At 43.3% G+C, this 144,179-nt stretch overlaps 1 protein-coding gene and 1 long non-coding RNA gene across 5 annotated transcripts; one reads left to right on the top strand and one right to left on the bottom strand.

Annotated features, from left to right (window-relative positions):
• Window positions 1-40,478: 40,478 nt before the first annotated feature.
• APC2 (APC regulator of WNT signaling pathway 2) lies at window positions 40,479-127,319 on the top strand. Of its 4 annotated transcripts, none has more exons than XM_056516744.1 (16): window positions 40,479-40,562; window positions 41,451-41,523; window positions 65,815-65,973; window positions 74,370-74,454; window positions 75,774-75,960; window positions 77,190-77,298; window positions 77,404-77,517; window positions 86,215-86,295; window positions 86,870-86,956; window positions 87,098-87,476; window positions 96,530-96,625; window positions 96,758-96,897; window positions 113,511-113,588; window positions 113,679-113,795; window positions 118,375-118,589; window positions 121,016-127,319. In XM_056516744.1, exons 2-16 carry the CDS (start codon window positions 41,518-41,520, stop codon window positions 126,165-126,167), a joined length of 7,005 nt encoding a protein of 2,334 aa, XP_056372719.1. In that variant the 5' UTR covers window positions 40,479-40,562; window positions 41,451-41,517; the 3' UTR covers window positions 126,168-127,319. The 4 variants fall into 4 exon arrangements, with proteins under 4 accessions (XP_056372719.1, XP_056372730.1, XP_056372736.1 ...); XM_056516755.1 differs by having other exon boundaries at window positions 40,559-40,576; XM_056516761.1 differs by lacking the exon at window positions 40,479-40,562 and adding an exon at window positions 40,860-40,984.
• On the bottom strand, window positions 59,410-67,740 carry LOC130267281 (uncharacterized). The gene is made up of 3 exons (XR_008843125.1): window positions 67,176-67,740; window positions 64,542-65,241; window positions 59,410-59,788 (listed from the first exon to the last, which is right to left on the bottom strand). It is a non-coding gene; the product is annotated as an uncharacterized LOC130267281 (long non-coding RNA).
• Window positions 127,320-144,179: the final 16,860 nt, after the last annotated feature.

The following is a 144,179-nucleotide window of genomic DNA, read 5'->3' as shown; positions in this document are numbered from 1 at the left end:
AGCTTTGGATATCTTTGGAACTTGTTTGGGGCTGCTTAACCACCATCTGGACTATCCTGCATTGATACCTTTCATCAATTTTTCTCTTCTGTCCACCGCCAGGGAGATTAGCTACTGTGCCATGGGTTGGAATCTTCTTGATAATGTTAGGCACTGTGGACAAAGGTAAATCTAGATCTCTGGAGACTTGTTACCTTGAGATTGTTGATATTTTTCCACAATTTTGGTTCTCAAGTCCCAAGACAGTTCACTTCTCCTCTTTATGTCATCCATCGTTGTGTGGCACACACAGACACATAATGCAAAGACTAAGTGAACTTCTCTCCTTTTTATTAGGTGTGTATTTTTATATTGCCCACACCTATTACCTGCCCCAGGTGAGTTTAACCCGATAACGACCAAGGACGAGTATAGACGTCCAGGTTGGCGGCCGTTCCCACACCTGGACGTCTATACTCGTCCATTATTCTCGTGGGTGCTGCCCAGTGCACCCACGAGATCGCGGCAGGGACTCGGCTGTATCACACAGCCGGGACCCTGCTGCACTGCCAGGACCGAAGTAAACTTCGGTCCTGGCAGTTTTAACCCTTACAGCCGCGGTCGGAAGTGACCGCGGACTGTAAGTGTTATGACAGAGGGAGGGAGCTCCCTCTGTCACTCCTGCAGCACCCCGCATCGCGATCGCGGGGTGCTGTGTGTGGCCGCGGCTGGCCGGGACCTGCCGCACTGCTGGGAGTGAAGTTCACTTCACTCCCAGCAGTTTAACCCTTACAGCCGCGGTCAGAAGTGACCGCGCGCTGTAAGGAGTTCTGACAGAGGGAGGGGGCTCCCTCTGTCTCCTCTGCAGCACCCTGCTGCGCGATCACGGGGTGCTGCTGCATACCTGGGCAGCCGGGGGTCCTACAAAGACCCCCAGGTCTGCCCTGGGTATTGCCTGAAAGGACGTGCCAGAGGCACGTCCTAATATGCTGCCTGCTAGTGAAAACTGGCAGGCAGCATATAACTGCAATGCTTTGGAATACTAAGTATTCCAAAGCATTAAAAAGTGTAAAAATAAATAAATAAATAAAATAAAAGTGTAAAAATAAATAAAAATGTAATAAAAGTGTAAAAAAAAAAAAAAAAAAATAATATATATATATATATATATATATATATATATATATATATATTAAAAATACATGTATTAAATGAATCTAATTAAAAAAAATGCATAATGTGTAGGATCGCATTGGCAGACATCCGCAGCATGTAATATGTTGCGAATGTCCACCAAGTGATCCTACACATTATGCAGCAGTCACGGTAATGAGCTCCCTGCTGCGGCTGGGTAGCTTTGTGTGTCCACTCATAGCGGTGGATTTCCCGCCAGCAGTCATGAGCGGACACACTGAGCTACCCAGCCGCAGCAGTGATGGATATATTCACCATGAGCGGGTGCTTATTCCCACAACATGGCGGATATATCCATCAGGAGCCTTAACTGTCACAGACAGACGCGTTATACTGCCAGCCGACCAAGGACCAATCAGAGAGGTCCCTGGTGCAGCCAATAACTTGTAAGGGTGCGGTATATAAATGGGGTCACTTGTGGGGGTGGGGGTACTGTTCTGCCCTGAAAGCCAAATGGCGCTCCTCTCCTTCTGAGTACTACCACGCGGCCAAGGAACCATATATGGCCAAAGCGGGGGTATTTCCGAACATGGGACAAGCAGCTAAATAAAATATAGGGTGCATTTCTTTCAATATCAGAAGTGATGTACAAAAAATATGCCCCCCAAATGATGCATTTGTGAAAAATTGCTAATTTCGAATTTTTAACACTGACTTTGTAATAATTCCTGCCAAAAAACTATGGTGTTAAAATACTCACTGTACCCCCTAGCGAATACCTTAAGGGGTCTAGTTTTTAAAATGGGGTCATTTGGGGGGGGGGGTGTTCCTATGTTCTACTACCTTTTAATTTCTGCAAACCTTGCATAGCACATAAAAAAAGATGTACTTTTCAAATTTTCTACATTTTCTAAATTTCAAGTTAAATTGTTAGGCTTCTAACTAATTTAAAATGTTAATTAAAAACTAAAAAATTACGTCAAAATAAAGTAGACATCTGAAAGTATAAGTTTCATAAACAATTTGGTCAGTAAGTATAAATATATGCACCCTATTAGTGTTAAAATAGCAAAAAATCTAAATTTTTTGTAAAAATTTCATGATTTTTTGCATTGTAAAAAAAAACTACAAATGATATCGGCTTACTTTTACTATGTACATGAAGGACAACTTGTGTCAAAAAAACAATGTCAGAATTATCGTGATTGGCAAAACGTTACCAGAGTTATTCTCTAATAAAGACAGACATCCCCGATTTGAAAAAACAGGCCTGGTCTTTCAGGGGCGTACAGGTTTATTTGTATTGGTCCTTAAGGGGTTAAAGCAGCATCCCATGCTTGAAACAATCTTATTTTTCCAAAATTTTTAAAGGGTGCCAATAATTAGTGTGACATTATGTCCAACACAATTAGTGTGATATTATGTCCAATTTGCTTTTTTTCCTCCTTTTTTGGTTTAGTTCCAATACACACAAAGGAAATAAACATGTGAATAGCAAAACATGTGTTACTGCAATCCTTTTCTGTGAGAAATACTTCATTTTCTAGAAACATTTCAGGAGTGCCAACATTTACGGCCATGACTGCATATGCCATTGGATATAACTGTAATCACATATATTGGGTCTACAGTGGGATTTTACCCTGCAGAAAGTCAGTTTACTGTTGGTATGTGACCAGTGTATGGGCACCGTATGGGCACAGTATTAGTTATACTGTTATATGTGGTAGAAATCTGTATGGAGGGATGTGAAGGGATTATTTGGCCCGTATATAGTGCTATTTTTTTTAGTAAGTGCAGTACTGTATTATTTGTAGATATTATGTTATATATGCATTTGTTTTTTATGAGGAGAGAAATTCTATATAAATATATATATATACATTTTTTTGAGATTGTAGCACTGCCTCTGCTAGGCAACTTATTTATGAATGTGGTTTGCTTGCTTGACATTAAATTACATTGGGTGCTGTACTGCACAGCAGCCAGCAGAGGGCACAGCTGTTTAGAAGAAATGCATCCTCAATATGACCAAGGAAAATAATTGTTGCTGTCCCAAAACCACTATCCGATATGAAAACTAAATACAAAGGCTTTGGTTCTGGACTACCTTATTATCACTTACTAGCTCTGCGTATATATTGTATCCAAAATATTTCCTAGACTATAACATTTTTCCAATATTCCCCCCCCCCTTTTATATTTTAATATCTTGCCAATAATTCTACCCACCCAAAGTAGCTTGGGCCCACCATGGAATAGATTCTGAGTGCACAAACAAAAGATACATAGAAATATTATCTGTCCTGTTCAAAGACAGCTTCCCTATCAGTCATTATAAAACACTAGCGCTATCCAGATTACTCTAACTTGTACATATTGCCATACAATGGCTATACAGTGATTATATACTAGCCCTACACAAGTGCTCTGCAGAGTGTCACCATGCTAATAATATAGTGTTGATCAGATGCAGTCATAGAATACATACCTAGTGAATCCAGCAATTCTTCCATCCAGTCTTCTCTGACTGGAGTCATTTACCTTCCTTTTCATCCCTAGCTGTTGCCATGCTGCCATGACTTACAACTACAGAGCTTGTTGCCAGAGATCTTTGGTCCCTCACTCCTGCAGCCATCCCTAGCCTCTATGGAATCACAACCTCCAATTCTTTGACAATGCCACCAAGCTGCTACCACCAATGCTGTGCCTGCTGCTTCTCAATGCCCCAAATAGTATGCTGTCAAAATAATAGTGCCTGATGTGAAGACAGAGGCATTACTAGAAAGTGCAAAGTAAAGATTTAGACGCCCAACAAGATCCTAAAATTAAATCAGATCCAAGACCCCCAACATAAATTCTTTTTTTTTAACGGGGAGCCCACTCCATAGTGTGCAGCTGCTTCCTGTTATCTGCAGCTGACTACAGCTTTACCAACAAGCACTGGACTAGCTCAGTTACTAGTTATATAACCCCCTAGATGCCTCTGTCAGTTGTTACAGCAGCATCTAGACCAATGGTCTCCAAACGTTGGACCTCCCAGTGTTGCAGAACTACAATTTTCAGCATGCTCAGAGTTGTAGTTTTGCAACAGTTGTAAGTCCACAGTTTGGAGACCACTGGTGTAGACAGTTAACCAGCACATGGCAGGCAATTCCTGTCAGTCATTTTCCAATGCAAGAAGTAAATAAAAATCTGATCTAATGAATATTTAAATCACCTCTCCCCTTTTTAATCTTTCCTTCCAAAAATTTGTAAACAACTTTTACATATTCGGTACTGTTGCATGTGGACATGTTCGAATTATTACAATATTGGGCCTCATTTACTAAGCTCCAGTTTTTATCAGGTTATTTTGGCGCAGAGTGTCTGGAACATGTCTGCGCCAGTCTGCACCAGGGTGCGCCAGTTTTCGCCTGGAAAATCCGACAAACCAGACATTGCACTGTGAAAAGACGAAAAAGGGACGTGGTCTGTCGCAAAGGGGCCAGTCCAAAAGGGGGCGTGGTTTCACAATATAACTGATTTACTATTGAATTCACAGAAAATCCTGTGGATAAATGACTGGAAATTTCCACCTAGAAAAAGCTGGTCAGAAAATTTTCCCAACTTTTCCCAATAGTAAATAGAGAGGAATCCTGCAAGTCTGAAACAACATTTCCCACCAATTATGTTATTGATCCTGTACAGTGAAGGCCATGAATGGAAAGAAAATACCAGAATTGTGTTTTCTTGGTCACCTCACATCCCAGAAAAGAGGATAAAATCGAAAAGTCCCATGCACCCCAAAATAACCGATAAAAACTACTGCTAACAAAACCCACACATCCCTCATATATGGAAAAATAAAAAAGTTAAAGAGATCAGGATATGGCAATAAACATTTTCCAAATAAAACACTTCTATTTCTTCTTTTCATCTTCAATTTTTTTTCTAAAAGGTTATCTTTTTGCAGGTTTTATATAGAACAAACTAAAACAACATGAAGCAGCCGAAGTGTCTTTCTTTTCGTTATAAAAAAAACAGGAGTGTACATACTTTAAAATAAGTGCCAAACTTGTCCGGCATACAAATCAGGGCAGGTACAACAGAACAGGTAAACAGTGCCCTACAAACATCTAACTAACAAGAGGCTCACAACACAAAAAGACACACATACAGTCACAAGCACACCAGTCACTCCTCTGCCCGCTATCTCCCAAACATTTGGATCACTGGATTCTCAACCAGCTGGGTGGCTCCCATGTGTTCACTCTAGGTGCTCCACACCCTAGTTCAGGACCATATTCAAATCCAGTGAAGAACACACACGTTGTCCAAAACTTTTATCCATTCATTTTTCAATGCATACACTTACACACACTTTTTCAACATGGATATTGCTTAGATAATCACCCAGCGACAAGCAGCGAAAGTCCATAGCTTAGGCGTCTGTGGAAATCATATGCCTCAGCCAAGGGCTTCTGTTCCTGGCCATAATCCTGGTTAATCTGCCGGGCTGGGAGTCAAACCGCTCAGCCTCAATGGGCATCAGCTGTTTGGTGGCGTTTCAGGAGTGTTTGCGAGAGTTCAGTTCTACAATATAAAACATTATAAAAACATCAAAGCATGATAGAATAACCGAACAAGATAGGTTTCATTCTAAGTATACATTGAAAAAACAGTTTTCATTTATACCTTGAGGAGCTAAAGTCCCAATGTGCTGAATCCAATATACTTCCCGTCTTAATAATTTCTTTTTATACTCTTCCTGTCCTGTGGCTTCAATCTCTTCTTATACCGTCCACCTAAGATCATAGACCTGATGACCCTTTTCCATAAAATGTCTGGCATACACGCTGGCTACACAAAATGTCTGGCTACACTTGTTTCCCCATATTTTTCTTTAATCTCCTCTTCTTTTGTACTCTCATTTTCTTTTTAAAATTCCTAATTGAGCTTTTATGTTCATTTAAACAAATTCTAATAGCTCTAGCTGTCTGACCGACGTAAGACATTCCACACAGGCACTTTAATAAGTAGATCACTTGCTTTGTCTCACAGGTAAAATCACCTTTTATTGGAATTTTTGTGCCTTTTGTGGAATGTGTTACGCTGTCCCCTTGGATGATGTCACTACAGTTCTGGTATGCTCTGCACGCAAATGTGCCATTATTTGTAGCTTTCAAGAAAGATTGTTTCCATTTTTTCTTTTTTTGCAAGTTGGATCTATCCAAATAGTTATCTAGTGATTTCGCCTTTCTATAAGTGTACCTTGGCAGTTCACGGAACATACACCCATATTCCTCTTCTGCTTTAGGTAAATTCCAGTATTTGTTAATCGCACTTTTAATTAATTTGGAATGGCCGTCATATGTATAAATCTGTCATTTTTTTCCGTCTGTTTTTTACTTTTCTTTTTTCTTAATTGTTCCCTTGATATACTACAGTATCTACCTGTTTTGCCACCTCTTCCAATTCCTTCTTCTATACCCTCGTTGTGCAAACTTTTTAATCATGACATTTTTATTTTTTTGATACTCTTCTTCTGAACTGCAAATTTGTTTTGCCCAAATCATCTGGCCTTTCTTTATTTCTTTAAACACCTGAGGTGCATGAGCACTGTCTTTATGTATGAGATTATTTCTATCGCTTTCTTTCATGTATAATGTTGTTTCTAATTTACCACTTTCATTTCTGACGTCTACATCCAAATAATGTATATGTTCCGCATTAGACTCACAGGTAAACTCTATCAGTGGATGACATGCATGCAGATAAGTGTTATATCACATAAGCTCTGGATGCGTGTCCGTCCATAGGACGAACATGTCATTTACTTATCTCACCCATTTTTTTTTTACCTTATTGCTTAATGGGTGTTCTGGAACATGTAGTGCTTCGAACCTTGCCATAAAAATGTTTGCTCAAGTGGGGGCCACTGGGGTCCCCATCGACACTCCTTGCTTGTACACTGCACATGCATGACGACTCGCACATCGCAGCAGTGTGTCTGCTCATAGCGGTGTAGTACCATTCCAAGCAGGCACATCTAAAGGCACCCTGTAGGGGTCCTTCGGCGGCAGATTATTTTTTTCAATATAAGTTCCAGCAGGCTCATTATAAAATTGATTTCAGAGTTACTTAAAGTACTGTTTTCTATAAGTTCGTCTCTAAACGTCAACATCCCATCCTGTATGTTGGTGTAGAGATTTCTTATATCCAAAATGCATAGTGAACTATCTGCATCTGTTTTCACATTAGTAATATGGTTCAAAAGAAGTTAGTGTCCGAGAGACAATTTGGTAACCTCTTGACGATTTTCTGAAGAAAATCTTAGGACCTTATGTACCTTGGGGAGCAAATATAGTACAGGTACCCGAGGTGTCTTATTATTGGTCAATACATTTTTTATATCATTGTTAATAATCCCAACCATAGCTCCCCCTTCATACACCTTTTTTACAATTATGTCATTGTTATCTTGAAGTTCCTTTAAGACTACTCTCTCACCCTTTGTAAAATTACATTTCATTTTGTATTTTTCTTTATCCCATTCTTTAGACACTTCATTAATGACTACTTGTTGAAAACAATTTAATAGGTGGCTATTCACATCAGGGTCAAAGCTACTTTGTTTCCTTAACTTCTCTGGTACACATTCTATATCCCAGTGCGCGTTAAATTACGATTTATATGAAAGAATACATTTAAGATGTATGTTCCTACAGAGTTTGTAAAAATCTATCAAAAAATCAAAATTGGAACCACTGGCAGTAGGTACAAAACCAAGTCCCTTATTAATTACTCTCTCTTGAGTCTCTGTTAACTGTACAGAAGAAATATTTATCATGAGCTCACCGGTTTCTACGGTTTTCCTTTGATCCTCCCCCTTGTGTGAACGCCTTCTGTTGTTCCACCCGTTTTTTTTTATTTTTCTTTGGTTTTCATTTTTTGGCGTGCGCCTAAAAAATTCTGGGTTGTATTTTCAGATGGTCTTTCAGTTGTACTCCGCTCGCTGTCCGTAAATGTATAATCAAAAATGTCATATTCACTCTTTTGTCCTCTTTGTTTCTTTCGTAACTGTCTCCTTTCCTCTGTACACCCTATCCAACTGATAGTCTTTGGTGTCTCTTTCAAACTTAGCAAGTTTAAAGGGGTACTCAGGCCCTAAAACATCTTATCCCCATTCCAAAGGATAGGGGATAAGATGACTGATCCCGGTAGTGACGCTGTCACGCCCCCTCCCATAGGCTTGCATTGAGGGGGCGGATTGTGACGTCACACAGGAGAGCTTTGCTATGGGGATTTGCTCCTGCTCTGGACAGTTCCTGACATGGACAGAGGTGTCAGCAGAGAGCACTGTGGTCAGACTCAAAAGAAATTCCATACAACATAGCATACAACAGATGATAAGCAATGAAAGGATTAAGATTTTTAAATAGAAGTCATTTTCAAATCTGTTTAATTTTCTGGAACCAGTTGATTAAAAAAAAAAAAAAAAAATTCCACCGGAGTATCCCTTTTAAACCATCTTGAGATAGGGAGGGCAACACTGTCCTTCCAGACCTCAGGGATAAGGAGAGTAGGAAAGTCTAGATGATAATGTAGGAACTGCATGACCTCCATCTAGAAAGGAGCAACCCGTGGATAACTCCATACGGAGAACCTAAGCCACTGATCAGAAGAAAAAACTCCTGTTTAAGTTTCACAGGAGTATAACAGAGACATAGGATAAAGCCTGACTGAATCAGGAAATCCCTTGCACTAATCACAGTAATGTCAGGCTAGGTTTCCACACAGGTTTTTTCTGGCGTATTTTGGAAAACTGCCATTTGTGGTTTTTGAGCCAAAGCCAGAAGTGTATTCAAAAGAAATAGAAAATATAAAGGATGGATTTATACTTCTAAAGGTTTAAAAGTAATATGAGGAAGTATTACTTTACTGAGAGAGTAGTGGATGCATGGAATAGCCTTCCTGCAGAAGTGGTCGCTGCAAATACAGTGAAGGAGTTTAAGCATGAATGGGATAGGCATATGGCTATCCTTCATATAAGATAGGGATAGGCATAATGCTATTCTTCATATAAGGTAGGGACAAGGACTATTGATAGTATTCAGAATATTGGGCAGACTAGATGGGCCAAATGGTTTTTATCTCTCGACACATTCTATGTTTCAATGTTTCTATGTGAATTAATTATATACTGAGCACCCATAAATAAATAAATTATATTCTATACCCCTGTAGAGTATATGAATTAATATATAACTTGATTTATTAATATACTGTGCCCCATAAGTAAATGTATTATACTGTGCCCCATATATGTTAATAAATATACTGTGCCCCCACATATGAGTTTATTAACATACTGTGCTCCATAAGTGAATTTAATAATATACTGTGCCCCCATATATGGATTTATTACTATACTGTGCCTCCATTAGTGGATTTATCAATATATGGTGCCCCCATAAGTGAATTAATTAAAGGGGTATTCCAGGATTTTTTTTTATTTTCTTAGATCTTGTCACGATGCGGCTGGCAGGAGGTGGATCCTCTGTGCCAGAGAGGGATTGGCGTGGACCGTGCTAGTGGACCGGTTCTAAGTTACTACTGGTATTCACCAGAGCCCGCCGCAAAGCGGGATGGTCTTGCAGCGGCGGTAGTAACCAGGTCGTATCCACTAGCAACGGCTCAACCTCTCTGACTGCTGAAGATAGGCGCGGTACAAGGGAGTAGACAAGAGCAAGGTCGGACGTAGCAGAAGGTCGGGGCAGGCAGCAAGGATCGTAGTCAGGGGCAACGGCAGGAGGTCTGGAACACAGGCTAGGAACACACAAGGAAACGCTTTCACTGGCACAATGGCAACAACCTCGCTGACTGCTGAGAAGGCGTGGGACAGAAGGACTAGGCAGAGGCAAGGTCAGATGTAGCAGAAGGTCGGGGCAGGCGGCAAGGTTCGTAGTCAAGATGGATAGCAGGAGTTCAGGTAACACAGGCTTTGGACAACACTAAACGCTTTCACTGGCACAAGGCAACAAGATCCGGCAAGGGAGTGCAGGGGCAGTGAGCAGATATAGTCTGGGAGCAGATGGAAGCCAATTAAGCTAATTGGGCCAGGCACCAATCATTGGTGCACTGGCCCTTTAAGTCTCAGAGAGCTGGCGCGCGCGCGCCCTAGAGAGCGGAGCCGCGCGCGCCAGCACATGACAGCAGGAGACCGGGACGGGTAAGTGACATGGGATGCGATTCGCGAGCGGGCGCGTCCCGCTGTGCGAATCGCATCCCCGACGGCCATGTCAGAGCAGCGCTCCCGGTCAGCGGGACTGACCGGGGCGTTGCAGGGAGAGAGACGCCGTGAGCGCTCCGGGGAGGAGCAGGGACCCGGAGCGCTCGGCGTAACAGTACCCCCCCCCCTTAGGTCTCCCCCTTTTTTTGTCCGACAACTGTTTTACCTGGGACGAGGACACCGGGAAAGAATGGAGGGTTTCCTCAACGGCAGGCAGTACAGCAGGAGTGGGAATGGGGAGGGAGGGCAGAGGGCGAAGCCTGGCACGGGGCAGTGTGTCACCAGGACGGGGGCCATGAGGAGGCACTGAGGCTTGCCTGACGGGACTGGGAGGGGGGGAGAGGCACTTCCTATGGCAGGCAGAGTCCCAGTTCTTGATCTCCCCGGTGGTCCAGTCAAGGGTGGGAGAATGAAGCCTGAGCCATGGCAGACCGAGGAGGACCTCAGAGGTACAGTTGGGGAGGACGAAGAGCTCAATCACTTCGCGATGGGGTCCAATACACATCAGGAGGGGTTCTGTGCGGTAACGCACGGTGCAATCCAATCTGACTCCGTTGACCGCGGAAATGTAGAGCAGCTTGACGAGACGGGTCACCGGGATGCGGAATTTATTCACCAGAGAATCCAGAATAAAATTCCCAGAGGCACCAGAGTCCAAGCAGGCCACGGCTGAGAGGGAGGAGTTGGCTGAAGGAGAAATCCGCACGGGCACCGTGAGACGTGGAGAAGCAGACTTAGAACCAAGAGACGCCACACCCACGTGAGCTGGGTGCGTGCGTGCGTTTCCCAGACGTGGAGGACGAATAGGGCAATCCACCAGGAAATGCTCGGTACTGGCACAGTACAGACAAAGATTTTCTTCCCTACGGCGATTCCTCTCTTCCTGGGTCAGGCGAGACCGATCCACTTGCATGGCCTCCTCGGCGGGAGGCCCAGGCGTAGATTGCAAAGGATGCTGTGGGAGAGGTGCCCAGAGATCTAAGTCTTTTTCCTGGCGGAGCTCTTGATGTCTCTCAGAAAAACGCATGTCAATGCGGGTGGCCAAATGGATAAGTTCTTGCAGGTTGGCAGGAATCTCTTGTGCGGCCAGCACATCCTTGATGCGACTGGATAGGCCTTTTTTAAAGGTCGCGCAGAGAGCCTCATTATTCCATGATAATTCAGAAGCAAGAGTACGAAATTGGATGGCGTACTCGCCCACTGAAGAATTACCCTGGACCAGGTTCAGCAGGGCAGTCTAGGCAGAAGAAGCTCGGGCTGGTTCCTCGCAGGAGTTCAGGTAACACAGGCTTTGGAGAACACTAAACGCTTTCACTGGCACAAGGCAACAAGATCCGGCAAGGGAGTGCAGGGGCAGTGAGCAGATATAGTCTGGGAGCAGATGGAAGCCAATTAAGCTAATTGGGCCAGGCACCAATCATTGGTGCACTGGCCCTTTAAGTCTCAGAGAGCTGGCGCGCGCGCGCCCTAGAGAGCGGAGCCGCGCGCGCCAGCACATGACAGCAGGAGACCGGGACGGGTAAGTGACATGGGATGCGATTCGCGAGCGGGCGCGTCCCGCTGTGCGAATCGCATCCCCGACGGCCATGTCAGAGCAGCGCTCCCGGTCAGCGGGACTGACCGGGGCGCTGCAGGGAGAGAGACGCCGTGAGCGCTCCGGGGAGGAGCAGGGACCCGGAGCGCTCGGCGTAACAGATCTATTAAGTTATTATGTTGAGTTGTTCTTATCTGTCTGGAAACAGTGTTCTCTGCTGACATCTCTGCTTGTCTCGGGAACTTCACAGAGTAGAAGAGGTTTGCTATGGGGATTTGCTTCTACTCTGGACAGCTCCCGAGACACGTGTCATAATAGAGCACTTAGAAAAGAACAACGCAACTTCAGCAGCTCATAAGTACTGAAAGGATTAAGAATTTTTAATAGAAGTAATTTACAAATCTGTTTAACATTCTGGAGCCAGTTGAAAAAAGTTTTTTCCTGGATAACCCCTTTAATGTACTGTCCTCATAAGTAAATTTATTAATATACCGTGCCTCCATATATACATTTTTTTTATATACTGTGCCCCTATAAGTGATTTTATAAATATACTGTGCCCCCATATATGAGTTTATTAATAAACTGTGCCAGGGGTCAAGTCCTGGAAAAAAAAGTGAAAGAACTCATCCAAGATTTCTAGTCAAGCACTGGTCCTGCAAGACTCCTGCTATTGGGAAGGGTATTCCTGTTGTGAAAAAAGTGCACGAACTCAGTTCCCATGTTTTCCTGAAGGACTTGAGCCCTGTACTGTGCCAGCAAATATGTGTGTATTAATATACTGTGCCCCATAAGTGAATCTATTAATATACTGTGCCCTATATATGAGTTCATTAATATACTGTACCCCCTCATAAGTGAATGTATTAATATAACATGTCTCCACATTTCAGTTTATTAATAAACTGTGCCCCATAAGTTAATTTATTACACTGTACCTACATAAGTGAATGTATTAATATATAGTACTGAGCCCCTATATGTGAATATATTGATATACTGTGTTCCCATATATGAGTTTATTAATATACTGTATCACATAAGTGAATTTACTAAAATACTTTCCCCAATAATTAAATTTATCAATATACTGTGCGCCAGAAGTCAACTTAGTAATATACTGTGCCCACACTGTACATAAGATACTTGTCGTGTATTTGTACCCTTGCTGCGTAGGTCCTGGAGGGAATTCCGAGCAGGGTGCTGGAGCCTAGGGCTCCTGTACACCACAGACAACTGATAATCCAATAGGAAATGCATCCTACGGATGCATTTACAATTGAATACAGCCAAGGAATCAGTTTGGGGGTCCAGCTACGTCCTGATTCTCTTAACAGTTTGTTACTTTAAAAAGTGGTTTCCCCATACTGGGGAGAACTGACTGAATCCCTGATAGCACCACAATAAGTGTTATCAGACATATTTGTGGTAGCGGGGTGTGATGAGGATAGATGTTGTTACCCTAGGGGCAGATGGCATTAACCCCTTGTGTTTGTGATGCCAGGGTGTGGTTTAGCCTAAAACCACCCTAAGGTATACTGCTGGATCCTGGGCTAGGCACAGGGGCAATAAAGACTCCGATGCCAAGTTACAGACAAGGGTAGCTTTACGGAGGGTAGACAGTTGGTAAAGTCTATACAGTTCAGCCAGGGCCCAATGAGGTGACCAGTGATGCAGGGCTTGCTGGGACTTGTAGTAGGACTGTACAATTGAATGCAGACCACGCAGACCTGACAGATGACAGGGACTGACTTGACTTGACTCATAAAGCTGTGACTTTAGCTTACTTGAATTGATGGTGGCTGCAGGACTTGACTTTGAGGTCTCCAACACTCTGGACACACACACTAGGCACGACTGCACTGGACCTCAGCAGGAAGCAAGAGCTAAGAGCTAAGAGAGAAGCTCCACCCAGGGATTATATGGGGGACACTAGCAGGGAGCCCATAGGTCACTCTTGGGATCACCTGGTCACTGGTACATCCTGGGTAACAATCACATGACATAACTCTTAAAGATACATCACATTTTATAATACAATACACTGCAGAACATATGTACAGGTGCAATGAGCCCTGATAACACTAAAGGAGGCTGCCTGACAGGGAAGCAAGGGAACGGGGCAAGATCTCCCGTACTGTGCCACCACATATTAATCTAATATTAATAACCTTGCAAAATGAATTTCCCAAGCCTTCAACTGGAACCTCCCCTGATAAGCTAAAAAAGTAGTTTGTGCTAGTGAGGAAGAAATGATACTTTACTTCCACACCATGACAATATCACAGACCATTTAAGTGATTACAGTTATGTCAATTGACTCACATTTGACATCTTCTCTGATCGGAGTCCTTCACTTTTCCATTTCTTCTCTATCCGGTTCAAACCGCCATGATTTCTTCTGGCCAAAACTTGTCTCTGTAGAATCTATCAGAAAAATATTTTAGGTTCCTTTCTATACGATCATACCCATCTCTTTACAAAATCCCCATGTGTATTGCCTCACATACTGTAACATCACTGTGTATTATCCCTGTAGTGTGACATCACTGTGTGTACTATCACTGTATTGTGACATCACTGTGTGTATTATTACTGTACTCTGACATCACTGTGTATCAGGGACGTGCACAGACATTTTGGAGGGCAGGGGCTCAAGTAAAAAAAGAGGGCACTTCTCATCATTTAAAAAACGTCTGCCAGACTTAATGTGCTGCGGCCCATGGACACAGTGAACTCCCGCTAGGCCTCCTCGACATTACTATCCCCCATAAAAGTTGGTGTTTTTGTAAAATAAAGTCAAGAACAGTTTCTCTGAGGTCTGCCATGTGTATATACAACTTTGGCTGTGCTGTCAGTCTTATTTACAGAAAACATTGGACAGCTGCCCTATAATATACTGTATTATAGAGGAGATTTATCAAAACCTGTGCGGTGCAGTTATCCATAGCAACCAATCAGATTGCTGCTGTCATTTTGCAGAGGGCTTTTCCTCTGCAAAGGTTTTAATAAATCTCCCCTATATGCCCCGGTCTGAGCTCTATATAACAGAACCCATCCCCAATCACCCAGCACCAATCACCCAGCACCCAGCACCCACCTTATGCAGGAATCTCCACACAGCTCTGGTTCTTACACTGAAGAGATGGACACCACACTAATTTATGCTTACATGCTGCATTATACAAGTTGGAAAAACTGAAAAATCACCAGTATATAGTGAAGGGATACTGGACCCCCTATAAAGTATTCCCCGCATATATATCAAAAAAATTCTCTATTGAAGAAAGCATAATGATAAAATTTAACTTTTAATAAACTTGTTAAAATATTTACTGATTTATTAGCACGTCCTATATTACTACCACAATTATTCATTATACAAGTTGGCAAAAAAAAGAATTATAAATATACAAAGACGGCCAGGCATAGCACAGCATACAGGATGGAGGCAGTGAAGCTCCGCCTCCATTGCGCACAAGACGGAATTTGCATATTAGCAATGTGGGGCAATACCTAGAAAACGGCTGGTCCACATTTAGTAACTATAACATTATCTTTCTCCTGTTCTCCTGCACTGTAACCTAGTGTATTGGGTTTAGTGCGAGTAAACAGCCTGTCAGTTTCTCTTTAATTACATACCGTACCCCCCTTAATGAACTATATACTGTGCCACCATTCATCTATTAATTCCCTATATACTGTGCCACCATTCATCTATTAATTCCCTATATACTGTGCCACTATTATTTAACTATACCATGCCACCATTCATCTATTAATTACCTATATACTGTGCCACCATTCATCTATTAATTCCCTACATACTGTGCCACTATTATTTAACTATACCATGCCACCATTCATCTATTAATTACCTATATACTGTGCCACCATTAACTGTATACTGTGCCACTATTATTTAACTATATACTGTGCCACCATTCATCTATTAATTCCCTATATACTGTGCCACTATTATTTAACTATATACTGTGCCACCATTCATCTATTAATTCCCTATATACTGTGCCACCATTAATGAACTATATACTGTGCCACTATTATTTAACTATATACTGTGCCACTATTATTTAACTATACTGTGCTACCATTAAGGATCTATACACAGTGCCAGAATACATAAAAATATAATGTTCCAATTTAAATAAAATCTATACTGTGCTTCCATAAAATCCCTATATACTGTGCTTACATTCCTCTATTAATTCCCTAATAATGTGCTTCATACAATACATACAAGCACATAACATAAAGACCCATACAGTACATATACACGCATACAAAGAGACACTTTGACACATACATACAACATGGAATATATACTAAAAGATATAACCAATAGGCACATCATACATACAGGTACACTCATACATTCACTCACAGATATAAACACACACATATACATAGATTGACTTGCTCACATTATATACACACACACATAGATACACTTGCTCACATATGCATAGATTCACTTGCTCACATATATATAGATTCACTTGCTCACATATATAGGCACATACATAGAGATACACACACATATACACATCATACAGACACACTGACATACAATCACTCACATATATGCACACACACACACACACACATATACATAGATTCACTTGCTCACATATATAGGCACATACATAGAGATACACACACACACACATATACACATCATACAGACACACTGACAATCACTCACATATATACACACACACATATACATAGATTCACTTGCTCACATATAACCACACACAGATATACATAGATTCACTTGCTCACATATATATATATATATATATATATATATACACACACACACACAGATATACATAGATTCACTTGCTCACACATCTATAGGTATATGCACATACATAGAGATACACACATAAACATATATACACATCATACAGACACACTGACATACAATCACTCATATATACACACTCACAGTCACTTACAGTAAGGCCCCAGCCATCCCTCTCTGCCCAGGCACATACATAAAGATACACACACACACACACACACAATATCACTCACACATATTTTAAGTTACTTACAGTAAGTAAGGGGACCATCCCCCTCTGCACATGCTGGAGTTTGTGGGCGGGGCTTCTCTCTGCCTCCTCTGCTCCTGTCTCCTCCGTGTGGAGAGGAGCAGAGAAATAGCTGATAATGACAGGGTGAGTGGCGCCCCCTTCCCGCAGGGAGGGCACAGCACCCTCCATTAAACCACATACAAATCTCCCCAGCAACAGATCCTTTTTACTGCACCTATCACCCTGAGTCTGCACCTCCTTTTGTGAGGGCACTATAAGGGCAGGTGAGGAAAAGGGCAGGGGCTCCAGCCCCCTTTTACCCCTATCTGTGCACGTCCCTGCTGTGTATTATCCCTGTATTGTGACATCACTGTGTGTATTATCACTGTACTGTGACATCACAGTTTATATTATCCCTGTACTGTGACATTACGGTATATTATCCCTGTACTGTGACGTCACTGTGTGTATTATCCCTGTATTGTGACATCACTGTGTATATTATCCCTGTATTGTGTCATCACTGTGTATTATCCCTGTACTGTGACATCACTGTATGTATTATCCCTGTACTGTGACATCAGGGTGTAGTATCCCAGTACTGTGACACCACTGTGTGTATTATCCCTGTTCTGTGACATCACTGTGCATATTATCTCTGTACTGTGACATCACTGCATGTATTTTCCCTGTACTGTGACATCAGGATGTATTATCCAAGTACTGTGACATCACTGTGTGTAATATCCCTGTACCGTGACATCATTGGGGGTATTATCCCTGTACTGTGACATCACTGTGTGTATTATCCCTGTACTGTGACATCATTGGGTGTATTATCCCTGTACTGTGACATCATTGTGTGTATTATCCCTTTACTGTTACATCACTGTGTATATTATCCCTGTACTGTGACATCACTGTGTGTATCATCCCTGTACTGTGACATCACTGTTTTATATTATCCCTGTACTGTGACATCACTGTGTGCATTACCCCCGTACTGTGACATCACTGTGTGTATTATCCCTGTACCATGACATCACTGTGTATATTATCCCTGTACTGTGTATTATCCCTGTACTGTGACATCACTGTGTGTATTATCCCTGTACTATGACATCACTGTGTATTATCCCTGTACTGTGACATCACTGTGTATATTATCCCTGTACTGTGACATCACTGTGTGTATTATCCCTGTACTGTGACATCACTGTGTATTATCCCTGTACTGGGACATCACTGTGTATTATCCCTGTACTGTGACATCCCTGTGTGTATTATCCCTGTACTGTGACATCACTGTGTGTATTATCCATGTACTGGGACATCACTGTGTATTATCCCTGTACTGTGACATCACTGTGTATATTATTCCTGTACTGTGACATCACTATGTATTATCCCTGTACCATGACATCACTGTGTATATTATCCCTGTACTGTGTATTATCCCTGTACTGGGACATCACTGTGTGTATTATCCCTGTACTGGGACATCACTGTGTATTATCCCTGTACTGTGACATCACTGTGTATATTATCCCTGTACTGTGACATCACTGTGTGTATTATCCCTGTACTGGGACATCACTGTGTATTATCCCTGTACTGTGACATCACTGTGTATATTATCCCTGTACTGTGACATCACTATGTATTATCCCTGTACCATGACATCACTGTGTATATTATCCCTGTACTGTGTATTATTGTCACGATGCCGGCTGGCAGGTAGTGGATCCTCTGTGCCAGAGAGGGATTGGCGTGGACCGTGCTAGTGGACCGGTTCTAAGCCACTACTGGTTTTCACCAGAGCCCGCCGCAAAGCGGGATGGTCTTGCTGCGGCGGTAGTGACCAGGTCGTATCCACTAGCAACGGCTCACCTCTCTGGCTGCTGAAGATAGGCGCGGTACAAGGGAGTAGGCAGAAGCAAGGTCGGACGTAGCAGAAGGTCGGGGCAGGCAGCAAGGATCGTAGTCAGGGGCAACGGCAGAAGGTCTGGAAACACAGGCAAGGAACACACAAGGAACGCTTTCACTGGCACTAAGGCAACAAGATCCGGCAAGGGAGTGCAGGGGAAGTGAGGTGATATAGGGAAGTGCACAGGTGAACACACTAATTGGAACCACTGCGCCAATCAGCGGCGCAGTGGCCCTTTAAATCGCAGAGACCCGGCGCGCGCGCGCCCTAGGGAGCGGGGCCGCGCGCGCCGGGACAGAACAGACGGAGAGCGAGTCAGGTAGGGGAGCCGGGGTGCGCATCGCGAGCGGGCGCTACCCGCATCGCGAATCGCATCCCGGCTGGCAGCGGAATCGCAGCGCCCCGGGTCAGAGGACGTGACCGGAGCGCTGCAGCGGGGAGAGTGAAGCGAGCGCTCCGGGGAGGAGCGGGGACCCGGAGCGCTCGGCGTAACAGTACCCCCCCCCTTGGGTCTCCCCCTCTTCTTAGAGCCTGAGAACCTGAGGAGCAGACTTTTGTCTAGGATGTTGTCCTCAGGTTCCCAGGATCTCTCTTCAGGACCACAACCCTCCCAGTCCACTAAAAAAAAATTTTTTCCTCTGACCTTTTTGGCAGCTAAAATTTCTTTGACCGAGAAGATGTCCGAGGAGCCGGAAACAGGAGTGGGAGGAACAGATTTGGGAGAAAAACGGTTGAGGATGAGTGGTTTGAGAAGAGAGACGTGAAAGGCATTAGGGATACGAAGAGAAGGAGGAAGAAGAAGTTTATAAGAGACAGGATTAATTTGACACAAAATTTTGAAAGGACCAAGGTAGCGTGGTCCCAACTTGTAGCTAGGGACACGGAAGCGGACATATTTAGCGGAGAGCCATACCTTGTCTCCAGGGGAAAAAACGGGAGGAGCTCTTCTTTTCTTATCCGCGAACTTCTTCATGCGTGATGAAGCCTGTAAGAGAGAATTTTGGGTCTCTCTCCATATGATGGAAAGCTCACGAGAAATTTCATCCACAGCGGGCAGACCAGAGGGCAAGGGAGTAGGGAGGGGGGGAAGAGGGTGACGGCCGTACACCACGAAAAATGGGGATTTGGAGGAAGACTCAGAGACCCTGAAGTTATACGAGAATTCGGCCCATGGGAGGAGATCTGCCCAGTCATCCTGGCGGGAGGAAACAAAATGTCGCAAATAATCACCCAAGATCTGGTTAATTCTTTCTACTTGTCCATTGGACTGGGGATGATATGCAGAAGAAAAATTTAATTTAATCTTGAGTTGTTTACAGAGAGCCCTCCAGAATTTAGACACGAATTGGACGCCTCTATCCGAGACAATCTGCGTAGGCAACCCGTGAAGACGAAAAATGTGTACAAAAAATTGTTTAGCCAACTGAGGCGCAGAAGGAAGACCAGGAAGAGGGATGAAATGTGCCATTTTGGAGAATCGATCAACGACCACCCAAATAACAGTGTTGCCACGGGAAGGGGGTAAATCAGTAATAAAATCCATACCAATCAGAGACCAAGGCTGTTCGGGGACAGGCAGAGGATGAAGAAAACCAGCGGGCTTCTGGCGAGGAGTCTTATCCCGGGCACAGATAGTGCAGGCTCGCACAAAGTCCACAACATCCGTCTCCAGAGTCGGCCACCAATAGAAGCGGGAGATGAGTTGCACAGATTTCTTGATACCCGCATGACCTGCGAGATGGGAGGAGTGACCCCATTTGAGGATTCCGAGGCGTTGGTGAGGGGAAACAAAGGTCTTTCCTGGAGGAGTCTGCCTGATGGAGGCAGGAGAAGTGGAGATCAGGCAGTCAGGTGGAATGATGTGTTGCGGAGAGAGTTCAACTTCTGAGGCATCCGAGGAACGAGAGAGAGCATCGGCCCTAATGTTCTTATCGGCAGGACGAAAGTGAATCTCAAAATTAAATCGGGCAAAGAACAGAGACCACCGGGCCTGGCGAGGATTCAGCCGTTGGGCAGACTGGAGGTAGGAGAGGTTCTTGTGGTCGGTGTAGATAATAACAGGAGAACTTGATCCCTCCAGCAGATGCCTCCATTCCTCAAGTGCTAATTTAATGGCTAGAAGCTCTCGGTCCCCGATGGAGTAGTTCCTCTCCGCTGGAGAGAAGGTCCTAGAGAAAAAACCACAAGTGACAGCATGCCCGGAAGAATTTTTTTGTAGAAGAACAGCTCCAGCTCCCACTGAGGAGGCATCAACCTCCAATAGGAAGGGTTTGGAAGGGTCAGGTCTGGAGAGGACGGGAGCCGAAGAAAAGGCAGACTTGAGTCGTTTAAAGGCGTCTTCTGCTTGAGGAGGCCAGGACTTGGGATCAGCATTTTTTTTGGTTAAAGCCACGATAGGAGCCACAATGGTAGAAAAATGTGGAATAAATTGCCTGTAATAATTGGCGAACCCCAAAAAGCGTTGGATAGCACGGAGTCCGGAGGGGCGTGGCCAATCTAAGACGGCAGAGAGTTTGTCTGGATCCATCTGTAGTCCCTGGCCAGAGACCAAATATCCTAGAAAAGGAAGAGATTGGCATTCAAACAGACATTTCTCAATTTTGGCATAGAGTTGGTTGTCACGAAGTCTCTGAAGAACCATACGGACATGCTGGCGGTGTTCTTCTAGATTGGCAGAAAAAATTAGGATATCGTCCAGATATACAACAACACAGGAGTATAACAGATCACGAAAAATTTCATTGACAAAGTCTTGGAAGACGGCAGGGGCGTTGCACAGGCCAAAGGGCATGACCAGATACTCAAAGTGTCCATCTCTGGTGTTAAATGCCGTTTTCCACTCGTCCCCCTCTCTGATGCGGATGAGGTTATAGGCGCCTCTTAAGTCCAATTTAGTAAAGATGTGGGCACCTTGGAGGCGATCAAAGAGTTCAGAGATGAGGGGTAAAGGGTAGCGGTTCTTAACCGTGATTTTATTAAGACCGCGGTAGTCAATGCAAGGACGTAGGGAGCCATCTTTTTTGGACACAAAGAAAAATCCGGCTCCGGCAGGAGAGGAGGATTTACGGATAAAGCCCTTTTTTAGATTCTCCTGGATGTGGCAAGAGTCTCTGGGGCAGAGAGAGGATAAATTCTGCCCCGGGGTGGAGTAGTGCCCGGGAGGAGGTCGATAGGGCAATCATAAGGCCTGTGAGGAGGTAGAGTCTCAGCTTGTTTTTTGCAGAAAACATCCGCGAAGTCCATATAGGCCTTAGGGAGACCGGTTACTGGAGGAACCACAGAGTTACGGCAAGGGTTACTGGGAACCGGTTTTAGACAGTTCTTGGAACAAGAGGACCCCCAACTCTTGATCTCCCCAGTGGACCAATCCAGGGTTGGGGAATGAAGTTGAAGCCAGGGAAGTCCAAGGAGAATTTCCGAGGTGCAATTGGGGAGGACCAAAAGTTCAATCCTCTCATGATGAGATCCGATGCTCATAAGAAGGGGCTCCGTGCGGAAACGTATGGTACAGTCCAATCTTTCATTATTTACACAATTGATGTAGAGGGGTCTGGCGAGACTGGTCACCGGGATGTTGAACCTGTTGACGAGAGAGGCCAAAATAAAATTTCCTGCAGATCCAGAGTCCAAGAAGGCCACTGTAGAGAAGGAGAAGGCAGAGGCAGACATCCGCACTGGCACAGTAAGACGTGGAGAAGCAGAGTAGACATCAAGGACTGTCTCACCTTTGTGCGGAGTCAGCGAACGTCTTTCCAGGCGGGGAGGACGGATAGGACAATCTCTCAGGAAGTGTTCGGTACTAGCACAGTACAGGCAGAGGTTCTCCATACGGCGTCGTGTCCTCTCTTGAGGTGTCAGGCGAGACCGGTCGACCTGCATAGCCTCCACGGCGGGAGGCACAGGAACAGATTGCAGGGGACCAGAGGAGAGAGGAGCCGAGGAGAAGAAACGCCTCGTGCGAACAGAGTCCATATCTTGGCGGAGTTCCTGACGCCTTTCGGAAAAACGCATGTCAATGCGAGTGGCTAGGTGAATAAGTTCATGTAGATTAGCAGGAATTTCTCGTGCGGCCAGAACATCTTTAATGTTGCTGGATAGGCCTTTTTTGAAGGTCGCGCAGAGGGCCTCATTATTCCAGGACAATTCTGAAGCAAGAGTACGGAATTGTACGGCATACTCGCCAACGGAAGAATTACCCTGGACCAGGTTCAACAGGGCAGTCTCAGCAGAAGAGGCTCGGGCAGGTTCCTCAAAGACACTTCGGATTTCCGAGAAGAAGGAGTGTACAGAGGCAGTGACGGGGTCATTGCGGTCCCAGAGCGGTGTGGCCCATGACAGGGCTTTTCCGGACAGAAGGCTGACTACGAAAGCCACCTTAGACCTTTCAGTAGGAAACAGGTCCGACATCATCTCCAGATGCAGGGAACATTGGGAAAGAAAGCCACGGCAAAACTTAGAGTCCCCATCAAATTTATCCGGCAAGGATAGGCGTAGCCCAGGAGCGGCCACTCGCTGCGGAGGAGGTGCAGGAGTTGGCGGAGGAGATGACTGCTGAAGCTGTGGTAGTAACTGTTGTAGCATAACGGTCAGTTGAGACAGCTGTTGGCCTTGTTGCGCTATCTGTTGTGACTGCTGGGCGACCACCGTGGTGAGGTCAGCGACAACTGGCAGAGGAACTTCAGCGGGATCCATGGCCGGATCTACTGTCACGATGCCGGCTGGCAGGTAGTGGATCCTCTGTGCCAGAGAGGGATTGGCGTGGACCGTGCTAGTGGACCGGTTCTAAGCCACTACTGGTTTTCACCAGAGCCCGCCGCAAAGCGGGATGGTCTTGCTGCGGCGGTAGTGACCAGGTCGTATCCACTAGCAACGGCTCACCTCTCTGGCTGCTGAAGATAGGCGCGGTACAAGGGAGTAGGCAGAAGCAAGGTCGGACGTAGCAGAAGGTCGGGGCAGGCAGCAAGGATCGTAGTCAGGGGCAACGGCAGAAGGTCTGGAAACACAGGCAAGGAACACACAAGGAACGCTTTCACTGGCACTAAGGCAACAAGATCCGGCAAGGGAGTGCAGGGGAAGTGAGGTGATATAGGGAAGTGCACAGGTGAACACACTAATTGGAACCACTGCGCCAATCAGCGGCGCAGTGGCCCTTTAAATCGCAGAGACCCGGCATCGCGGATCGCATCCCGGCTGGCAGCGGAATCGCAGCGCCCCAGGTCAGAGGACGTGACCGGAGCGCTGCAGCGGGGAGAGTGAAGCGAGCGCTCCGGGGAGGAGCGGGGACCCGGAGCGCTCGGCGTAACAATTATCCCTGTACTGGGACATCACTGTGTGTATTATCCCTGTACTGGGACATCACTGTGTATTATCCCTGTACTGTGACATCACTGTGTATATTATCCCTGTACTGTGACATCACTATGTATTATCCCTGTACCATGACATCACTGTGTATATTATCCCTGTACTGTGTATTATCCCTGTACTGGGACATCACTGTGTGTATTATCCCTGTACTAAACTCAATATGATGGACCTAAATGAGGGGTGGACATAACTAAGTTATACATTTTTCAACTCAGTCAAGCGGCTGAGTAAATAAGTCCACTTTTTAACCCTCACTCTAATTTGTAAAACGTAACTTTTATTAATTAATGAAGTTTAAACCATGAGTATAGATAGTGTGATTAAAAAGACCAGCACTGATCGCACTCCTTTCTTATATTATCATTCCACACCAGGTGGCGAAAAAATCTTTTAGTGCATAGCGCACATCTGCAGTATGTGCAACAATTTTGTGCTTGTGCTGAACTTAAAAATTACACAGAGCCCCTCCTAACATGTTTCACCACGATGTGGCGTCATCAGAGGTTGTGGGGCAATATTATCCCTGTACTGGGACATCACTGTGTATTATCCCTGTACTGTGACATCACTATGTATTATCCCTGTACCATGACATCACTGTGTATATTATCCCTGTACTGTATATTATCCCTGTACTGGGACATCACTGTGTATTATCCCTGTACTGTGACATCGCGGTATATTATCGCTGTACTGTGACATCACTGTGTATTATCCCTGTACTATGACATCACTGTGTATTATCCCTGTACTGTAACATCACTGTGTATTATCCCTGTACTGTGACATCACTGTGTATATTATCCCCGTACTGTAACATCACTGTGTATATTATCCCCGTACTGTAACATCACTCTGTATTATCACTGTAGCATGACATCACTGTGTATATTATCCCTGTACTGTGACATCACTGTGTATTATCCCTATACTGTGACATTACTGTGTGTATTATCCCTGTACTAGCACATCACTGTGTATTATCCCTGTAGCATGACATCACTGTGTATATTATTCCTGTACTGTGACATCACTGTGTATATTATCCCTGTACTGTGACATCACTGTGTATTATCCCTGTACTGTAACATCACTGTGTATTATCCCTGTACTGTGACATCACTGTGTATATTATCCCCGTACTGTTACATCACCGTGTAGTATCCCTGTACTGTGACATCACTGTGTTTATTATCCCTGTACTGTGACATCACTGTGTATTATCCCTGTACTGGGAGATCATGGTATATCTTCCCTGTACTGTGACATCACTGTGTGTATTATCCCTGTACTGTGACATCACTGTGTATATTATCCCTGTACTGTGACATCACTGTGTGTATTATCCCTGTACTGTGACATCACTGTGTGTATTATCCCTGTACTGTGACATCACTGTGTATATTATCCCTGTACTGTGTATTATCCCTGTACTGTGACATCACTGTGTGTATCATCCCTGTACTGTGACATCACTGTGTGTATTATCCCTGTACTGTGACATCACTGTGTGTATTATCCCTGTACTGTGACATGACTGTGTGTATTATCCCTGTACTGTGACATCACTGTGTGTATTATCCCTGTACTGTGACATCACTGTGTGTATTATCCCTGTACTGTGACATCACTGTGTATATTATCCCTGTACTGTGACATCACTATGTATTATCCCTGTACTGTGACATCACTGTGTATATTATCCCTGTACTGTGTATTATCCCTGTACTGTGACATCACTGTGTGTGTTATCCCTGTACTGTGACATCACTGTGTGTATTATCCCTGTACTGTGACATCACTGTGTATATTATCCCTGTACTGTGTATTATCCCTGTACTGTGACATCACTGTGTGTATTATCCCTGTACTGTGACCTCACTGTGTGTATTATCCGTGCACTGTGACTTCACTGTGTGTACTATCCCTGTACTGTGACATCACTGTGTGTATTATCCCTGTACTGTGACATCACTGTGTGCATTATGCCTGTATTGTGACATCACTGTGTGTATTATCCCTGTACTGTGACATCACTGTGTGTATTATCCCTGTACTGTGACATCACTGTGTGTATTATCCCTGCACTGTGACATCACTGTGTGTATTATCCCTGTACTGTCACATCACTGTGTGTATTATCCCTGTACTGTGACATCACTGTGTGTATTATCCCTGCACTGTGACATCACTGTGTGTATTATCCCTCTACTGTGACATCACTGCGTGCATTATCCCTGTACTGTGACATCACTGTGTGCATTATGCCTGTACTGTGACACCACTGTGTGTATTATCCCTGTACTGTGACATCACTGTGTGTATTATCCCTGTACTGTGACATCACTGTGTATATTATCCCTGTACTGTGACATCACTGTGTGTATTATCCCTGTACTGTGACATCACTGTGTGTATTATCCCTGTACTGTCACATCACTGTGTGTATTATCCCTGTACTGTGACATCACTGTGTGTATTATCCCTGCACTGTGACATCACTGTGTGTATTATCCCTGTACTGTGACATGACTGTGTGCATTATCCCTGTACTGTGACATCACTGTGTGCATTATGCCTGTATTGTGACACCACTGTGTGTATTATGCCTGTACTGTGACATCACTGTGTATATTATCCCTGTACTGTGACATCACTGTGTATATTATCCCTGTACTGTGACATCACTGTGTGTATTATCCCTGTACTGTGACATCACTGTGTGTATTATCCCTGTACTGTGACATCACTGTGTATATTATCCCTGTACTGTGTATTATCCCTGTACTGTGACATGACTGTGTGTATTATCCCTGTACTGTGACATCACTGTGTGTATTATCCCTGTACTGTGACATGACTGTGTGTATTATCCCTGTACTGTGACATCACTGTGTGTATTATCCCTGTACTGTGACATCACTGTGTGTATTATCCCTGTACTGTGATATCACTGTGTGTATTATCGCTGTACTGTGACATCACTGTGTGTATTATCCCTGTACTGTGACATCACTGCGTGTATTATCCCTGTACTGTGACATGACTGTGTGTATTATCCCTGTACTGTGACATCACTGTGTGTATTATTCCTGTACTGTGACATCACTGTGTGTATTATCCCTGTACTGTGATATCACTGTGTGTATTATCCCTGTTCTGTGACATCACTGTGTGTATTATCCCTGTACTGTGACATCACTGTGTGTATTATCCCTGTTCTGTGACATCACTGTGTGTATTATCCCTGTACTGTGACATCACTGTGTGTATTATCCCTGTACTGTGACATCACTGTGTGTATTATCCCTGTACTGTGACATCACTGTGTATATTATCCCTGTACTGTGTATTATCCCTGTACTGTGACATCACTGTGTGTATTATCCCTGTACTGTGACATCACTGTGTGTATTATCCCTGTACTGTGACATCACTGTGTGTATTATCCCTGTACTGTGACATCACTGTGTATATTATCCCTATACTGTGACATCACTGTGTGTATTATCCCTGTACTGTGACATCACTGTGTGTATTATCCCTGTACTGTGACATCACTGTGTATATTATCCCTGTACTGTGTATTATCCCTGTACTGTGACATCACTGTGTGTATTATCCCTGTACTGTGACATCACTGTGTGTATTATCCCTGTACTGTGACATCACTGTGTGTATTATCCCTGTAGTGTGACATCACTGTGTATATTATCCCTGTACTGTGACATCACTGTGTGTATTATCCCTGTACTGTGACATCACTGTGTGTATTATCCCTGTACTGTGACATCACTGTGTATATTATCCCTGTACTGTGTATTATCCCTGTACTGTGACATCACTGTGTGTATTATCCCTGTACTGTGACATCACTGTGTGTATTATCCCTGTACTGTGACATCACTGTGTGTATTATCCCTGTACTGTGACATCACTGTGTGTATTAACCCTGTACTGTGACATCACTGTGTGTATTATCCCTGTACTGTGACATCACTGTGTGTATTATCCCTGTACTGTGACATCACTGTGTTTATTATCCCTGTACTGTGTATTATCCCTGTACTGTGACATCACTGTGTGTATTATCCCTGTACTGTGACATCACTGTGTGTATTATACCTGTACTGTGACATCACTGTGTGTATTATCCCTGTACTGTGACATCACTGTGTATATTATCCCTGTACTGTGACATCACTGTGTGTATTATCCCTGTACTGTGACATCACTGTGTGTATTATCCCTCTACTGTGACATCACTGTGTATATTATCCCTGTACTGTGTATTATCCCTGTACTGTGACATCACTGTGTGTATTATCACTGTACTGTGACATCACTGTGTGTATTATCCCTGTACTGTGACATCACTGTGTGTATTATCCCTGTACTGTCACATCACTGTGTATATTATCCCTGTACTGTGACATCACTGTGTGTATTATCCTTGTACTGTGACATCACTGTGTGTATTATCCCTGTACTGTCATTTCACTGTGTGTATTATCCCTGTACTGTGACATCACTGTGTGTATTATCCCTGTACTGTGACATCACTGTGTGTATTATCCCTGTACTGTGACATCACTGTGTATATTATCCCTGTACTGTGACATCACTGTGTGTATTATCCCTGTACTGTGACATCACTGTGTATATTATCCCTGTACTGTGTATCATCCCTGTACTGAGACATCACTGTGTGTATTATCCCTGTACTGTGACATCACTGTGTGTATTATCCCTGCACTGTGACATGACTGTGTGTATTATCCCTGTACTGTGACATCACTGTGTGCATTATGCCTGTATTGTGACACCACTGTGTGTATTATCCCTGTACTGTGACATCACTGTGTGTATTATCCCTGTACTGTGACATCACTGTGTATATTATCCCTGTACTGTGACATCACTGTGTGTATTATCCCTGTACTGTGACATCACTGTGTGTATTATCCCTGTACTGTGACATCACTGTGTATATTATCCCTGTACTGTGTATTATCCCTGTACTGTGACATGACTGTGTGTATTATCCCTGTACTGTGACATCACTGTGTGTATTATCCCTGTACTGTGACATGACTGTGTGTATTATCCCTGTACTGTGACATCACTGTGTGTATTATCCCTGTACTGTGACATCACTGTGTGTATTATCCCTGTACTGTGATATCACTGTGTGTATTATCCCTGTTCTGTGACATCACTGTGTGTATTATCCCTGTACTGTGACATCACTGTGTGTATTATCCCTGTACTGTGATATCACTGTGTGTATTATTCCTGTTCTGTGACATCACTGTGTGTATTATCCCTGTACTGTGACATCACTGTGTGTATTATCCCTGTACTGTGATATCACTGTGTGTATTATCCCTGTTCTGTGACATCACTGTGTGTATTATCCCTGTACTGTGACATCACTGTGTGTATTATCCCTGTACTGTGACATCAATGTGTATATTATCCCTGTACTGTGACATCACTGTGTGTATTATCCCTGTACTGTGACATCACTGTGTGTATTATCCCTCTACTGTGACATCACTGTGTATATTATCCCTGTACTTTGTATTATCCCTGTACTGTGACATCACTGTGTGTATTATCACTGTACTGTGACATCACTGTGTGTATTATCCCTGTACTGTGACATCACTGTGTGTATTATCCCTGTACTGTCACATCACTGTGTATATTATCCCTGTACTGTGACATCACTGTGTGTATTATCCTTGTACTGTGACATCACTGTGTGTATTATCCCTGTACTGTCACATCACTGTGTGTATTATCCCTGTACTGTGACATCACTGTGTGTATTATCCCTGTACTGTGACATCACTGTGTGTATTATCCCTGTACTGTGACATCACTGTGTATATTATCCCTGTACTGTGACATCACTGTGTGTATTATCCCTGTACTGTGACATCACTGTGTATATTATCCCTGTACTGTGTATCATCCCTGTACTGAGACATCACTGTGTGTATTATCCCTGTACTGTGACATCACTGTGTGTATTATCCCTGCACTGTGACATGACTGTGTGTATTATCCCTGTACTGTGACATCACTGTGTGCATTATCCCTGTACTGTGACATCACTGTGTGTATTATCCCTGTACTGTGATATCACTGTGTAAATTATCCCTGTTCTGTGACATCACTGTGTGTATTATCCCTGTACTGTGACATCACTGTGTTTATTATCCCTGTACTGTGATATCACTGTGTGTATTATCCCTGTTCTGTGACATCACTGTGTGTATTATCCCTGTACTGTGACATCACTGTGTGTATTATCCCTGTACTGTGACATCACTGTGTATATTATCCCTGTACTGTGTATTATCCCTGTACTGTGACATCACTGTGTGTATTATCCCTGTACTGTGACATCACTGTGTGTATTATCCCTGTACTGTGACATCACTGTGTGTATTATCCCTGTACTGTGACATCACTGTGTATATTATCCCTATACTGTGACATCACTGTGTGTATTATCCCTGTACTGTGACATCACTGTGTGTATTATCCCTGTACTGTGACATCACTGTGTATATTATCCCTGTACTGTGTATTATCCCTGTACTGTGACATCACTGTGTGTATTATCACTGTACTGTGACATGACTGTGTGTATTATCCCTGTACTGTGACATCACTGTGTGTATTATCCCTGTACTGTGACATCACTGTGTGTATTATCCCTGTACTGTGATATCACTGTGTGTATTATCCCTGTTCTGTGACATCACTGTGTGTATTATCCCTGTACTGTGACATCACTGTGTGTATTATCCCTGTACTGTGATATCACTGTGTGTATTATCCCTGTTCTGTGACATCACTGTGTGTATTATCCCTGTACTGTGACATCACTGTGTGTATTATCCCTGTACTGTGACATCACTGTGTATATTATCCCTGTACTGTGTATTATCCCTGTACTGTGACATCACTGTGTGTATTATCCCTGTACTGTGACATCACTGTGTGTATTATCCCTGTACTGTGACATCACTGTGTGTATTATCCCTGTAGTGTGACATCACTGTGTATATTATCCCTGTACTGTGACATCACTGTGTGTATTATCCCTGTACTGTGACATCACTGTGTGTATTATCCCTGTACTGTGACATCACTGTGTATATTATCCCTGTACTGTGTATTATCCCTGTACTGTGACATCACTGTGTGTATTATCCCTGTACTGTGACATCACTGTGTGTATTATCCCTGTACTGTGACATCACTGTGTGTATTATCCCTGTACTGTGACATCACTGTGTGTATTATCCCTGTACTGTGACATCACTGTGTGTATTATCCCTGTACTGTGACATCACTGTGTGTATTATCCCTGTACTGTGACATCACTGTGTTTATTATCCCTGTACTGTGTATTATCCCTGTACTGTGACATCACTGTGTGTATTATCCCTGTACTGTGACATCACTGTGTGTATTATACCTGTACTGTGACATCACTGTGTGTATTATCCCTGTACTGTGACATCACTGTGTGTATTATCCCTGTACTGTGACATCACTGTGTATATTATCCCTGTACTGTGACATCACTGTGTGTATTATCCCTGTACTGTGACATCACTGTGTGTATTATCCCTGTACTGTGACATCACTGTGTATATTATCCCTGTACTGTGTATTATCCCTGTACTGTGACATCACTGTGTGATATATCCCTGTACTGTGACATGACTGTGTGTATTATCCCTGTACTGTGACATCACTGTGTGTATTATCCCTGTACTGTGACATCACTGTGTGTATTATCCCTGTACTGTGATATCACTGTGTGTATTATCCCTGTTCTGTGACATCCTTGTGTGTATTATCCCTCTACTGTGACATCACTGTGTGTATTATCCCTGTACTGTGATATCACTGTGTGTATTATCCCTGTTCTGTGACATCACTGTGTGTATTATCCCTGTACTGTGACATCACTGTGTATATTATCCCTGTACTGTGTATTATCCCTGTACTGTGACATCACTGTGTGTATTATCCCTGTACTGTGACATCACTGTGTGTATTATCCCTGTACTGTGACATCACTGTGTGTATTATCCCTGCAGTGTGACATCACTGTGTATATTATCCCTGTACTGTGACATCACTGTGTGTATTATCCCTGTACTGTGACATCACTGTGTGTATTATCCCTGTACTGTGACATCACTGTGTATATTATCTCTGTACTGTGTATTATCCCTGTACTGTGACATCACTGTGTGTATTATCCATGTACTGTGACATCACTGTGTGTATTATCCCTGTACTGTGACATCACTGTGTGTATTATCCCTGTACTGTGACATTACTGTGTGTATTATCCCTGTACTGTGACATCACTGTGTGTATTATCCCTGTACTGTGACATCACTGTGTGTATTATCCCTGTACTGTGACATCACTGTGTTTATTATCCCTGTACTGTGTATTATCCCTGTACTGTGACATCACTGTGTGTATTATCCCTGTACTGTGACATCACTGTGTGTATTATCCCTGTACTGTGACATCACTGTGTGTATTATCCCTGTACTGTGACATCACTGTGTGTATTATCCCCGTACTGTGACATCACTGTGTATATTATCCCTGTACTGTGACATCACTGTGTGTATTATCCCTGTACTGTGACATCACTGTGTATATTATCCCTGTACTGTGTATTATCCCTGTACTGTGACATCACTGTGTGTATTATCCCTGTACTGTGACATCACTGTGTATATTATCCCTGTACTGTGTATTATCCCTGTACTGTGACATCACTGTATGTATTATCCCTGTACTGTGACATCACTGTGAGTATTATCCCTGTACTGTGACATCACTGTGTATATTATCCCTGTACTGTGTATTATCCCTGTACTGTGACATCACTGTGTGTATTATCCCTGTACTGTGACATCACTGTGTGTATTATCCCTGTACTGTGACATCACTGTGTGTATTATCCCTGTACTGTCACATCACTGTGTGTATTATCCCTGTACTGTGACATCACTGTGTGTATTATCCCTGTACTGTGACATCACTGTGTGTATTATCCCTGTACTGTGACATCACTGTGTATATTATCCCTGTACTGTGACATCACTGTGTGTATTATCCCTGTACTGTGACATCACTGTGTATATTATCCCTGTACTGTGTATCATCCCTGTACTGAGACATCACTGTGTGTATTATCCCTGTACTGTGACATCACTGTGTGTATTATCCCTGCACTGTGACATGACTGTGTATATTATCCCTGTACTGTGACATCACTGTGTGCATTATCCCTGTACTGTGACATCACTGTGTGTATTATCCCTGTACTGTGATATCACTGTGTAAATTATCCCTGTACTGTGACATCACTGTGTGTATTATCCCTGTACTGTGATATCACTGTGTGTATTATCCCTGTTCTCTGACATCCTTGTGTGTATTATCCCTCTACTGTGACATCACTGTGTGTATTATCCCTGTACTGTGACATCACTGTGTGTATTATCCCTGCACTGTGACATGACTGTGTATATTATCCCTGTACTGTGACATCACTGTGTGCATTATCCCTGTACTGTGACATCACTGTGTGTATTATCCCTGTACTGTGACATCACTGTGTTTATTATCCCTGTACTGTGATATCACTGTGTGTATTATCCCTGTTCTGTGACATCACTGTGTGTATTATCCCTGTACTGTGACATCACTGTGTGTATTATCCCTGTACTGTGACATCACTGTGTATATTATCCCTGTACTGTGTATTATCCCTGTACTGTGACATCACTGTGTGTATTATCCCTGTACTGTGACATCACTGTGTGTATTATCCCTGTACTGTGACATCACTGTGTGTATTATCCCTGTACTGTGACATCACTGTGTATATTATCCCTATACTGTGACATCACTGTGTGTATTATCCCTGTACTGTGACATCACTGTGTGTATTATCCCTGTACTGTGACATCACTGTGTATATTATCCCTGTACTGTGTATTATCCCTGTACTGTGACATCACTGTGTGTATTATCACTGTACTGTGACATGACTGTGTGTATTATCCCTGTACTGTGACATCACTGTGTGTATTATCACTGTACTGTGACATCACTGTGTGTATTATCCCTGTACTGTGATATCACTGTGTGTATTATCCCTGTTCTGTGACATCACTGTGTGTATTATCCCTGTACTGTGACATCACTGTGTGTATTATCCCTGTACTGTGACATCACTGTGTATATTATCCCTGTACTGTGTATTATCCCTGTACTGTGACATCACTGTGTGTATTATCCCTGTACTGTGACATCACTGTGTGTATTATCCCTGTACTGTGACATCACTGTGTGTATTATCCCTGTAGTGTGACATCACTGTGTATATTATCCCTGTACTGTGACATCACTGTGTGTATTATCCCTGTACTGTGACATCACTGTGTGTATTATCCCTGTACTGTGACATCACTGTGTATATTATCCCTGTACTGTGTATTATCCCTGTACTGTGACATCACTGTGTGTATTATCCCTGTACTGTGACATCACTGTGTGTATTATCCCTGTACTGTGACATCACTGTGTGTATTATCCCTGTACTGTGACATCACTGTGTGTATTAACCCTGTACTGTGACATCACTGTGTGTATTATCCCTGTACTGTGACATCACTGTGTGTATTATCCCTGTACTGTGACATCACTGTGTTTATTATCCCTGTACTGTGTATTATCCCTGTACTGTGACATCACTGTGTGTATTATCCCTGTACTGTGACATCACTGTGTGTATTATACCTGTACTGTGACATCACTGTGTGTATTATCCCTGTACTGTGACATCACTGTGTGTATTATCCCTGTACTGTGACATCACTGTGTATATTATCCCTGTACTGTGACATCACTGTGTGTATTATCCCTGTACTGTGACATCACTGTGTGTATTATCCCTGTACTGTGACATCACTGTGTATATTATCCCTGTACTGTGTATTATCCCTGTACTGTGACATCACTGTGTGTTATATCCCTGTACTGTGACATGACTGTGTGTATTATCCCTGTACTGTGACATCACTGTGTGTATTATCCCTGTACTGTGACATCACTGTGTGTATTATCCCTGTACTGTGATATCACTGTGTGTATTATCCCTGTTCTCTGACATCCTTGTGTGTATTATCCCTCTACTGTGACATCACTGTGTGTATTATCCCTGTACTGTGATATCACTGTGTGTATTATCCCTGTTCTGTGACATCACTGTGTGTATTATCCCTGTACTGTGACATCACTGTGTGTATTATCCCTGTAGTGTGACATCACTGTGTATATTATCCCTGTACTGTGACATCACTGTGTGTATTATCCCTGTACTGTGACATCACTGTGTGTATTATCCCTGTACTGTGACATCACTGTGTATATTATCTCTGTACTGTGTATTATCCCTGTACTGTGACATCACTGTGTGTATTATCCCTGTACTGTGACATCACTGTGTGTATTATCCCTGTACTGTGACATCACTGTGTGTATTATCCCTGTACTGTGACATCACTGTGTGTATTATCCCTGTACTGTGACATCACTGTGTGTATTATCCCTGTACTGTGACATCACTGTGTGTATTATCCCTGTACTGTGACATCACTGTGTTTATTATCCCTGTACTGTGTATTATACCTGTACTGTGACATCACTGTGTGTATTATCCCTGTACTGTGACATCACTGTGTGTATTATCCCTGTACTGTGACATCACTGTGTGTATTATCCCTGTACTGTGTATTATCCCTGTACTGTGACATCACTGTGTGTATTATCCCTGTACTGTGACATCACTGTGTGTATTATCCCTGTACTGTGACATCACTGTGTGTATTATCCCTGTACTGTGACATCACTGTGTATATTATCCCTGTACTGTGTATTATCCCTGTACTGTGACATCACTGTATGTATTATCCCTGTACTGTGACATCACTGTGAGTATTATCCCTGTACTGTGACATCACTGTGTATATTATCCCTGTACTGTGTATTATCCCTGTACTGTGACATCACTGTGTGTATTATCCCTGTACTGTGACATCACTGTGTGTATTATCCCTGTACTGTGACATCACTGTGTATATTATCCCTGTACTGTGTATTATCCCTGTACTGTGACATCACTGTATGTATTATCCCTGTACTGTGACATCACTGTGTGTATTATCCCTGTACTGTGACATCACTGTGTATATTATCCCTGTACTGTGTATTATCCCTGTACTGTGACATCACTGTGTGTATTATCCCTGTACTGTGACATCACCGTTTTTGAGGATTCATTTGAAGCCTGTGGGAGCTCCAGCAAGGAAAGGCCTGATTCCAAGGTTTGCCTATCCTGACATCCGCCTGGTAAACTTCTCTTCAATGGCATAGACTCACAGGTACCAGGGGTGTTGAGGCAACTACTTATGCCAACATCCACAGCGCAGCAAAACTCATTAGAAAGAATCAGACGCTACAAACAGCTGCCTTAGTGCTCACCACCAGTGCCTTGTACAAAGTTAGTGTTCATCAGTGCCCTGTGACTTTTCTATAGTACATGGGGTGCAGATATGCCATACAGGAGCAAAGAAAAGCTAGGTCAGAATGTCTCATGCAACTTTTCCATGTACCCAAATGGCATATCTGCTTATAGCAGTGTGTGATAGTCAGGCTCTGTAATACTATACAGGTTCATGATTCCTACAGGGTCTGACTGTCACACACAGCTTTCTCAGGCTCCTGAATGGCACATGTGCATAGTACAGCAACCACATGGCCACCATCACTAGCCACGACACCATTACACGGACTAATATATGAGTTCTGAACTGTGTCTGTGCATAAAGTGATCCACATAGAAGCAACATTCTCACCTAGCTTTTCTGTGCTCCTGAATGGCATATCTGCTTATAGCCGTATCAGTTTATGCACAAGCACACTTCAGTAATGTCAGCCATGTTGGTTGCAGTACTAAGCAGATGTGCTATTTAGGAGCCTGGCACGGCTGGGGGACAGTGTCAATAACTTGGCAATAGGTACCTTTCAGAATATTGGCGGGAGCTGGTGGGATTGGAACACACACATTGCGGAAACAGGCGGTGATGGTCAGAAATTCATCGGGAGCGGGTGGCAGTGGGATTAATATAACAGTCCTGCGCAGAGCTCTAGTCTAAACAATATTAGTGTAAATTTATACCTGCTCATAGAAAAAACATTAGTGTCTGTTGACCCTGTGGAACATATAGCAATTCAGAATGGTCCCTAAAATGGCTTACTGTTATCTGTACATTTTGGGAGACAATAAAATCATTTCCTAACCATTTCTTTTGTATTTGGATTACTCCAGGGAGTTGTTTTAGGCTTGGATCTCTCCTGAGGAAATGCTAGAAATTTTACAGGCAGCTCATTTGTAGTAAAAGCACATTAAAGCGGTATTCCCAACATAGACATTTACAGCATGGCCGCAGGCTAAAATGCCATAAATGTCTGATACATCTGGGTCTTATCTCCAGAATGGGGACCCCCACACCCTATCATGCATGGTGAGGCTGCCATTGAAAGGTGGCTGGGACATGTAAGTATACTTCTATAGAATACCCAATAGCTAACTTACCAGGTGGGATGGGGGATGGGGGGGTTCTTTCCTGGAGATATGTACAGGTTCCTGTCAATATACCATCAATATCTTAGATGGGAATTACTCTTTAAAATAAAAGCAAATGATAAAATGATATTGCTAATAAAGCTGCAGACTAGAGTCGGGTTGAAATAATATAGGGGGGTATTTATCAAAGGATTTATGTGTTTTTTTTTTACGTAACTTTGGCGCAATGCTTTGGTGCAGTGTCTTTTTGTGCCAAAGTTTGGCGCATTTTCTCCACTGTCATTTTTACAACATTATCAAAATCACATGGTCCTGTGTGTGATTTCAACTTTAGTCAGTAATTCATCATTTGCGCCAATTGATCTTTGGTGCAATTTTGGCCCAAATCCCGTTTTTTTGGCCCAAATCCCCGCCAAGAAATTTTGCACATGGAAAACACACTTAGCAATGTCAGAAAATGTTAATGCGTCAAAATACATTAAAACATTTTTTTGTGAAAGCAGCGACGCCTCAAGGGCTGCTCAATACTATCCTGCGACATAGTTGTCTCTGAGGAACCTTCACCCTCTGTTGAGCCAGCATTGGACATGGCCACACAGGTTCAGGAAAGGTAAGCACTAAAGCAGTGGTCTCAGACCTGCGGACCTCCAGATGTTGCAAAACTAGACATCTGGTCTAGTTTTGCAACATCTGGAGGTCCGCAGGTTGAAGACCACTGCACTAAAGTAACCAAAAAAAACTACCCAAGTTGAAAATAAAATCCATTTCACATGATGACTATAAACCCCACAATAGAAAATAACTCCTGTCGCTTGCGGATATACTGCAGGAGGGACTCCGAAATGGCTGCTCTACAGGGTAAAATACGCGTCCTCTGTGGTGGTAAGTTCTGTGTAAAAGGCGCTGTGAACAGCCGATTTCAACATTTGTGCCAAAATTACTAACAACTTGCACCAAATGATAAATTTGGTGCATGTCCACGAAAACCAAAGTGAAAAAAAAGGGTAAAAAGAAACTGTCAACAGGCAAAATTTATAAATACCCCCCATAATGTTTTTCAGTTCATTTTTCCTTGTTTATATTTATATCCTTTTTAACTTTATTGTACTTTTATTCTATGTTTATTTTATGTTTTATTGTACTATTTTATTCTATGGTCATACAAATGTAAGCTGTCTGTTTTAGTAAACAGTGAGTTAAACATCTTTTCAATAAAAACAGACTGAATATGAAGTAATATTTGGGGGAGATTTATCAAAACCTGTGCAAAGGAAAAGTTGCCCATAGCAACCAATCAGATCACTTCTTTCATTTTGCAGAGGCCATGTTAAAAATGAAAGAAGCGATCTGATTGGTTGCTATGGGCAACTGGGCAACTTTTCCTCTGGACAGGTTTTGATAAATCTCCATGGGGGGTATTTATCAATTTTGCCTGTTGACAGTTTCTTTTTACCCTTTTTTTTTCACTTTGGTTTTCGTGGACATGCACCAAATTTATCATTTGGTGCAAGTTGTTAGTAATTTTGGCGCCTTTTACACAGAACTTACCACCACAGAGGACGCGTATGTTACCCTGTAGAGAAGCCATTTCGGAGTCCCTCCTGCAGTATATCAGCAAGTGACATGAGTTATATTCTTTTGTGGGGTTTATAGTCACCATGTGAAATGGATTTTATTTTCAACTTGGGTAGTTTTTTTTTTACTTAAGTGCAGTGGTCTTCAACCTGCGAACCTCCAGATGTTGCAAAACTACAATTCCCAGCATGCCCGGACAGCTGTTGGCTGTCCGGGCATGCTGGGAGTTGTAGTTTTGCAACATCTGGAGGTCCGCAGGTTGGAGACCACTGCTTTAGTGCTTACCTTTCCTGAACCTGTGTGGCCATGTCCAATGCTGGCTCAACGGAGGGTGAAGGTTCCTCAGAGACAACTATGTCGCAGGATAGTATTGAGCAGCCCTGGAGGCGTCGCTGCTTTCACAAAAAAAAATTGTTTTAATGTATTTTGACGCCTTTACATTTTCTGACATTGCTAAGTGTGTTTTCCATGTGCAAAATTTCTTGGCGGTGATTTGCGCCCAAAAAAATCGGGATTTGCACCAAAATTGCGATTGATTGGCGCAAATGATGAATTACTGACTAAATTTAAAATCACACACAGGACCGTGTGATTTTGAGAAAGTTGTAAAAATGACAGTGGAGAAGATGCGCCAAACTTTGGCACAAAAAGACACAAGAAAAAAAAACACATAAATCCTTTGATAAATACCCCCCCATGTGTAGAAGAATGGCGTTTGTTCTTGATAAATGGGGTCTCATTTCCTACCAGAGGGGATGCTGTAGAATGTAAGGGTATAAGGGAAGAGCTGGAAGGATGCTGGGAGAGATGATGATGACATAGTACAGTATAGCACTGGTGACACTGGGAGCAAGGAGGAGAAATGTGTTCAGAGAGGAGGGATTTAGGATACTGGGAGGGGGAGGGGACACTGCTGGAGGGAGAGAGAGGAAGGATTCATGGAGGCAGCAGAGAATACAAGGGCTCTCAGCATCCTCGGCATTTCTGCATTGTAGCAGGTGAGGAGATGCAGGTGAATTCTTGTATGAATGGTCACTGGGAGATATGTTGTGCCATTCCTTTTTGGGAATCAGCTTGTCTTCTTTTATAGACATAATAGTATTGGTAGAATATAGCCAGATGGAGGCATAATATGTTTAGTGCCTTCGGGTATAAATTGATGTTCTGTGGGGAAGGGATGTGAGATAATGGGATTTAGCATTGGATGAAAGTGGGTGGGCTTAGTGACGACTGCATAGGACCATTATTTCCTATAGATCACCTTAGGTGATCCAATAATGCCCTAAATTTCCCATAGACCTATATACAATAACTTATCTTTATTAATTGTCACACCAAAATAAAGTGAGTTAATACTGGTCTCATTGAGTTGGACTGCATAGGATCGACTTATCTTGCCATTAAACAAAGAAATCGAGAGGTAAGGATTGGGCCTCTAATATATGCAGGAATACAGGAGTGATACCGGCTACAGTGCGTCAGTATAGAGAAGGGAGACATGTCATGTTTGCGTGCCTGTGTTTGCTGTTGATGAGAATGAGAGATCCATCCATACTGTACTATATACATACATGCGGAGGGTTGGAGAGGCATGGATCCAAATGTGTAGCCATGTATGTTCCTGGATTCTCCATATCAGGGATATATGTATTCATTTATTGTGAGGTTTTTTAGGAACAGCTATATGATCTTGAGAAATCGAGCTCCATAGAGTCTGTGTACTAGGGGGGGTTGTATTCTACCATCTGAGGTCCAAAATAATAAGAGGGTTTGGGGCCAAGCCATGGAGTGACCCCACTGAATTCTTGAAATGACAAACATCGCTTGTATCTGATCAAAGCAAAACAGCTCCATTCACACGTGTGAAATTTGTATTTTATCCCCAGAATGAAGAATTTGGCGGATTATCTTTGGTATTTACACTGAGCGACAAGCTGTCGTGTTGTGTCTGCAATGGAGGTATGAAGCAATGAGATCATGAACGAACACCATTCCTTGTACTGTATTGTTGTACACAGTAAATGTCATGGATAAAACTATTGCAAAAACTTAAATAGGAATAATCACCTCGCATTACTTCATGGTCATAGACTGTAGATGCATACCGTATATACTCGAGTATAAGACGAGTTTTTCAGCACGATTTTTCATGCTGAAAACGCCCCCCTCGGCTTATACTCGAGTGAACTCTCCGCCTGTCAATCCCTTCTCAGTGGTCTTCAACCTGCGGACCTCCAGATGTTGCAAAACTACAACTTCCAGCATGCCCGGACAGCCATCGGCTGTCCGGGCATGCTGGGAGTTGTAGTTTTGCAACATCTGGAGGTCCGCAGGTTGAAGACCACTGAAAGGGATTGACAGGTGTGATGATGAAGGGGGGTGATGATGACGGGATGATGATGACGGGGTTGATAATGACAGGGTGATGATGATGGGGGTGTTAATGACAGGGGGATGATGTATTTCCTACCCTAGGCTTATAGTCGAGTCAATAACTTTTCCTGGGTTTTTGGGGTGAAATTAGGGGCCTCGGCTTATATTCGGGTCGGCTTATACTCGAGTATATATGGTAACTAGTCAAAGACTTCCCTGTGATTGTTAAATGCTGGTTTCTTGTTTCGGTTGACTCAGTTAACTTTCATGTTCTCGGATGATGTGTATATGCCGTTCTGTAGCTTTTAGTAAATACTAATGTGTCATTTTTGTTATATAAAGCCATGTATCAAGTCATTGGGCTTATCTATTTACTTTAAGTAATCTTAGATGCAACAATGTTTATATGTGCTGTTCTCATGTAGAAGACACATGGCTATGTGGGTTTACACCCAATCCATGAAGAGGAATCTTGCATGCACTGAAACGTCTACTGGGAGTTACATTGGCAGACCTTTATATTGGGCTCTCTAAAATTACATTACGCTTGGAACACAATTATCATCTTATTGCAGTCTGCACCAATAGTGAACAACTCCCATTTTGACACCAGTCTGTGCATTTTATCCTCATATCTGTAAACATTCAAATAATAACATAAAACATATAAACTAGATTAAAATTTTCAAAAATGTTTATAGTTCACGGATTCCTGTGCCCTGTCCACATATTGTTAAAGAGTATTATAAGTGGGAATCTCTCATCAGTGTCACCTACACTAACCTGTTGGTATTGGCTTGTAGTGCCGGTGACACTGATGAAAATGGTTCTTACCACAGGCTGATCCATGGCTCTGTTCACCTGCCTATTTGGGCAGTAGGCTTGGTGCACCGACGGCACTCCAAGAGCTCGCTGACGTCATGCCTTCTCGCAGTCGGGCGGAGTGAGGAAGCATCAGCCATGACATCAGCATGGCCCTGGGGTGTTGCCTGTGCACCAAACCTGCCAGCCTGTGGTATGTTTCATTTTCATCAGTGCCACTGCCACTTCAAGACTGTCCCAACAGGTTAGTGTGAATGACACTGATGACAGATTCTCTGTAAGCTGAAAAGGAATAACAGACAGTGATGTCACAGCACATGGATAGTAAATACTGTCAAATCCTATGAAAGGGTTACTATTCACAGTGATGTCACAGAATATAAATGATAAAATCAAGTCACAGGAAAGTTTTAATGCGCACTTTAAAGTCATAGCAGATGTATAAGAAACATTATGCACATTTAATGCACAGTATAGGTGTAATGCCACAAAACAATGATAAAGGACCAAGTGATGTCACATCTAATAGCTCAAGACCATAGTAATACAATAGCCCAGTGTAAATAAACACAGAATCATTAGATAATACCTACATCAATTGCACACACTAAGGCAAGCGGGCTCAGCTACATAAATCACCATATGATATAAAGGGGTACTACTATCATAACAAAAACACTTCACCATACAGAAAGACCCTTACCCAGGGCACCTGCTTTATACAATACAGTATATGCCAAAACTCTAACCTGTACTATAAATGATTATTGCCACACAATAAGACAATCTTTGCTCTAATACAACCTGTTTCCAGGAAAAATGTCAAGTGTAGGAAAGATGGAGGAGAATCTCAGGCAGGTGCCCCCCTAAACCAGTGGTAGTGTGCTTCCATAAAACATTTCCTGCCTGGCAGGTGGGCGCTGCATGAGAGACTGCGGGGGTCCCCAGTGGTGGGACCCCCGCGATCCGACATCTTATCCCTTATCCTTTGGATAGGGGATAAGATGTCTTAGGGCCGGAGTACCCCTTTAAGGGTCTATTCACGTGTACAGTATCATGCGCATACTCGGTGAGACCCCCCACGATCTAAAACTTATCCCCTATCCTTTGGATTCTTGCATGATGCTTAAAGGAGAAATGCCTTCCCCGGTGCCCGGGGCTGCAAAAACAGACAAAAAAAATAACTTTAGCTCACCTTTCCATGTTCCCCCGTTGTGCCGGTATCGGCGTCCCATTCCTCCCGTGGGTGCTCGGGTCCCTGCTTCTTAAGCTCAGAACATCACACTGCGGTCAACGTATTGCCAGCCGCAGCGATGTCCCGCCACGGCCGGTGATAGGCTGAGCATACTGTCATGTAAGGAGCTCGGGCCCCACCTTCTCCCTGCTGCTCAGGCTCCTTACATGACAGTGTGCTCAGCCTATCACCAGCCGAGGCGGGACATCACTGCGGCCGGCTAAACGCTGACCGCAGTGCACTTGGGCACCATGGCCCACCTCATTGACACTTGACTGAGAAATAAAAAGGTGACAACCGATATCAGCTCCAGCACAGGTACAGTTTTTGTTTATAGCCTGCTGCAGCAAATACAGCTGACAGATTCAGCCATAGTGCAGTGTCCAACTGGCATCCCTGTGGGAATGTGTTTGCTACTTTTATAACTGTTGTGTGCTGTAAATTTGTTCCAGGTTTAGCTGGGAGCAAAACGGTTAGAGGGGTTGGCTACTTTATGCTAAAATTATCCATTGTACTCTCATGGAAGGTTATGTCACCTACTTCATGTCATGTCATGTGCTCTCACTGTGCTCCATTGTGGAGATATAAGAAGTCATGCCCTCTTGATAATGTAAACATCAATTCTGTTTATAAGGGGGCCAAGCAAGTGGGATGTGCCACGGGGGTGCGATGTGAGTTGTATGGGGCAGATGGTATTATCCCCTAAATTTTTGTGACTCCAGGGCGTGGTTTTACTGAGAAACACCCGAACAGTAGCACCACTAGTCCTAGTTAGGCAGGGCAAATAAGAGTCCAAGGCCAGGTCAGGGTGAACGGTAGCTTTACTGATGTAGACAGATGGTACAGTCTTTACAGCTAGGCCAGGATCCCAGAGAGGTGACCAGTCACACATGGGACCTTGCAGCATGCTGGGACTTGCAGTGACTTTGACAGACTTTAGGACAGCCACACTAACTATAATAGACTTGACTTGACTGAAGATAGTGACAGAAGACAGAGATGACCTGACTTACTGACTTGTGGCTGTAATTTAGGCTTAAGGCCTCCAGATGTGCTGGACACTGGCTCTGAGACATCTGGACTGGACTTGACCTCACAAGAACGTGTGGTGGAAGAGAAAGATTGTAGTACCTCCCCCTCTTATAAAGGGGACTGAGCAAGGAGCCCATAGGCTAGTTGCGGGTCATCTGGTCACCTGGTGCTCTCTGGGTAACAAAACATGTGGCTTAAACATATGAGAACCATTATCATGTGACTAATAACCATGTTACCATATCTGATAGGACTGTGGGATGCATATTCCGTACTGGGACATCACAAACCCCACTACTTAACTAAAGTTGCCCTTGACTACCATCCTGGAAAGCTTTGAGGAGCAAAACTGCCGTGGGGCCACATGCAGTCCTGTAGCATTGTATCCAATGTCCATTTCCAGGCTGTTTTTGTAGACAAGAACTGATAACATAATAGAGTCTCTGTATCAATGTCCATACATGCTCTGGTAGATTTTGTATTAACGGAGAATAAGGATTACTGGAGAATAAGGACGATGTATAATAATAATTACAACATACCTATGACTATGGTATAACATGACTTATGTACTATGACGCTGTATATCATAACATTAAACTATGGCTATGCATACTATGACATTTGACTATGCATACTGTGACATTTGACTATGCATGACAACACTTTATACATTACTAAGACATAACACTGGCGGATTGGGTTGCCAGAGGCTCTCTGCCCAATGCCTGGGCTACTGGGGTCCTTTGGCATTACACACTTCTCCCCAGAACACTAGTTATTTTTATGCTAGACATTTTCTTATGTTAGACATTTTTTTTAGATAACATTTGACATTTTGTTACCTTTGACTTTTTGTTTTGTGCTTTTGTGGGTAACAGGAATACCTTCTGGCCAGCAAAGTATCCTGAGCAAGAGGACACAAGAAATATCACATTTGACATTTTAGACATATTAGACATTTTTATGGACTGTGTGGTTGTGAGTGTTACATTCCTACTGTACAGGAAACGTGTACATGACTTTATGTGTACTTATGACTATGTGTAGTACACAACTTTACTGTTGACTGTACATGATGTTAATCCTTGTTTCTTGCGGGTAACTGACCCTGGTAAACCATTGGGATCTACACAGCACCACCTCTTGCGACTCAGGAACACTTCCCTCTTCGGGAGCTCTTGGCATGACTGGAGGGATAGAGGCCTCTTGAAGATCCATTTCCAGAGTTGGAGCTGGTTCTGCACTAGCTTGACTCGGACTGGCTGGCAGAGATACTGGAGACCTGGAAACCGGATTGTTCACTGGTGCCAATGGTGACAGGACTTGAGCTGGTGAGGTGACTGAGGTAGCAAGTGTGGAACTGACATAGCTCCTGGAAGAGTCAGGCATTGAAGGCCGTTCCCCGGTCCGTTAGGACAGACTCTGGACACCCAAAGATTTGTACCCAATGAATGTAGAACATCTGGGCTGTGGTTAGGCCGCGACCAACTGGTTAGGAATTTCACTCTGGATGGAATGGAGGGTTCTCTTGTGTCTTTGCGCCCGTTCTTGGTGACGTTGCACACGGCACACTCACTGCACCATTTCTCGATGTCGCTCCGCATCCCATTCCAATAGAACCTCCGTCTGACAGTAGCCTTGGTCTTGTGGACTCCAAAATGTGCCGAATGATCATGGTATGCGTTGAGGACCATCGCAGCGTCTCTTAGGAGAACCAGAATTTTATGAAGCCGATCACCAGAAACCGTATCCAAAGATTTTTGGTACAACTGTACAACAGTCCACAGACGTTTTAACTCGTAGTCACACTGGCCCCGGCGTAGACAGGTTGGTACCTTTTTCATCAGAAGGTAGTCCACCAGATCCCCCATGACTCGTCTTTCGTCTTGTAGAGTCTTCCAGGCATATAGGTCTTCTTGGACTTTTTCGGACCTGAGTTCACCGTTCTCTGGGGTGATCACAACATTCTGACTCACGAACTTCTGGTAAAATGGGGGCATCTCCACGTCTTCCCACTCGTCTTCAACAGGTGGTTCTTCACCGGGGGTCATCCGAGACAGTGCATCGGCATTGGCATTTCACTTTCTGCTTATGTGCTTGATGGTGAAGTTGCAATTGGCCAATCTGGAGGCCCAACCCTGCTCGACAGCACCCAATTTGGCAGTAATCAGATAGGCTAACGGGTAATTTTCTGTGCAAGGAGTTCCAGCTTGAAGGAGCTGTAGTTTGTATCGTTCTTCTCTGCTCCTTGCAGGTTACAACTGACACAGGCTATCATTCGCTCTTGCCCTTCTTGAACTTGGGACAGGACAGCTCCCAGACCTTCAAAGCTGGTATCAGTATACAACCGGAACGGCGGACTGTAGTCTGGATATGCCAGAATGGGTGGTTCTGTCAACAGGTGTTGAAGAGCTCGGAACGCTGTTTCTTGCTCTTCGGCCCATTCAACAGGTTGTCTTCCACTGTAGTTCTCCTTCGCCGTACCCCGTAAGAGAGCTGTGAGGGGTTCTGCAAACTAGGCGAAGTGGGGAATGAAGCGGCAGTATGAGCCGGCAAATCCCAGGAAGCTTCTCACATCTTTTGCCGTAGGCTAGTCCTTGACAATCTCTGTCTTCTCAGGACAGAAAAACGGATGGTCCCATCTTTCTTCTTGACCAAGACAAGGGGCGCCGCCCAGGGACTCTGACTCTCTTGAATGATGTCAGCGTCCTTCATGTCAACCAGCATCTTGTTAACAGTTTGATACATGCCTGGTGCGACCGGACAGTGTCTTTCTTTGATAGTTGGGCTTTTGCCTGTCAGGATCCTGTGCGGGATCATGGACGTGCATCCAAAGTCTGTGGGGTGTTTACTGAAAGTCTCATGGTACCTCTTGGCGACATTGATGATTCCACTGACTTGATCACTTGGAGTGGTCTCATCTCCCACTTGGAGTTGTGCCCACCAGGGCTCAGGGGAACTTGCAGCAGATCCCGGAGTCACTTGGGCCGCCCGCTGTTGGGCCACCTTGCGTTCTGTTAAGATGCCCCTTGACCCTAGAAGATACAGCTGGGCGACTGGAGTGTATTAAGGTAAGACTGTAGCCCCATTGGACAGATTGACTAACCAGACTGGAAGTCTCCCATTGGTAACTGTGACAAGGCTTCTTGCAGCTCAGACTAAAGTATGGTCTTCCAACTACATAGACTCTAGCAGGGCTTGATAGTCCTTGTTCCTTACTCCAGGACGTGCATGGCACCAGATGATGGTCTCTGTATTTGGTTGTAAGGTCACCGACCTGATGTCTTGAACTCGTACTCTACAGATCTCGCCTTGCTTGTTGGCAAACTTCTGTTCCGCTTAAAGGACTTTCAAGTGGTGCTGCGCAGCACACTGGCCTGAGGGGGACATGTAGGGTAGAGAGGCATGCAAGTAATCTACTATCTCAGCAAAACAGTTTTTCATGTTCATCCCCAATATAAACTCAGCAGACCTCTTATCTGACACATTAGTTACAATCACTCCCTGCCCTCTAAGTTTGTGCTCTCCCAGCTGAATGATTGGCTCCCAATATCCATGTCTGGGTATTGGTTGCCCATTACTCGCCACTACTCTCACGTCAACATAATCAGGCTCACACAATACACGAGCATCCCAATACTTATAGAAAACATTTTTAGGTCTAGTAGACACTTGTGACCCTGTATCTATCAACGCCTCCAACTGTACACCTTCCACAATAATCTTTACATAGGGGCAAGAGGCAACATAACGTGATAGTCCTGTCTTAGGGCATTCGGTAGTTGTGACTGCTGGCTGTTCTCCTGGAGGCCGGTCCTTGACCCCAGAGGGAATTCCGTTTAAACCCCAGCAGTGCATTGTCCAATGTCCAGACTTGTAACAGTGGGTACAGAAGGGTCTATTACTCCCAGAATATCTAGTGGGTGAAGGAGCACAGTAACTGGGATTACATGGGGCAGGAGCAGAGGGGGTTTCTCTAGGCAAGGATTGTTCACGGGAGAGGGGAGCAGGTTGGGTGGCGAGCTCCTGGACTACCTTAGTCAATTGTGCAATGTCTTGTTTAATACACTGTAGGTCTGAATCTGTAGTGACTGACAGAGTTGCTTGAACTGCGGTGACTGGCAAAGTAGAAGACACTGGGGTGGGGACAGGTTACGGTGGTGGTATAGGTCTGGCTACCGCCCCTTGTGGCTTTATGGACGGGTGCAAGGGGTGTACAAACTTCCTCTAACTCAGTCCTGGACTCAATCACTTGTATAGTCAGTCTCTTGAAAGCGGGGAATGGTATGTTGGGATTTTGGACCGCTAACATTCTCAGTTGAGCTTTGTCCCACTTATTAAGAGGCCCATCAATAAATCTGTACATCAACACCTTGTTGCCCTGCTCAGGAGTGATGCTATCTAATTTTTGGACAGTCTCTAGGGCATTCTGCAAGGCTACGGCATAAGCTCTCAAGGTCTCACCTGGCTTCTGTCGCTTTTCATACAGCCGGAGACGTACCTCTGACGGAGAATGTGACTCAAATACCTGGTACAGTCCTTCAAAGATCTGCTCAACAGTCACCTTCTTGGAGGCAGGCCAGGTGCGGACATCCTCTAGTGCTGGTCCATGTAGCTCTCCTGTGAGCAACTGCACCTGTTGATTAGGAGGGAGAGAATAAAAGACAAACAAACTCTGGATCCTTTCCTTGAAATCCCTCAGGGTGAAGGGATCTCCGTTGCAGGTAGGGAGGACAGGGTTCCCCATGAATATCGGTGCAGACACTGGAACACCAGGTCTGTTGACATTGACTGTAGGCAGGGTTGGCAAGATCCTCCTGGCTGCTGGGGAATGAGCAGTTGGTGCCTGGTGGGCCGGCCAAACCTCCGCAACAGCTGGACTAGGCCAACGCACTTATGTTGGTGCCCACTGACTAGGCCAAACTTCCTTGCTCCTAGGAGTAGGCCTGGGCACACTCTCAGATGATTCGGGACTTTCCCCTTCCGGGGTTGCTGGCCAGTCATCGTCCTCCGGTAGCGGGATCAGGTGACAGGCGTTCCTCGGCCCCCGAGGAACAACCTCTGCAACCTTTCAGGTACGGACTTTGCACACTCCACAATAGCAGTTAACAGTCTTTCTTTCACCTCCCCCTCTATTTCACCAGCGCTGCCAGTAACACTCTGTAGTAATAACAGTCCCGTACGCTTTTCTGGCGCAAACTTCTGTCGCATCGGCATGTGATTTTTCCTGGACACAGTTTAGACTCAGACTAGGGGGAAGTTGTGGCTTTATGGCTATGGCACACACTCGTATCCTGTTCGTGCTGCCAAAGTTTGTGGTGTGGTTTTACCGAGAACCACCCGAACGGTAGCACCGTTAGTCCTAGTAAGGCAGGGCAAATAAGAGTCCAAGGCTAGGTCAGGGTTAACGGTAGCTTTACTGAGGTAGACAGCTAGGCCAGAATCCCAGAGAGATGACCAGTAACACAGGGGACTTGCTGGTTGCTGGGACTTGCAGTGACTTTGACAGACTTGACTTGACTGAAGATAGTGATAGCAGACAGAGCTGACTTACTGACTTGTAGCTGTAATTTAGGCATAAGGCCTCCAGATGTGCTGGACACTGGCTCTGAGGCGACAGAGGTCAGACACCCACTGATCATAAAGTGATGTCAAATCCTAGTAATATGCCATCACTTTGTTACATGGGAAAACCTGAGAGTGGAACTGTGTTAAACCCTTTCCCACTGCTCAGAGTAAACTGTTAAAGAAAATTCCGTGTTTAAAGAATTTGTCCCCTATGCATGGGATAAGTATCAGATTGCAGTGGGTGCTGTAGACATGACATCACAGTGCCGCTCATTGCTGGCCACAGCAGTGTCCCACCTTGACCATGATTGGTGAATTGCACTGTCAATTCCCCTGGCTGCAGACACTACGCTTTGTAGCCCAGGGGAAAGCAGTGTCATTAGCCACAGACAGGGAACCCAAATACCAAAGGCTATGGAGGCAGGAATTAGAGAAGCTGGGCAATTTACTCAAAAAAAAGGTTTTTACAGGAGTACCCCTTTAAGTTGACCACGCACATTTGCTGATGACATCTGAATATGCCGATTTAGGAGGAATCAGCCAACCATCTAGTGTGTTTGGGGGTCACACATTGACACATGTCAAGAGAAGAAGAATCAGGCATGTTTCAACATGCCTGATCCTTTATCCCTGCAGGAAATAATCAACTACCAGAAGAGTCTCTCTTCCCACATAAAAACATGCCTGCTTCGTCAAGGTGAGCTTCCATGTTTACGGGGGGTAGTTGGTAGGAATTGCTGTCATCTGAACGAAAGAAAAAATATTAACATTAAGATAATTTATATAGATAAAATTAGTTTAGTAACTGGTCTTGCTGTTCAGTATCAGTGGTAATATACACTGCCTATATCACTACATCCATCGATTTTTGTTTTTCTGTAATATAACTACATAGCATAGATATAGATATCTCTCTTGCAGCATACTTTATTTGTTATTTATAGCACATTGAAAGCAAAGGTGACCTAATATTTTTTTTATGGTGTGTATTTTGTAAGAAATTGATGTACAGTCAGAATATCACTTTGGAGGGAGTAATAAAATATAATGCTGTAATGGCTGGTGCAGCTCTCCAGCTAACTAGAACGCACACTGCTGCATACATCTCTACAGCATCTCAATCCAGACCTACATGATCACTGACACTGGGCGAAGGACGAATGATCTTCTGACAAAAAGATCATTCATGGACAAAAGAGTTTTTGTCCGTCTGTCACGGACACAGCCAACTTCTTTTCTGAAAATAACAGTCTGCCTTCAGTTGGCTAAAGCAATTGCTTTTTGTTGAATTCCACCCAATGAACAATCATTTTGGTTGAAATCGTCCATTTTCAACAACTTCATTTGGCCAGTACAGGCCAAACTTATAAAATGAACCCTGTGATATTTTATAGGAAGAATAGATGGTAAACCTGAGCTGTCCTACATTACACCAAATCTTAGTTTACCTGTTATAGTTATATGATGTCCAAGCGTTTACTGCCCACCACATTACTGTCATGTTATTCAGACCCAATGCATACAAGTAAATATAAACAGATCACAGATATTATTTTGCTTTTGGCTGTCCAGGCATGTTGGGTGTTGTAGTTTTGCAACAGCTGGAGGCACCCTGGTTGAGAAACACTGGCATATACTATGCTACTGGCACTGCTACATACACCCCCAGGCACCATGTCACCCAAAAACACCTTTAATAAAGGTCTAACTTGAATCGAAACATTGGATGAATATTTTGTGTGTGAAATCCATTAATAAAAAGTTTTAGGCAGTAAATACTGACAGATAAGGTACGTCATATGGATTTATGTACTGGATTACAGAATGTGGTCATACTTTCATTGTAGCACACACAAATGGATGAGAATCGGATCACAATGGGGGAGATTTATCAAAACCTGTCCAAGGAAAAGTTGCTTAGTTACCCATAGCAACCAATCAGATCGCTTCTTTCATTTTTGAAAGGGCCTGTGAAAAATGAAAGCAGCGATCTGATTGGTTGCTATGGGCAACTCAGCAAGTTTTCCTCTAGACAGGTTTTGATAAATCTTCCCCAATGTCCTGGCCAATTTACATGAATAATCCATACAGATCTATTTAACACTTCACTGTCTAAGCATGGATATTTAATATGTACTTCTGTATACAGCTTTACTGACTCATCCTTATTTTCTAGATTAATGACCACTCATTGATTTACTGCCATATAGCTGCATTTGTCATGTGCAGGCTTTTAGGTAAGGGGGGAAAAAAAAACAGTATATAGAAGCACTTGAATGAATCTTGATTCTTTACAAGCTGCAAAATAGAATAACATAGAGAAAAGTGTGTAAGCAGGGTTTTCCTATAGTCTGGACACAAAATTTCAATAACATTTTATTTAATTTATTTCATCACATCTCCATTGTGATTTACACCATTTCTTTGTGCTTTGTAAGAAAAGCCAAATGGGGTCCTTCTGGGATAAAAACATAAGCTCAGATTTATTGTGCTTAAATTACAAACTAACAGTTTTTTCCATAACAACCAATCACAGCTCAGCTTTAATTAACAGAGCTCGTTTGGAAATGAAATCTGAGCTGTGATTGGTTGCTGTGATGTAATTGGCACATGAAAAATCTGGGCCATAATGTTAGAGTTAGTGATATTTCCTATGTGTTCAGACTTGGGGATGCCCTGTATGGGGATGCACCACTAAAATACAGTTCTAGGGACCCTATATATATTGTCTGCTCAATAGGTAAATAAAACTGCAGAATAGTCCTGACAGCTCTTGTTAAAATCATCGCCACGAAGAGCATTAGCCCAGATTACCACAGGGCGGTTTGATACTGTTACACTCATGGAGGTAGTAGATTTGCTGTACCTGTGTGGATGATGGCTTGGGCCGTGCCAGGGAGCAGAGTCTAAGGTGCCGCTGGTTTTCACCAGAGCCCGCCGCAAAGAGGCATGACTTGCTGCGGCAGGCGGCCCCCAGGTTGCTACCCCTGACACGACAACCACACAGGCTGCTGAGTGGGTAGGTGGCACAGGAGGGATCTGGCAACTCGTGGTCAGGAAGGCAGAAGGTCAAGGCAGGCGGCACAGGTACGTGGTCAGGAACGTAGCAGGGGAATACAGGTCATAATACAGGTAGGCAAACAGGGAAACGCTTTATCAGTGGCTCTAGGGCAAGCAAAGATCCGGCAACAGGTAGAGGGAGGAAGCTGCTAACAAATTATAAGAAAGGGACAGGTGCAATTACTAATTAGGGCGTGCTGGCCCTTTAAATCTCAGAGCTATGGCGTGGCGCCCCAGGATGCGGGCGTGCGCCAGAGAACAGAGGTAGCGGGGAAGTCAGCAGGAGCAGAAGGTAAGTGATGACCCGAGATTCGCAGACGGGCCTGTCCCGCTATTCGAATCCCAGGCCTGCCGGAGGAAGCAGGAGGAGAGCGCCGGAGTGAGTGGCAGGAGCGCTCAGCGCAACAGATGCATTTCTTTTTAAATCTAAAATGGGGAGTGGATTCGAAAGAAAAGTATAAAGAAAGAATGTATATATCTGCCTCTCTTTTGTATCCACCACATGCCTTATAACCTACAGTGAGTAGAATTGATGCTGTACCATTCCAGAGTGTAGAAATTTCCAGTTCCCTGTTGGAGCTATATTGCTACTAGATGATACATGTGAAGATTTACATATATGCTGGGGATTTCTATTTATCCATACAGCAAAGAACATATTTCTTTACTTTTAATGCTCTGGATTAGGTGCTAAATGGTCATATTGGCTTTTCTTTCTTGGGTAGGAATACAATGCAGAATGTTGCACTGCTCTGTCAATGTTGTGGTGTATTACAAAAGCTTATTGAAACACCGTGGGAGGAATTTATCAAGGGTAGTGTAGGTGAACGATTTTTCTACACCTTAAATTTGTATGGTGGTTTGTATGGTCCCATGGCATGTGATAAAAATGGTGCTAGTACACATTTAGTTTTTTAAATAACACTTGAGTACACCACTTTGTATGGTTCTCCCTCTGTGACCTTATATTTTTAATCTGCGACAATTTGTAGTGGCAGTGACAAATTTAGAGCAAAAATCTAGTCTACATACCGTGGTAAATCCCCCCCCCCCCCCCCCCCCATCTTTTGTTGCTAGCCCTGCAGCCATTATTCCTTATTGTACTGTGGCGCAGTATCATAGAGCACACATTATTTCTTTGATGTCTCTCCTGTCCTGGTGTAAGACTGATTTGCATATAACACATTAAGCTTTGTCTTTCCATGGGGATTCCACAACATTAATTTCTGTTAGTAAAAAAATCAATATATTTGGTGCTGAATGTGTTAAGTGTGCATGTGCCCCAGACCTGCCCCTCAATACTGATTGCAATCAAAGGACCGTATAGTGACAGTATTGCATCCCCTCCCTCCTGAACCTTTGACTGCTCAGTTGGTTAATAGCCCCCTGGGGTTTGATGCATTACCTCATGTCTTTGTTTATCTGTATATGGACAAGAAACGGATGCTTGATGTTGTGATGTTCATCCTTCTATAGCAGTGGTCTCCAAATTGTGGACCTCCAGCTGTTGCAAAACTACAACTCCCTTGGAACTGTAGTTTTGCAACATCTGGCCATCCACAGTTTGGAGTAGGGCTGGGTGATATGGCCAAATATGTGTATCGCGGTATTTTTGAAACTTATGGCAGTTCCATGGTATATAACGGTATCTCCCCCCCCAAAAAAAATTCATTATCAGCCAGCACTGCGTTGTCCCCATCGTGGTTAATACTCACATATCACCCGCAAGCGCTGACTCCTGGTCCTCCTGTTTGTTGCGGCCGCCGGCGCTGACACTCTATACTGTATCCCTATGCCCGGGCTGCAAAAGGTAAACAAAATAAACTTTGTCACATGTTCCTACGTTGGCCTTACGCTCTTGCTGGGGACGTGAACGTCGGACAGCCGTCAGCCGATCACCGGCCGCAGTGATGTTCCACCTTGGCCGGTGATGGGCTGAGCCCACTGTCGTGTAAGAAGCCAGGTCCGTACATGACAGTGCGCACAACCTATCACCGGCAAAGGCGGAACATCGCTGCGGCCGGTGATAGGCTGTCTGACGTTCCATTCCCTAGGAAGCAAGTCCGGACTGACGGGGAAGGTGAGTTAAAGTTTATTTTGTTTACCTTTTGCAGCCTGGGCATAGGGATACAGTATAGAGCAGTGGTTTGCAACCTGCGGACCTCCAGATTTTGCAAAACTACAACTCCCAGCATGCCCGGACAGCCAACGGCTGTCCGGGCATGCTGGGAGTTGTAGTTTTGCAACATTTGGAGGTTGAAGACCACTGGTATAGAGTGTCAGCGCCGGCGACCGCAACAGACAGGAGGTCGAGGAGGGCAGCGCTTGCGGGTGATATGTGAGTATTAACCCCGATGGGGACAGCGCAGCGCTGGGCTAATAATTAATTGGGGGGGGGGGGGGGAAGAACAGCGCTCGCGGGTCACATATGATTAGTTCCCCGATGTGGGGACAGCGCAGCGCTGGGCTGATAATTCATTCCCAAGGGGGGAGGGGCCAAACCGGTATTGCGGTATGGGTTATAATTCATATCGTGCAGCACAAAATTTTCGGTATTCAGTATGAACCGGTATACTGCATAGCCCTAGTTTGGATCCATACCACTGCTAATTAATATACATGACCAGTGCTACACATTGCTGTTAACTCATGTTCGTTGTTAAGCCAACCGATCAGGGCCCATCAGTAAATATACATCATACAGACTTGGAATGTACACTGCATGTGCAGGTGTGGCCTTCGGTAATACTCTTTATTATATCAGGATCTGTCCAGGGTGCTGAAGCATTCACCCTTTCTCCATCTGAGAGTTTACATTGTGTGTTCTTCAGTCCTGGATAGGCTGTAATGGGTTGTACTGTAAATGTATTGAGAATTATCCATCACACTGGGGCCTGTGAGGCCCAGTACAGCTATGGGGAATGGTGAGCCGTGTGTCAAAGAGGGGTGTTGGCTCTCCCTGAGATGGCTTTATTGCTGTTATAATGGGCTTCTTGTTCCTCTGTCTGGGGAGAAAAATCTTTTCTTGGCTAGTCGGAGCTGTCCAGGGAACACTGGCTTTAGCTGTTTGGGGAACTGCTCAGCAACCAGCTCATGTTGTTAGCAGACGCAGAATGGTTGTGATAATCCTGGTGAATAGAAAACAGTGAATGGGCACTGTGCATATGACTACACAGTACCAATTCAACAAAGATTTTATAAAATACTGTTTTGCTATAAAAAAAAAAAAAAAAAAAAGCTTTGTTTGCATTTGTGCTTTATTTCCATAATTGCACGTTCCACCGCGCACCCACAGTGCTTTGATTATATAGATGCAAGGCCCTTGGGATTCTCCATATAAACAGCTAATTTACAGAACTCATTAATTTCTACATGTGCCCCAGATGGTCACTCAGCAAAGCATAATGCCTTCTCCTTCTATGATTCCCTGCATGACTGAAGCCACCTCACATACTAGCAGAGCTGCAGGGTCACTCAACCATCGCCTGTCAGCTGGGACACTGGAGGACGCTTCGCTCACTGTGTTTCATCTATTATTTTATGTTGCACTGAATTTATCCCCCAGGTCATTCAATGTCATAATTCTACCAGTCTAATAAATCTGTGTGATCTGTGAGATATATGCGACTGCAATGCTGAAATGATGACCCCCTCCCCAGTGCTTTATGATGTTTTTGTCTCGGCTTTTTTAATCTTTATCATATGTATATTTTTTTTATTATATTTTTATCTCTTTGGTCTCAGTGTCACAGTATCAGTCTTGTGCTCACATAACACACTCATACAGTGGGGCAAAAAAGTATTTAGTCAGCCACCAATTGTGCAAGTTCTCCCACTTAAAAAGATGAGAGAGGCCTGTAATTTTTATCATAAGTATATCTCAACCATGAGAGACATAATGAGAAAAAAAAATCCATAAAATCACATTGTCTGATTTTTAAAGAATTTATTTGCAAATTATGGTGGAAAAATAAGTATTTGGTCACCTACAAACAAGATTTTTCTGGCTCTCACAAACCCGTAACTTTTTCTTTAATTGCACTTGTTTGAACTTGTTATCAGTATAAAAGACACCTGTCCACAACCTCAAACAGTCACAACCTCAAAACTCCACTATGGCCAAACCAAAGAGCTGACGAAGGACACCAGAAACAAAATTGTAGACCTGTACACCGGGCTGGCAAGACTGAATCTGCAATAGATCAGATGAAACCAAAGTAGAACTTTTTGATAAAAACTCAACTCGTCATGTTTGGAGGAGAAAGAATGCTGAGTTGCATCCAAAGAACACCATACCTACTATGAAGCATGGTGGTGGAAACATCATGCTTTGGGGTTTTTCTGTTAAGGGACCAGGACAATTGGCCTGTGTAAAGGAAAGAATGAATGGTCCCATGTATCGTGAGATTTCGAGTGAAAACCTCCTTCCATCAGCAAGGGCATTGAAGATGAAACATGGCTGGGTCTTTCAGCATGACAATGATCCCAAAAACCCCACTGGGCAACAAAGGAGTGGCTTCGAAAGGAGAATTTCAAGGTCCTGGAGTTGCCTAGCCAGTCTCCAGATCTCAAACCCATAGAAAAACTTTGGAGGGAGTTTAAAGTCTGTGTTGCCCAGTGACAGCCCCAAAACATCACTGCTCTAGAGGAGATATGCATGGAGGAATGGGCCAAAATACCAGCAACAGTGTGTGAAAACCTTGTGAAGACTTACAGAAAACGTTTGTCACTGCCAACAAAAGGTATATAACAAAGTATTGAGATGAACTTTTGTTATTGACCAAATACTTATTTTACACCATAATTTGCAAATAAATTCTTTAAAAATCAGACAATGTGATTTTATGAATTTTTTTTATTTTATTATGTCTCTCATAGTTGAGGTATACTTATGATGAAAATGACAGGCCTCTCTCATCTTTTTAAGTGGGAGAACTTGCACAATTGGTGGCTGAGTAAATACTTTTTCGCCCCATTGTATATACATAGAGGGATCAGCCATAATATAAAAAAAAAAACAACTGACAGGCAAGGTAAATAACACAAAAAATGTACCTGTCATTTAGAAAAACTTTTGGCATGTCAAACAGACACGGCAAACATTTTGATCACTTTGGGTCTGAGTGTTCAGACCCTGAACAATCTTTAAATATTGTAAGGACATTGCATGCAGTTGTGGAGTGAAGCATGCTACTGTTTGCATCTCCCAGCATCAAACAATTAGACCCAGAGTGATGAATTCTTTTAACATGTCTGTCTGACATGTCAAAAAGTTTTCTAAATGACAGGACACTTTATTTATTACAATGGCTTTAGTCATAGGGTAGGATTGCATGTGAACAGACAGTTATTGAAGCTTATGTATTGGAAGCAGGTAAAATGGGAAAATATAAAGATCTGAGTGAATTTGGCAAGGATAAGATTTTTAGATCCACAGAATATGCCATAAATCTCTGATAGATGCAGGTCCCACCTCTGAACCGCCCAACACCCCCCCCCCCCCCCCCCCCCCCAGTGCTTTCTGACTACTGATTGTAGTTGGGAAGCTGAAACAGCTGAGTTGGCAGTTTTATGCAGTTAATAACTCCAATAGAAGTAAATGTGAATTAGAAGGTATTACTTATGATTCCATAGTGAATCCACAGCACAGATGGATCCGCAGGATTATGGATCTATTGAAAATTAAAATGCATTTACTATGGTCACAATTTAAAATTATTTGTAAATATGGCAGCCAGGATATTCTCCTCTTATTGTCCTAATACTGTATTATGTTTCATATTACATTATAAAAGATTATGTGATGGCAACATTTCTATAGATAACTCCAAGGTAATGACCTACATCCCATAAAATTGGGCTGTGGAATGTCCTTAGATACAGACCTGTTTTTTTTTTGTTTTATTCTTCCACTGTCCTGTACTTTATGGGAAGGAGCCCATTGCTCATAAATGAATATTTTCAGTTTATTATTCCATAATAGTCATGGTCATGATAATCTCTTGTAGAACCACTTTCATTATACCTATTTACAGTGCTCTTTTTATCCAAGGCAAATGGTTTTCTGTAATGTATTCACTTTTTCCTTCAATCAATAAATACCTTTTGAACTCAAAAAAGCAAATGGCATATCTATAAGAAAGAAAATAAATGTTCTTTACTTCAGGATTTTGACGCCTCCCTAAGGGGCTATCCTATAGATTATTTTCTTCTCAAAACTCTTAAAAGACTGTTAATAGCTGCACTGTGTGCAGGCTTTCCAGCATTAAATACCAGTTTCTTTCTCCCTCGGTCAGCTGACCATAGAGGCCCTTTTTACTATCCAGTATAGCTTTATCACCCTAACAAAATGGGACGAATAAGTCTTTTCATCTATACTGACATTTTACTGCAGAAGCTCAGCTCCTTTCCTGACAAGCAGAAAAAATATAGTTTTTGCTATTCTGCAGGGAGAAAAGACTCACTATGTGGAGTCCAAGCTGTGGGAAGAGTGACTGTGCATATGTGTCTAGAAGTAATCGTCTTATTAGGTGTACAAGTAGGCACCATACTACTGCATGTAGGGAATGCAGAGGTGCAGGACAGCGAGAGCAAAACACAATCTGGGTAACATATGTTTACAACTGCATCTTAAGTTCAGAGAGAGAGAGAGAGAGAGAGAGAGAGAGGTGCTCTGTAGACTGTATAGGTGATTACAGTGCAGTCATATCCAGTGACTCACAAGTGATGTCTTTTTAAATTGGAGTTGTTTACATTACCTTTTCCTTTCATTTTGATCTGAATAGCATGCCCACCACTATTTTCTGCAGAATTTGCCATCTAGACATCTGTCGCACCTTGCTTTTTCAGTACTGCTCCTACCTATTCCCTAACCTCTCCACAAGCCTACCATCCTGCTACTTTCTCCCAAAAAAAAAAACAGTTCCATACAGTGCCCCAAATGGTAGAGGTGCGGTACACAATATTATCACTCATAGTGCAACACAAAATATAAATGCTCTCCTTTGTGTTTGCACACAAAAAAGCCACTTCCTTGTGATTTTCTCAAAGAAAATGTGCTCCATTTGTGCCCTCTTCAGATAGCTATTAGCTTTACTGCGCTGACACATTACATAGTAACATTGTTAATTAGGCTGAAAAAAGACCAGAGTCCATCAGATTCATCCTATGTCCCTATTGTGTTGTGAGGCAAAAATAAAAAAAAACTCTTATGAGGCTTTTGCCAATTGCCCCATAGGGGAAAAATTCCTTCCCGACTCCAATATGGTGATCAGAATAATTCCCTGGATCAACGTTCTGTCCCTATAAATCTAGTATCATTACCTGTAATGATCCAGACCCCTTTTGAACTCATATTGAGTTCACCATGACAACCTCCTCTGGGAGAGAATTCCACAGTCTCACTGCTTTTACAGTAAAGAACCCCCGTCTGTGCTGGTGTAGAAACCTTATTTCCTCTAGACGTAGAGGATGCCCCCTTGTTATAGACACAGTCCTAGGTATCAATAGATCATGGGAGAGATCTCTGTACTGTCCCCTGATATATTTATACATAGTTATAAGGTCTCCCCTGAACTAGGTAACCCTAATAATCATAATCTTTCTGGGTACTGTAGTTCTCCCATACCCCGTATTACTCTGGTTGCCCGTCTTTGAACACTCTCCAGCTCCACTATATCTTTCTTGTACACTGGTGCCCAGTACTGTACACAGTATTCTATGTGTGGTCTGACTAGTGTTTTGTACAGTGGTAGACCTATTTCCTTGTCGTGGGCATCTATGCCCCTATTGATGCACCCCATGATTTTATTTGCCTTGGCAGCGGCTGTCCGACACTGATCACTACAGCTTAATTTACTGTTAACTAAGACTCCCAAGTCCTTTTCCACATCAGTCGTCCCAAGTGTTCTCCCATTTAATACATAATCCCAGCCCGAATTTTTCTTCCCCATGTGCATTATCTTACATTTATCAGTGTTGTACCTCATCTGCCATTTCCCAGCCTAAACCTCCAACCTATCCAGACCCATAAGTAATAGTGCACTGTCCTCTATAGAGCACTAACCACTTTAGAATATCATCTAATACAACCCCTCAACAAGGTCATTAATAAATATATAAAAAAAAATAGGACCCACGAGTGACCCCTGTGGTAGCCCACTAGTAACAGTCACCCAATCAGAATAAGTACCATTAATAACTACCCTCTGTTTCCTATCACTGAGCCAGTTACTTACCCACTTACACACATTGTCCCCCAGCCCAATCCTTCTAATTTTATGTACCAATCTTTATGTGGCACCGTAACAAATGCTTCAGAATAATCCAGATATACGACATCCAGCGATTTCCCCTGTTCCAATCTGGAGCTCACCTCCTCATAAAAGCTGATCAGGTTAGTTTGTCAGGACTGATCCCTCATAAAGCCATGCTGATATGGAGTCATACATAAATTTTTATCAAGATACTCCAAAATAGCATCTTTTAGAAAACCCTCAAACAATTTACATAAAACAAAGGTTAAACTAAAAGGCTTATAATTCCTGGGGGCACTTTTTAACCCCTTTTTTTTTAATATTGGTACCACATTTGCTATGCGCCAGTCCTGGGGAACAGACCCTGCCACTATAGGGTCCTTGAATAATAGATATAGGGGTTTGGCTATTACATTACTTAACTACCTTAGAACATGGGGGTGAATCCCATTTGGACCTGGTGATTTGTCTATTTAGATTTTTTTTTTTTTTTTTTTTTTTTTAGGAGGCACTGTACTTCTTCCTGGTTTAGATACGTCATGGGGAGTTTACCTTATCCCACCAGGAGAAGAATGTGTTTCATACATTTCCTTTTTACTTATCACCATTTAGAATTCATCCCTCACTACTTTTTAAAGGGCCAATACTTTTATTTTTAACCTGTCTAATGTTTGATGCTTTTATGTTTGTTACATATTTTCTATTTTTCTCTATAGCTTTTTAATGCTTCTTCACTGCCTTTCTGTTTTAGTAACTTCATTTTTTCATTTTTAGCTCCCTTTACATTTTTTTTTACTCCACACTGTTTTTTTTCTGTTCCTGATCCTCTTATTTCCATAAGAGTATGTACCTCTTTTTCAGCCTTCCAACCCCCCCCCCCCTTACCCCCAAACCCCAGTACACTGTCAACCTGATCCACAATGTGACAAACTCGAGTGCAAAGACGACAACACACTGTTTGACAATTCCAGTCTATGTGACAGAGCGCCCTGAGTGTCCCTCTAATAACTGAGTTGCCCACTACTAGTTCCAGTCTGGTCTGCCCTGCACTCCTTCTCCCCTCCTTACTGGAACAGAACCCCCCCTAGCGGTCAGAGGCAGTGAGTTTCTACAGCAGCACTAACTCTAAATTAACATCCCCCTCATCTGACAAGCGGGGAAAAGTTGTTGGTATGTGCTAGATCAGGACTAGCCTCCCTATCCTGTTTTCTAACTGTAACCCAGCTAGCTGCCTCATTGTTCTGCACCTCCATACTACTATCCCCCCCCCCACTCTGCCACAGAGAGTGCTTGTTCACATGCATACAATGAGCAAGATGGACACTGGACTGCATTGTCAAAGATGAAGGACATTTTAGTAATGGGGATAGCACAGACATCAGGTTGACAGTTTAACCCCCTCTATGCCATGGTCAATATTGGATGCAGCATCTAGGTTTAGATGCTGGGTTCTAGGCCTGACAGGTCTCTAGCTCAATCACAGGGAACTTATCAGTTGTCATGGCAGTTGGGGACCTTCTCCATGGCTGCCATGTATGTTTTTATACTGCATCTCTAATAGCCCATTACTAAAGGACTAAAACTACTGCCTATAGATTTATTCAGAAAGTCTACAGACCCTTTAACTTTTTCACATTTTATTATGTTGAAGCCTAAAAAAAGCTATCTCCCCCCATTAATCTTCTCTCAATACCTCACAAGGCAAATGTTATGGCAGAATTTTATAAATATTTGCAAATTTATTAAGATTGAAAATCTTTCTACTTTGTTTAAAGTTTTCTATGTTTTGTGTTTAAAAAAGCTGCCACTAGGTGTCTCCCTATTTGTCCACAGCACATTATTCCCTATCTCTTGCACAGACTTTGGACTTATGCTGGCCTGGCAGAAGTCCAAAATCAGAAAATGCAGTCTGGAGTGTTGAGGGGTGTGTGTGCAGACTTAGCCAATCAAAGCTCATCTTACACTGAAATTTTCTGGGCCGTGTGTAGCAGAGTGAGGGAGGAATTTCTCCCCTGTATGGCTTCAGATGATGTCACGCCTGCTGCGGAACACCCCTTCCCAGTCTGTGAATCTGACTGAGACTGAGCAGAAAATACAGAGAAATATCAAAGTAGAAAATAAAAAAAATTATAAAAATAAAGACAGGGGGTGGTTTATCATGATGGGGACATAGAACTGGGAGCATTATAAAATTTAACAAGATCATGAGAGGTACTCTTTAATGAAAACCCGATTCAGAGTTTTCTGGACCTCAGACTGGGTGGAACATTTGCCTGCCAAAAAGACAATGGGTGAGATTAATCACTGATTTTAGTCACTTTTGTTGCATATAGTTTAACGATGTGTGATAAATAATAGACATATCCATCAAAACTAACAACATGACTTCACAACACCAGTTCTCACATTGTAAAGCATGTTTTATACAGCACCACTCAGTGTGGTCTATATTTGCAGGTTTTTTTTCTCAACCATTGCATTGTAATTTAGCATATTATTTAAGAATCACAAATGATAAATGAAGGACCACTGCATGTAAAGTGGCCTACATAGACAAAGTTTGCAGAAATCACTTATAATGACTTAGCTACCATGTAAGTCAATGTCAGACCCATTGCTAATTTGCATACCTTTTCCCAGGAATTATTGCATGAAACGCTCCCTCTTTCAGCTTCCAGGAGAAGAAACAATATCCCCTACAGCTTAGATCTCTGTAAAACACTTCACCATGTCCACTGCTAGAATTAGACACATCTTCATGCATTCATGTCTGTACATGGTTTGTTAAGACTGTCTCTCTTTGACCTTGCTATGTATCTAGCATTATCATATTGCAGGTTGCTATATGCTGCGATAACTCACCATTCTGCAACGTAAAGACAAAAAGGTTTTATGTAATATGTAGAAATACATGGTATGGGTTAAAACCCAAGAAAAGCTTAAATTCCTGCACAAGAAGCAGCCATGTTATTCCTTAAAGTGTGTCACTGGGAAACAACACAAGAAATGCTTCTCTCCATCTCCTGCTAGAGATCTCATCAGGGTGTTGTGATTGGTTGTTGCCATGATATTTTCTTTGTAGCCATTCACTGCGATTGGTGGAATGCAGGCACAATTTACATAAGCAGGGTCGATTCGAGTTCTGTATCCACAGACAGTGACATCACAAATGTAATGCTACAGAAATTATTCGTTTTCATACTGGCGGAGACTTGCAGAGATTAACTCCTTCATTGCCCAAGGTAACCCTAAGATTTGTCTCTGCAATGTTACCGGACTTCACAGCCATTTAGTCTTCAGTCTCAAAATAATATGATCTATAGTTGTCACCTAAAACAAACCAGATGCCAGATTATCATTGTGTTCTTCAAGGTTCAATACATCTAAATGAATGTATCAAATTATAACATACAATATAAATCTGCCTGAGAAAAACGTAAATGGCATGTTAAAAGGGACATCTAAGGTGGGAAAAACAGTCACAGAACACAGTTTAACATGCTTGGCTTTTTCCACAAGCTTTTGAATGTAGTATAAATAGTGTGTGTGTAAGAGGCCTTATAAAAACTATATTCTTTCGAATGTTTAAAAAAAAACAACTATATTTTATGGAGGGTGAGCTATGATCATAACACATTTTCACTGCATGCCCATAGACGTTAATAAGCCTGATGTCTGCCAAGGCGAGTCAAAAGGTGATGTGTATGACTGTATGACATACAATTGCATATGTTGGAGCTGTGCATTCATTTATACATTGGGAGATTTTGTTATGAACAAGGCCTCACTTGTAAAAGTAAATCCAGGATATTTGCGTTCCTTTTTTTGTCTGTCCTATATTTGTGATTCTAGCCTTTCATAGTCAGTTGATACATACTTGAACACTCTTTTTGATCTATACAGGTGTGTGCAAGAATTGGCCTTGTTGGCTCTCCAGCCTCCTATGATCAGCTAGTCCGTCAAGTAGAAGACCTAAAGAAAGAGAATTCTAGTCTAAGGAGGGAGCTGCAGGATAACAGCAGCCAACTGAGCCGCCTCGAGCATGACACATCTGATATGAAGGTAAGAGTTAAAAACTGTATCTCCACAGTATCTGGTGTGAAATGTCAGTAGATAATATTGGTGGGATCCATCAGTTTTGACCCAACTGACCACTAGAGTGAGAAGGGTTTGCTGCACTTTGCCAAGCACCATGTCCTCTCAGCTAAGAGTTTTCGGTAATGCCAAGTTATGTTCACAGTAGATTAATTTAGTTCAGTTTTTATGCCGTTTTGTGAAGTGAATGGAACAGTTGTTAAAGGAAAACGGCCATCCTGTTCACCACACTAAACCTAATACACTGGGTTATAGTGTGGGTGAACAGGAGACTGATGAGGGGTCAATGAGTAAAAAATGTACCTGCACTCCGGAGATCTGTCCCTCTGAAGATCCTCTTCTATCCTCACTGAACTTAGCACAGGAGGCAGGCTGCCGGGTGAATCTGAATATTCACTGGCAAATACTCAATAGGTGCAAATAAATATTTAAATTCACCCGACGGGCCCGCCTCCTGTGCTCAATTCAGTAGGGATAGAAGAGGATTTTCTGAGGGACACAGCTCCAGGTAGGTATTTAACTAATTGACCCCTCATCAGTCTACTGTTCACCACACTATAACCCAGTGTATTGGGTTTAGTGTGGTGAACAGGATGACCGTTTTCCTTTAGTATAGCTTGGCCATATGTAAAACTCTGAGCCAAAGATCTGAAAGGCTCAAGTTCCTGGAAGAGTACTCACAGTTCCTTCATGAATGCTATATTCTGGCATATAGTAGAAGATTAAAAAAAAAAAATGAAGGCGGACTTAATCTTTAAAAATTTCCCATTTAATGGAATCATGTTAACTTTTCGAAAAGAAATCTGTGATAACTATGTACACAATCTGATTGTAGCATGGTATGGTACATTATAATGTATGTGCTTGGTGACAAGGGAACAACCCTTTTATAATGACATATTTACATCTGGCAATTTACATAAATGCTTGGCTAGACGCCTCTGGTGGTAACTGCTCAAAACAGTCTCATTCTGCAGATTTTTTCTTCATTTTTACCAATGAATAAACATATCTTCTCTTACTAAATCAAAGAGCTAGACAATGGCAGAATTGTTGCATGATGGCTGTGTTGTGCAGCACTGCATTATATGTACAACTTAATGGGGTTTCAGTGAACTGCATCATCTCATGGATTGCATTATAGTCTATGAAGCGACCATTCACTTTACCTTAGTTATAACTCACAATCGAAGCGGGCCTCAGATCACATTGGAATATAATGCATGGGTCCAGTACTCCCTGCTGCAAAACCACTGTAGAATTCCGGTTCACATCTGTGTCAAATCCACTTGTTAAAAATGCAGATCTAGCTGCAGATTTGCAATTGATTTAATTCCCCTACAGAACAAAGGGTGAAATCGACCGTGTAGAAAATCTGTAGAAAGAAATTACATGCTTCGGATTTAGGGAAGGTTTTGCTGAAATGTCTGTAACTGTCCCAATCAACTGAATGGGACTTGCAAAAATCCATATGCTTGCCTCCAAGCCAACCCTATACAGATGAATAGAACTCATTTTCAGTCCCAACAAAACTGCCCCATGTCCATTCACCTTTAGGCCATGTTCACACAGTGGATCAATGGATTTTGCTGCATCGTGCACACAGCAGAACTTCCGCAACGGAAACATCTGCCACAGAAATCCTGATTCCAGCTTCCACAAATAGAATTCACACGACTGGATTTCTACTTTTTGAATCTAAGCCAGAAGTGGATCCATGAGGAAGGAGATGTATAAGTCATTCCATTATAATTCCCATTCCTTTTGAATATACTTCTTGGCTTTGCTCAAAAACCTGAATGAAAACTTGTGTAGAGGAAGAGTGGTGCAGTTGCCCATAGCAACCAATCAGATTGCTTCTTTCATTGCCTCTGAAAAATGAAGAAAAAAAAGCAATATGGTTGCTATGGGCAACCTCACCAATTTTCCTCTACACAAGTTTTGATAAATCTCCTCTATGGTCTTGTGAAATGTATAGTACAACCTGAGAGGTATCAGGCCTTAACCCCTTCCCGCAGAATGCGGGTTATGCAGCTAGTTTGAGCATCCCGCCCTTTATATAAGGCATTCAGTTAACCCGGCGATGCGCGGCATCACATGGGTTAACCGGCAGAAGTCCCGCTGTTACCGGCGGGAGACAACTTCTGCCTGACATCCCAGGGCCATCTGTGATTGGTCCTGGTCAGCGATCACTGTGATTGTTCCCTGTGGACCAATCACAGTGTATCAACTTCTTTGTTACAGTAAAGCCGGCTGCAAAGCTCTCACTTCTGTCTGAGTAGCGATGGGAGCCGCAGTTAGTGTAGCAGAAGAAAGAACATACAGTGAAAACAGCTTTTATAAAAGCTAAAAAAAGTTAAAAGAGTAATAAAGTGCCCCTGCAGAGCCCCTTACCCTGCGACAGTGAAGACATCGAAGTCTGTCACTAACCATAACTGTGACAGTGAAGAACAAACAATAAAAATTACTGTCAGTGCCCATGAAGTGTCTGTCACCCTTTCATCCCATCACCACCTCACACATCTCCATACTACCTTTTTATGTTTTTACCTAGTCCATCACTGATTTGTGACAGCCGTGACAGTTTTTATTTCTAGTATTTGCTTTGTGTTTCCGTTTTTCCGTTAGTTACAAAAAAAATATTTAAAAAAGTAAAAAAAAATGTTTATATATATATATATATATATATATATATATATATAGTATTAGTTATTAGTGACATATTATAGTACTAGTGGTGCTGTTACAGTTTCAGTTTTTTTTTTCTATACTGGTCTCACCGCGAGCTTAGTTCTAGGGATTCAGGACAGCGGTGACAGTTCACCACTGTTTTATTGTTTGTAGCGTGGTTACATTTTGGTTGTTTGTTTCCGTAAAAAAAAAAAAATGATTATTATTAAAAAATTGGTTGGTACATCAGATACACTTTGCCACTGTTTTTCGGAACTCTCAAGCCGTCGCACGTACAGCACTGAGGAGGCATATGCCTTCTTGGCATCTTCCTCAGGCTCAGACAGCGGTGAAGAGTTGCTTTATTTGCCCTCTTCTTCTTCCTTGTCCTCTACTGATTCTGACGAGGAACCTCCCCGCCACCGCCCTAGGCATAGTACTGAACCAGGTCCTAGTACCATCTCTGAGTGGGCTCCGGCTTCAAGCTTTATACCCCATTTGCCTGAGTTTGTGGCCACTGCAGGCATTGGTGTTAACACCACGGGGTTAAAAGAAGCCAACAGGTATGGCGAGCAATTCACTATGGCCAATCCACAGGCATATCATGCCAGGCCTTACCAGTGGACACCAACCAATCCACTACAGTAAAAAAAAAAAAAATTTGCCCTTTTGTTAAACATGGGCATAATTTAAAAAAAAAACATAATTCGCTTATTGGAGTAATGATTTGATTTACCATAATCCATTGTACCGTGCTGTCATGACAAGAGCTCAGTTTGAAGTTCTCCTAAAATTTCTCCACTATACCAATAATAAAAATTGCCCTTAACTATTTAAACCAAAAATGTTCTGAAGTGTACACCCCAGAAAAAAAGAGATTGCAGTGGACGAGTCGCTTGTTTACTTCAAGGGAAGGTTGCACTTTAGGCAATACCTGCCAAACAAACGGGCCAGGTATGGGATAAAACTTTATGAATTGTGCAAGAGCACAACAGGCTACACGCACAAATATAGAGTCTATGAGAGCAAAGACTAAAAAATAGATCCCCCAGAGTGTCCCCCTGTGCTTAAAGTTCACCCCCTGCTAGATCAAGGGTATAATATCTACCTTAACAATTTTTATACTAGTGTCCCATTACTACAATGCCTGTTTGCCAAGGGTACTGTGGCCTGTGGTACCATTAGACAAAACCAAAGGGATCTGCCTAAAATTTTTGTACGGCAAAAATTTAACAAGGGGGAAAGCAAGGCTGTGTGCAAGGACAACATGATGCTTGTCAAGTACAGGGACAAGCGTGATGTCCTTGTACTAACCACCATACACCCAGGCAGATTCACCCCTGTCCAAGTCTGTGGACCCCATTATACCCCTAGATGAATACCTTGGCAGGTGTAGTTTTATATTTTCACCATCTTGTTAAACCCATAACAAAACAAAAAATTCCTATCATACCCCTAGATGAATACCTTGGCATTAGAGATGAGCGAAGTTACAGTGATTCGATTAGTCACAAACTTCTCGGCTCGGCAGTTGCTGACTTTAGCCTGCATAAATGAGTTCAGCTTTCAGGTGCTCCGGTGGGCTGGAAAAGGTGGATACAGTCCTAGGAGTGAGTCTTCAGCCCACCGGAGCACCTGAAAGCTGAACTCATTTATACAGGCTAAAGTCAGAAACTGATGAGCCGAGAAGTTTGTGACGAATCGAATCACTGTAACTTGACTCATCTCTACTTGGCAGGTGTAGTTTTATATTTTTGTGGTAGTGAAAAAAAAATTGGTGCTAAAAGTGCAAAATATGCATCCAAATTTGAAATTTCATTTTCACTGCTTAGTTTTACAAACTTTCCTCAAACACCTGTACGGTCACAAAACTCGCTACACCCCTAAATGGATTCTATATGGGGTGTAGTTTCCAACATGGAGTGCAAAGTGGGGGGTTCCCACTGTTCTGGCAACAAAACCAGTGTGTAGTTTCCAACATGGAGTGCAAAGTGGGGGGTTCCCACTGTTCTGGCATAAAAACCATTTTAGCAAAATTCTTTCTCCAAAAGCCAAATTTTGCTCCTTCTGAGCCCTGTAGTGTGCCCACAGAGCACTTTGCCTCTACATATGGGGTATTTTTCTACTACAAGAAATGGAGCAAATTTTGGAGATTTTTTCTCCTATAAGCCTTTGTGAAAATGCAAAATTTGGGGTGACACCGGCAATTTAGTGTAAAAAAAACTAATTTTTAATAATTTAAAATTTTTAATTTACACGCCAAACTTTAACGTAATGTTGTGAAAAACCTGTGGGGAGTTAAGGCCCACTGTACCCCTTGTTACATTCCTTTAGGGGTTTAGTTCCCAAAATAGTATGCCATGTATGGGGTTCCCCGCTGTACTGGCACCATAGGGGCTTCCTAAATGCGACATGCCCCCCCCAAAAAAACATTTCAGCAAAATTCCCTCTCCAAAAGCCAAATTTTGCTCCTTCCTTCTGAGCCCTGTAGTTCACCAGCAGAGCATTTAACATCCGCATATGGGGTATTTCCTTACTCAAGAGAAATGGTGCTACAAATTATGGGGTGATTTTTTCCCTATTACCCCTTGTGAAAATGCAAAATTTGGGGTAACATCAGCAATTTAGTGTAAAAAAACTAATTTTTAATAATTTAAACGCCAAACTTTAACGTAATGTTGTGAAAAACCTGTGGGGAGTTAAGGCCCACTGTACCCCTTGTTACATTCCTTGAGGGGTTTAGTTTCCAAAATAGTATGCCATGTATGGGGTTCCCCGCTGTACTGGCACCATAGGGGCTTCCTAAATGCGACATGCCCCCCAAAAAAAACATTTCAGCAAAATTCCCTCTCCAAAAGCCAAATTTTGCTCCTTCCCTTCTGAGCCCTGTAGTTCACCAGCAGAGCATTTAACATCCGCATATGGGGTATTTCCTTACTCAAGAGAAATGGTGCTACAAATTATGAGGTGATTTTTTCCCTATTACCCCTTGTGAAAATGCAAAATTTGGGGTAACATCAGCAATTTAGTGTAAAAAAACACAATTTTCATTTAAACTTCAAAGTTTAACGAAATGTTGTGAACCACTTGTGGGGAGTTAAGGCCCACTGTACCCCTTGTTATATTCCTTAAGGGGTGTAGCTTCCAAAATTGTATGCCATGTTGGGGGTTTCTTCTGTTCTGGCACCATAGGGGCTTCCTAATTGCGGCATGCCCCCCCAAAAACCATTTCAGCAAAATTCCCTCTCCAAAAGCCAAATTTTGCTCCTTCCTTTCTGAGCCCTGTAGTTCACCAGCAGAGCATTTTATATCCTCATATGGGGTATGTCCTTACTCGAGAGAAATGGGGCTACAAATTTGGGGTTGATTTTTTACCTATTACCCCTTTATGAAAATGCTAAATTTGGGGTAATATCAGCAATTTAGTGTTAAAAAACACATTTTTCATTTAAACCTCAAAGTTTAAGAAAATGTCGTGGACCACCTGTGTGGAGTTAAGGCTCACTGTGTCCCCTTTTATGTTCTTTGAAGGGTGTACCTTCCAAAATGGAGTGCCATGTGGGGGGTTCCCGTTATTCTGGTACTATGGGGGGGGGCTACCTAAATGCGACATGCCCCCCCCCCCCAAAACCATTTCAGCCTAATCTTGCTCCTTCTCTTCTGAGGGTGGAGTACACCCGCAGAGCACCACATATGAGGTATTTCCATACTTACAAGAAATGGGGTTACAAATTTTGTGGGGCTTTTTCCTCCTGTTACCCCTTGTAAAAAAAAAATAAAAAATGGGGCTACAATAACATGTTAGTGTTAAAAATTTAGATTTTGAGTTTTCTCCTCCACTTTGCAGCTATTCCTGTGAAACACCTAAAGAGTAAAAAAAAAAAAAAATTACTAAATGTCACTTTGAATACTTTGAGGTGTAAAGTTTTCACAATGGGTTCATTTATGGGGGATTTCTAACAAAGGCCCTAAAATTCACTTCAAAACTGAACTGGTCCCTGAAAACTTCAGATTTAGAAATTGTCGTGAAAATCTTGAAAATCACTGCTAAACTTCGAAACCCTCTAATGTCTTCAAAAACATGTCAACTTTATGATGCCAAAATAAAGTAGACATATTGTATATGTGAATCAATATATCATTTATTTGGGATGTCTATTTTTCTTACAAGCAGAGAGTTTCAAAGTTAGAAAAATGCTAAATTTTCAAATTTTTCCTGAAATTATGGAATTTTTCACAAAGAAATGATGCAACTCCAACTAAAAATTACAGCTTAAGGGTAGGGTCACATTTGATGTATTTTTCTGCGTATTTGCTGCTCCTATTGAAGTCTATGGGTAGGAAAATACGCAGCAGCAAATACACAGCACAATACGGCACATGTGACCCTACCCTAAGGGTGTATTCACATGTACAGTATCCTGATGTGCAGGATTTGAAGCTGCAGATATGAAGCTGTGTTCAGTCTTTTAGTTTACATTGAAATCTGCAGTATAAAATCTGCAGCTTCAAATCCTGTGCATCAAATATTTGCTGGATACTGTATGTGTCAATACACCCTAAAACAAGAATAATAAGGTGGTTAGTATGTGAAAAGACGCTTTGTCATTTATATAACTTATTTAACCCCTTAAATTGGTATTCCCATCTCAATATGCCATAAAGGTTGGATAAGATGTGGGTCCAACCTTTCCAGAATGACAGCCCCCTGGCCCCATCTGACATTTTTGCAGCAACCAGAGATACCTGGAAAACCAAAACAGCCACCTGTTTTATGCATTTTGCATAACTCTCACTGCAGTGGGTGGTCCTACTCAGTAACTGACAGCTCTCCATATACACACTTATACAGAGAGCTGTCAATCATTGAGTAGTATAGCCCACTTGACTACATAACCCAGAATGAACAGAGATTAACATGAATAAATGACAAATTATCCTTGAACTTTTCCCACTATATCCATTTGCTCAGCTTATCCTGCTCTATGACATGATGCCTGCAGATTGTGTGGCCTTTTTTGCTTCCTGGCATTCTGACTGCCATTTTACATTAATTTAGCTTCAGTTATAGTTGATGGGTTATTTTGTTTATCAGACTGCAGTAAATAAAAAAAAATAAAAAATAGGCAGCATTCATTTGTCTTATTTAATATTGTGATGCTCACTGGGACCTCGATGATCACCAGTGGACAACCTCTTTTATCTTCCTCTTGCTTTCTCCATTTGGCCCTCATTGTTTGTATCATATGTTAAAATGAATGAGAACAATGATCCCCTGGGTACTTAATACTCCACTGACTTTATCTTACTTATGTTTATAAAAGAAAAACCACAATCTGTCGACTGTTTTAACATGTGGATGACTTTTAACTTCTTAAAGTTACTCAAAGAAAAAGGCTGTCAATTGAATGTACTGTTGCCTCCTCTGGGCCCTGCTGCCAGCACACTTTGACATTTTGCCCTCCCCAGACACATGTCTTTATCTATGTCTGCTCTCATAGCTATATTTCCTCTTCCATTTGAGTTCCATTTTGAGTATATGAAAATGGAATGTAAGAAATGCTATTTAAAATCTAAGGGCATCAAGGCACCCCATGGCTATGAGGCTTATTCAAGTAAATACATAATACAGTCATCCATATATCTAATTTTTCATGAAAACATAAGTATTTTTTATCTTTTCTTGCTTTTAGGAGGTCTTAAAACATCTCCAGGACAAACTTGTACAAGATGTATCAACAACGACACTGCAGCCAGATGTTTTGGATCAGAGAAAAGGTCAGTATTGCAACACAAACTTCTTAGCAACATTTATATAATAGTAGTGTTTGTTTGAGACATCACAAAAGACAAAAAGATCATAATGTGTTGGTGTATAACCTGTATAAATTTAATTTTCCCTTGTCAATGTCTGTAAATGCACTTTTTTTTCTAATGCTTGCTGGGTGGGTGTCAGGGTCCGGACTAGCGGCTGGAGGTGGATCCTCTGTACCTGAGAGGCGATGACGGGGGTCGTACTGGGGAATCGGTTCTAAGCAGTTACTGGTGTTCACCAGAGCCCGCCGCAAAGCGGGATGGACTTGCTGCGGCGGTAACTACCAGGTCGTGTTCCCCAGTAGCGACTCGACCTCTCAGGCAACTGAGACTGGCGAGGTACACAAGGACTAGACAGAGGCGAGGTCAGACGTAGCGGAAGGTCAGGGCAAGCGAGGTTCATAGTCAGGGGCAACAGCAGAAGGTCTGGGTACACAGGCTTGGGAACACACTATAACGCTTTCTCAGGGCACAAGGCAACAAGATCCGGCAAGGAAAGGAAGGGGAAGTGAGTATTTATGAGTAGGGAGGTGATTGAACTAATTGGGCCAGGCACCAATTAGCGGTGCGCTGGGCCTTTAAATCTTAGAACATCGGCGCGCACGCCCTAGGGAGCGGGGCCGCGCACGATGGGACGAGACAGCCACCAGAGGAGGGTGAGTAGAACAGGGCGCGATCCGTGAACGGGTCTGACCAGCCACAAGGATCGCGTCCCCACCGGCATGAACACAGCAGCGCTCGTGGTCAGAGACAGAGACCGGAGCTCTGCTGTTACTATAACGCCGTGAGCGCTCTGGGGAAGCCGCGGGACCCGGAGCGCTCGGCGTTACAGTGGGTAAGTACCTCCTGTAGTAATATAAGAGCAGTATGATCTGAACTCATTAGATGCCTTCCTCCTTCAGCTCCATCTCCCCTATCCACCTCACTGAAATAGTGAATGAAACTGCAGCCCCACCTCTCCATCATGCGTCGTATTTACTATTTTAAACTACACAGAGGGCTGCTGCATGGTAAATAAGATCCCAGTTTACTCTAATAAGATATATTTTCAAAGTTACATAAAGGTGCCCATACACCTGGCTCTGTCAAGACCAATCTAGTGACACATGTGTATGGGCCTCTCGAGTCTTTCCTGGCATATGATGTTGGAGGAGAGAAGTATCGGGTTGTGCCAAATATTAATGTGTATGTAAGGAATGTTGGCCAAACAAACATTTTAAGTGAGGATGGATACATCTAACAATAGGTAAAAATACTTTCCTAACCATCATCTTCTGTTTCAGCTCTGCAAGGTGATAATTCTGGTATATATAATCAGTATGCATCATCAGGGATTGGTCCTCCGGATCCCTCTGTTGTCTTGGGTCGGGTATCTGGAGCTTCATCCGTATACACTGACAGTTCTCAAAAGAAAGGAAGGGTAGAAAGTCGGTCCAGTGGGACACTGAAGTCAGAACTGGACAAGGAGAGGTAAGAACTTTTGCAAGGCTAGAATTAAAAGCCCACTAAAAGTAAATGTTATACAATAAAAAAATGGAGAAAGAAGATCATCTAATGACATAAAGAAATTGGTTTATCCTAGAGTCTACTTGTTACCTAGAAACAATTGATGTTTTACAAGTAACCTAAATGGATAAGAAATTCACAGTCTATATTTTATAGCATACATAATGTGAATACACTGAACTTGTAAGTTTTGCTTGCACAGTGTTAAATGACACAATTTATGGAGTAATATAAGTCTAGTTTATGTGGTGAACCAGGAGAGTTGTGGTGTCTGGGGTGTTGTGATGATGTAAGTGCAGGATCTGGTGGTATTAACCCTTAGATGTCGTGACGCCAGGGTGAGGTTTCCTTAGTGTTAATGGTCCTACCGCCAACTGTCCCAGAAACGGTACGGAAAATAACGGAATGTCCACAGCAGACTTTATGAATAAACTGAAGAACTTTACTTGAAGATATTATGCAACAGTCTTTATACATAACAGTCTTTTAAGAGGTAACCGGAATGCAGGTTCCTCACAGGCTTTGCTGGGACTTTGAAGCAATGAGCTTTGATGCAGGCCACTGTGCTACTAATTATAATATTTAGCTGGTAGTAGTCACACAGGATTTGATAGATTGAGCTTTGTAACTCACGGTTTAGTGGCTGCAGGTTCTTAGGCTTTGGCCTAGATGAATTGAGAATTCTGCTGAGATGTTTTTGCTTGCTTGGTGTCCAGGAGATAAGGGAGTGAATTTAGTGGCTACAGCCTTTTATATAATAAGGGGCTGGACTAAGCTCATTGGTCAGCAAACCTGTAAGTCCTGAACCCAGTGAACTCTGGGTACATCACATGACTCTGGAAGGTCCTTAAGCAAGTATACATTACAACTGAACATCACGTGACCCGGGAAAGGTCCTATACATATATATATATCCTATACATGCAGGAGAGCCCTATGGGAATGAAAGGACTTTGGCTGAGGGGACTTTAGACAGGGACAGGACCAGGTCCTGTACCGGGACATCACATTTATGTCTAGTAAATATTCTAGGCAAATATTGTATTACACACACATTTTGCTAAATCAACACTAATTACTAGCAAAAATATTCAGATAAATTGTTTAGCTGCATTACCGGTTGGTCAGCAGTATATAGACAAGCAGCTGTAATATAAAAGTTTTTTTTTTTAAATATATATTTATTTTGCCAGAGCTCTGTTGATAGCAGAGATTGATAAGGAAGAAAAGGAGAAGCTATGGTATTACTCCCAGCTTCAAAGTCTGTCCAAGCGTTTGGAGGAGCTGCCTCAGGTTGAGACGGTGAGCCTTAGAAAGAGTGGCACCATGATTTATATGCACATATTATACATACCTCCATTGTATGTCCTTTTTTTTTTTTTTTTACCTGATCACTTTTTTTTCCAGTTCTCCATGCAGATCGATCTTATTCGGCAACAGTTGGAGTTTGAGTCAGAGCATTTGCAATGTGTGCTGGAAGAAAGATTTGGTACAGCAGATGAAATGGTACAAAGAGCTCAGGTAGGAACTAAGAGTAAAAGAAAAGTGGAGTTAATGGGAGCTATGATGTAACTGCTAGTAATAATCATAGAAGAGAGAAGACTATAAAAAGAGACCAACGCCAGACACTTAAAGGGGTACCCCGGTGGAAAACTATTTATTTTAAATCAACTGGTGCCAGAAAGTTAAACAGATTTGTAAATTACTTCTATTAAAATCTTAATCCTTCCATTACTTATCAGCTGCTGCTTACTACAGAGAAAGTTCTTTTCTTATTGAATTTATTTTCTGTCTGACCACAGTGCTCTCTGCTGACACCTCTGACCATGTCTGGAACTGTCCAGAACAGGATAAGTTTGCTATGGGGATTTGCTCCTGCTCTGGACAGTTCCTGACATGGACAGAGAGGTCAGCAGAGAGCACTGTGGACATACAGAAAATAAATTCAAAAAGAAAAGAACTTCCTCTGTAGTATACAGCAGCTGAAAAGTACTGGAATGATTAAGATTTTTTAATAGAAGTAATTTACAAATCTGTACAACTTTCTGGCACCATTTTATTTAAAATAAATAGTTTTCCCCCGTAGTACCCCTTTAAGAATCCTGAACCCTACTGCAGGGTTGTAACAGGCGCCCCTTTTATGAAATTATGATCTTTTTATGTGGACACCCCCAGGCACTATGGCCTAGATGGGAGTGCTATCTCTGCACCCCTATAACTACACCCAACAACATTCATCACAGATCATAGTATTACATTATATTCCAAGTCACAGAGAAAACGACAAATCTGGGTATCTTACGAATATTAAATCCTCGTGCCAGTTGTGAAGATAGAAAGAGGCAAGCAGGGAATTTGTCCCTGGAGCAGGTTGCTAAGTGCACGCGGTAGCGAAGCGCCATCATGGAAATAATGAGTAGAACATTTTCTGTGCCATTAATGCATATATTAAAAGCAGCTCTCAGGTGTCTTTAAAAGATGTAATATATTGACCTGTAGCATTTAATGGATCTAGTAATGGATTTGTGGACCTAAACTTGCTATATGAAGCTCTTGATAGAAGAGTAGAACATATAGTGGTCAAATACAAATATCAGTCACAAGCTTTAAAATTCTAGCTGATACTTGGCTTCACTTGTTTAGACTCGGCTTGGATGTTCAGACTGGGTAAACAACTTGTCCAACTTGTCTCTAAAGGAACATAGTCTGAAATGGATGTTAAAGCTGCTTGCAAATCTCTATAAGTAATGTCAATTTGCAATTTTTGGCACAGCCCTCTAAGTTTTGGGATGTAAGCAAAGATGGCTGAACCAGGGAGAACCTGTTTCCCCTTCCTTGGATTCATTTATATCCACATCCTTAAGACATGGCCAATTGAGTATGGTAATGGTGCTACATGATGCAAGGCACCCTTACCACGCTCACTACATTGCCTTCTCTATGACATAGGAGATGCCTGGCTGAATAACAGCACAGGAACATCAGGAGGTGAGTATTCTTTACTGCAGCTGTGTTACCTTACAGGGCATCGAGTTGACATTGTTTTATTCAGAGAAAACAAAAGGGCATATCTGTATTCAGGGGGGACAATATGAGGAACAGGCTGGGCATTGTTTTTAAATCAGGACGCACAGTGTGAGAAGTATTTGGGACATACTTTTATGCATGAGGCATAGTGGGATAGAGTACAGGTATTTTTAAATGGCATATTTTGGTGCAATTGGTGCATTTTTTTAATTCAGGAGGCACAGTGCGGGTATAATTTTATTGAGGGGACACAGTGTATGTATTTATTATATTCAAGGGGCACAAGGTGGAGCACTATTATATTCAACAATGTAATGGTGGAGCTATTGTATTTTGGGGGTGCAGTGTATAGAACTATTATATTCAGGGGATATTCTGTTTAGGGGCACAGTGTAGTTGAAAAAGAGAGGAGATGTAGACAGGAAAGATTGTCATTTGCAGTCTGGGTGAGATGCATTTCTTCTGGTATTGTAGTTATGTTATTAGATTAATTCTGTTGCTGTATTTATGTAATGAGCTTAGTTCTGATGCTGTATGTAGGTTATAATCTTGGTTCTGGTGCAATACTTCTCTTGGAGAAACAGTAGAACACTGTAAGCTTGGCTGTTTCTGTAATCCCAGCCACTTCTGCTCAGTCCCCACCTAGATGCAGCAGCCAGCGGTCACCTCGTAAAGCATTATGGGGATTGGGACCTAAGTTCAGGAGATGCATTTGGGTCCTAAAGGTAAAACCTTCACATGTCAGACATATATGGCATATTCTATCTAAGATGGGAATAACACTTTACTATAAGTCTACGTAGGGAACCTTCTAAAAATGTTATCCTACCCCTACACCCATGTCTCTTCCCTATCTATACATCTTATTAGATAAAGGGAGAAGAAACCTAGAAGACTTATATGCACTGGCTGTGGAAATGGACTGAGAGGAACAGGAAATCTGCTAGTGCTGGAGAGCCCTGATGATCCCCAAACATACATAACCCTTTAAACTAAGAGAATTAAATAGAAACAGCATCTAGTCTGCTAAAAGCTGCATAGCTACTTGATGGAAAGTATCATTAAATTTTCATAAACAGCCACTTAGCTAAAGCCTTTGGACCCAGGTTATTTTGAGTTTTGCAAGGAAGCATTTACAGCAGAAGAAGAAAAAAATCTAATTAAATATTATTACCACTCCATCTTACTGTGTAATGGCCCCTGAGCATGAGAGAAATACTGTACAGGTATGAGATATACATGATGATTCTTTTATAGCTGTTGGCAGTATTCATTGTAAATACAAACAATGTAGTACAATGCCTGTGATACAGGAATTTCTGCATAGATTGATTAAAATGCAGAACTACAGTGAAGCTCTAGGAATTTAATGGAAACAACATAAATTGCAATTCCTGAATATACAGTCATTACCCAAAGCCTTCTCATTATATAAAGTAAGGGGTTCCCCTTACGATCAGTTCATACATCGTGTATGGAGCTGGAAGCCTCAGCAACGTACACTGTGTACTGGCCATGCTATGTTACTGCAGCTCAGTTCCCATTAAGGCGTACCCGTCAGATCTGACAAAAGAACATTTTTTAAATATATCACTCAGTACCTAATCCTGACCATGTACATACAATTTGTATGTGTCTAGCACCTTTATTTTTTTTATTACACTTTTAATTTAGCTCACTAGTCTGAATTCCTCTCAAAGGGAGAGGCGTGGCCTCACTGTGCAGGTCTCCGCCCCCTCCCTCAGTATGCTGTCTGCTCACATCTCCCCTAGCATTAGCAAAACTACAACTCCCAGCTTGTCCTCACTGACGGTAGCGGGACACAAGCTGACAGTGGGATTATTTTTCCTCCAGCTGTGAGCCCTGCACTCACAGCTGTCAATCAAGGAAGTGTGTACATGACATAGGTGATGATGTATGGACACAGCAGAACTAGTATGTGTCCAAGCAGGCAGGGGGGGGGGGCAGTTGTCTGACTGGCTTTTTCAGTATGAAATACTGAAAATTTTCTAATAAAAGCAATTGCAAAACCTATTGGTTCTGCATGCTTTACAACATATCAAAAGTTGTTGTATCTGACAGTGCCCATTTAAAGTAAATGGGAGCTGAGCTGCAGTAACCCTGTGAGGCCTATACACAATGTGTGGAGCCAAGACTTCTTGCTCTGTACACTGACATTCTTACATCCTGGTGCTACAGCTGTCAAACTCCAAAATTTTTCCAAGAAAACCCCTTTAACCCCATCTTGAAGTACACTTACCCCATGGGTTGGGTGACACACACCTGTAATGACTGACATCAAAGATTACTCAGATGCCGCTCATTTAACTGTTTAATTGCAGCCTGAGGCCTATTTTAGGCTGTACCAGCAATTTAATAGATCAATGTTATGCATATGCATACTGACCTGTAGAATATTTTTGTGTAAATATATATATGACAAAGCAGCACTCTCAAAAGAGAAAAAATTCTCTGTATGTTGGTGCAAGTGTCTCAGGGACCCTGGTCCTGGGTCCACAAATGCAGAGAAAAAGGAACGGCTGCAGCACACCGGAGTAGCAAAATATAGAGTGGTTTATTCCAGCTAAAAATAGGACAACGTTTCTATGGCCTCACACCACCTTTCACTTGAAAAAGGTGGTGTGAGACCACAGAAATGTTGTACTACTCTCTCTCTCTCTCTATATATATATATCTCTCTCTCTCTATAAATATATATATATATATTTATTTATAAAAAAAATCATTGTCCCACAAAGTTGTGCAATTCCATTTTGTTTCAATTTTATAAACCAAAAAAACAAGTTTTCTCAGTCCTACATGGAGATCTTGTATAATGGAAAAAAAATAATGTCCTTATAAAAATAAATGTATTTTATTTTTATAAGGACATTAGTTTTTCTCCCCCATTATACAGGATCTCAATGTGGGACAATTGCATATTATATATTTTTTTCTATATATAAAGTGTGAATATACTTGAAAGTAGTATACTATAGTTATTTTAAAATGTCCACAAGGGCCCTGCAGTTTATTGTATATTGTACATTAATACTCTAAGTGATCTCTCTTAGAGTTAAGTGACCCAATTATCCATCACACCTTAAATCAATGAGAATGAATAATACACTGAGGAAACATAGTTTCTTTTTGATTATTCATTTTTACTCTTGGGGTGTGAGAGGTCCCAGTTAACCTTGTGTCTTCTATTGTGAGCTCCACAATATATATTTTGTAATTTTCATTTTTGTTTAAATTTTGCTATGCAAATAATATTTTTCTGGAATCTTGAATACATTATGTACAAAAATAAGCCCTTATACAACTGTCAGTGCAAAAATAAAAATGCGATGATTCTTAGAAGGTGAGGAGGAAGAAAACATAAGCCAAAAGTCAAAATTCGAGGGGTTGGGAAAGGGTTAAATGTCACTAAAGCCATATAATTGTGGTGGCTACCATTCAGACATAATATAATAATAACTTTATTTATATAGCGCACATTGATTCCGCAGCGCTGGACACTCAAATAGGTCCCTGTCCCCATTGGGGCTCACAATTGAAAGCAGTATGTTTTGAAGATGGAAGCAAAGAAGCATAGGACACAATAATTCTTTCTTGCACACCGGAAAAACAATTCTTGCGTGTTTCCCTAGTGCCCATCATATATTAACAAAAAATTGTGACTGCCACATAGCATTTAGGGATGATTTTCAATGTCCTCTTAAAGGAGCTGTGTGATCAAAGTGAACTACGGTACCTTTAAAATGTATACCCAATGACAGTCAGCTGCTCCATCCTGGTCCTGCTACTAGCAAAACAGCAGATTTTTTTTCCAGATCAGTCTATTTATGACATCTATATGTTCTCATAAGTGATATGGATAGGGGTTTGCCTATGAATACAAGTTATCCCCTATCCTCAGGGTAGGGAATAACTATCTGATCACGAGGGATCAGACTGCTGGGATCCTCATGATCTCCAGTACAGGAAACAGAGTCTTCCTCTAGAATGGAGCAGTGGTTGCTTGTGTGCATCGCTGCTTCATTTATTCTCTATGGTAACCACTGCTGTAATGCTGTACTTGGCTATTGTCAGCAGTTCTCATAGAGAATGAATAAAGCAGGGAAGACCGCTCTGTTCTCACAAAAGACTCTGTTCCCTGCTCTGGAGATGACAGGGGGTCCCAGCAGTTCCCTGAGTATAGAGGATAACTTGTATTCATGGACACACCCTCTTCAACCTAGTTTTTAATTGTAATAATACATGTCCACATCCTTAGAGTTTATACACTCTGAAAATGTAGCTGTGTACACTAGTACGGTGCATGGTCACATCTTGCCAAATACTATTAAGGTGTATTCACACTACGATTCTTTAATACAGGGATGTAGCCCGCATCTTATGCACTTGAATGAACCCTCCGGAGTCAGATAGTGACTTCGGTCGGCTCATTTTTGCCCTGTATCCAGTTTTGTGACCGGACTAAAAACAGTGGTATACTACGGTTTTCAGTACGGTCACAAAACCGGATAAGGGGCAAAAATGCACCCTTACTCTGCTGCCACCAGTAGATGTTCGTGAAATTACAGAAATATTTAGGATTACACGTTGCTTATAAGGACAAAAAATCAGCATGCAAAAAAAGATTGGATTCTTAGGTGGTTCACATAAAACTAAATTTTTCTGCCTGTGACCTACTTTAAAGGAGTAGTCCAGTGGTGATTCAGTGGTGAGCAACTTATCCCCTATCCTAAGGATAGGGGATAAGTTTGAGATCGCGGGGGGTCCGACCGCTGGGGCCCCCTGCGATCTCCTGTACGGAGCCCTGACAGCCCGCGGGAAGGGGGCGTGTCGACCTCCGCACGAGGCGGCGGCCGACACGCCCCCTCAATACAACTCTATGGCAGAGCCGAAGCGCTGCCTTCGGCAATCTCCGGCTCTGCCATAGAGATGTATTGAGGGGGCGTGTCGGCCACCGCCTCATGCGGGGGTCGACACCCGCTATCTCGGCGGAGAGCCGGGGCCCCGTACAGAGAGATCGCAGGGGGCCCCAGCGGTCGGACCCCCCGCGATCTCAAACTTATCCCCTATCCTTAGGATAGGGGATAAGTTTTTCACCACTGGACTACCCCTTTAACTAAAAAAATAAAAAATAAATCTAAAACAGTTCAGATTAAGATTAAACATTTTTATTATAGGGACATTTTCAACAATATAAATATACATTTTGATTACAATATTTCTATATATTTTATTTAAAAAAATCAAAAATAAATATACAAGACATGAAAAACGCTATTGAGAATGTTCCCTATCTAGCACTGACACCTCTGTAATATAGAATCTGGGGAAACATGATACAACTCCCCACCGATTCAAACTTATGGAGGGACAGTATGTCCCTGCAGACTCCCTGCAGAAGTTTCTATAGAGCTGATATGTCTTCTAGACAAAATAGATAATTATAGAAATGATACATCAAATATACAAGTTTTCTCCCATTATTCAGCACTTAATACCCCATACCGAGAATACAGAATTTTAGAAATTAATTTCTAAATGATTAAAATGGAAAAAAAAATAAAATAAACTTTTGCATGGATATAAGTATTCAGACCCTTTGCTTTGGTATATGAAATTTAGCTCTGACTCCTCCCATTTCTCTTGATCATCTTTGAGATGTTTCTACACATTGATTGGAGTCAATAGTGGAAAATTCAGCTGATTGCACAGAATTTGGAAAGACACACCCCTGTCTATATGAGATCTCACAGCTGACAATGCATATCAGAGCAAATACCAAGCCATGAGGTGAAAAGAACTGCAGGTAGAGATCTGGAGAAGGGTAAAGACATACTGAAAGTTCCCAAGAGTACAGTGGCCTCTATAATTCTTAAATGGAAGAGGTTTTGAGCAACCAGGACTCTTCCTGGAGCTGATCCCTCCAAGGAACAAACCAGGATAGAGGCAGCGCACAGGACTTCAAAGGTAAAATGGTTTATTTACCCGGCATGCAACGCGTTTCGCTGGATAACCAGCTTCATCAGGCATCAGTTGCCTGATGAAGCTGGTTATCCAGCGAAACGCGTTGCATGCCGGGTAAATAAACCATTTTACCTTTGAAGTCCTGTGCGCTGCCTCTATCCTGGTTTGTTCCTTGGAGGGATCCGTTTAATTTCTTCGCCTGTGTGTCCAGGAGCAGCTGCCGCTCTTCGCCCGTTGCAGGGTCACTTCACGCCTTCACCATAGTTGTACTTGGTCGCAGTACAACTATACTTGGTGAGCAAGTTTTCTTGTCTGTTTATTTTTTCTTTGCATTACGGTATCACACTAGGAGCGCTCTCCTTGTCTGTCTCTTCCTGGAGCTGGCTGCCCCACTACATTGTATAATCAGAAAAAAGACCTTTATAAATTATGTGACTTAATGGTCACTCTGGCTGAGCTCCAAAGATCCTGTATTCAAATGGAAGAAACTTAGCACTGGGGCTTGCAACCAATGACCCGGACATTGGTAACAGGCACTACCATTTGGCTTCTGTTGGGCCCCCTGACATACACAATATATATACACACATTCAGTATATACAAACACATTATACATACAGACATCCGCACAGGGAGACTGGTTAGGGTTGATGGAAAGCTGAACGGAACAAAGTACAGAGATTTTCTTAATGGAAGCCTGATTCAAAGTGCCCTGGACCTCAGAATGGGCTGAAAGTTCACCTTCCAACAAGACGATGACCCTAAGCACACAGCCAAGACAATACAGTTGTGACTCTGTAAATGTCCTTGAGTGGTCCAGCCAGAGCCCTGACATCTCTGAACATCTCTGGAGAGACCTAAGAATGACTTCCACCGAGAGTCCCCATCCAACCTGACAGAGTTTGAAAGAAAGAATGGCAGGAAGTCCCTAAAACCAGGTGTTCAATCCTGGTGACCTCATACCCAAGAAGAATGAAGGATATAATCACCTCCAAAGGTGCTTTAACTAAGTGCTAAGTAAAGGGTCTAAATACTTATGTCAATGTAATATTTTAGTTTTTCCTTTTCAAAAAATAAGCAAAGCTTTCTAACATTCTGTTTTCACTTTGTCATTACGGGGTATTAAGTGCAAAATGATGGGGCAAAACATGAATTTGTTTCCTATTGAATACTAGATACGTTTTATATAACATTTCTGTCTGGCAGATTCGAGCTTCCCGCATGGAGCAAATCGAACAGCAGCTGGAAGAAATACGAAGAATTGAAAACCAAGAACAACCTACAGAGGTAAAAGAGAATTCCAAGGATAAATTGTACATTTAAAAATGCTCAGGGTGGCACAGTATAACATAAAAAAGCTGTACTCTCCTTATGCTAAACAACCAATGGTGCAAATCTGATAGCAAATACCCACTCAGTCAATCACTATCAGCAGTGACCTGCTTTACTGCTTTACCCAGTGATTGACTGAGCAGCATTTCTTGTGAGTTGAAACATAGAAGAGGAAGAACTGTCAGTGAAGAATGGCACTGTCCGAGGATCGGCAGTAGGTGAGTAAAGCTTTTTCATGTTATACTGTCAAACTGGGCAGTAAAATGTATCCTCCAGAATACTCCCTTAAGTATAGAAAAAAGGTCCTCATCCTTCTGATGATTTATACTATCCACTACCATTCTACAACATGAGGATCTGGCCCCAGCTGGATAGAATGGAAACATGATCCTTAGCACGGTTTTGTCCTGTAATGTTGCTGTGATCGTGGAGGTTGGAAACTTAACTCTATTGGCATAAACTGTATGTCATTTCATATGTGTGGGAAAGAGTATTGATGTAAAATGTAATATATGATAATCTTTCACAGACCAATGTAAGTCATGAACCTACAGAGAAAAGCTTCACAGAGAGCATCTCCCAAGCTGAGGACAATTCTGGTCAACCAGAAAACAAGGTAACAATATCTAGAATATTACATTTATAAGGCAGAAAATAATGGCTCTATTAAACTGAGAAGTGAATGTCTGTGTGCATAATGATAAATTAATGCACACATTGTATGTACTAGTAATGCAATACCTACTCTTCCTTGCAGGTTGAGGTTGTGTTCTGGCTTTTGTCCATGTTAGCTACACGAGATAAAGATGACATGTCACGTACTCTGTTGGCCATGTCCAGCTCACAGGACAGTTGTCAGGCAATGCGTAGATCTGGCTGTCTTCCACTGCTACTCCAGATCTTGCATGAAACTGAGAGAGATGGAAAGACACTGGAATCACAGAATTACAAAGATGCTCGGATGAGAGCAAATGCTGCACTCCACAATGTCATCTTCTCCCAACCAGATGATGGACAAGCCAAAAAGGAGATGAGAGTCCTCCACATTCTGGAACAGATACGTTCCTACACTGAGACCTGCTGGGATTGGATGCTGAGCCATGAGCAAAAGGACGGTGTGCACGAAAGTAGCCCAGGTATATGTATACGTATTTCAGGTACCCTGTAAGTAGGGTCATGATTAGAGATGAGCAAACTTTTGAAAAATTTAATTCCACCGATTCGCCATATTTTCCTAAAAAAATTGGTTAGATCCAAATTTCTTTGCGGCGAATCTATATTAAAAACAGCTATTTCTGGCCTATCGAGAGCCTCAATTTTTTGTTCTAACTCGCATATGGAGTGTGCTGGGGTAGTGAAATAATACTGTTATTCAGTATGATATGCAGATTACAGGCATCGCTTTTAGAATCGCCCGCAGAGCGGCACAATCACAGAGCCTGGAGGTGGCATCAGTATAAGGAGACCATATAGTGGCTGAATGACACAGCATGGAGGTGTTGGCAGCATGAGGAGACCATTTAGTGGCTAAATCACACAGTGTGGAGGTGTTGGCAGCATGAGGAGACCATTTAGTGGCTGAATGGCACAGCTTGGATGTGGCTGAAGTATGAGGAGACAATATAGTGGCTGAATGACACAGCGTGGGGGTGTTGGCAGCATGAGGAGACCATATAGTGGCTGAATGACACAGCGTGGAGGTGTTGGCAGCATAAGGAGACCATATAGTGGCTGAATGACACAGCTTGGATGTGGCTGAAGCATGAGGAGACCATATAGTGGCTGAATGACATAGCGTGGAGGTGTTGGCAGCATGAGGAGACAATTTAGTTGCTAAATGACACAGTGTGGAGGTGTTGGCAGCATGAGGAGACCATTTAGTGGCTGAATGGCACAGCTTGGATGTGGCTGAAGCATGAGGAGACCATATAGTGGCTGAATGACACAGCGTGGAGGTGTTGGCAGCATGAGGAGACCATATAGTGGCCAAATGACACAGCGTGGAGGTGTTGGCAGCATAAGGAGACCATTTAGTGGCTGAATGGCACAGCTTGGATGTGGCTGAATGACACAGCATGGAGGTGTTGGCAGCATGAGGAGACCATATAGTGGCCAAATGACACAGCGTGGAGGTGTTGGCAGCATAAGGAGACCATATAGTGACTGAATGACACAGCTTGGATGTGGCTGAAGCATGAGGAGACCATATAGTGGCTGAATGACATAGCGTGGAGGTGTTGACAGCATGAAGAGACCATATAGTGGCTAAATGACACAGCGTGGAGGTGTTGGCAGCACAAGGAGACTATTTAGTGGCTGAATGGCACAGCTTGGATGCGGCTGAATAACACAGCATGGAGGTGTTGGCAGCATGAGGAGACCATATAGTGGCCAAATGACACAGCGTATAGGTGTTGGCAGCATAAGGAGACCATATAGTGGCTGAATGACACAGCGTGGAGGTGTTGGCAGCATGAAGAGACCATATAGTGGCTAAATGACACAGCGTGGAGGTGTTGGCAGCATGAGGAAACTATATAGTGGCTGAATGACACAGCATGGAGGTGGCAGCAGCATGAGTAGACACTAGGGCTTCACAATCCCTAAGATTAAAAGATTAATTTTGAAATTTCAATTTAATATTTATCCTAGTGCTACCATAAAATTTTTTAGGCCCAGGCCCAGCAGCATCAGTAAACCATATATTGGCTGAATGACACAGCCTGGAGGTGGCTGAAGCATGAGGAGACCATATAGTGGCTGAATGGCACAGCCTGGAGTTGGCAGAAGCATGATAAGACCATTAAAATTTAAGATTTTTAAATAGAAATTTAAGATTTTTAAATTAAGGATTTTTTAATTGAAATTTTAACTCCCAAGTTTTATTGTCCCGGACCCCGGCATGTGGGTACAAAGGACCAAATATAACAAGGAGTCACATGTCACATGGCAGCACAATGACAGAGCCTGGAGGTGGCATCAGTATGAGGAGACCATATAGTGGCTGAATGACTGCCTGGAGTTTGTGGCAGCATGGGGAGACCATATAGTGTCTGAATGGCACAGACTGGAGTTGGCTGAAGCATGAGGAGACCATATAGTGTCTGAATGGCACAGCCTGGTGTTGGCTGAAGCATGAGGAGACCATATAGTGTCTGAATGGCACAGCCTGGAGGTGGCTGAAGCATGAGGAAACCATATAGTGGCTGAATTGCACAGCCTGGAGGTGGCTGAAGCATGAAAAGACCATATAGTGGCTGAATGGTACAGCCTGGAGTTGGCTGAACCATGAGAAGAGACCATATAGTGGCTGAATGAGACAGCCTGGAGGTGGCAGCATCAGGAGTCCTGAAAGTGACCCGGTGACAGAGTAGTGCGGTGGGTGGCAATACCAGTACCCGGTGACAAAGGTGGGTAAAAAAAGGTCTCATGCGGAGGAATGTTTGTAACTGGGGAGCAGCGCCTTAAATCTGTTTGGCACTATCCATATTTGTGAAGTGTTGGTGTGGCAACTACCAATGCCTGATGCATCAGGCATTGGTAGTTGGAAATCCTGGCTGATCCATGCCTGATTCATCTTCAAAAAGGTCAGTCTCTCCACATTTTTCGTGGAAAGACGAGTTCTCCCTGAGGTGACTAAACACCCGCTCTGATGGCACACTACTGCTCGGGCAATACAGCTTTTCCAGCGCAAACTCTGCTAGTTGCGGCCACAAATCAAATTTGGCTGCCCAGAAGTCCAGAGCAACTTCAAGGTGTGTTGGCATGGGCATCAGTGATGAGCGGCATTGCCCATATTCGAATTTGCGATATTTCGCGAATATATAGACGAATATTTGTCCTATATTCGCAAATTTTGCGTATTTGTTATATTCGCATTTGCGAATATTCGCATATTCGAGGAAGAAAACAGTGAGGGGGTGGGCAACTTTACTATTGGTTGCTAGGGATGTTGTTGATAACCTCTGACAAGTGTATTTGCATCATTCTAAATGACCCACAAGTGAAAAGAAGGAATATGCGAATATTCACATATGCGAATATTCGCACATGTGAATATTCACATAAGCAAATATGCGCATATGCGAATATTCACATATGCGAAAAAAGTGAATATTCGCAATTTCAAATATATAGCGAATATATTCGCAATATTGGTGAATTTGCGATATTCGTGATAAAAATTCACGCCCAACACTAATAGGCATGTCAAGTTATGCCACCATCTGCTGGTTCAGGTCCTGCTCCAGGTCTACCTGCTGCTGATGAGTTGCTTCACTATGCGGGTGAAGAAAGCTACTCATCAGACACTGTAGACTCAGGCTCCTGCTGATGGAGCTGGTACTGCACTGAGACTTGTCTGGGCAGTGGAGGCGGAGGACACGGTGGAGGATGAGGATGCGGAGTTGCACACTAATGGCCTGAGAGCATGGAGGAGGAAGCGGCGTGACCTGTCCATGTTGGTGTTGTGGCTGTGCAGGAACCACATTCACCCAGTGAGCCGTAAAGGACATTTATTGTCCCTGACCATAGTTACAGCTCCAGACATCGGCACTGCCATGCACTTTGGTACACACCGACAGGCTCAAGGACTGGCCCACCTTCTCTTTCACAAAATTGTGCAGGGCTGGTACTGCCTTCTTTGCAAAGAAATGAAGGCTTGGCACTCTCCACCTCGCCTCGATACAAGCCATCAGTTCTCTGAAAGGTGCAGAGTCCACTACTTGAAAAGGGAGGGACTGCAGCACCAGCAACTTGGACAGGAGCACATTCAGCTTCTGCGCCATTGGATGAGTGGGCGCATACTGTTGTCTCTTTGACATGGCTTCGCCGATGGATTGTTGGCGGAATGGCTGACTAAAAGTAGGAGGAGAAGGAGCATCTGGAGCGACAGAAGGAGGGTATGACACACACAGCTCCCTTCGGCTGAGGTGGTGGAGCCTTGGCTGGCTGAAACAGGGAGCGGCATGCCACTGGGTGATGCAGCAGACTGGACCACTACATTGGAGCCACGGTTCTCCCAGGCCGCTTTATGGTGGTGAAACATATGTTGACGCAGGGCCATGGTGCCAACATTGGGACCCTGGCCACACTTCACCTTCTGCCAACATATCTTGCATGTGACTATGTGAACTTCCTCCGGATGCTTGATGAAAACCTGCCACCCCACCGAGAAGCTGATTTTCACGTCAACAGTCCACACTAATCGACGGATACTGCCACCGTCTACAGGAACCCCTGTTCCACTACCTCCCGGGAAGGTAGGCTGCCGCGAAGCAGGTGGTCTTCCCGGGCACGTTTGGCTCCAGAATTTCCACTTCTGCCACCATGCTGACTGCCAACCATGCTATCACCTTGCTGGCTCAGCTGCTGCCTCACGGGCAACCTGCAACTCTCTTCTCCTGATGATGATGAAGCCCCTTCTGCACCTGGCTCCCAATTGCAATCAGCTTCATCATCATCAACAAGTGTCTGCACGTCACTGATGTCCTCCTCAGGATCCTCAACAGTGTCTGCTTCAGAACCCCTCCCATTGACATGAATCGAGGGGGGGTGGCGTGACGTCACGTCCCCTGTCCCGGAAACCTGGAGGTTTCCGAAACTGGAGACGCAGCTCCTGCATTGAATGCAGGTGCTGCAGGGAGATCACGGGGGGTCCCAGCGGTGGGCCCCCGCGATCAGACATCAAATCCCCTATCCTTTGGATAGGGGATAAAATGTTTTTGCCCGGAATACCCCTTTAAAAAAAACGCATTTTAGTAAAACACCAGCCAGTGATTACTTATGCCTGGACGTTCACAGTATCTAGTCCCTTGACAGATTAACAGGTACAAAATAGTACACTACTTAGATGTACATATGTGGTATGCACTTATGAGGGCAGAAATATGCAGTACAGTACGCTTAAAAAAAGTATTTTAGTAAAACACCAGTCAGTGATTACTTTTGCCTGGACTTTTACAGTATCTAGGCCCTTGACAGATTAACAGGTACAAAATAGTACACTATTAGATGTACGTATGTGGTATGCACTTATGAGGCCAGAAAAATGCACTACAGTACACTTAAAAAAGTATCTGAGTAAAAACACCAGCTGGTGAATACTTTTGCCTGGACTTTCACAGTATCTAGGCCCTTGACAGATTAACAGGTACAAAATAGTACACTATTAGATGTACGTATGTGGTATGCACTTATGAGGCCAGAAAAATGCACTACAGTACACTTAAAAAAGTATCTGAGTAAAAACACCCGCCAGTGATTACTTTTGTCTATCCCTTCACAGATTAACAGGTACAAAATAGTACACTACGTAGATGTAAGTATGTGGTATGCACTTTTGAGGGCAGAAAAATGCACTACTGTACGCTTAAAAAACATATTTTTGCACAACACCAGCAGTACACAACAGTGCTGCAACACACAGTCTCTGTGTACTAAACACAAAATTGCACTCTTTCACAGACTATTAGGAATGGACTGCTGGGTATGTATTATACCATCTACAGACTAGTATAACCAGCAGACCATTTGTGGTGGAACAAACAGGGCAGAAAAATGCGCTACAGCTGGTGATTACTTTTGGCTGTCCTTTCACAGTATGTAGGCCCTTGACAGATTAACAGGTACAAAATAGTACACTACTTAGATATAGGTATGTGGTATGGATTTATGAGGGCAGAAAAATGCGCTACTGTGCGCTTAATAAACACCAGCCAATGATTACTTTTGGCTGTCCTTTCACAGTATGTAGGCCCTTGACAGATTAACAGGTACAAAATAGTATACCACTTTGATGTAGGTATGTGGTATGCACTTATGAGGGCAGAAAAATGTGCTACATAAAAAAAAAAAAATTACCAGCAGTACACAACAATGCTGGAGCACACAGTCACTGTGTACTAAAAGCAAAATTGCAAAAAGCCTCTCTCAAATAATATTAGGAATGGAGTTGTGGAACATAGACACAGATTTGCCCTAAAAAATTATTTCTCCCTCCCGTGAAAACGTTTCTGCAGCTGAGGCAACACACAGCTCTCTGCCCCTCTCTGTAATACAATGCAGTTCACAGTGACTGAGGGGTTAATCGCTGCAGTAAGAATTAATTTCTGTGCAAAAACGCTGTGCTCTGTGTCCTACAGAAGGCTGAGGTAACTAAGAGGTGAAACGCTGCTGCAACAAGCTTTTCTGTGTAACACACACAGCGATGTCCGTCCTATCTCTCTGCAGCAGTAATGACTGAAATGACGAGCCGCAAAATGGCTTCCGAATATATAGGGGTGACTGGCTGCTGATAGGCTGCATCCTGCATGTGATTCAGGGTCATTCCGCCTACTTTCCTTCCCGCCATGCCTTCCCAGCGTTCCTTGCCCCATGTACTGAGATGTGGATTCGCCATTTTAGATTCCCTGGAGCCTGGACCGCACTAAATGGAGTTTAAAGGACAACTGTAGTGGTACACATTTATAAATGCCCGTGCCCAGGCCTCAAAAATAAACAAAATAAACTCATACATACCTTCCTACGAGCCCCCGTTGGTCTGGCACAGGCCTCACGGTCCGGCAGTGCTGACATCATTCCACTTCCTGGGAACGGGGACGCCGCAGAGCCGTCGGCGTATGACAGGCCGTACCGATGTCCCGCCCCAGCCTGTGATAGGATGAGCCCACTGTCATGTAAGGAGCTCTGGCCGGCTTCTTACATGACAGTGGGCTCAGCCTATCACAGGCGGGGGCAGAAAATCGTTACGGCCGGTGATACACCAACGGGGGCTCGTAGGAAGGTATGTATGAGTTTATTTAGTTTATTTTTGAGGCACGGGCATATATAAAATGTGTACCACTACAGTTGCCCTTTAATGAAACGATTCGCGCGATATTCTCCATTCGTTGCAAATCGAATATTTCATTAAATTCATAATGAATTCGGGTTCGTCAGCTTCGATTTGCTCATCTCTAGTCATGAAGCTTTTTCAACTGAAAAGTCCATGTACATATAGCCATAGCAGCCAATATGGGGCCCAGAGGTTAAAGGGCATAAGTAGAAATGAATAAATGAACGGATAAAAGCATCACATATCAAAGAGGCCACTAGGTGCTGGATAGCATTAAGCCACTAACTAGGTACAATGTTTTTTAAGCCAGAGTGGGACACCTTAAAGGGGTTCTAAGGTGGAAAGCCTTTTTTTTTTTAATCAAATGGTGTCAAAAAGTTAAACAGATTTGTAAATTACTTTTTTTTTAATCTTAATCCTTCCAGTACTTATCAGCTGCTGTATACTACAGAGGAAGTTCTTTTCTGCCTGACCACAGTGCTCTCTCCTAACATCTCGGTCCATGTCAGGAACTGTCTGGAGCAGGAGCGGTTTGCCATGGGGATTTATTCCTAATCTAGACAGTTCCTCACTCTCATTTCCCTAGGATGTGAGAGCCTACAGGCACCTAGTGATGCAAGAGTGAATATTTTAAATATTTGTTACAGGGGAGGGCCAGAGCGGGGAATATGGAGGAGGCAGGGGAGCGTGGCTAGCCAGCTCCCCACCTCAATTGTGCATACCTGTGCAATGCAGCTAGAAGATTAACGAGGGAAGTGCTCATGCCACTGGACAGAACACTGGGGAGGCCTCACTTGGAGTATTGTGCGCAGTACTGGAGGCCATATCTCCAGAAGGATATAGATATTTGGAGAGAGTTTAGAGAAGAGCTACTAAACTAGTACATGGATTGCAGGATAAAACTCACCAGGAAAGGACCTTAACATGTATAGTTTGGAAGAAAGAAGAGACAGAGGGGATACGATAGAGACTTTTAAATACATAAAGGGAATGAACACGGTAAAGGAGAAGAGTATATTTAAAAGAAGAAAAACTACCACAAGAGGACATAGTTTTAAATTAGAGGAGCAAAGGTTTAAAAGTAATATGAGGAAGTATTACTTTACTGAGAGAGTAGTGGATGCATGGAATAGCCTTCCTGCAGAGATGTTAGCGGCAAATACAGTGAAGGAGTTTAAGCTTGCATCAGATAGGCATATGGTTATCCTTCATATAAGACAGGGCCAGGGACTATTGATAGGATTCGGGATATTGGGCAGACTAGATGGGCCAAATGGTTCTTAAAGTGGTATTCCAGCCCAAAAATTTTTTTATATATCAACTGGCTCCAGAAAGTTAAACAGATTTGTAAATTACTTCTATTAAAAAATCTTAATCTTTCCAATAATTATCAGCTGCTGAAGTTGAGCTGTTGTTTTCTGTCTGGCAACAGTGCTCTCTGCTGACATCTCTGCTTGTCTCAGGAACTGCACAGAGTAGTAGAGAGTAAACTGCGCGGTTCCCGAGACACGTGTCATCAGAGAGCACTTAGACAGAAAAGAACAACTCAACTTCAGCAGCTCATAAGTACTGAAAGTATTAAGATTCTTTAATAGAAGTAATTTACAAATCTAAAACCATAGAAGGAGGAGAGAGCACACCGTGCAGCTAAACGTGCAGTCATACGATACCGCTGGTGTACACTGGCAGCCTCCGGACCCGATAAATTATAAAGCAGCACCTGCGGGGTGCACACACTAGATAAAGTATCCAATAATACAATGAAAAAGAGGTAGCGTGCACTCACCGCGGGTAAACAGCTGCAGGCCCAAGGTCCGGGATCACCATGACCGTGGTGATCCCGGACCTTGGGCCTGCAGCTGTTTACCCGCGGTGAGTGCACGCTACCTCTTTTTCATTGTAATTTACAAATCTGTTTAACTTTCTGGAGCCAGTTGATATATATATATAAAAAAAATGTCCTGGATAACCCCTTTAACTGCCGACACATTCTATGTTTCTATAACTACTGCGATACTTCATCAATACAATAAGTGACCTGCAATTTAATGCTGTTCACCTGCACTAAAAAATCAGGTTATTGGGTTTAGTGTGAGTGACCAGCCTGTCAGTTTCATTTTAATGGAAGGGATTTTAAGGTAGCCTAAATTTATGAGTGTAGGAGACTTGACCCACTAGGGAGACTATATGGCTACTTTTGTTCAAAAAACAATACAATCATTTGAGGAATGTGGATGGAAAGAATATTAATTCCCTTTTTTTTTTTTTTTATAATTTACAGCATCCCGTAATGTACACTAAGTAATTGCATACACAAAAGACAACCTAAAAATTCACATAACTTCTTTGTTTTAGCCCCAGTGCCCGTGGAACCACAGATTTGCCAAGCCAGCTGTGCCATCATGAAATTTTCATTTGATGAGGAATATCGAAGAGCAATGAATGAGCTAGGTAGGTGTTCAATCCTTATAGCTCCCAAACATACATTGGAAAATTAATTTTTCCTGAGGCAACATGAGAGAATGTATTATGAGACTTTGCATGCCTTTTATTGTAAAAATTTTTTCTCTTCCATTCTTTTAGGTGGTCTGCAAGCAATTGCAGAGCTTCTAGAGGTAGACTACCAGATGCACCATATGACCAATGATCCCCTAAACTTGGCATTGCGGCGCTATGCGGGAATGGCACTTACTAATCTCACTTTTGGGGATGTTGTTAACAAGGTGAGAATCATAATTTAGAATTTACTCTGGCATGACTACAGATTATTTAAATATACACAGTATATTGTTTTCTTGTTTTCTTTTGATCATAATGCTTAAGACATATATTGCCCATGTTATTCATGCATTGGCAATTAAATTTTCCTGGCTGTATATAGCTACCACTATCGGATTTAAAGATAGATTGAAGTTGGAACTCCAGCACCAAATATTCCACAGTAGGGTAAAAGTTAAAACCAATCTATATTTATTAAATATATACCAAAAACATCATCAAAGGATGTGGTGCACAACAAGAAACCAAACTTATTCACTTAGTAATAGAGAGTGACATTTATAGCACAGCAAATTTATCTTTGCTGAAATGGACAACAAACATGGACAAGGCACTATGGAGCATGGAGGAAACATACAAAGTGGGATTTATAATAATAGTGTGACGAACCTAGTAAACATTGTAATGTAATGAAGCCATTATGAATTTTTGCTGGCTGGGTACTAGTATCAGTCATACTTATTTGTTGCATATTGCTGCAAATGCGTCTCCATTCACACAAGTATTTCATAATAAGACCTCCCAAGGAGAAAGGAGACTGGGGAGAGTACACTAAATGCAATGGGTGTCAAGTAGAGATGAGCGAACTTTTGAAAAATTCCATTTGGCCAATTTGCCGAATTTTTTGAAAAAATGTGGTTCAATCTGAACTTATTCGCGGCGAATCTATATTAAAAACGGCTATTTCTGTACTACAATAGGGGTGTAGAATACTTTGCTTTGTTCGAGCACGCATATGGAGTGTGCTGGGGTAGTGAAATAATACTGTTATTCAGTATGACAGATTACAGGCATCACTTTTAGAATCACTGTCACAGAGCGGCACAATGACAGAGCCTGGAGGTGGCATCAGTATGAAGAGACCATATAGTGGCTGAATGACACAGCGTGGAGGTGTTGGCAGCATGAGGAGATCATATAGTGGCTGAATCACACAGCGTGGAGGTGTTGGCAGCATGAGGAGACCATATGGGGGCTGAATGACACAGCTTGGATGTGGCTAAAGCATGAGGAGACCATATAGTGTCTGAATGGCACAGCCTGGAGTTGTCAGCAGCATGAGTAGACACTAGGGCTTCACAATACCTAAGATTAAAAGGCAAATTTTGAAATTTAAATTGAAGATTTAGGGTAGTTAGTGCTACCATAAAACTTTTTTAGGCCCAGATACCAGGCCCTGCAGCATCAGTAAACCATATATTGGCTGAATGACACAGCCTAGAGTTGGCTGAAGCATCAGGAGACCATATAGTGTCTGAATGGCACAGCCTGGAGTTGGCAGCAGCATGAGTAGACACTAGGGCTTCACAATACCTAAGATTAAAAGACGAATGTTGACATTTAAATTGAAGATTTAGGGTAGCTAGTGCTACCATAAATTTTTTTTAGGCCCAGACCCAGGTTCAGCAGCATCAGTAAACCATATATTGGCTGAACGATACAGCTTGGATATGGCTGAAGCATGAGGAGACCATATAGTGGCTGAATGACACAGCGTGAAGGTGTTGGCAGCATGAGGAAACCATATAGTGGCTGAATCACACAGCGTGGAGGTGTTGGCAGCATGAGGAGACCATATGGTGGCTGAATGACACAGCTTGGATGTGGCTGAAGCATGAGGAGACCATATAGTGTCTGAATGGAACAGCCTGGAGTTGGCAGCAGCATGAGTAGACACTAGGGCTTCCCAATCCCTAAGATTAAAAGACACATTTTTAAATTTAAATTGAAGATTTAGGGTAGCTAGTGCTACCATAAACATTTTTTTAGACCCAGGCCCAACAGCATCAGTAAACCATATATTGGCTGAATGACACACCCTGGAGTTGGCTGAAGCATCAGGAGACCATATAGTGTCTGAATGGCACAGCTTGGAGTTGGCAGCAGCATGAGGAGACACTAGGGCTTCACAATACCTAAGATCAAAAGACAAATTTTGAAATTTAAATTGGAGATTTAGTGTAGCTAGCGCTACCATAAACATTTTTTAGACCCACGCCCAGCAGCATCAGTAAACCATATATTGGTTGAATGACACAGCCTGGAGTTGGCTGAAGCATCAGGAGACCATACAGTGTCTGAATGGCAGAGCCTGGAGTTGGCAGAAGCATGAGGAGACCATTAAAAAATGTAAGATTTTGAAATTGAAATTTACGATATTGAAATTAAGGATTTTGAAATTGAAATTTCACTACTCAGCCTCACATACTTATTGCGGGGAGTGCAATACGCTTCACTACGCTTAAAACGGTCTTTGTCTAGAACAGTAGCAGGTCTGTACTTTTGCCTGTCCTTTTACAGTATCTAGGCCCTTGACAGATTAACAGGTACAAAATAGTACACTACTTAGATGTACATATCTGGTATGCACTTATGAGGGCAGAAAAATGCGCTACAGTACACTTAAAAAAGTATCTGAGTAAAAACACCAGCAGGTGAGTACTTTTGCCAGGACTTTCGCAGGATGTAGGCCCTTGATAGATTAACAGGCACAAAATAGTACACCACTTAGGAGTAGGTATGTGGTATTCACTTATGAGGGCAGAAAAATGTGGTAAAGTACGCTTAAAAAAACTTATTTTAGTAAAACACCAGCTGGTGATTACTTTTGCCTGGACTTTCACAGTATGTAGGCCCTTGACAGATTAACAGGTACACAATAGTACACTACTTAGATGTACATATGCGGTATGCACTTATGAGGGCAGAAAAATGCAGTACAGTACGCTTAAAAAACATATTTTTGCACAACACCGGCAGAACACAACAGTGCTGCAGCACAAAAAAATCTTTGTACTAAACACAAAATTTCCCTCTGTCAAAGACTATTAGGAATGGACTGCTGGGTATTATACCATCTACAGACTAGTATAACCAGCAGATGATTTGTTGTGGAACAAAGACACAGAATAGCGCTGAAAAATTATTCCTGCCTCCTTTGCTAAGGTTTATGAAGTTGAGGCAGCTTGTTGAAATGTATGAGGCAACACACAGCTATCTGCCCCTCTCTGTAATACAATGCCGAAGAAAGTAACTGGAAGGTTAATGGCTGCAGTAAAATTCCTTTTAAGTGGAAAAAAACAATGCTCTCTGTCCACCAGAACGCTGATGTAACTAGGATGTGAAACGCTGCTGGAATGAGCTTTTCTGTGTAACACACAGCGATGCCTGTCCTATCTGTATGCAGTGTAATGAATGATATGACGAGCTGCAAAATGGCTGCCGAATATATAGGGCTGTGGCATCACATGGGTGACTGGCTGCTGATAGGCTGCATCCTGCATGTGATTCAGGGTCATCCCGCCTACTTTCCTTCCTGCCTTCCCAGCGTTCCTTGCCCCATGTACTGACATGTGGATCCGCTATTTTAGATGCCCTGGAACCTGGACCGCAGTAAATGGAGTTTAATTAAGCGGTTTGCGGTATTTGCATTCGTTGCGAATTGAATATTTCATGAAATTCGTAACGAATTTGGGTTTGTCAGCTTCGATTCGCTCATCTCTAGTAGCAAGTGTCAGGAACAGCAGTCTGTCAATATAGCAAGGCAGCAGAAATACTAGGTCATCATTATCAGCAATACCTGCGGGGTGCATGCTCTAGATAAAGTACCTTGTAAATGGCAATACTAAAGAGCAAACATGCACTCACCACAAGGAAAGTATCTGCACGTCCGGGAGTCCGGGATCTTGCAGAGATGATGTGGAGCGCTCAGAGCCTCTGAGCCCTCCACAACGTCTCTGCAAGATCCCGTGATCCTGGCCGTGCAGATACTTTCCTCGCAGTGGGTGTGCGTGTATGCTCTTTTGTATTGCTATTTCATAATAAGGGTTACAATAATATCACAGTCTTCAATACATAATGGGGAAGATTTATCAAGACCTGTGTAGAGGAAAAGTGATGCAGTTTCCCATAGAAACCATTCAGAGGGATTTAACCTCATCAGGACGCAGGGCGTATGCATACGCCCTGCATCCTGAGTCCTTAAGGACGCAGGGTGTATCCATATGCCTGTGGGAATTCCGGTCCCCGCCGCTCACCGGGGGGGTTCTGAGTCAATTCAGACCTGCGATTTGTGGCTCTTCAGGGTCAATCGGGTCTCCCGGTGACGCGGAAAAAAAAGGGTGAATGGGGCTGTCCGAGACAGCCCCATTCACCCTTATTCAGCAGGAGTGAGGTGGCACGGGACCAACCAATCACGGGCCTGCTGGGCGGCGATCGGGATGGGAAGATGGCGGCGATTGGCACCGGCAGGGGTCTCCTACCTTCCCCTGGTCTGGCGGGGCCCCCTCAGGATCGGTGGCGGTCCTGGCGGCAGGAGTGGTGGCAGCAGTGGCGATGGTCCCGGCGGTGCAGGTGGCAGGAAACAGCAGGAGGTAAGGCTTAGCGTCAACTCGCAGCATGCACAGCCAAAGGGCATGCTGGAAGTTGTAGTTTTGCAACAGCAAGAGTTCCAACTACAACTCCCAGCATGCCCTTTGGTAGTCTGCGCATGCTGGGGGTTGTAGTTATGCTACAACTGGAGGCACATTTTTTCTATGAAAGTGTGCATCCAGCTGTTGCATAACTAGAACTCCCAACATGCACAGACTACCAAAGGGCATGCTGTAAGTTGTAGCAGTGTGCCTCCAGCTGTTGCAAAACTACAACTTTCAGCATGCCCTTCGACTGTCAATGCATGCTGATTGTTGCAGTTTTGCAACAGCTGGAGACACATTGGTTGTGAAACAGAGTTTGTTACCTAACTCAGTGTTTTGCAACCAGTGTGCCTCCAGCTGTTGCAAAACTACAACTCCCAGCGTGCACTGAGAGACTGTACATGCTGGGAGTTCTAGTTTTGCAACAGCTGAGGGCACACTGGTTGCGAAACACTGAGTTAAGTAACAAACTCTGTGTTTCGCAACCAATGTGCCTCCAGCTGTTGCATACCTACATCTCACAGCATGTATGGTCTGTCAGTACATGCTGGGAGTTGTAGTTTTGCAACAGCTAGAGGTTTGCACCCCCCCCATGTGAATGTACAGGGTACATTCACATAGGCGGGTTTACAGTAAGTTATCTGCTGCAAGTTTGAGGTGCGGCAAATTTTCCGCCGCAGCTCAAACTCCTGGCTCAAACTCATTGTAAACCTTTGCCCTTGGGAATGTACCCTAAAAACACTACACTACACCTACACAAAATAAAAAGCAAAACACTACATATACACATAACCCTACACAGTCCCCCCCCCCCCCCCCCCCCCACCAATGAAAAAAAAAATTTCTTATATGGTACTGTTTCCAAAACGGAGCCTCCAGCTGTTAAAAAACAACAACTCCCAGTATTGCCGGACAGCCACTGACTGTCCAGGCATGCTGGGAGTTTTGCAACAGCTGGAGACACCCTGTTTGGGAAACACTGCCGTAGGGTATTTTTGTGGTGGATTAAAATCCCCAATTTAGTCCTCAAATGAGCATGGCGCTCTCCTTTTAATACGACAGGGCTCTGAAATGAGAAACAGTTTAGGGCCACATATGGGGTATCTCCGTACTCGGGAGAAATTGCGTTACAAATTTTGAAGGGCTTTTTCTCTTTTTACCCCTTATGAAAAGGAAAAGTTGGGGTCTACACCAGCATGTTAGTGTAAAAAGAAATAATAATTTTTACACTAACATGCTGGTGTTGCCCCATACTTTTAATTTTCACAAGTGGTAAAAGGAAATAAAGACCCCTTTTTCTCCTGAGTACAGAACTACCCCATATGTGGGCGTAAAATGCTCTGCAGGCGCACGACATGGCTCAGGAGTGAGAGCGCACTATGTACATTTGAGGTCTAAATTGGTGATTTGCACAGGGGTGGCTGATTTTACAGCGGTTCTGACATAAACGCAAAACAATAAACACCCAGATGTGACCCCATTTTGGAAGCTACACAACTCAAGGAATGTAACAAGGGGGTATAGTGAGCCTTAACACCCCACAGGTTTTTGACAAATTTTCGTTAAAATTGGATGTGAAAATGAAAAAAAATATATTTTTCACTAAAATGCTTGTGTTACCCTACATTTTTCCTTTTTCACAAGGGAAAATAGGAAAAAAGCCCCTCAAAATTTGTAGTCCCATTTCTTCTGAGTAAGAACATACTCCATATGTGGGTGTAAATTGCTATGCGGGTGCACTACAATGCTCAGAAGAGAAGGAGTGGCAAGAGAATGTGTCCGAAATTGAAGGCCATGTGTGTTTACAAAGCCCACATAGTGCCAGAACAGTGGACCCCCCCCCCACATGTGACCCCATTTTGGAAGCTACACCCCTCACGGAATGTAATAAGGGGTACAGTGAGCATTTACGCCCCACATGTGTCTGTCAGATTTTTGGAACAGTGGTCCGTGAAAATGAAAAAAAAAAATTCTATTTCAACAGCCCACTGTTCCAAAGATCTGTAAAACGCCAGTGGGGTGTAAATACTCACTGCACCCCTTATTAAATTCTGTGAGGGGTGTAATTTCCAAAATGGGGTCACATGTGGGGGGGGTCCACTGTTCTGGCACCATGGGGGGGATTTGTAAACGCACATGGCCTCCCACTTCTATTCCAACCATATTCTCTCACCAAAATCTCAATGGCGCTCCTTCTCTTCTGAGCATTGTACTTCGCCCGCAGAGCACTTTACATCCACATATGGGGTATTTCCATACTCAGAAGAAATGGGGTTACAAATCTTAGGAGGCCTTTTCTCCAATTTCCCCTTGTGAAAATTAAAAATTTGGGGTAACACCAGTATTTTAGTGAAAAAAATCAAATTTGTCAAGCACCTGTGGGGTGTTAAGGCTCACTATACCCCTTGTTACATTCCTTGAGGGGTGTAGTTTCCAAAATAGTACGCCTTGTGTTGTTTATTTATTTATTTATTTTTTTGCTGTTCTGGCACCATAGGGGCTTCCTAAATGCGACATGCCCCCTAAAAACCATTTCAGCTAAATTTGCTATCCAAAAGCCAAATGTGACTCCTCCTCTTCTGAGCATTGTAGTTCGCCAGCAGAGCACTTGACATCCACACATGGGGTATTTCCATACTCAGAAGAGATGGGGGTTACAAATTTTGGGGGGCATTTTCTCCTATAACCCCTTGTAAAAATGTAAAATTTTGGGGAAAACCAGCAATTTAGTGAAAAAAATAATTAATTTACATATCCGACTTTAACAAAAAGTCGTCAAACACCTGTGGGGTGTTAAGGCTCAGCGGACCTCTTGTTACGTTCCTTGAGGGGTGTAGTTTCCAAAATAGTATGCCATGTTGGGTTTTTTGTGTTGTTCTGGCACCATAGGGGCTTCCTAAATGTTACATGCCCCCCAAAAGCCATTTCAGAAAAACTCACTCTCCAAAATTCCATTGTCGCTTCTTCCCTTCTGAGCCTTGTAGTGCACCCACAGAGCACTAGACATCCACATATGAGGTATTTCCTTACTCAAGAAAAATTGAGTTACAAATTTTGGGGGGATTTTTCTCCTTTCACCCCTTTTAAAATTTCAAAAACTGGGTCTACAAGAACATGTGAGTGTAAAAAATGAAGATTTAGAATTTTCTCCTTCACCTTGCTGCTATTCCTGTGAAATACCTAAAGGGTTAACACACTTTCTGAATGTCATTTTGAATATTTAAGGGGTGCAGTTTCTATAATGGGGTCATTTATGGGGTATTTCTAATATGAATACCCCCCAAATCCACTTCAAAACTGAACTGGTCCCTGAAAAATTCCGATTTGAAGCCCTCTGATGTCTTCCAAAAGTAAAAACATGTCAACTTCATGATGCAAACATAAAGTAGACATATTGTGTATGTGAATCAATATATAATTTATTTGGAATATCCATTTTCCTTACAGACAGAGAGTTTCAAAGTTTGAAAAATGCTAAATTTTCAAAATTTTCAAGAAATTTTTGGATTTTTTACCAAGAAAGGATGCAAGTAACAACGAAAATTTACTGCTATGTTAAAGTAGAATATGTCACAAAAAAAAAATCATGGAATCAGAATAATCGGTAAAAGCATCCCAGAGTTATTAATGCATAAAGTGACAGTGGTCAGAATTGCAAAAAAGAGCTCAGTCCTTAAGGTGAAAAAGGGCAGAGTCCTTAACTCCTTGGGGACGAATGGCGTATGCAAACGCCCTCGCGTCCAGTCACTCAAGGACGGAGGGCGTATCCATACGCCCTCGGCATTTCCGATCACTGCCGCTCGCCGGGCGGTGATCGGACCGGGATGACTGCTGATATCTATCAGAAGGCATCCCGTGGCAATGCCTAGGGGGGTCCTGAGACCCCCCCCATATCGGCGATCGCAGCAAATCGCAGGTCAATTCAGACCTGCAATTTGCCGCGATCCGGGCAAATCGGGTCACTGGTGACCCGATCTCACGGAAAATAAGACTGATCGGAGCTGTCAGAGCCAGCTCCGACCAGCCTAAAGGATAGGAGCGAGGTGACAGGGGCGGGGGGGGTTAGACTTCATTTCTCCCGCTCTGGCCTCCGATCGGAAGTCGGTACAGAGCAGGGGAACACGGGCGGAGAGGGGGGAGCATGGTTCGGCTTACCCGGACCTTTGGAGGCGGCATCGGCGGCATCCCTGACAACGGCGCAAGCAGGAGGAGCGGCGGCCGGAAAGTGCGGCTGAGAAGGCTGCAGTGAAGATTGCGATAAGTGATCTTCACTGTGGCCTTCTAAAAGCTGCAAAACTACAACTCCCAGCATGCCCACACAGCCAAAGGCTGTGTGGGCATGCTGGGAGTTGTAGTTTTGCAACATCTGGAGGGTCACAGTTTGGAGACCACTGTGTAGTGGTCTCTAAACTGTGGTCCTCCAGATGTTGCAAAACTACAACTTTCAGCATGCACTGACTGTCTGGGCATGTTGGGAGATGTAGTTTTGCAACATCTGAAATGGCACAGTTTGGAGACCACTATATGGTGGTCTCCAAACTGTAGCCTTCCAGATGTTGCAAAACTACAACTCCCAGCATGCCCAGACAGTCAGGGATGCTGGGCGTGTAGTTCTGCAATATCTGGCTCCTCAGATATTGCAGAACTACACGCCCAGCATCCCTGACTGTCTGGCCATGCTGGGAATTGTAGTTTTGCAACAGCTGTAGGCACACTGGTTGGGAAACACTGAGCTAGAGTCTGTTTCCTAACTCAGTGATTCCAACCCGTGTGCCTCCAGCTGTTGCAAAACTAAAACTCCCAGAGTGCACTGACAGACCGTACATGCTGGGAGTTGTAGTCTTGCAACAGCTGGAGGCACATGGGTTGGAATCACTGAGCTAGAGTCTGTTTTCTAACTCAGTGGTTCCCCACCAGTGTGCCTACAGCTGTTGTAAAACTACAACTCCCAGCATGTACGGTCTGTCAGTGCATTGTGGGAGTCGTCATTTTGCCACAGCTGAAGGTTTGGGGTGCCCCCCCTCCCCAATGTGAATGTACAGAGTACATTCACACGGGCGGGTTTACAGTGGGTTTCCTTCAAGGAAATCTACTGTGAACCCCTGTCTGTGTGAATGTACCCTAAAAACACTACACTACACTACACTAACAAATAATAAAAAGTAAAACACTACACATACATATACACCCCCTTACAAGTCGCCCCCCCCCCCCCAATAAAAATGAAAAAAGTCTCATAAGGCAGTGTTTCCTAAACGGCGCCTCCAGCTGTTGCAAAACCTCCCAAAAACTGCCAGTGTTGCCGGACAGCCACAGACTGTCCTGACAGGCTGGGAGTCTTGCAGCAGCTGGAGGCACCCTGTGGGAGACACTGCTGTAGGGTTTTGGTGGAGACAAGCCCGTCCTTGTAACCGGGTCTGCCACTATTGCAAATTCCTTATTCAGGCCTCAAATGCGCATGGCGCTCTCTCACTTCAGAGCCCTGTCGTATTTCAAGGCAACAGATTTGGGCCACATATGGGGTATCTCCGTACTCGGGAGAAATTGAGTTACACATTTTGGGGGGATTTTTCTCCCATTACCCTTTGTAGAAATGGTAAATTTGGGGGGAAAAACGGCACTTTAGTGAAAATTTTTTTTTTTTCATTTACACATCCGATGTTAACGAAAAGTCGTCAAACACCTGTGGGGTGTTAAGGCTCACCGGACCCCTTGTTACGTGCCTTGAGGGGTGTAGTTTCCAAAATAGTATGCCATGTGTTTTTTTTTTTTTTTTGCTGTTCTGGCACCATAGGGGCTTCCTAAATGCAACATGCCCCCCAAAAACCATTTCAGCAAAATTCACTCTCCAAAATCCCATTGTCGCTCCTTCCCTTCTGAGCCCTCTACTGCGCCCGACGAACACGTGACATCCACATATGAGGTATTTCCTTACTTGAGAGAAATTGGGTTACAAATTTTGGGGGGATTTTTCTCCTATTACCCCTTGTAAAATTTCAAAAACTGGGTCTACAAGAACATGCGAGTGTAAAAAATGAAGATTTTGAATTTTCTCCTTCACTTTGCTGCTATTCCTGTGAAACACCTAAAGGGTTAACAAACTTACTGAATGTCATTTTGAATACTCTGAGGGGTGCAGTTTCTATAATGGGGTCATTTGTGGGGTATTTCTAATATGAAGGCCCTTCAAATCCACTTCAAAACTGAACTGACCCCTGAAAAACTCTGATTTTGAAAATGTTGTGAAAAATTGGAAAATTGCTTCTGAACTTTTAAGCCCTCTGATGTCTTCCCAGAGTTATTAATGCTTAAAGTGACAGTGGTGAGAATTGCAAAAAATGCTCCCGTCCTTAGGGTTATAATGGGCTTCGTCCCCAAGGAGTTAAAAAAAAAAAAAAAAAAGGCCTCAGAAAAATAAAAGAAGCAATCTGATGGGTTGCTATGGGCAACTGCACCACTTTTCAATGTGATATGTCTCAATGTTTAACCCCTTAAGGACCAAGGACGTACCGGTACGTCCTTGGTCCTGCTCTTCCGATATAACGCGGGGTTACACAGTAACCCCGCGTCATATCATGGCGGGCCCGGCGTCATAGTGAAGCCGGGACCCTCCTCTAATAGCGCGCAGCGCCGATCGCGGCGCCGCGCGATATTAAAGGAGTAGTCCAGTGGTGATTCAGTGGTGAGCAACTTATCCCCTATCCTAAGGATAGGGGATAAGTTGCAGATCGCGGGGGGTCCGACCCCTGGGGGGTCCGACTCCTGTACGGAGCCCCGACAGCCCGCGGGAAGGGGGCGTGTCGACCTCCGCACGAGGCGGCGGCCGACACGCCCCCTCAATACAACTCTATGGCAGAGCCGAAGCGCTGCCTTCGGCAATCTCCGGCTCTGCCATAGAGATGTATTGAGGGGGCGTGTCGGCCGCCGCCTCGTGCGGGGGTCGACACCCGCTATCTCGGCGGAGAGCCGGGGCCCCGTACAGAGAGATCGCAGGGGGCCCCAGCGGTCGGACCCCCCGCGATCTCAAACTTATCCCCTATCCTTAGGATAGGGGATAAGTTTTTCACCACTGGACTACCCCTTTAACCCTTTAGCCGCGCGCTCAAAGCTGAGCCGCGCGGCTAAAAGTGAAAGCGAAAGTTCCCGGCTAGCTCAGTCGAGCTGTTCGGGATAGCCGCGGCTAATCGCGGCATCCCGAACAGCTGACAGGACAGCGGGAGGGCCCCTTCCTGCCTCCTCGCTGTCCGATCGCCGAATGACTGCTCAGTGCCTGAGATCCAGGCATGAGCAGTCATCCGGCAGAATCGTTGATCACTGGTTTCTTATGAGAAACCAGTGATCAACATAGAAGATCAGTGTGTGCAGTGTTATAGGTCCCTATGGGACCTATAACACTGCAAAAAAAAAGTGGAAAAAAAAAGTGAATAAAGATCATTTAACTCCTCCCCTATTAAAAGTTTGAATCACCCCCCTTTTCCAATAAAAAAAAAAACACAGTGTAAATAAAAATAAAAATAAACATATGTGGTATCACCGCGTGCGGAAATGTCGGAATTATAAAAATATATCATTAATTAAACCGCTCGGTCAATGGCGTGCGCGCAAAAAAATTCCAAAGTCCAAAATAGTGCATTTTTGGTCACTTTTTATATCATTTAAAAATGAATAAAAAGTGATCAATAAGTCCTATCAATGCAAAAATGGTACCGTTAAAAACTTCAGATCACGGCGCAAAAAATGAGCCCTCATACCGCCCCATACACGGAAAAATAAAAAAGTTATAGGGGTCAGAAGATGACAATTTTAAACGTATTAATTTTCCTGCATGTAGTTATGATTTTTTCCAGAAGTCCGACAAAATCAAACCTATATAAGTAGGGTATTATTTTAATCGTATGGACCTACAGAATACATATCAGGTGTAATTTTTACCGAAAAATGTACTACGTAGAAACGGAAGCCCCCAAAAGTTACAAAACAGCGTTTTTTTTTCAATTTTGTCGCACAATGATTTTTTTTCCCGCTTCACCATAGATTTTTGGGCAAAATGACTGACGTCATTACAAAGTAGAATTGGTGGCGCAAAAAATAAGCCATCATATGGATTTTTAGGTGTAAATTTTAAAGAGTTATGATTTTTTAAAGGCAAGGAGCAAAAAACGAAAATGCAAAAACGGAAAAACCTCCGGTCCTTAAGGGGTTAAATCTGCTATCAATGTTGATCACTATTACTAAGTGAATTGGCTTCTTCGAGGCCTCAAACACAGTTTTTTTTTCTTCTTGTACACAATACAATGGGGGAGATTCATCAAAACCTGTCCAATGTCCAAATGTTGACTAATTGCCCATAACAACCAATTAGATTGTTTCTTTTACTTCTCAGTGACCTTTTCAATTTTTTTAAATGAAAAAGAAAGCATGGGAGCATGGGATCCCTTGTGTCAGGGACGCGGCTGCCGTGGCGGCTGGTCCCCGCTCACGCGCCGCGTCCCTGTCTAACTCACCCTGCACCCCGCTCCATATGCCGACTCTCTCTGCCTCTCGGAGCGCGCGGCCCCACTCTCTAGGGCGCGCGCGCGCCGCCTTCAGTAAATTTAAAGGGCCAGCGCACCATTGATTGGTGCGCTGGCTAATTGTTCCCTGCTCCTTCCCCATAAAAGTTACCTGCCCCTTCCTGCCCTTGCCGGATCTTTGTGTCCTAGTGCCTCTGAGAAAGCGTTCCCTATAGTGTGTATTGTCCTGCCTGTTGCCGAACCCGTTGCTACCGCCTACTCACCTTTGAACCATTGCCGCCTGCCCTGACCTCTGCTACGTCCGACTACGCTCCTGCCTGCTCCCTGTGTACCATGTCATATCAGCTGCAAGAGAGGTCGAGTTGCTACTGGAGGATATGACCTGGTGGTTACCGCCGCAGCAAGTCCATCCCACCTTGCGGCAGGCTCTGGTGAAAACCAGTAACCACTTAGAACCGGTCCTCTGGTACAACCCGCGCCATCGCCTCTCTGGTCAAGAGGATCCACTACCAGTCCTGCCGGTACGTGACACATATGTTGTTACTAGAGATGAGCGAACTTACAGTAAATTCGATTCGTCACGAACTTCTCGGCTCGGCAGTTGATGACTTATCCTGCATAAATTAGTTCAGCTTTCAGGTGCTCCGGTGGGCTGGAAAAGGTGGATACAGTCCTAGGAAAGAGTCTCCTAGGACTGTATCCACCTTTTCCAGCCCACGGGAGCACCTGAAAGCTGAACTAATTTATGCAGGATAAGTCATCAACTGCCGAGCCGAGAATTTCTGACGAATCGAATTTACTGTAAGTTCGCTCATCTCTAGTTGTTACCCTAGAGGCAGATGGCATAAACCCCTTGTATTCGTGATGCCAGGGCGTGGTTTAGCCTAAAAATCACCCGAAGGTATACCGCTGGATCCTGAGCTAGGCACGGGGGACAATAAAGACTCCAACGCCAAGTTACGGACAACGGTAGCTTTACTGAGGGTAGACAGTTGACCTTAACCCCGTAAGGACTCAGTCCATTTTGGCCTTAAAGGGGTACTCCGTTGAAAAACTTTTTTTTTAAAATCAACTGGTGCCAGAAAGTTAAACAGATTTGTAAATTACTTCTATTAAAAAATCTTAATCCTTCCTGTACTTATTAGCTGCTGAATACTACAGTGGAAATTCTTTTCTTTTTGAAACACAGAGCTGTCTGCTGACATCATGATTAATCCTTCCTGTACTTATTAGCTGCTGAATACTACAGTGGAAATTCTTTTCTTTTTGAAACACAGAGCTGTCTGCTGACATCATGATTAATCCTTCCTGTACTTATTAGCTGCTGAATACTACAGGGGAAATTCTTTTCTTTTTGAAACACAGAACTGTCTGCTGACATCATGAGCACAGTGCTCTCTGCTGACATCTCTATCCATTTTAGGAACTGTCCAGAACAGCATATGTTTGCTATGGGGAATTCCTTTTACTCTGGACAGTTCCTAAAATGGACAGAGATGTCAGCAGAGAGCACTGTGCTCATGATATCAGCAGACAGCTCTGTGTTTCAAACGGAAAAGAATTTCCACTGTAGTATTCAGCAGCTAATAAGTACAGGAAGGATTACAATTTTTTAATAGAAGTAATTTACAAATCTGTTTAACTTTCTGGCACCAGTTGATTTTAAAAAAAAGTTTTTCCCCGGAGTACCCCTTTAAGGACTCCTCGTATAAAAAAAAAATCATAACTCTTTTATATTTTCATCCACAGACTAGTATGAGGGCTTGCTTTTTGTGTAACCAGTTGTCCGTTGTAATGCCATCACTCACTTTACCATAAAATATATGGCGCAACCAAAGAAATACTCTACAATTACTACTATACTAATACAATTAAAAAGAAAACCGCAAGTTTGCAAAATTTACGGTAAAAATTACATGTGTTCTTTATTCCTTGGGTCAATACGATTAAAATGATACCTATGATAACATACTTTTCTATTACTGTTGCGCTTAAAGAAAATCGCAAACTTTTTAACCAAATTTGTACATTTACAATCCCTCTATTTTGAAGACCTATAACTTTTTAATTTTTCCGTATAAGAGGCGGTATGATGGCTCATTTTTTGCACCGTGATTTGTACTTTTTATTGATATCATATTTGCAAATATAAAACTTTTAATACATTTTTTTATCAATTTCTTTTAATGTTATAAAAAAGCAGCAATTTTGGATTTTTTTTTTTAACGTTCTCGATGTTCACCGTACGGTATCATTAACATTATATTTTAATAGTTCAGATATTTACGCACGCGGCAATACCAAATATGTTTATAAAAAAAACATTTTTACACTTTTTGGGGGTGAAATGGGGAAAATGGGAACATTTTTCACATTTTTTTAAAACCCCCATAGGGGACTATTTATAGCAATCATTCGATTGCTAATACTATTCAGTGCTATGCATAGGGCATAGCACTGATCAGTGTTATCGGTCATCTTCTGCTCTGGTCTGCTCGATCTCAGACCAGAGCAGAAGACCTGTGGCACGATCGCGGATGTCCGCCATTACCGGCGGGTCTCTGGCTGCTATCATCAGCCGGGACCTGCCGCGCATGACCCGAGCATCGTTCCGATGCTCGCGGTTATGTATAGGACGTAAATGTACGTCCTGGTGCATTAGGTACCACCTCACCAGGACGTAAATTTATGTCTAGCGTCCTTAAGGGCTTGCTGGGACTTGTAGTAGGACTGAACAATTGAAGACAGACCACGCTGACTTGACAGATGACAGGGACTGTCTTGACTTGATGGTAGCTGTGACTATAGCTTACTTGACTTGATGGTAGCTGCAGGACTGGACTTTGAGGTCTCCAACACTCTTGACACACACACTAGGCACGACTGCACTGGACCTCAGCTCAGCAGAAGAGCAGAGCTCAAAGAGAGCTAAGAGCCATGAGAGAGAGGAGCTAGCTGTGGCCACCCAGGGCTTATATGGGGGAGACTAGCAGGGAGCCCATAGGTCACTCTTGGGATCACCTTGTCACTGGTACCTCCTGGGTAACAATCACATCACATGTATAACATGGTATAACTCTTAAAGCAACATTACATTTTATAACACTTTACATGGTAAAACATATTTACAATGGGGAAACAAGTGCAGGGGGGCCCTGGGGACACTGAAGGAGGCTGCCTGACAGGACAGCAGGAGCACGGGGTAACACCTGCCGTACTGGACCACCACAATGGATTGATTTTAACTTCAGTCTGTTGAGGAATATTTGGTGCTGAGCTCCACTTATCTATGTTCAAGTCTGTAAATCTGGTGGTTGGGCCACCAACCACCAAGGGAGTGCTAAATATTGTTTGTATACATTGTATATGTTTATTTGACCAGAGGATAACCGTCTTTACTCTGAGTATGCAGGTGAAGATTAAGGTTGCATTCACCCACTCAAGAGCCGCTGCAGATTTGAAGTCATAGTCTTGTAAAATCCATAAATGCAGATTTTACAACTGCGGATCCAGAACTTCAAATCTACAGGGGATCTGCTGTGTGTAAGTACACCCTTATTCTGTTATTTTTACTTTTCATTGGTTACTATTTTGTTATATTTAGATATTTATGTAATTTCCATCAAACAGGCCACCCTGTGCTCCCGACGTGGCTGCATGCAGGCAATTGTGGCTCATTTGGCTTCTGAGAGTGAAGAACTTCAGCAGGTAAATTGTTGTATACTATCCAGATGTTATTTGTCCAAATCAGTTTATTAATTCTTTGCATTTCATGCCTGTATATTTTATTTGCTCCAGGTGGCATCAAGTATTTTGAGGAATTTGTCATGGCGAGCAGATATCAACAGTAAGAAGATTCTGCGTGAAATAGGCAGTGTTGTTAGTTTAATGCAGTGTGCATTACATGCCAATAAGGTAAGAAAGTGGAAAAGCAGATACTTGATTTATATATCATATGTAACACTTAAGTTTTAGAAGACAGGAACATCGGTGGATGTGGATCCGCTGAACCTGTTCGACAGATGATTTGGACCGTACCAGGGAGTGGAGTCTAAGGTGCCGCTGGTTTTCACCAGAGCCCGCGCAAAGCGGGGTGGACTTGCCGCGGCAGGTGTGGGGACAAGATTCTTTAGAGAAAACTGGTTTATGACAAGAGGCTTGAGGAGAGACGTGGAAGGAATTTGGAATTCATAATGTAGCAGGTAGACTGAGTTTGTAGGAGACAGGATACATTTTATGTAGAATCTGGAAGGGACCAAGGTAGCGAAGACCAAGCTTGTAACAGGGTATGTTGAAGCGGATGTACTTAGATGAAAGCCACACCATGTCACCAGGAGAGAAGGACAGAGGAGGTCTTCTACTTTTAGCAGCTCGTGCCTTCATGCGTGAAGAAGCCTGGGATAAAGACTGTCAAGTCTGTTGCCAGATGGTGGAGAAGTAACGGACCAGCTCATCAACAGCAGGCACAACGGAGGAAAGTAGGAGAGGAAGAGGAGAACGGAGATGGAGTCCGTAGACAACAAAAAAAGGGAGACGACCCCGTGGACTCGGAATCCTTATGATTATGTGAGAATTCAGCCCAGGGGAAAAGGTCAACCCAATCGTCTTGGATAGCTGAAACTAAATGCTGAAGATAAGTCTCAAGAATTTGATTAACCCTCTCCAAGGAGAAGTCCAGATTGATGTCCAGATGGTTACAAAGGGCTTGCCAGAACTTAGAGACAAACTGCACACCACGATCCAAAACAATATGCTGAGGAAGACCATGTAAACAAAAGATGCAGCAAGAAGTACTTCGCCAGCTGTGGAGCAGGAGGAAGACCTGGTAGAGGAATGAAATGAGCCATCTTGGAAAACCGATCTACATGACAGTGTTATTATGAGATGGTGGCAAATCAGTGAGGAAATCCATGGCGATATGGGACCAGGGAGTCTCTGGAATGGGTAAAGGCTGTAAGAGTCCTGCAGGTCTCTGTCAGGAGTTTTGTGAAGGGCACAAGTTTCACAGGAACGAACAAAATCAGAAACATCACGTTCAAGATGTGGCCACCAGTAGTGCCGGGAGATTAGAAGTAATGTCTTGCGTGTTCCAGGATGTACTGCTGTCAAGGAAGAATGAACCCATTTCAGTACCTTGCACTCAATTTGGCGGGCACAAAGGATTTTCCCAGAGGAACTTGTTGAATTACGGCAGGAGAGGCAGGAATCAAACGGTCCGCAGGAATAATATGCCTAGGCGTGGAGTCCAAACCAATGACGTCAGAGGACCTGACAAGAGCATCTGCTCTGATGTTCTTGTCTGCTGGACGGAAGTGGATGAAGAAGTTGAACCTAGAAAGGAACAGTGACCACCTTGCCTGGCGGGGGTTCAAACGCTGAGCAGACTGAAGGTATAGAAGATTCTTATGGTCGGAGTAGATGCTGACCGGATGAGAAGAACCTTCCAAAAAATTTCGCCATTCCTCCAATGCTAGCTTGATAGCGAGGAGTTCATGATCTCCAATGGAGTAATTCCTCTCAGCAGGAGAGAAGGTCGTGAAGAAGAACCCACAAGTTACAGTCTTGCCCTTGGCATTTTTCTGAGTAAGAACGGCACCCGCTCCAATAGATGAGGCATCAACCTCCAAAGCCAAGGGCCTCTCCAGATCAGGTCTTGCAAGCACGAGAGCAGAGGCAAATGCAGAGTTTAAATGGGAGAAGGCCTCTTCAGCCTCTTGAGGCCAAGACTTAGGATTAGAAACCTTCTTAGTGAGAGCCACATTAGGAGCAACCAAGGACGAAAAATGTGGGATAAATTGACGATACTAGTTAGCGAATCCCAGAAAGCGTTGAATAGCATGTAGGCCCGAAGGGCAAGGCCAATCTATTACTGCAGACAATTTATGTGGATCCATCTGCAGGCCCCAATGAGAGACAATGTAGCCAAGAAACAGAAGACTAGACTTCTTGAACAGACATTTCTCCAGTTTGGCGTAGAGATGATTAATCCGTAGTCGCTGAAGAACCAGAGGAACATGAGTACAATGCTCCTCTAAGTTGGAAGAGAAGATCAAAATGTCATCTAGGTATACGACAACACAGGTGTAGAGAAGATCACGGAAGATATCATTGACAAACTCTTGAAAAACTGCTGGAGCATTGCAGTGACCAACAAGCATTACGAGATACTCAAAATGTCCGTCAAGAGTATTGAAGGCCGTTTTCCACTCATCTCCCTTGTGGATACGAATGAGGTTATATGCTCCACCTAAGTCCAACTAGGAGAAGACCTTGGCACCACATTGACGGTCAAAAAATTCTGAGATAAGAGGTAGAGGGTAACGGTTCTTGACCGTGATTTTGTTCAGTTCCCTGTAGTCAATGCAAGGACGGAGTGAGCCCTCCTTCTTCCCTACAAAGAAGAAACCAGCTCCAGCAGGAGAAGAGGACTCACGGATAAATCCATTTTGGAGATTCTCCTCGATATACTCAGCCATGGCTTTGGTCTCAGGAACCGATAGAGGGTATATCCTTCCACGAGGAGGATCAGTACCAGGCAGAAGATCAATAGGGCAGTGGTAAGGACGATGTGGAGGCAGAGACTCAGCCTTTTTCTTTCAGAAAACGTCAGAGAAATCTTGGTAAGGTGGTGGCAGGCCAGGTAAAGGAGGAGGACGAGAAACAATTTTAGACTGAACTGATTGGAGGCAAAGATTTTGACAGGATTGTCCCCAATGAATAATCTCTCCAATTCTCCAATCCAGTTGCGGAGAATGGCGTTGCAGCCAAGGAAGGCCAAGAAAAATCTCTGAAGTACAGTGTGGCAGAAAATAGAATTCGATCTTTTCTTTGTGCAATACTGCCACTTGCATGACAAGAGATTCTGTACGAAAGTGAACAATACAGTTCAGATTTTGTCCATTAACAGAGGAGATGAACAAGGGCTTGGCAAGCCGAGTAAGAGGATGATGATACTTGTGGACCAAAGAAGCATCAATAAAGTCACCTGCTAATCCAGAATCCAAAAATGCTGTAGCGCTGAAGGAAGACTTGGCTGAAGCGAAGACTTGTACAGCAATATTTAAGCATGGAGAGGTAGTATTCACACCCAGGGACACCTCTCCCATGTACCCTAGGTGCGAGTGTTTTACCGGACGCTGTGGGCGAGCGGTACAGTCTTTGAGGAAGTGCTCTGGGCTAGCACAATACAAGCACAAATTCTCACCTCTCCTGTTGCATAAGACAAGAACAATCCACTTGCATAGCCTCTTTGGCAAGAGGCACAGGAAACTGAAGAGGTAGATGTTGAAACACGGGTGCAAGGCGAGGATATCTCCGTGTTCGGGCAGGTTCCCTTTCTAAGCGCAGTTCCTCCTGTCTCTCAGCAAAATGCACATCAATGCGTGTGGCCAAGTGGATAAGTTCAGTCAGAGAAGGAGGATCACGTGCTGCGAGGGCATCTTTAATCCTGCTTGACAGTCCTTTTTTGAATGTGGCACACAAGGCCTGATCATTTCATGCAAGTTCAGAGGCTAGAGTGCAGAATTTAACCACATAGTCACCAACGGAAGAATTCCCTTGACAGAGGCACGGCGGGTTCCTCAAAGACACTGCGAAATTCTGCGAAGAAAGCCGAAAAATTTTAGGATACCCGATCACCTTGATCCCAAAGGGGTGTAGCCCAGGCCAGGGCTTTTTCGGATAGTAGACAAATGACAAAGGCCACCTTTGCACGTTCGGTCATAAACTGTTCAAACATGAGCTCCAAGTGCATAGAGCACTGTGTAACGAAGCCTCTGCATAACTTGGAATCCCCATCATACTTAGAAGGTAAAGGCAGACGTAGCTAGGAGCCAGAAGATACTGCAGTACTGGAGGAGGGAGTGGGCCAGGTTGCAGTACCTGCTGTTGTTGTTGCAAGGCCAATAGCTATTGTAACATACCAGACAGTTGGGTAAGTTGCTGTGCCTGTCGCGCTAATTGCTGAGACTGACATACCACAACTGAGGGAAGATCTGCGACTTCAGGCAGGAGTACCTCAGCGGGATCCATGGCCGGATCCGGGGGTTAGTAGGCAGGTGACAGAGGAGCAGGGTCAGGTCACAGAGCAAAGGGTCAGATACATGGCAAGGCAACTCTCAGGAATGCTTTCTCTCAGGCACAAGGCAACAAAGATCTGGCAGGGAAGTGTGGGAGGAGGAGGAATTTATCAATGAGCCACAGGTGTACTACACTAATGGGCGCACTGGCCCTTTAAATCTTAAAACTCTGGCGCGCACCCTAGGGGATGGGGACACGAACGTCTGAGCAGAGAGGCGGGGGCTGGAGAAGCACCCAGTGAGTGACGGACTGGGATTCGCATGCGGGCGCGTCCCGCAATCCGAATCCAAGCCCCCACCAGCAGCAGGTAACGGGACAATGCGCTCACGGCCAGCATGTTCGGCCGGAGCGCATAACGTAACATCATATTTATCACAATTCAATAAATCACAGTTGTTGTTTCTTTCTTTTTAAGGAGTCTACACTGAAAAGTGTGTTGAGCGCTTTGTGGAATTTGTCAGCCCATAGCACGGAGAATAAAGCATCTGTCTGCTCTGTTGAGGGGTCACTTGGTTTTTTAGTGAGCACCCTCACATACAAGTGTCAGAGCAACTCATTGTCAATCATAGAAAGTGGAGGAGGCATCCTTAGGAATGTATCAAGTCTTATTGCCACACGTGATGACTACAGGTAAGGACTATTAATTTGTTCTTCTTCTGTCTGTCCCATTTATTTTACATTTTAGTTTAAACTTGCAATGTGAAATTATGGTTTTTCTAGTAAATGTAATATTTACACAGGTGTAGAGGGTCACTTTGCAACAGCTTGGACCTTAAAGGGTATGTTTACACCACATACACTTTTTAAGTGGAAAAACATATCATTCACAGATTTGCATTTTATATGCTGCCGATTTGGAAGCAGATTATATCTCTGTTCAGTGAACTATCTGACACAATTAAAAGGGGTACTCCAGCCCTAAGACATCTTATCCCCTATTCAAAGGATAGGGGATAAGATGCCTGATCACAGCACGCCCCCTCCCATAGGTTTGCATTCAGGGGGCGGAACGTGACATCACACAGGGGTGGAGCCATGACGTCACGATACTCCTGCCCCGTGATCGTGATTCATTAGACCCTGAGCGGTGTTCGCTCCGGAGGCTGATAATAGCGGGTCTGCATGAAAGATTGCGGGGGTCCCCGGCGTCGGGACCCCCGCGATCAGGCATCTTATCCCCTATCCTTTGGATAGGGGATAAGATGTCTTAGGGCCAGAGTACCCCTTTAAGTCTGGAATCTGTGTAGATTTATCAAATCTCGTGCAAAGAAAGTGTTGGTTGTTTTCCGCTTAGGAACCATTCAGATAAAATTTTACCAGTTGGTTGTTATAGGCAACACCAGACAGTTTGGGTTTCAGGCAGATTGGTAAAGGTGGGTCATTGTGTCCTGAGGACTTTCAAATAGTTGAAACTAAAGCTCCTCCAGGAATCCAGAGCACCAGGCAAAACTACTGATTCCCCAGATCAATGGGGGCCTGCAGGGTACATTGCATTTTAATTATTTCATCACTTTATTGCTTTCATAATACACTGCAATACAGAGGTATTGCAGTGTATTGTCTTTTACCATGTTTCTAGTACAGCCTGCAAATGCTTTATAGATGGATATTTACTTGTAATAGGAAAAACATATATTCATACATGCTTCACCTATGAGCATGCTCTGATTATTTAAACACTCCAAGAGGTCTTAGTTACTCCTGTGTAAAGGTAAGAAAGTGTGTAAATAGAAGTCTGGTTGTATACAAACCTTCTGATTCATACTCCAAACCTGCTGCATATTAAAGAAAAACTGACAGATTGTTCAGCAAAATACGGCACGTGTGACCCTACCTTTAAAATGAGGAGTTCCATACATTAATGGCTGTGGTAGTTGCAGAGACATGCCCTTTTTTGCTTCGTTTCCTATTGCGCTGTTGTGTGCAATGGAGGCGGGGAACTGGCACACCGAGCTCCCCGTGCCTCCTCAATACTCACCACCTGGCCAGCCCCCATGATGAATATGCTAATATCTTCACTCTCACATCATTATGACATTGGAGCTTGCCAGGGGTGAGCTCTCTCAAAAGGTACAGCTGCCTTGCAACACCCGCGCTCACCCCAACAGGTTAGTGTAGATATTTGCATATTAATCGTGGGCAGTGAATATTGAGAAGGCAGGAGAGCTCGGTGAGCTGGCTCCCTGCTTCCATTGCGCACAACAGCACAATAGGAATGAAATAAAAACAGGGCATAACTCTGCAACTACTGCAGCCATAAATGTAAGAAAATCTTTATTTATTTATTTATTTTAAAGCTGTTCACCCACACTATAACCCAGTTCTTTGGGTTTAATGAGGGTAAACCTGCCAGTTTCTCTTTTTAAATGAGATGTTTTCTCTTTTAATTGGGTTCACAAAGGAGATAAAAAAAAATTCTGCTGCTTAATAAAGAAAGAAGAAGTGGGGCAAGATTTAATAATATTATTTATGGCAGACAGGAACTACAACAAATATATTTGGCTTGCCAAGACTGGAGTTTTTTTTTTACAACTTTGCTTAGCTGATGTGTATGGGAGTTACCAAACTTTCTCATGACAGCGGATGTTGAGAAATTAAGGACCCCATCTTCCTATGGAACATATGCCAAAGCCACCAGTCAGGTCTGACAACAGCTTATTTCACACCTGTGAAAAACTATGCACTCTCTGTCGAGTCTGGAGGAATAGCTGTTTGCCTATCAAGTATTTGACTGGCAGCTAACTTAAGTGTTTGGGCAGCATTGGCTTGACTTACCAATAACAGCATGAATTCTTAATAAAGCTCTGGCATTATCCACTAAATCACATTTGATAACTCCTCTTTAAAATCTTCAATGTCACACAGAAATATGATCTGGCCATGTATTTGATCTTTCTTGAGACCTTATAACCCCCAAAAATATATAGCAGAAATACAAATTAAAGCAATAAAATGCAGATAAACTTTGTTACACCTTCATACTTTTAACATTGTTAAAGAATGAATCTATGTGTTTAACAAAAAATTCTAACAAGAATTTTTATTTGGTTTTACAGGCAGATCCTGAGAGATCATAATTGTCTTCAGACTCTTCTTCAACATCTGAAATCCCATAGCTTGACCATTGTTAGCAATGCTTGTGGAACATTATGGAATCTGTCTGCTAGGTCTCCACAAGACCAGGAACTACTGTGGGATTTGGGAGGTGTCAGTATGCTGCGCAACCTTATCCATTCTAAGCACAAGATGATTGCTATGGGAAGTGCAGCTGCCCTAAGAAACTTGTTGGCACACAGACCACTGAAATACAAGGATGCATCTGTTATCTCTCCAGGGTCCTGCATGCCGTCCCTCTACATGAGAAAACAGAAAGCTCTTGAAGCTGAACTTGATGCAAAGCACTTGGCTGAGACTTTTGACTCTATGGATAAACAAGGACTTAAATCTCAACCAGTCAAGGGACCTATACGGCACATAGAAAGTCTGGTGAAAGATTATGCATCTGATTCTGGCTGCTTTGATGATGATGAGATTCCAAACACATCCATCAGTGCAGATACAGGGAATTCTTCCGTAATTTCCATGTACTTTAACTCCTCCATGACCCAGGGACAGACTGTGCCAAGAACTGCCTCATTAAGAAGGGGTTTAGAGTCTGAAAAATCAAATGTCAATAAACATGAAGTAAAAAAAACGCAAGATGAGATCCTTGCTGAAAAGTTGGCAACTTGCACAGCAGCAAAAATAGAAAGACTAGTGGAAGACATCTCCACAATGCATACATCGTCTGATGATAGCTTCAGCCTTAGTTCTGAGGACCACTGCATCGACTGGCCCTATGGTTCAGATGAGCTACATGAGGGCAGAGCTCAGTCCTGTTCTCCTTGCAGACTTTCTGACAACAGTGGAATGATGAGAAGGGATAACTTAAGTCGTGCTCAAGCACTTTTGCGCTTAAAAACAGCTTACACTAGCCTCTCCAATGACAGTCTAAATAGTGGTAGCACAAGTGATGGATACTGCCCAAAAGAACATATGAGACCATGTAGCAGAGCTGCTTTACTGGATTACAAGGAAGAGCTACAAAGGTATCAGAAAAGGCCAAGTCGTCTGGATCTCAAAAATGTGCTGGTTATTAAACCTGAGAGAAATGACTCCAATGAAAGGCAGGTGAAGGAAGGGCAGGCTGGAGAAGATCCAAATGAATTCCAGGATCAAAGAAAAAGAACACCATCTTTTTCCGGACTTAAAAGTACAGATAGCATTGATAAAAATGATGATGAGGTCGTATGCAATTCCAGTAACAAACTTTCAAGAGATAAATTGGTGCATACCATAAAGCTATCTCCATCTTACAAGCACATTTCAGGTGTTGACAACTTAGCAAAAAATGGGTCAGGATTACCTGTTAACATTTTTCAGCAGGCTCTCACTGTGAAGAAGAAAGCATGGATGCTTCCATCACAGAATTCTGATAGCCTTTCCAAGGCTTTGGATAAGACCTCCATTCATTCTTCCTCAACTGGAGAGCAGGAATCACTGCAAAAGTATGCAGTAGAAGGCACTCCAATATGTTTCTCCCGATGTAGTTCACTATCCTCTCTTTCTTCTGGAGACAACCTTCTGGATGGACCAACTCGCAGTGAAAATGATATAGATAGTGACTCTTCTTTGGAAATTCTTGAAGAAGATGGCTGCACTAATGGTGATAAGGGGCAACCAGACAGATCTAAAGTAGTTGAGAGGGATGGAAATATTATCAATGTCTCTCAACCCATTGCTATTCCTCTGTTGAAATCAGAGAAGCATTTCCCCCATGATGACTCACCAACTAGAAACGAAGATATGACTCCATCTAGCTCCTCAGAAAACTACATTCAAGAGACACCATTAGTAATGAGCCGTTGCAGTTCTGTCAGTTCTTTAGGTAGTTTTGAGAGCCCCTCTATTGCTAGTTCAATTCAAAGTGACCCATGTAGTGAGATGATTAGTGGTACAATTAGTCCCAGTGAATTGCCAGACAGCCCTGGGCAGACCATGCCACCAAGCAGAAGCAAGACACCAAGCTTTGACCCCAGTAATCACTTAGAAAAGGAGGCCAGTCAGTTTAACATCCAATGGGAAAACAATGTAAAAAAATTCATGGAGATAACAGATTTCAAAGAGAGGTTTCAGATTCCAAGAGATATTGACTCAATGATTTACTTTACTGTGGAAAAGCCAACTGAAAACTTTTCATGTGCATCCAGTCTAAGTGCATTGCCACTGCATGAACATTATATTCAAAAAGATGTTGAGCTCAAACTTATTCCACCATTTCCTGAGAAAAACAGTTTGAACTTTGTAGCACATGAGAAACAGGGAGACAGTCGGGAAGAACGACTTCTTGGATTTATGAAAAAATCTGAGATGGAACTTGTTTCAGACGATGATATAGACATTTTAAAAGAATGCATCAACTCCGCAATGCCCCCTAGGTTGCGCAAAATGAAAACATCTGTTCTTTCTGGACACATTGTGAACTCTCATACCAAAAAACCAGTCCAGTTACCAGTGTACATGTTAGTTCCAGCTCATACACAACAACCAGTGAACAAAACCTCCAATTCTAAAAAAGACTTACTCAATGATGATTCTTCTTTCACAGACTCTGCTGAGGGAACCCCAGTAAACTTCTCTAGTGCTGCATCTCTAAGTGATGAAACACTTCAGTACTCTTTTAAAGAAGGACAAGACCAGAGAGACAGGCCAAAAAGCCGAATGGAAATTAGGGATTATGGAGCTAAGTTAGAAAGACATCATCATAAACATGGAAGAAGAATGTTTTCCCATGAAAATGTAGCATTTACAGAAGAAAATAAAAATGTATTTTGTGGCGGTTCATCAAAAATTACCAACAAAACCAACAGACCTTCAAATGCAAGTTTTATGCTGAAAGCACATGAAAAAACAGATGTAGGAAAGAGCCGTGATGCACTTCACAAGCTTTCTTCTAACTATACTGAGAATATTGAAAGAGCTACTAGTTCTTCTTCTCATCCAACAAGACATGATATAAAACAAGGAGAAAATACTCATGGAAATTTTGCTTTCCAGTCATTTTGTCACACTACACCTACAGAAGAAGAAGTTTACTGCTTCTATGAAGATGACATTGATATTACAAATTCAAGCAAAAATTCTCCAAGAAGAAAAACAGAAGCATCAACATTTCCACGAAAGAAATGTCAGTACCCAGAAACTCGAGAGTTTAAAGAAACTGTATATTCAGATAAAATTGGTCAAGCTAATGACAAGTTTAGCAATTTGATTAAGGATGAACCGATACCTTGCTATTCTCTTAGCTCTTCCATGAGCTCTCTTAGTGACCTTGAGCCTGGGTATGTCCAAGAAATCATTGATAAACCTGTTAAGCAGTCTTCAAGGTTACAAGTAAGGAAATCTACTAACCGTATTGGAAATCATGAATCCACACCAAGCCATACATCAGATGAAGAAAAATGCACAAGTTCAGTGATGCCTAGAAGGAGACGGCTGTCGGCTCGCAAAAGGAAGCACAACCTTAGGAATAATGAGAACAAAGAGGAAAGTCAGAATATTACTAAACAGAAAGCAAACAATGAAGATTTGTCTGATCTAGACAGTGTGGATTGGGAAGCAATCAAAGAAGGTGCTAACTCCATAGTTAGCTGGATACACCAAGCAGCTGCTTCTATCTCCAGGGAATCCTCAACTATGTCTGGTGGTCCTTCTTCAGACTCTGTTATGTCAAGCCCTTCTGTATCAGCACGGTTGCCTTTATATGGTCAGCATAAACAAAACAGAGATAGATCTTTATATTCTAAAATATCTGGATCAAGTCAAAAATCTAGCAGTAGTGAGGCATCAAAGAGTAATAGAGGAAGAAAAGTAGATAATCCTAGCCAGAAATCAAATTCTAATATCCCCATGGTCTACCGTGGAAGGACAGTGATCTACATGCCTGCACAAGAGAAAATATCACCAACCAAACAATCATACCGGAATAATTCACCTCAGGAAGTCACTAAAGTCACTAATAGTATGCGTTCCAGAAGTCTCCACCGCTTAGGGAAATCTGGAGATATGGGAGTTGAAATTACATTACCCAAAAGAAGTGCAACGCCCCCAGCTCGCATCAATACTGATCCTTCTTGTAGCTCCTCAAGAAATTCCACCCCATCAAAGGGGGTAAGAAACTCTCAGATTCCTGGCAATAAAACGCAAAAGTCTCCTGTGCGAATTCCTTATATGAAAAAGCCAAGCCCCCGTGGTCCACCTGGTCCTTCCCCATTGGCTATAGAATCTGTCACTGTAAGTCCTCGACAGAGTCCTAGCAAAAGGCCCCCTGCTCAGGGCAGCCGTTTTAACCAAGTGCGAAACAGTGAGTCAGAGAAATCTGGAATGCTGCGTCAACTTACCTTCATCAAGGAATCTGCAGGGAGTATGAGACGTCAGCATTCTGACCTATCTGCATCACAACGACAGCACAGAGCACCTCCCCGAACCAGTGCAGCATTACCTGCTGTTTTTCTCTGCTCTTCAAGGTGTGAGGAACTAAAAGTGCATAAGTCTTTAAAACCTAAAGTTGCCACTCCCTCATCACCAAACCGACCTGCACGAAGAACAAGTTCTGAAAGCCCATCACGTTTACCCGTCAAAAATATGCCACCCCCAACTGAACCTTTCAAAAGGTACTCTTCCTCTCCTCACATCAACCTTCCATGGTCACGTGTAGAAGGTAAAGCATGTCAGGGCACATCAAAAACTGAAAGTACAAGAGCCCCAAGGATTGACACTCCTTCTGGTTCAAACAGGGCCACTTGGAGACGGATAAGAGATGAAGATATTCCTCATATTTTGAGAAGCACCTTGCCAGCATGTGCTCTACCACTTTCAGAGGAATCTATTGAGCCACGCAGAAAAACAAGTGATGCTGTAGTCCAGACAGAAGATTTTACTATAAATAAGAGGAATTCCAGCACCTCACCCACAATAGAAAGCAGAAACAGAGCTGGTGCTTCAACAGCGATGCCTGAACCAGGAAAAGTAGCCTTAGGAGTAGTAAACTTACCTACAAGCAGGCACAGTTCTCCCAGTAGGGCAGCCAGAGTTTCTCCATTTAATTATGTGCCAAGCCCTATTGTAACAGTCACAGAGGAAGCAGCAGGTAAGGTGACCAGTGAGTGATTGGTGGTAAGGAGCAAGTCTGGTCCTGGTACTGGTATTAACTGCACAGATCAGTTGACTTTCAATAGATGTTCAGGATTTGGACATCTGGGTTCTTTGATAACTCAATGCAGCCAAAACCCTCAAAATCAGTGCACCATGAAAATGAACCACATGTGTACCACTGTTTCCTGTAGGTGGTTGCATCATATACTTTTAAAGCACTGATTTTTGGCACTTTATGGATACTGAAAAACCTGAATATGTTCTTAAGGGCAATAAAACAACACCCGTCCCCCTACTGAAAGGTTTATTATTAAGGCTTTGTTGTTCCAGGAAGAAAAATATTCTCCCACATTTGTTATACATTATTATACATATTTATTACACACCAAATCACAGAAGCCAAAATTTTGCAGCCATGATACAATATCTGTTGGTCTTGTTTGTTCCTATTCCTGCTAACTACAATCACACAGAATAGAAAATCGAACAATGGATTGTTGCACAAAGCCTTAATCTAAGTACAGGCTGCATGTTCCTACAAAAACCTTTATGTATTATAAAAGCTTGAAAAATACGGACACAGAAAATGTGTGGCTGAAACAAAATGTTTGCTTTAACCCTGCGGAACAGCAGAAGTAAATGCTTCAGTACATCTTTTTTATATTGCCAAATTAAAATTATTTTCAGTCAACATCACTGAGGGAGAGCAGCTAAGAAGCTGAAGTAGTGCTAAACTTTGTACATCTGAGACATTTTTTGCTCTTTTTGTGTCATAGCTATTTCATGTGCCAATATTTTAGAAGTTATGTTAGCACTTGTAGAGTAATTTATGTTCTATCTTTGAGAAGTCAAGGTCACGGTCAAGGTCACGTCCTACTTCACGAAAACATACATCATGTTTATCATGCTGGGAAAGAAGATAGAGTGAATAAGCCAGCTCCTTTCAATCTGCAAATCTTATCAAGACTCTTAAATCTTGGTATTGGCATTAAAGAGCATTTGATGCAGAAGGAAGGTGGTGAGAGCTTCACTTGTATTGTTAGCACAAAATGGGAGCTTTGCATCTCAGTATCTACATTTTAAGCTTTATTTTATGAGTAGATGAAATGCCATTTTAGTTTATTCTATGTATCAAATGTAAAAATAAATATTGCAATTTATGAAAAAGTGTTGTGACTGTGTATACTCTTTCATAATGCTAAATTCACATTTGGTGGAAATTCTTTGGCTCTGTGGCAGATTTTCCAAAATACAGCATGATGTAGTTATTTTTTACTATTTTTACTATTGTGGTGTTTTTATCCCCTAGACATGTTTGTAGTTTTTTTCCTACTTAACGACACAGGTCATACGTATACACCCTGGTCGTGGTCCAGGTGTACGAAGTGCACCCATGAGCTGAGAATGCTTCATACCTGTTGAGTAAAGGCTGTTATCAGATAGCAGCCGAGACTCTCTGGTGATGTTTGATAGCAGCGATCATGCACATGTGGTGAGGGTGTGATTTGGGTGGATGTTATTATGCTAGGGGAAAATGGCATTAACCCCTATATATTGTGACGCCAGGGCGTGGTTAATCTCTGCACCACCCTAGGTATGGCTGCTGGATCCTGGGCTAGGCACGGGGCAAATAATTACTCCATCACCAAGTTACGAAACAACGGCAACTTTACTGAGGCAGACAGATGGAATAGTCTTTACAGCTCAGTTAGGTCCACGAAGGTGACCAGTGACTTTAGAGACTTGCGGGCTCGCTGAGACTTGTAGTGGACTTGGACAGAATGCTGCAGACCCACGCTGAATTTAGACAGGCTTGACTTGACTGGGACTGACTAGACTTCACCCCTTGTGTAGCTTACCAGGCTTTGACGTTCACCTGTGGGGCACTTGGTGATAGAAGCGTGGCTGCGTGACTAGGCCTTGGGTCTCCTCAGGACACCAGACACTCTCAGGTCTTGACTGTTCCTCAGCATGCATAGAACTAACTAGCTAGCTCCTCCCAGGGTTTATATGGGGGAGACTTTGGAGGGGTCCTGCAGGTCACCCACAAGTCATCTGGTTACTGACACCTTCCCTGGTTACAAGACTTTGTAACAACATTTAAAGGCATAAAACATTATAAAGGCATTCCCATACATAATATAGAAAATAAAGTGACTGGTTCTCAAGGTTTTTACACAAAACTGTATGGAGGGATTACTATGGATTTTTCACGGCAAAAAAAATGTGACAGAATAGATATGGTAATGAAAGAGGAGACCTGAATAAAAGGGTGTGTGCTTATAACTGTGAATGAGTTAAAATTATTAACTCTATGGCTTTGTGAGTGTTATGATAGTAGATGTGTGAATGTATAAGATTGGTAGAAAAAAGGGTTGATAGTATAAAAGTTTGAAAAATATAGAGGTGCGATCCCCAACTGAATAAAGTATCGCTCTTAAGATGGTAAGCAGTTAAATCACAATTTATTAGGTTTAGTGAACATATAAATAAGTAAAATAGAGGGAGAGCGCTGGGCCCTAGCGCTATAGGTCTCCCAATATATTCAATGCAGTGTATAAAAACTATATATCACACATGGCTGTGGGTCACTTAAAATGAAGCAATTGTTAGATCATGGAAGTTTTTTCAAACAATAAAGTGGTAACAGTAGATACTTGGCACAAAGCGATACTATCGCTATAACACTATAGGAGAGCGTGTCTGCTGATTGTGCCAAAGCGATACTGTCACTTTCACAATGAAGGAAAGTGTATCTCCTGGCAGGCTATGTAAAGGTGGGCTGAGAATGAGGGAACTGCAGCCGTTGCAAACACAGTCCTGCACTAGATGGATTCTGCCGGGTCTCGGTTGTATAATCCTGTGGAATGAAAAGTTTACGGCTGTAAGGTAAAGTCACGGCACTTAAGGACAAGTTGGTAAGTACAGTCCTGTGCACCTGCCGTCTGACCTGTGGAGCAAGAAATGAAAGGTTATGGCACTGCGGCCGTAACAGGATCCTCTGAATCTGCCACCCGACCTGCGGAGCAGATAATGCAAGGACCGGCACTGCGGCCGTAGAATGGTAATTATGGGTGTGAGGCAAAACAGTTAGTTTACGGTACCAGAGTACCTAGCCCATGCAGTATGTCCTCCGCCTTCACACATATAGAGATCATCCCCAGTCCGTGCAGTATGTCCTCCCCTTCACACATATAGAAATCATCCCCAGTCTGTGCAGTATGTCCTCCCCCTTCACACATATAGAAATCATCCCCAGTCCGTGCAGTGTGTGCTCCCCTTCACACATATAGAAATCATCCCCAGTCCGTGCAGTGTGTCCTCCCCCTTCACACATATAGAAATCATCCCCAGTCCGTGCAGTATGTCCTCCCCCTTCACACATATAGAAATCATCCCCAGTCCGTGCAGTATGTCCTCCCCCTTCACACATATAGAAATCATCCCCAGTCAGTGCAGTATGTCCTCCCCCTTCACACATATAGAAATCATCCCCAGTCCGTGCAGTATGTCCTCTCCTTCACACATATAGAAATCATCCCCAGTCCGTGCAGTATGTCCTCCCCCTTCACACATATAGAAATCATCCCCAGTCCGTGCAGTATGTCCTCCCCCTTCACACATATAGAAATCATCCCCAGTCCATGCAGTGTGTCCTCCCCTTCACACATATAGATCATCCCCAGTCCGTGCAGTGTGTCCTCCCCTTCACACATATAGATCATCCCCAGTCCGTGCAGTATATCCCCTTCAGACATAGAAATCATCCCCTTATCCCCAGCCCGTGCAGTATGTCCCCCTTCAGACATAGAAATCATCCCCAGTCTGTGATGTCCCCCCCCTTATCCCTAGCCCATGCAGTGTGTCCCCCTTCACACATAGAAATCATCCCCAGTCCGTGCAGTCTGTCCTCCCCCTTCACACATATAGAGATCATCCCCAGTCCGTGCAGTATGTCCTCCCCCTTCACACATATAGAGATCATCCCCAGTCCGTGCAGTATGTCCTTCCCCTTCACACATATAGAAATCATCCCCAGTCCGTGCAGTATGTCCTCCCCCTTCACACATATAGAAATCATCCCCAGTCCGTGCAGTATGTCCTTCCCCTTCACACATATAGAAATCATCCCCAGTCCGTGCAGTATGTCCTCCCCCTTCACACATATAGAGATCATCCCCAGTCCGTGCAGTGTGTCCTCCCCTTCACACATATAGAAATCATCCCCAGTCCGTGCAGCGTGCAGTATGTCCTCCCCTTTCACACATATAGAAATCATCCCCAATCCGTGCAGTATGTCCTCCCCTTCACACATATAGAAATCATCCCGTCCCTGCAGTATTGTCCTCCCCTTTCACACATATAGAAATCATCCCCTGTTCGTGCAGTATGTCCTCCCCCTTCACACATATAGAGATCATCCCCAATCCGTGCAGTATGTCCTCCCCCTTCATACATATAGATCATCCCCAGTCCATGCAGTATGTCCTCCCCCTTCATACATATAGAAATCATCCCCAGTCTGTGTAGTATGTCCCCTTCACAAATAGAAATCATCCCCAGTCCATGCAGTATGTCCCCTTCACATATATAGAGATCATCCCCAGTCCGTGCAGTATGTCCTCCCCCTTCACACATATAGAGATCATCCCCAGTCCGTGCAGTATGTCCTTCCCCTTCACACATATAGAAATCATCCCCAGTCCGTGCAGTATGTCCTCCCCCTTCACACATATAGAAATCATCCCCAGTCCGTGCAGTATGTCCTTCCCCTTCACACATATAGAAATCATCCCCAGTCCGTGCAGTATGTCCTCCCCCTTCACACATATAGAGATCATCCCCAGTCCGTGCAGTGTGTCCTCCCCTTCACACATATAGAAATCATCCCCAGTCCGTGCAGCGTGCAGTATGTCCTCCCCTTCACACATATAGAGATCATCCCCAGTCCGTACAGTATGTCCTCCCCTTCACACATTTAGAAATCATCCCCAGTCCGTGCAGTGTGTCCTCCCCTTCACACATATAGATCATCCCCAGTCCGTGCAGTGTCCTCCCCTTCACACATATAGATCATCCCCAGTCCGTGCAGTGTGTCCTCCCCTTCACATATATAGAAATCATCCCCAGTCCGTGCAGTATGTCCTCCCCCTTCACATATATAAAAATCATCCCCAGTCCCTGCAGTATGTCCTTCCCCTTCACACATATAGAAATCATCCCCTGTTCGTGCAGTATGTCCTCCCCCTTCACACATATAGAGATCATCCCCAGTCCGTGCAGTATGTCCTCCCCCTTCACACATATAGAAATCATCCCCAGTCCGTGCAGTATGTCCTCCCCCTTCACACATATAGAGATCATCCCCAGTCCGTGCAGTGTGTCCTCCCCTTCACACATATAGAAATCATCCCCAGTCCATGCAGTATGTCCTCCCCCTTCACACATATAGAGATCATCCCCAGTCCATGCAGTATGTCCTCCCCCTTCACATATATAGAAATCATCCCCAGTCCGTGCAGTATGTCCTCCCCCTTCACACATATAGATCATCCCCAGTCCGTGCAGTATGTCCTCCCCCTTCACACATATAGATCATCCCCAGTCCGTGCAGTATGTCCTCCCCTTTCACACATATAGAGATCATCCCCAGTCCGTGCAGTATGTCCTCCCCCTTCACACATATAGAAATCATCCCCAGTCCGTGCAGTATGTCCTCCCCCTTCACACATATAGATCATCCCCAGTCCGTGCAGTATGTCCTCCCCCTTCACACATATAGAGATCATCCCCAGTCCGTGCAGTATGTCCTCCCCCTTCATACATATAGAAATCATCCCAAGTCTGTGTAGTATGTCCCCTTCACATATAGAAATCATCCCCAGTCCGTGCAGTATGTCCCCTTCACATATATAGAGATCATCCCCAGTCCGTACAGTAAGTCCTCCCCTTCACATATTTAGAAATCATCCCCAGTCCGTGCAGTATGTCCTCCCCTTCACACATATAGATCATCCCCAGTCCGTGCAGTATGTCCTCCTCCTACACACATATAGAGATCATCCCCAGTCCGTGCAGTATGTCCTCCCCTTCACACATTTAAAAATCATCCCCAGTCCGTGCAGTGTGTCCTCCCCTTCACACATAGAAATCATCCCCTTATCCCCAGCCCGTGCAGTATGTCCCCCTTCATACATAGAAATCATCCCCAGTCTGTGATGCCCCCCCCCCCCCCGTTATCCCTAGACCATGCAGTGTGTCCTCCTTCACACATAGAAATCATCCCCAGTCCGTGCAGTCTGTCCTCCCCCTTCACACATATACAGATCATCCCCAGTCCGTGCAGCATGTCCTCCCCCTTCACACATATAGAAATCATCCCCAGTTCGTGCAGTATGTCCTCCCCCTTCACACATATAGAGATCATCCCCAGTCCGTGCAGTATGTTCTCCCCCTTCACACATATGAAGATCATCCTCAGTCCGTGCAGTATGTCCTCCCCCTTCACACATATAGAGATCATCCCCAGTCCGTGCAGAATGTCCTCCCCCTTCACACATATAGAAATCATCCCCAGTCCGTGCAGTATGTCCTCCCCATTCACACATATAGAAATCATCCCCAGTCCGTGCAGTATGTCCTCCCCCTTCACACATATAGAAATCATCCCCAGTCCCTGCAGTATGTCCTTCCCCTTCACACATATAGAAATCATCCCCTGTTCGTGCAGTATGTCCTCCCCCTTCACACATATAGAGATCATCCCCAGTCCGTGCAGTATGTCCTCCCCCTTCACACATATAGAAATCATCCCCAGTCCGTGCAGTATGTCCTCCCCCTTCACACATATAGAGATCATCCCCAGTCCGTGCAGTATGTCCTCCCCCTTCACACATATAGAGATCATCCCCAGTCTGTGCAGTCTGGGGATGATCTCTATACGTGTGAAGGGGGAGGACATACTGCACGGACTGGGGATGATTTCTATATGTGTGAAGGGGGAGGACATACTGCACGGACTGGGGATGCTCTCTATATGTGTGAAGGGGGAGGACATACTGCACGGACTGGGGATGATTTCTATATGTGTGAAGGGGGAGGACATACTGCACGGACTGGGGATGATTTCTATGTGTGAAGGGGGACACACTGCACGGGCTGGGGATAAGGGGATGATTTATATGTGTGAAGGGGAAATACTGCATGGGTTGGGGATAAGGGGGGGGACATCACAGACTGGGGATGATTTCAATGTGTGAAGGGGGACATACTGCACGGGCTGGGGATAAGGGGATGATTTCTATGTCTGAAGGGGATATACTGCACGGACTGGGGATGATCTATATGTGTGAAGGGGAGGACACACTGCACGGACTGGGGATGATCTATATTTGTGAAGGGGAGGACACACTGCACGGACTGGGGATGATTTCTAAATGTGTGAAGGGGAGGAGATACTGTACGGACTGGGGATGATTTCTATATGTGTGAAGGGGGAGGACATACTGCACGGACTGGGGATGATCTCTATATATGTGAAGGGGGAGGACATACTGCACGGACTGGGGATGATCTCTATATATGTGAAGGGGACATACTGCATGGACTGGGGATTATTTCTATTTGTGAAGGGGACATACTACACAGACTGGGGATGATTTCTATATGTATGAAGGGGGAGGACATACTGCACGGACTGGGGATGATTTCTATATGTGTGAAGGGGGAGGACATACTGCACGGACTGGGGATGATTTCTATATGTGTGAAGGGGAGGACATACTGCACGGACTAGGGATGATTTCTATATGTGTGAAGGGGGAGGACATACTCATACTGCACGGACTGGGGATGATCTGGGATGATTTCTATATGTGTGAAGGGGGAGGACATACTGCACGGACTGGGGATGATTTCTATGTGTGAAGGGGGACACACTGCACGGGCTGGGGATAAGGGGATGATTTATATGTGTGAAGGGGACATACTGCACGGGCTGGGGATAATTTCTATGTGTGAAGGGGACATACTGCATGGCTTGGGGATAAGGGGGGGGGGACATCACAGACTGGGGATGATTTCTATGTGTGAAGGGGGACATACTGCACGGGCTGGGGATAAGGGGATGATTTCTATGTTTGAAGGGGATATACTGCACGGACTGGGGATGATCTATATGTGTGAAGGGGAGGACACGCTGCACGGACTGGGGATGATCTATATTTGTGAAGGGGAGGACACACTGCACGGACTGGGGATGATCTCTATATGTGTGAAGGGGGAGGACATACTGCACGGACTGGGGATGATCTCTATATGTGTGAAGGGGGAGGACATACTGCACGGACTGGGGATGATCTCTATATATGTGAAGGGGACATACTGCATGGACTGGGGATTATTTCTATTTGTGAAGGGGAGGACATACTGCACGGACTGGGGATGATCTCTATATGTGTGAAGGGGGAGGACATACTACACAGACTGGGGATGATTTCTATATGTATGAAGGGGGAGGACATACTGCACGGACTGGGGATGATTTCTATATGTGTGAAGGGGACATACTGCACGGACTGGGGATGATCTATATGTGTGAAGGGGGAGGACATACTGCACGGACTGGGTATGATTTCTATATGTGTGAAGGGGAGGACATACTGTACGGACTGGGGATGATCTCTATATGTGTGAAGGAGGAGGACATACTGCACGGACTGGGGATGATTTCTATATGTGTGAAGGCGGAGGACATACTGCATGGACTGAGGATGATTTCTATATGTGTGAAGGGGGAGGACATACTGCACAGACTGGGGATGATTTCTATATGTATGAAGGCGGAGGACATACTGCATGGACTGGGGATGATTTCTATATGTGTGAAGGGGGAGGACATACTACACAGACTGGGGATGATTTCTATATGTGTGAAGGGGGAGGACATACTGCACAGACTGGGGATGATTTCTATATGTATGAAGGCGGAGGACATACTGCATGGACTGGGGATGATTTCTATATGTGTGAAGGGGGAGGACATACTGCATGGACTGGGGATGATTTCTATATGTGTGAAGGGGACATACTGCACGGACTGGGGATGATCTATATGTGTGAAGGGGGAGGACATACTGCACGGACTGGGTATGATTTCTATATGTGTGAAGGGGAGGACATACTGTACGGACTGGGGATGATCTCTATATGTGTGAAGGGGGAGGACATACTGCACGGACTGGGGATGATTTCTATATGTGTGAAGGCGGAGGACATACTGCATGGACTGGGGATGATTTCTATATGTGTGAAGGGGGAGGACATACTGCACAGACTGGGGATGATTTCTATATGTATGAAGGCGGAGGACATACTGCATGGACTGGGGATGATTTCTATATGTGTAAAGGGGGAGGACATACTACACAGACTGGGGATGATTTCTATATGTATGAAGGGGGAGGACATACTGCACGGACTGGGGATGATCTATATGTGTGAAGGGGGAGGACATACTGCACGGACTGGGAATGATCTCTATATGTATGAAGGGGGAGGACATACTGCACGGACTGGGGATGATCTCTATATGTGTGAAGGGGGAGGACATACTGCACGGACTGGGAATGATTTCTATATGTGTGAAGGGGGAGGACATACTGCACGGACTAGGGATGATTTCTATATGTGTGAAGGGGGAGGACATACTGCATGGACTGGGGATGATTTCTATATGTGTGAAGGGGGAGGACATACTGCACAGACTGGGGATGATTTCTATATGTATGAAGGCGGAGGACATACTGCATGGACTGGGGATGATTTCTATATGTGTGAAGGGGGAGGACATACTGCACGGACTGGGGATGATTTCTATATGTGTGAAGGGGAAGGACATACTGCACGGACTGGGGATAATCTCTATATGTGTGAAGGGGGAGGACATACTACACAGACTGGGGATGATTTCTATATGTATGAAGGGGGAGGACATACTGCACGGACTAGGGATGATTTCTATATGTGTGAAGGGGGAGGACATACTGCACAGACTGGGGATGATTTCTATATGTGTGAAGGGGGAGGACATACTGCACAGACTGGGGATGATTTCTATATGTGTGAAGGGGGAGGACATACTGCACGGACTAGGGATGATTTCTATATGTGTGAAGGGGGAGGACATACTGCATGGACTGGGGATGATCTCTATATGTGTGAAGGGGGAGGACATACTGCACGGACTAGGGATGATTTCTATATGTGTGAAGGGGGAGGACATACTGCACGGACTGGGGATGATTTCTATATGTGTGAAGGGGGAGGACATACTGCACGGACTGGGGATGATCTCTATATGTGTGAAGGGGGAGGACATACTGCCGGACTGGGGATGATCTCTATATGTGTGAAGGGGGAGGACATACTGTACGGACTGGGGATGATCTCTATATGTGTGAAGGGGGAGGACATACTGCACGGAATAGGGATGATTTCTATATGTGTGAAGGGGGAGGACATACTGCACGGACTGGGGATGATTTCTATATGTATGAAGGGGGAGGACATACTCATACTGCACGGACTGGGGATGATCTGGGATGATTTCTATATGTGTGAAGGGGGAGGACATACTGCACGGACTGGGGATGATTTCTATGTGTGAAGGGGGACACACTGCACGGGCTGGGGATAAGGGGATGATTTATATGTGTGAAGGGGACATACTGCATGGGTTGGGGATAAGGGGGGGGGGGGTCGACATTACAGACTGGGGATGATTTCTATGTGTGAAGGGGGACATACTGCACGGGCTGGGGATAAGGGGATGATTTCTATACACACAGCATCTCTCACACACACACAGCACCCCTCAAACACACCCACACAGCACCCCCACACACAGCACCTCATACAATTTTAGTCTGGTATGTAATCATATCACAAGTTGAGTATCCCCTTGTAGACATCTTTGGCACAGTTTACATGTAGCTTTGGTGCAGCTGGACGATCAAAAACCTGAAGAAAATTGCAGGTCTATTGACATACATGCAAAGCTGCACCAAAACCGGATGTAATTCTTATGTAAACTGTGCCAAAGCAGCATGTAGGATGCGTGCAAACTGCAGGTGGATAGATGGGAATAGGTGCTTATTTAGGTGTGTTTTCTTTACTAGAATTGATGTTTTTACAATAAAAAAAAAACAAGTTTGGATCATTGAACTTTGTTGTTGTGTTGTTCTTTTAAAACATAAGATGTTAATTAGTTATGGCAACTGTATACGTTGTTTTTTCTTAAACTTAAACCTCTGTATTTTGATTTAATTGCTGTGCTGGCACTTTGAGCGAAAAAAAGTTAGCGTGCATTACGGTTTGGGCACTCGGGCTCACCATAACTGCCCTATAGAGTCCTTGAATATTAGAAATAGGGGACTGTCTATTTCATTACTTAATTCCCTTAGAATGCAGGGCGAATGCCATCTGGACCTGGTGATTTGTCTATTTTGATCTTTTGTAGGCGGCACTGTACTTCTTCCTGTACCCAATGCGCAGCCTACCACGGTTTTTGCTCCGGGTGAAAAACCGTATTGAAACATATACATTTTTTTTTAAATGGGAGTCAATGGGAACCGTACAGAACCGGTTAACCGTTCCATCCGGTATTCACCGTACAGTTTTTGGCTTTGCACAGTTATTTTTATTGGAATTTCAATCAAACAAGTGAAACTTTATTGATAATGGAATGAAAAGTTAAAAACGTATACGTTTTTTTTCTTAAAAATGGATGCCACCGGACATTATTTTTCAAACCATATACGATTTACAACTATATATGAGTTAAAATTAGTACACACGTTTTGATACAGTTTAGTCAGGTTTTGAGGAATCCGTTTGATCTAGATACTTAGGGAATATGTATAGCTCATTTTGAAAATCTAGAAACAATATATTTCCACAGTGATGATTTACTGTGAGTAACACAACATATAGTGCAATCTGAGATAGGTCACAAATGTCTGTGTCACAGATTGCACTGTATGTTGTGTGACTCACAATAAATCCTCACTGTGGAAATATGTTGTTTCTTGCTTTTCCTCTGTGAATACCTAGCTTTTTCCTTATCCCCATCTATAACTTCTCCCTCATCACTTTTTAAAGGCCCAATGCTTTCAATTTTAACTTTTTTACTATTTACTGTATATAGTTAAAGAACATTTTGGGCTTAGTTTTACTCTCTTTGGCAATGAGTCTTTTTGTCTCCACTTTTGCTGGTTTTATAAGATTTTTACACATTTTATTTTTTTCTGGAGCTTATTAATGCACCTTCACTACCTTCCTGTTCAAGTAGCTTAAATGCTTTTTCTTGTCATTTATTGCCCCCTTAACATTTCTATTCTTCCACATTGGCATTCTGTGGTTCCTGACTCTTATTTCCATACAGTATGTACCTTTCACTGGGAAAATTTAGGATATTTTTAAGTCACCCACTTAGTGCCTACACTCTTGTTTTTGAGAATATTTTTCCAATTTACAGCGTTAAGGGGGTACTCCGGTGTAAAACTTTTTTTTTTTTTTTTTTTAAATCAACTGGTGCCAGAAAGTTAAACAGATTTGTAAACTACTTCTTACTCCTTCCAGTACTTATCAGCTGCTGTATATTACAGAGGAAATTATTTTCTTTTGGAATTTTCTTTCTGTCACGACCACAGTGCTCTCTGCTGACACGTCTGTTCATTTTAGGAACTGTCAAAAGGAGCATATGTTTGCTATGGGGATTTTCTCCTGCTATGGACAGTTCCTGACATAGACAAAGCTGTCAGCAGAGAGCACTGTGGTCGTGACAGAAAAAAAAAATTGAAAAAGGAAAATAATTTTCTCTGTAGTGTACAGCTGCTAATAAGTACTGGAAGGAGATTTTGTAATAGAAGTAATTGACAAATCTGTTTAACTTTCTGGCATTAGTTGATTTAAAAAAAAAAAAAAGTTTTCCACCGGAATTCTCCTTTAAGGGCCTCTCTGAGTTGATCAAATTTTGCCTTCCTAAAGTTCATTGGGGGAGATTTTTCAAAACCTGTGTTTTCAGAAGCCTTTTCAAAAATGAAAAAGCAAACTTATTGGTTGCTATGGGCAACACAGCAACTTTTCCTCTGAACAGGTTTTGATAAATCTCCCCCTATTGTTCTTGTGCCTCCTCTCAGAGTTCCCTTATTGAAGGACAAGTTATAATGTATTATATTGTGATCACTATTTGCTAGGTGCCCCCTGACCTGCACATTACTCTGTTAGGTCTGTTGGTTTAAGGGGTACTCCGGTGCTCCAGCGATCTGAACATTTTGCCTTGATCGTGACATCACGGCCACGCCCCCTCCCATAGACATAAATGGAGGGGGCGTGGAATAATGTCACGAGAGGGTGTGGCCGTAACGTAATGTCAAATCCCGGCATTTGTTTAGAATGCCAGGTGCTGCAGGAGATTGCGAGGGACCCCAGCAGCAGGACCCCCACGATCGGACATCTTATTCCCTATGCTTTGGATAAGGGGTAAGATGTCTAGCAATGGAGTACCCCTTTAATATTAAATCCAGTAGGGCGCCCCCTCTGGTCTTATCCTGTACCATTTGGGACAGATAATTATCTTTAGCTATAGTCATAAACTTGTTTACTTTATGAGATTCACAGGTCTCAGTCTCCCAATTTATGTCTGTATAGTTAAAGGGGTACTCCGCTGCCCCAGCTTTCAGAACATTTTGTTCTAAACGCTTGTTGTGGGTGGCGGGGATGTGACATCACTGCTACGCCCCTTGTGACGATACGGGCGGCCGCTACTCCCCATCCCCATAGGATTAAGGGCGCATGACGTGACGTTATGACCCCGCCACCCACACTTAGTGAAGTACCCCTTTAACCCCTTAAGGACCAAGGGCGTACAGGTACGCCTTTGCTCCCTGGTACTTAAGGACCAAGGTCGTACCTGTACGCCCGTGGGAATTTCGGGGATCGCTCCGGGGTGACTGCTGATATCTATCAGCAGGCACCCCGCGCAAATGCCCAGGGGGGTCATTAGACCCCCCCAATGTCGGCGATCGGCGCAAATCGCAAGTGAATTCACACTTGCGATTTGCGCCGATTCCGGGTCATACGGGTCTATGGTGACCCGGTGACCCGGAATAGAAGGGGGATCGCGGGTGTCCTAGACACCCACGATCCCCCTGTAGCGATAGGAGTGAGGTGGCAGGGTTGCCACCCCTCCTATCTCTGCTATTGGTGGTCTAGACGCGGAGGGGTTTACTTTCGGTTTCCCCGTCCTGCCCACCCACAATAGGCGGGGCAGGACGGGGAAACCGACAGGGACCGGCGCCGAAGATTCACTTACCCATCGGCGACGGCAGCGGGCGACGATCAGCGGCGGCAGCGGGCGACGATCGGCGTAAGAAGAGGACCGCGACGCAGCTCCCTGGATCCAACGGAAGCCGGTGAGTTACTTAGAAACATCTGGAGGGCTACAGTCTGAGACCACTATAGTGGTCTCTAAACTGTAACCCTCCAGATGTGCAAAACTACAACTCCCAGCATGCCCAGAGAGCTGTTTAGGCTTGCTGGGAGTTGCAGTTTTGCAACAGCTGGAGGTCTACAGTTTGAGACCACTGCAAAGTGATCTCTATACTGTGCACCTCCAGATCTTGCAAAACTACAACTCCCAGCATGCCCAGACAGCAGTTTGCTGTCTGGGCATGCTGGGAGTTGTAGTTTTGCAACATCTGGAGGTCCACAGTTTGGAGACCACTGTGCAGTGGTCTCTAAACTATAGCTCTCCAGATGTTGCAAAACTGCAACTCCCAGCAAGCCTAAACAGCAAACAGCTGTCTCTGCATGCTGGGAGTTGTAGTTGCGATCCCTCCAGCTGTTGCATAACTACATCTCCCAGCATGCCTTTGGGCGATCAGTACATGCTGGGAGTTGAAGTTTTGCAACAGCTGGAGGCACACTGGTTGGAAAATACTGAGTTAGGTAACAGAACCTAACTGAAGGTTTTCCAACCAGTGTGCCTCCAGCTGTTGCAAAAGTACAACTCCCAGCATGCACGGTCTGTCAGTACATCCTGGGAGTTGTAGTTTTGAAACAGCTGGAGGTTTGCCCCCCCATGTGAACGTACAGGGTACACTGGTAAAACCGCCAGTGTGAATGTACCCTAAAAACACTACACTAACACATAATAAAGAGTAAAACACTACATATACACCCCCTTACACTGTCCCCCTAATAAAAAATAAAAAACGTATTGTACGGCAGTGTTTCCAAAAGAGAGCCTCCAGCTGTTGCAAAACAACAACTCCCAGCATTTCCAGACAGCCACTAACTGTCCAGGCATGCTGGGAGTTTAGCAACAGCTGGAGGCACCCTGTTTTGGAATCACTGGCGTAGAATACCCCTATGTCCACCCCTGTGCAATCCCTAATTTAGTCTTCAAATGCGCATGGCGCTCTCTCACTTCAGAGCCCTGTCGTATTTCAAGGAAACAGTTTAGTGCCACATATGGGGTATCGCCGTACTCAGGAGAAATTGCACTACTAATTTTGGGGGCTTTTTTTCCTTTTACCCCTTATGAAAAAGAAAAGTTTGGGTCTACACCAGCCTGTTAGTGTAAAAAAAAAATTTTTTTTACACTAACATGCTGGTGTTGTCCTTTACTTTTTTATTTTCACGGGAGGTAAAAGGAAAAAAAGACCCCCAAAATTTGTAACGCAATTTCTCCTGAGTACGGAGATAACCCATATGTAGACCTAAAATGCTCTGCGGACGCACAACAAGGCTCAGGAGTGAGAGCGCACCATGTACATTTGAGGCCTAAATTGGTGATTTGCACAGGGGTGGCTGATTTTACAGCGGTTCTGACATAAACAAAAAACAATAAATACCCACATGTGACCCCATTTTGGAAACGACACCCCTCACGGAACGTAACAAGGGGTATAGTGAGCCTGAACACCCCACAGGTGTTTGACAAATTTTCATTAAAGTTGGATGGGAAAATGAAAAAAAAAAATTTTTCACTAAAATGCTGCTGTCACCCTAAATTTTTCATTTTTACAAGGGAAAATAAAAAAAAGCCCCCCAAAATTTGTAACCCCATTTCCTCTGAGTAAGAACATACCCCATATGTGGATGTAAAGTGCTCTATGGGTGCACTACAATGCTCAGAAGAGAAGGAGCGCCATTGGGATTTTGAAGAGAAAATTTGTCCGGAATTGAAGGCCTCTTGTGTTTACAAAGCCCCATGGTACCAGAACAATGGACCACCCCATATGTGACCCCATTTTGGAAACTACACCCCTCATGTAATGTAATAAGGGGTACAGTGAGCATTTACGCCCCACAGGTGTCTGACAGATTTTTGGAACAGTGATCCGTGAAAATGAAAAATTTAATTTTCCATTTGCACAGCCCACTGTTCCAAAGATCTGTCAAACGCCAGTGGGGTGTAAATGCTCACTGCAATACTTATTAAATTCTGTGAGGGGTGTAGTTTCCAAAATGGGGTTACATGTGGGGGGGGTCCACTGTTCTGGCACCACGGGGGGTTTTGTAAATGCACATGGCCCCTGACTACCATTCCAAACGAATTCTCTTTCCAAAAGCTCAATGGTGCTCCTCCTCTTCTGAGCATTGTAGTTCGCCCGTAGTGCACTTCAGGTCCACTTATGGGGTACCTCCATACTCAGAAGAGATGGGGTTACAAATTTTGGGGGGTATTTTCTGCTATTAACCCTTGCAAAAATGTGAAATTTGGGGAGAAACACACATTTTAGTGAAAAAAATATATATTTTTTTTTTACATATGCAAAAGTCGTGAAACCCGTGTGGGGTATTAAGGCTCACTTTATTCCTTGTTACGTTCCTCAAGGGGTCTAGTTTCCAAAATGGTATGCCATGTGTTTTTTTTTTTGCTGTTCTGGCACCATAGGGGCTTCCTAAATGCGACATGCCCCCCGAGCAAAATTTGCTCTCAAAAAGTCAAATATCACTCCTTCTCTTCGGAGCATTGCAGTTTGTCCGTAATGCACTTCATGCCAACTTATGGGGTGCCTCCATACTCAGAAGAGATGGGGTTACAAATTTTGGGGGGTATTTTCTGCTATTAACCCTTGCAAAAATGTGAAATTTGGGGGGAAACACACATTTTAGTGAAAAAAAAAATTTTTTTTTACATATGCAAAAGTCGTGAAACACCTTTGGGGTATTAAGGCTCACTTTATTCCTTGTTACGTTCCCCAAGGGGTCTAGTTTCCAAAATGGTATGCCATGTGGGTTATTTTTGCTGTTCTGGCACCATAGGGGCTTCCTAAATGCAACATGCCCCCCAAAAACCATTTCTGAAAAACGTACTCTCCAAAATCCCCTTGTCGCTCCTTCACTTCTGAGCCCTCTACTGCGCCCGCCGAACACTTTACATAGACATATGAGGTATGTGCTTACTCGAGAGAAATTGGGCTACAAATATAATTATACATTTTCTCCTTTTACCCCTTGTAAAAATTCAAAAATTGGGTTTACAAGAACATGCGAGTGTAAAAAATAAAGATTGTGAATTTTCTCCTTCACTTTGCTGCTATTCCTGTGAAACACCTAAAGGGTTAAAACACTTACTGATTGTCATTTTGAATACTTTGGGGGGTGTAGTTTTTATAATGGGGTCATTTGTGGGGTATTTCTAATGGGAAGACCCTTCAAATCCACTTCAAACCTGAACTGGTCTCTGAAAAAAAGCGAGGTTCAAAATTTTGTGAAAAATTGGAAAAGTGCTGCTGAACTTTGAAGCCCTCTGATGTCTTCCAAAAGTAAAAACATGTCAATTTTATGATGCAAACATAAAGTAGACATATTGGAAATGTGAATAAAAAAATATATATTTTGAATATCCATTTTCCTTACAAGCAGAAAGCTTCAAAGTTAGAAAAATGCTAAATTTTCAAATTTTTCATCAAATTTTGGGATTTTTCACCAAGAAAGGATGCAAGTTACCACAAA

Source organism: Hyla sarda, chromosome 1 (assembly GCF_029499605.1).
Source record: "Hyla sarda isolate aHylSar1 chromosome 1, aHylSar1.hap1, whole genome shotgun sequence".
Lineage (NCBI taxonomy): Eukaryota > Metazoa > Chordata > Amphibia > Anura > Hylidae > Hyla > Hyla sarda.
The sequence above is the reverse complement of the archived record's forward strand: the minus strand, read 5'-3'. Positions and strand labels throughout refer to the sequence as shown.

What these genes read in the sequence shown, in the direction of transcription:
- APC2 (XM_056516744.1), top strand. An exon ending in TGTGCACGAAAGTAGCCCAG is followed by an intron (nt 87,477 to 96,529) that starts GTATATGTATAC and finishes TCTTTGTTTTAG; the next exon opens with CCCCAGTGCCCGTGGAACCA. An exon ending in TTGGGGATGTTGTTAACAAG is followed by an intron (nt 96,898 to 113,510) that starts GTGAGAATCATA and finishes TCCATCAAACAG; the next exon opens with GCCACCCTGTGCTCCCGACG.